General features: G+C 37.9%; 5 protein-coding genes, 1 long non-coding RNA gene and 1 pseudogene across 10 annotated transcripts; 3 read left to right on the top strand and 4 right to left on the bottom strand.

Moving 5' to 3' along the window:
- Positions 1–1,739: 1,739 nt before the first annotated feature.
- Positions 1,740–13,045, top strand: NDUFAF1 (NADH:ubiquinone oxidoreductase complex assembly factor 1). 3 transcript variants are annotated; one of them, XM_014552286.2, is made up of 5 exons: positions 1,740–1,855; positions 3,161–3,812; positions 7,337–7,522; positions 12,082–12,156; positions 12,808–13,045. In XM_014552286.2, exons 2-5 carry the CDS (start codon positions 3,237–3,239, stop codon positions 12,955–12,957), a joined length of 987 nt encoding a protein of 328 aa, XP_014407772.1. In that variant the 5' UTR covers positions 1,740–1,855; positions 3,161–3,236; the 3' UTR covers positions 12,958–13,045. The 3 variants fall into 3 exon arrangements, with proteins under 3 accessions (XP_014407772.1, XP_032337368.1, XP_006176695.1); XM_032481477.1 differs by having other exon boundaries at positions 7,337–7,423; XM_006176633.3 differs by having other exon boundaries at positions 1,798–1,939.
- A 1,806-nt stretch (positions 13,046–14,851) lies between these two features.
- NUSAP1 (nucleolar and spindle associated protein 1) lies at positions 14,852–40,981 on the bottom strand. 2 transcript variants are annotated; one of them, XM_014552284.2, is made up of 11 exons: positions 40,518–40,981; positions 35,766–35,834; positions 33,047–33,190; positions 31,456–31,612; positions 27,992–28,093; positions 26,797–26,906; positions 23,225–23,406; positions 21,442–21,599; positions 19,128–19,244; positions 16,873–16,984; positions 14,852–15,751 (listed from the first exon to the last, which is right to left on the bottom strand). In XM_014552284.2, exons 1-11 carry the CDS (start codon positions 40,608–40,610, stop codon positions 15,655–15,657), a joined length of 1,341 nt encoding a protein of 446 aa, XP_014407770.1. In that variant the 5' UTR covers positions 40,611–40,981; the 3' UTR covers positions 14,852–15,654. The 2 variants fall into 2 exon arrangements, with proteins under 2 accessions (XP_014407770.1, XP_032337366.1); XM_032481475.1 differs by lacking the exon at positions 33,047–33,190.
- OIP5 (Opa interacting protein 5) lies at positions 40,977–61,885 on the top strand. Of its 2 annotated transcripts, XR_004320502.1 has the most exons (6): positions 40,977–41,310; positions 41,551–41,617; positions 46,040–46,162; positions 48,443–48,524; positions 52,112–52,263; positions 61,709–61,885. XR_004320502.1 is itself a non-coding variant. In XM_032481478.1 (5 exons), the coding sequence occupies exons 1-5, from the start codon at positions 40,989–40,991 to the stop codon at positions 52,205–52,207; spliced, it is 690 nt and encodes a 229-aa protein (XP_032337369.1). In that variant the 5' UTR covers positions 40,977–40,988; the 3' UTR covers positions 52,208–54,445. The 2 variants fall into 2 exon arrangements, 1 of the variants encoding a protein (XP_032337369.1); XM_032481478.1 differs by lacking the exon at positions 61,709–61,885 and having other exon boundaries at positions 52,112–54,445.
- On the bottom strand, positions 55,375–70,937 carry LOC116664145. The gene is made up of 3 exons (XR_004320503.1): positions 70,782–70,937; positions 64,146–64,211; positions 55,375–63,140 (listed from the first exon to the last, which is right to left on the bottom strand). It is a non-coding gene; the product is annotated as an uncharacterized LOC116664145 (long non-coding RNA).
- A 2,586-nt stretch (positions 70,938–73,523) lies between these two features.
- On the bottom strand, positions 73,524–74,737 carry LOC102510733 (annotated as a pseudogene).
- A 1,963-nt stretch (positions 74,738–76,700) lies between these two features.
- Positions 76,701–112,285, bottom strand: CHP1 (calcineurin like EF-hand protein 1). Its single transcript, XM_006176632.3, has 7 exons — positions 111,968–112,285; positions 104,500–104,572; positions 94,297–94,377; positions 90,660–90,787; positions 82,350–82,411; positions 78,816–78,938; positions 76,701–78,676 (listed from the first exon to the last, which is right to left on the bottom strand). The coding sequence occupies exons 1-7, from the start codon at positions 112,032–112,034 to the stop codon at positions 78,623–78,625; spliced, it is 588 nt and encodes a 195-aa protein (XP_006176694.1). The 5' UTR covers positions 112,035–112,285; the 3' UTR covers positions 76,701–78,622.
- A 7,371-nt stretch (positions 112,286–119,656) lies between these two features.
- EXD1 (exonuclease 3'-5' domain containing 1) lies at positions 119,657–138,033 on the top strand. Its single transcript, XM_032481479.1, has 10 exons — positions 119,657–119,716; positions 123,384–123,441; positions 123,726–123,853; positions 125,419–125,477; positions 128,134–128,220; positions 130,120–130,224; positions 130,307–130,387; positions 132,244–132,387; positions 133,101–133,292; positions 137,309–138,033. Exons 1-10 carry the CDS (start codon positions 119,689–119,691, stop codon positions 137,960–137,962), a joined length of 1,536 nt encoding a protein of 511 aa, XP_032337370.1. The 5' UTR covers positions 119,657–119,688; the 3' UTR covers positions 137,963–138,033.
- The last annotated feature ends 6,146 nt before the right edge of the window (positions 138,034–144,179 follow it).

The raw sequence follows: 144,179 nt of genomic DNA on the forward strand, positions 1-144,179 counted from the left end.
TCTGCTTGAGAACTGCCAGCTCTTCAATTATGTGACCCTTCTCATCAGTTATCAGGGATTAATGAAGCCCTGTAATGAACAGGATTGGATAGTCATGTGAGTGAAGCAGAGCCTGGTCCAACAGGGGATATACAGAGAGCAAGAGAACAGCCATCTTGAATGGCTTGACCATACAGATGAGAAATTGAGGATATGTATGAGTAGTAAGATGGAGTAGGAGATTATGGAGGGCTTGGAATTGATGCAGTGGCATGTCTGGAGGCCAAAGGAATTTTTCTGCTTATTTCTGGGTGCCGTATTTTAAAATGGAAATAGACAAACTATTTTGTCCCGAGTAGGGCAGTCAGCAGATTGAATGTAAGTTGCACAGAGCAATAACTATTGGGGTTTCACTGAATTTGGGGTGAAAAATCAAAGACAACAACAAAACAAACAGGACTTAGGGTCGGTGAGAAGAGGTTTTAAGGAGAGAAGCCAAGGATTTTCAGCTTAGAAAGATGTGGGCATTTATAAAAACAAGGAAGATAAGAAGAGGAATTAATATGGGTAAATGTGATACATTTAGACAAAACAAATTTGAGATGCTAGTGGAAATTGTAAACGAATGGCCTATAATGAAAAAGACTATGCAAGGTTATATATATATATATATATATATATATATATATATATATATATATATATATATATATATATATATATGCTGTACACCAGAAATTAACACAACATTGTAAATCGACTGTACGTCAGTAAAAACAAAAGATATTGGAAATGCATGCTGGTCTTTAGGGAAAAAGATTATCAGATTGTCTACAGATAACTCATATCTGAAACTAGAAAAGGGGAAGATAAGGCTGACCATTGGAGACAACCTGCATTTGAAGTTGTGGAAGTAGAAAGTTAATAAAGGAGGCAGTTAGAAAAAGTTCAAGGAGGCAGGAGATCCAGGGAAGTGTAGAGTCTAGAAAAGTCAAAGCAGAATTTCAAGAAGGAAGAGGTGGTGGCGTGGAAAACAGTGATGGAGGAAACTTGGAAAGGCAATTGCGTTTGGGGAGATCTTGGAACCCTGGAGAACGGTGTTAAAAGCCAGCGGTTACAATTCATTCAAATTCATGCTGAGCACTTAATTCCTGCTCGCTATGCTAGGTGCCGGGGACCGGAAGAAGAGCACATTCTGGCCCCAAGAAGTTCACAGCCTGAACAGAGGTGCGCACAAGATAAAATCAAAACCCTGTGGAGTGGGGACCCCACGGGGCCAGACTGGGGAAGAGCGGGTAAGACGGTTTGCTGTCCAAGTTTATGGTAGGTCTCCAAAGATTTCGCGGGGGCAATTCTAGCAGAACCAGTCCTTTGAGGCCGAGGACAGCTCTTGGGCGGCTGCGGAGGAATAGGGCACGAGTGGACCCTTGCTCCTTGGAGGCGAAGGGTGTTAGGAATATCTGAATCCTATTTGAAAGATGCGGGATGGAGTTTGCAACCTGAAGGCGGGATGCAGGAAGGAGAGGCGGAAAGCCCTAAATTCTCCCCACTTTCTCACATAGGGCAAAAAAGATAGGGTCGAGGGGAGCGGGCCTTTTTGGAAGCTAATCGACTCCAAATCTCAGTTAGCGGAGCTTCGGGATTGTTATTACTCTACTCCGGTCTCCTCACTTGGCCGGAACTCCAGTGTCATGAGGCCTAGTTTCCCACGGGACTGGAAAAGCAGATGGACCTGCTAGGGGAAAGTGGAGTACCCGGTCGAGAAAAGCCGGGGACCGGGGCGGAAGTCGCTCTGGGGTGGTGTCAGGGGAGGAAAATGAGTACCAGCCGGTGGTTGGAGCGTCTGGGGTTTGTGAGGGCGTCATAGCCCTAGCAGGTGAGGGGTTAGAGGGTGCCTCGCTGCGGCAGGGTTCGGGCCGCTCCCTGACTCGGATCCGGAGCTAAACACTGGGGCTCTAGGGTTAGTTTTGCCACTTACTAGTTGTATGACCTTGGGTAATTTAATCTTGGAACCTCCGTTTTCTCCACTGTGATAAGAATAATAATAGTACTTCTCTCACGGTTGTTATGAGAAGTTAGTGAAAATATACCTAGAAACATACCTAGAACAGTTTCTAGCACATGGTAAACTCTGAATATACAGCCTTTACTAAGGCTGCTCGCTTTTGGCTGCGTGGGTTACTTTGCCATGAAAACTCACCAACTTCTGTTCAGGATCATCCAGTTAATGAGTCTGATTCTATGTTTACTGATAAAAATGTGAAACAAAACATTTATAATTGAAGTTATATTATTAGAGTTGTAATAACACTACTGAAAGTTTGGGAAATAGGGTGAATAATCTTACTCATAATCCCATCATCCCACACACGACTCTAAGCCTTTTTCTTTCTTTTTTTAACCTCCAAATCTTTTTTGTACATTTTTATGCTTATAATGTTAATGTAAATGCAATTTTGACTCCTCCTTATTTACCACTCAGTAGTGTAGCCTGTGTGCAGTGTCAAAAGAATCATTTTTATGATTGTACAAGTTCCATTTTATGGGCTTATCATTTATTACCCAAATTCCTGTATACATAGCAGTAAAGTCATTTAAACAGATCAGTGGGGGAAATTTAAATATTACCTGTGATTCCAGGAGCTGAGATCCAACTTATTTTTACTGATTCCTTTCTGTTTTTAGTATGAAAACATACTGTTTACATGATTTTCATTTATTTCAGCAAACACTGAGCATCAGTTATGTTCAAGCCATAGTCCCTAAGATTAAGGAGGTCAGGCTAGTTAGAAGGACAGATAAAAGTAAGATTCTGATATTATGTAAGGGCTGTGAGAGGAATGCACATGTTCTCATGACAATATAGAGGAAGAGCAGCGTCAGTGCCCTCCAGTCAGAGGCCACTAGGAACATGCCTTTAGTTGAGAAAGTTGGGTTTATTACTCTTGTAGTGAGAGAGAACATACACCATGGGAGACATGGAGCATCTCGACAAGAGGGTGTTAGAAGGGATTTATTGTTGGATTATTGTGTTCATAGTAGGCCCTGCATAAATGTTTATAGAATTAGAAAGTAAGCTCATGAATTTCACATGACCCATGTTGATTTTGAAATTATGATGTATTCATTGCTACACTGGTAATTCTTCAATTTTTTGTTTGTTTGTTTGTTTGTTTTTTAGGTTGAATTGGGCTGTTTGCTGAAGGTTCTTTCTCTGGCAGCCTAAAAAGAAATTTATATTTTGACTTTTTATTACCATGGCTTTGGTTCACAAATTGCTGAATAGCACTTGTATTCTCAGGAAATGCCCGAGGCCAAGTGTTACCTCGTGTCCATTTTTGGGTACTCGCTTTGCAGCCTATTGTTCCAGTAGTCTTCAGAAACCAGTGGCTGCTTCTGGCAAAGCCTCTTCCCAGAGGAAGCCTGAAGGGAATCTGCAAGGACATCACCAGAAAGAAGATGCTTTGGATATAACTTCTCCTGAGGACAAGCCTGAAGTTAATTTTGATAAAGCAATTAAAGAGGAAATAAATGACCATTTTAGGTATTTGAAGGGTGAGATTGTGAATTATTGGTTAGGGCCTGAAGGCCGCCCCCTGCATGAAGTCTTGCTGGAACAAGCCAAGGTTGTGTGGCAGTTCCGTGGCAAAGAAGATTTAGATAAGTGGACGGTGACTTCTGATAAGACGATTGGTGGCAGAAGTGAAGTGTTCCTGAAAATGGGCAAGAATAACCAAAGTGCACTGCTGTATGGCACTCTGAGCTCTGAAGCACCTCAGGATGGGGAGAGTGGCCGAAGTGGGTACTGTGCAATGATATCCAAGATTCCAAGGGTATGTGAGACTCAGGAGCGACAGTTTTCTAGTAATCTGCTAAACTTCATTGTAGCATGAACTATAGCAGAAAGCTTTTGTTTTTGTAAGTGAAAACACTTGGCATCTCATCGTGTGTATGGTGTTAACTAACTACTGGGCACATATGTAAAGCAGAAGCACGAGGGGGAAGTGGTTCCTGAAGAAGGGCTGCTTGTTTCTGGGCATCACTTTGGGCCTGGCTAGGACATTCTTATGTTGGAGGAGCCCTGAGAGGTTAGACATTCAAATGACGTTTAGGGGAGATCTGCATTTCCTCTGACATAGACCGCAGACCCTTTCATGGCCGGGGGTTCCTTAGAATGGAAGTAGGGTCAGCCTGTGGATTCTTTTTTTTTTTTTTTTAAGTAAGCTTTAAGTTTTAGAATATTTTTGGTTTTTCAGAAAAACTGCAAAAATAGTATAGAGAGTTCCTGTAATGCCCTTCACCCAGCTTCTCCAGTTGTTACCATCTTACATCACTGTAGTACATTTGTCACAATTGAGAAACCAACACTGGTACATTACTATTAACTAATTCCAGACTCTATTTGGATTTCACTAATTTTTCCATAACACTTTTTTTTTTATCCTGTTTCAGGACCCCATCCAGGACACCACATTACATCTAGTTGTCACATCTCCTTAGTCTGTGACAGTTTCTTAGTCTCCTAATTTTTCATGAGGATTTGAGGAATACTGGTCAAGTATTTTGTAGAATGGTCCTCAATTTGGGATTTTCTGATGTTTTTTTCTACTGGTTAGACTGGGGTTCTGGGTTTTTAGGAAGAATGTCACAGAGTTGAAGTACCTTTATCATCATATCATATCAGGGGTACATGCTGAAGGCACGACTCATTGCTGCTGTGTTAACCTTGATCACCTGGTCAAGGTAGTGTTTGCCAGGTTCCTCTTTCCATACTTTGTTCTTTGGAAATAAGTCACTAAATGCACCCTACATTCAAGGCCTGCAGTAGGGTGTGGGATTAAGTTCTGTCTCCTGGAGTGGGTAGTATTTACATAAATTGTTTGGGATTCTTCAGAAAGGAAGATTTCTTTCTCCCACATTTACTTATTCAGTCATTTAGTATGGACTCACACTTTGGGATATAATCCAGTGCTGTGTTCTTTACTTTGTTGCTCATATTGGTCTAGCTTTGGCCTCTGGGAGCTCTTTTGGGTTGGCTCTTGTGCCTTTGACATGCCCCCATCCTTTTGTTTTGGGGTTTTTTTGAAAGCTGTTTTGAGGGTAGTGAAGTAATTAGGTCTGTTTGTTTATCTGTTTATTTATTTAGGTGGAGATACTGGGGATTGAACCCAGGACCTCATGCATGCTAAGTATGCAATCTACCACTGAGCTATAGCCACCCTACCCCCTTTTGTTTTTTGAGCGCTTTTTGGCACTATAAGATGCTGTCAGCTCGTCTTGTATTTCGCCTGTCCCAAACCTAGAATTAGCCATTTCTCAAAGGAGTCCTGGTTTTTTGTTTTGTTTTTTTGGAGAATGCTGTTAGAAACCAAGATCTGGGTGCTGAGTATGCTTATTGTTACTGGATTGACACTATTCCTAGGACCCCACAGTGGACACAGCTAGGAAATATATGTATACATACCAACTCATGGAAACACATGTCTGTAATTCTTTCTTTTTTTTTTTTTTAATTTTTTTTCTCTTGCTGGGAGAGGTAATTAGGTTTATTTATTTATTTTTTAATGGAGGCACTGGGGATTGAACCCACAACCTTGAGTATGCTAAGCATGCATCCTACCACTAAACTATACCCTCCCCTTGCTGTAATTCCTTCTATGTCCGTATAAAGCTAAATGTGAGTTCATACTGATGCCTTGACTCTAATTCAGTACCACATGGTTTATTCTAGCCTTTGCCCTCTTGCTTATTGCTAACTTTCTTCTGTAGCAGAAACCTCCCACCATTTATCATCCATTTACTTAATAATTCAACCCTAGAGTACATGTAAAGCAGTTTCAGAATTTCTGATCCATAACCCTGTGAGAAACAACTTTACCAACTAGACTACATTGTTTATGTATAGTTTCTTTTGTCTTTAGCCTTGTGGATTTCAGTCAGAACACTTTTCCAAAGCTACATAAGTCAGCTTCTTTGTTTTGCCCCCAGTCTGTTGCTTTTTGTAAATTTGCTGGTCAGTGTTATTTCAGGGCTGCTCTGGACAGACTCCCATGCCTGACCATGAGCCTAGCCCCTGGCTGTTTGCTTGTTTATGCTGCATTAAGGAGAAAAGCAAATGGTAGGAATAGTATTAGGCTGCCTCTCTCCAGATAATGATGAAAAAGAAAAGTATGTGTTCTTTCAGAGGCAACAAACTATGCATACAAGATTTTTTTCAGGCCCTGAAAATCCACAGAGTGGATTCGGTAAGTCCACAGTAGGAAATAATTCTATATCTAGATATGTAGCATGGAGTAATGAAAATAGTTGATAATATTTATTAAGTGTACCCTGCCAGTCCCTGTGATAATTGCTTTGTATACTTTTTTTTTTTTTTCACATTATTCCTTTTGTTCCCCACAACAATCCTATAAGGTATAACCATCCCAGTTTTACAGATGAGGAAATTGAGGCTTGTGGAGATTTAGTAACTTGTCCAAAATTATGTGGCTAGTAAATAATGGTTCATACCTGAGCACTGGTATTGTTGAAATCAAATTATCTCTAAGGTTGCTGAAAACAAACACCTTTGGAAATTAACAGTACAGTCTACTTTGAAAGAGAGAGACAGTTTAGATAGTTGTAAGAACACAGATTTGAGTTAAGCAGCACTGGACCTACCACTCATTAGTAGAGTGCTCAGTTTCTTTATAAAATGGAGGACAATGATTGTACCTATCTCGTAGGGCTGCTGTGAGGATTAAATTATGCATGCAAAGTGCTTGATGTATGTTTTCAATGGATGGTAGCTGGTTTTATGAAATATCAGTTTTGAAGCTTGAGTTTGAGCTCCTCCATATGTTCTGATTTATGGGAATGGCCCACTTAAAAGCTGTAGCTCCACAGGCCCAGGGAAAGGAAGCATATATAGCATTTTATTTCCGTTCAGGAACACAAGTGAGTGCCTAATCCGTGTAAACACTGTCCTGGGCCAATCATGTCTTGAACATTACCTTAGAAACATGTATCTATGTCAGTATTTGATACTAAAATAAGAATCACCAGATTTGTCTGTCTCGTTAGTGTTAGAAAGCAGAGAAAGGCAGAACATGGCTTGTAGCGGGGGAGGGTATAGCCCAGTGGTAGAGCACATGGTTAGCATGCGTGAGGTCCAATCCCCAGCACCTCCATTCAAAAGAAAAAAAAAAAAAAGAAAAACTAAATTGCATTACAGAATCTTTTGCCCCCAAAGTCTAATAAAATAAAAACAAAAACTTTAAAAAAAATGGCTTGTAGATCCATTGCCAAAAGGTGACAACTCACATTTTGCTAATAATGGAAAAATGAGGTGAAATTAACTTTCCTTTCTGTACCTTAGGGCCCTTTTGAGAGAAAGAAGTCTTATGATTGGTCCCAGTTCAACACTCTGTACCTCCGTGTCCGTGGAGATGGACGGCCTTGGATGGTGAATATCAGGGAGGACACCGATATAATCCAGAGGAAGAGTCAGATGTACAGTTACTTCATGTTCACCCGTGGGGGGCCCTACTGGCAGGAGGTCAAGGTAGCTGCACAAGTCTTTGCTGTGTATGAAAATGAGGTCTTTTGAGATTGTGGATACATTGTAGTTTCTTTTTCTTATTCATTCCTCTTGGAAGGTGTAGGAAAGGAAAGAAGAGGACCTAAGGGCAAGAGTTACATAATCAACTTTTTCTTTCATTAATATAAATGTTAGCTTACTACCCAGTAAGTATTTTTTATAAGGATACGGCCAAGCTGTGCTGAGTCATGAGTACACATCTGCCCTGTGCCCAAGTACTGTAGATGTTTCCTTTTTAGTTCCTGCCGTATCACCTCTTCCAGGCAACTGCACTAAGTTCATGTCCCTAGCTTAGCAGAAAGGCTCCATTAAGAGGAATAAACACTTGACATTTGACAATTATCAAAATTTTTATTTATTTCTTGGTGACATAGTCCTATTTTTCAGGGAGAAGAAACTTTTAGAAGGTAAAAAATGTTAACCAGGAAGAAAATAAGTGGAAATTCAGGGAGTGAGGGCAAAACCAAGTGCCCATTTCTTTCTTTTGCCTATTGAAGATTTTTAATCCATAAATTCAAAAGAAAGTCCCCATTTTGCTAATACTTAAACCTCAGGGTCATCCTGGATTCCTTTCTCCCTCACCCCACATCCAGTGTATTAGCGAATGCTCTCACCTCTCCTTTCAAAACATGTAGAATCTGACCATTTCTGCCATCTCTTCCGCTCTCACCCTAGTCCAGGCCTTTGGATTACTGCAGCAGCCTCTTTATTGATTTCCCTCATTGTCCTCTTGCCCCCTAAGGTCCACTCTGCACACAGCAGATTATTCTAAAGCGTAGTTCAGATTACATCACTCACATGCTCAAAACCCTCCAGTGGTCTCCCCTTGTCGTTAGAACTCAGTCCAAACTCCTTAATGTGGCCTCCCAGGCCTACAGTATCAGACCCTCCCTCCGTCCCTCCTCTATTCTAGCCCCTTTTCTGTGTGTCAGACTCAACCAACTCACTTCCGTCTCGGAGCCTTTGTATTTCGTGCTGTATCTGCTGGAGTGCTCTTCTCCCACATCTTCACCTGCTTCCTCTTTCCTGTCACTCACCTTTCAGTTCAAAAGTCGCCTCGGAGAGGCCTTTCCTGATTCCTCTAGCTAGAGTTGCACCTTCCAGCCCAGCACTTTCAATAACATCCTGTTTAATTTTTGCATTGAACTTGTCACAAAGTAAAATTATTTTGTTCATTCAGTTGTCTCTTTGTTTATTGTCACTCTCTCCCTGGAACAGAAGTTCTGTAAATTCTGAGAGCAGGGACTTTGTCCATTTTATTCATAGCTGTTTCCCCTGTTCCTGGAACAGTGCCTGGCTTATAATAGGCGCTAGATACATACTTATACACTAATATAGATATATAACCAAAAATTATTGCATGTGTAACACTTGTATATCAGTAATACATACAACTATTAAACAAAACAAGTATTTTATTATAGAAAATTAAGAAAATGCAGAGAAGGAAAAAAATCTTGTGCTACCACTACCCCGAGGTAAAATATTATTTTTATTTTAGTGTGTACCTTCAGACTTTGCTGTTTACATTTTTTTACAAAAATAGTACTTATGCCAGTGGTATTTTATAACATATATTGTTCACTGGAATTTTATATACAACTTTCTGTTGAAATATATTTCTACATCATTTTTAATATCTGCATATTTTATTATATAAGTAGAGCACAGTTTATGTAATCCATCCTCCACTGTTGTACATTTAGATTGTTTTCACTTTTTCACTCTTGTACCAAACTCTGAAGTAAACATCCTTAATTATTTTCTTAGGATATAACCTAGAAACAAAATTCCTACAATAAATGATACATACATTTTTAAGGCCTTTGATGCTCCTTGCCAAATTATTCTTCAGTATCATTACCATCTAATCATTAGCAATTACTTTCTTTCCTGAAAATACATGTAGTCCTAATCTTTGGCTGGAAATAATAGTTGTTTTCCACACCTCTCTTTAAAGTATTAAGGGGAGTATTGGGGAAGAGATTCTAAAAAATTAAGTGTTATTGCTGTTCACTTCTTTATGAATAATTCTCATTTGGTAGATAGAAGTGAGATGCTCAAATGTTTACTCTGATTATAGAAAGAAAACAGAAGAAAATGATGGAAAAATGATGTATATTCGTTTTCTGCCACTTGTAGAGAAAACAACTGTTTATCCTTTTCTTTTTATGCAAGCTGTACAGATTTAATGCTCCCTTTTAGCTTCATTTGCTTCCAGGCTAAAAAATTCCCTTGGTGCGGACTGTGATCTTAGCGAAATACATGCTAAAAAGACAAAAGACCAGTGAGGTGGGTGACATGTGCTCCTTGAATGGCAAGCAGGTAGCATTGATTCCATTTCCAAGATATGCTTTCAAATAATAAGGTAGATGAAGTCCCAAACCAGGATGCAGAATGAGAAACTGGCCCAGAGTCGGGGGTAGGGGTGGGAGTCCCTTCCAGGTTTGTTTAATAGAAATGAGTCCTTTCCCAGTGAAATGAGGATGACTGCTTTTGGTTTTGCTTGTGCAGTGGTGATTTATTAAGTGAGCTTTGAATTGAATTTGTTTTTATGTCGACAAGTGTTTTTGGTGATAATCAAAACAGTACATTTAATTTTTAAAATTCATTTTTATTTTTTGGTTCAAAACCCAAAATAACGTAAAAAGATTACAAAGATTCACTCCCACTGATCTCTATCCACCTTCTTCCTGCCCAATGCCTGTACGTAACCACTTTTATTAGTTTCTTGTGTAGCTTTACAGTTTTCTTATGCAAATGTAAACAAATATGTATATATGTATATACTTATTTTCTCCCCTTTTTTACTCAAAAATAAAAATAGCATACTTTATATATCTTCCATGCCAGTTTATATTTTTAAAATTTAGATCCTGGAGAGCTTCCATATCACTATATGTAATTATTTTTCATTCTTTGTTATTTTGTTTGGTATTTCTGTGATATGGATATCCCATAGTTGATTGAACTAGTCCTTTATTGATAGACACTTGGATTGTTCCCAGTTGCTATAGTGAATTTTTTTTTACAGTTTATTTGGAGGCATTTAAAAATTTGTTTTCAAAAATATAAATGACATTTATGTTGTAGATTTTGTCTTTATCTTCCTTTTTCACTAATAATATATTGTGCAGGTCTTCCCACAGCATGATGTGTAGATCTACTTCATTTTAAAAAATAGTTATATAGCATTCAGTTGTATGGATGCACCATAATTTATTTAACTATTCTCCTACTTTTCCTTTTTCTTCAAAGTAACGTTAGAATTTTAACTATATCCACAGCATTATGCTGTATCTGAGCATCAAATAACACATAACTTGTGTTCTGTTTCTCTTAGATGTACTGTCAAAATGATCTTAAAGTGCTAGTTCTTTTATATTAGACTATCTGGTATGTGTTTAGAGCTTCTTCTTTTTTTTTTTTTTTCCTAAAAGCTATGTCAGAGTTTATCTGTAATATAAATTCCTAGAAGTGAAGTTGGCAGGTCAAAGTTACAGCATTTCAAATTTTGCTAGGTATTGCTTTTGTTTCCTGTTGCCACATAAAAAATCATCACAAACTTCGCAGCTTCAAACAACACGTTTATTAGCTCACAGTTCAGTAGGTCATAGGTTGGGGAACAGTATGGCCAGGTACAGTGCTCAGGGCCTTCTAAGCCTGAGATCAAGGTGTCAGCTGGGCTGTATTTCTTTCTGGAGGCTCTGGAGAAGAATCCACTTCAAACTCATTCTGCTTATTGACCAAATTCAGTTCCTGTGGCTGTAATGACATCCTTGTTTCTATACTGGTTGTCAGCTCGGAGCCACTCTCAGGGCCTAGAAACTGCCCACGTTCCTTGCCATTTGCACCCACCATCTTCAAAGCCAGCAGTGGAGAATCTCCCTGAGCTCCCCCTTTGAATCCCTCTCACTCTTCTGACCCCTTTCACCAGCAGTCCCCTTTATGGGCTCAAGTGATTAAGTCAGGCCCGCAGAGGATAATCTGCCCTTCACAGCAGCACCGAGATTAGTGTTTGAACACCTAGAAGAAGGTGTGTGTGCACCAGAAGGTGGAAATCGTGGGTGTCATCTTAGAATCCTGCCTACCACAATTGCCAGCTGCTCTCTCTTAAAAGAGTTGGACTAATTTGTACTCCTACTCTCAATATACAAGTGTGCCTATTTCTCCCCATCCCCATTTTTCTGTTGGGTTGTTTAATCTTTTTCTTAGTTATTTGTAAAAGTTTTGTCTTTAGGATACTAGTTTTTGCCATTAGAAAGTTATAATTGTACTCTGTTATTTTTCCCTTTGGGACTTCTGGCTTAGAAAAGTTTTCAGCTGTTTTCTTCTAGTACTTAAGTTATTTCATTAAAAAAGTTTATATCCATGATCCAAATGACTAGCCACTTGTTATAACCTCGTATATTTAGATAGTTTTAGAATTAAATTAAAACTGTTACTCTTTTATCATTGCGATTCCATACAGATGTCTCAGTTGCTTACATTTCAGCTATGAAGTAAATGGTTTCTTCTTTCAGATTCCTTTCTCCAAATTTTTCTTCTCTAATCAAGGAAGAATTCGGGATGCCCAGTACCAGCTTCTTCTTGACAAGGTAACATTTTCCAGTACTTTCACTAAGAACTATATTTTCTTTAGTGAAACAGAACTCCTGAGAGGATGAATTCAGTCCATTTTTGAAGGTTGGCAAATGAAAGATGAAAATTCTATTTAAGTGTACCCTTATAATACCCAGACAGATGCTGACTCAGACCTATCCTGTGAGCCAAACCCCCATCCTGAAGGAATATCACTATGGCCATCTTCTCAGTGTGACTACATTTTATTTTAGCTTTAAAATAAAAACAGTTTCAGAGTTCAGGAGAGCCAAGGAACCTCCATTAGACATCCATGTTGTACTTAGTAGTCTTAACTAGTACTAGTTTAAAGAGAGAGGAGGTAGAATGTGGAAAGAAAAGCAGCCGTACTTCCTCTTATCATTTGCTACAGCATATGAGAACTATGGTATACTTGTTAAAGGCTAATAGTGTACTTAGTATTAAAAATATTTTTTTAAATGGATGTACTGGGAATTGAACCCATGACCTTGTGCATGCTAAACACACACTATACCACTGAGCTATATACCCAACCCCTAAGGCTGAAAGTATAAAGACCCAGCTATAGTAATTACCTCATGGGATTTTAAAACTCCAGGAACAACATCAGTGTATGAGATTTTGATCAATTTCTGTTTTAAATGTAGATCTCTTCTATTGGATTCACCTTGGCTGACAAAGTGGATGGTCCATTCTTCCTAGAAATAGATTTTATTGGAGTGTTTACTGATCCAACCCACACAGAAGAATTTGCCTATGAAAATTCTCCAGAGCTGAATCCAAGACTTTTTAAATAGAGATCATGTGGAATTTCTGTATTACTAAATTAAGGGAAGTAAAATCCATGACAACACAAAAATAAAGTATTTCTTTAATGGCATCCAACCAGTGGCTGGTATGTATTCCCTAAGATATAGCTAAATGCTGTTGCTAAGAGGGACCAGGATGTAAGCTGTACCTGAAAGAATGCAAGTACCTATGCACAGGTCCTATGTGAATAACCGTTTTGGTTAGAATGATTCCTATTAGGCACAATTCCTACTTTAGTTTCTGAAGCAGGGAGTCTGGGATGACTGTTGATGGCCTTCTACCATTCTGTTCCTGATAGTTTTCTTCTGTTTTCTAATCTATGAGGAGAGGAGAATGATGAAGAATATTAAGATAAAGGTGCTATAGAAGTCACTGGGAAAAAGATACCTGCTGTCTTAGTCTGCTTAGTCTGCTTAACAAATTACTAGGCTGGGTGGGTGGCTTAAACAAAACATGTATTTGTTTCTCACAGTTCTGGGGGATGGGAAGTCCAAGATCAAGGTACCTGGATATCTTGTCTGGTGAGTATCTGCTTCTTGGCTTATAGATCACTGCCTTCTTACTGTGTCCTCACAGGTAGAGAACACATTCTAGTCTCTTTCTCTTCTTATAGTAGCACTAATCCCATCATCAGAGCTCCACCCTCATGACCTAATTACCTCCCAAAGACCCACACCTCCAAGTACCAAGTCACACTGGGAATTAGGATTTCATCATTTGAGTTTTGGGGGGACACAAGCTTGCAGTCCATGACACCTACTTAGAGAGGTGGTCCTCCAAAGATGCGTGATCTTACCAATTTTTACTTTAGAGACTAATGTCCCCAAGGCTTCCTCAGTCATTTTAAGTATTAGAGATTGCATATTCCAAAAATTAGACCCTGATTAACAGTTTAAATTGATCAGTTTAACCAGAGTATCCTACAAGAGCCAATTTTAAAGTAAGTAAGAGAATATACAAAGGTGGATAGCTTTTCCATCATCTTGGCTTAAAATATCTATTTTGTATATTTTCATGTGATTATCTTTATCAGCTTTATTGAGGTATAATTTACATAACATGAAGTTCATCTGTTTTAGGTATACAATTCAGTGATTTTTCGTTTATTTACAGAATTGTGCAATCTCTACACAAGCTAATTTTAGAAAATTTCCGTCAGCCTAAAAAGACACCTCAGTGCCCCTTTGCAGTCACCCTTCTTCCCCACTCTCAGCCTCATAATTACTAATCTACTCTCCCTATAGGTTTATCTTCTCTGGATGGCTCATGTAAATAGAATCATATATGATCTTTTGTGTCTGGCTTTTCACTTAGCATAATGTCCTTGAGGTTCATCCACGTTGTAGCATGTTGTATGTCATTCCCTTTTAGTGAATAATATTCTTTGTTAATCCATTCATCCATTGATGGACAGCTGGATTTTCTTCCACTTTTTGGCTACTACGAGTAATACTGCTGTAATGCTGCTTTAATATTTGCATGCGTTAGGGTGGACGTGTTTTCATTTCTTAGGAGAACTGCTGGGTCATATGGTAGATGTACATTTATCTTTTTAAAGAAACTACCAAACTGTTTTTTAAAATGGTTATATCATTTTACCTTCCTAGTAGCAGTGTATTTGATGGTTACTCAGGTTTCTTGATTGATCTGATTTCTGCCTCTTGATAGTAAAATCTGAGTTAAGTACCCAGGAGTATGCTATGTTCTGTGGGCTCATATGTGTATAACAACAGTAAGTAGAATCTGACAGGTGCTGTGAAAATACAGGATACAGTCATTTCTTCTTGGAGTGGGAGGTCAAGAAAGGATGCACAGAGTACATCTTGTCTGGTCAACTAAATTGCGGAAGCCAACTGTATTTACAAAGAATGAATCTACCACCATGAGAAAAATTTTTATTTATGAAAATCTTAAGCAGTACAAAACGCATAAGGCTCCACTCAGGTGCAACAAACATGGATATGATGCTAAGTAACTCTAGTCTTCTCCATAACTTGAGTAAGATATAAGTTTGACAGAGCACAACAATCCTTAAAGCAGAAATCCTCAGATTTCAATATGGCCCTGTATATTTTTAAACAAGCAAGGCTAGAATGAGCTATAGAGTTTTTCTTAAGAATATACTGAGTGACAGGTGACAGGTACATGAAGTGATCTGAACAAAGGTAAATAGAAGCTGAAACAAAACATTTAACATAGGTAAAATATTGATGTCATACCAACCCATGCAGCCCATCGTTCCACTGGAACTATCAGATTAGAGAATAAAGAGGTGGCCTTTCCCTATTCATAACCTTATTGTTCAATTTCTCCTGAAGCTTGAGGTATAATTAGCTACCATCAGTTAAATGCTTTTGCCTAGAAGACTGAAGTTCTGTTAGTATTAGAGCTAGCAGAGGGAATTTGACATTAAAAATCTAAGTCAAGAATCTATAGGGTGAGTCTCTTTAGAAAACTGAGTTAGTTGTACAGGGGCTTAGGTAAAAACTATTTCAAAGAGAGTTTGTGAGTTTTAAAGATAATAATGTCTTTTCAGGGATATAGCATGTGAAGAAGCCACTGACACTACATATATATGAACAAAGTTAAGAGCAGAAAATGGTCTTTTGACTAAAGTGAGAGGACAGTACAAAAATATTTACAAAAAAAGGGTCAGAGTAAAGGAATATTTACAAGATGTTAAATTATGAATGTTCAGCCATAATGAGGCCTCTTCGAACTCCCAAAACCTTGGCTTTCTTCTCCTTTCGTTCTTGCTCATGCTTCTTCCGTTGCTCCTCCCTAAGAGGGACAGGCATACATTAGGCTCCAGTGAAGCGCCACAACAGACCACTTTAAAGCACCTGTTGTTAAACTACTGTCCTAACTTAAAATGACATCCAGCACACTGGTGTAAAACACTTACAGGACACTGCGCTCTGTCCAGTGGTGTGAGATGGAAGCCATGCCCATAAGTCTTTGTTGTGTTAAAAGGCTAGAAATTGGTATTTTCTTTTTTGTGTTAAGGCAGCATTATAAAATCAAGCACAGAATTGGAAATAGAAGGCACTCTGGAAATTGAATCTAACCCCAGTAGTTTTTTAGTTTGTATAAGAATAAGAAATCTCTACATGTGGAAGTCAAAGGTCAAGCTCAAAATCACACTGTCTAATGAAAATGCTGGAACTAGAACCAGGGTCTACTGACTTAAAGCACTATGTTTTGGGGAGAAGGATTTAGGAGGAGAAAAAAAGCTCAGAATCATGTTAATGACCTTAGTAACAAATAGTGAGGACTTGATGGTAGCCGGCAGGTCAAATGATAGGTAACCAACTCTGTATCAGGAGGGCTTCCTGCAGAGAATTGACCAAACCAGGACCAGCTGTAGCCTAGGACAAGCTCTGGCATTGGTTTTTGTGCAGAGAGAAGCCTCGAAGGGTCATCCTGGGGTTTTCCCTGTGTGGAACCTTGAGGTTTAGTAAGCCTGGTTTCCCTGGGAGTGGGCAATTTACATCTCTCTGCATAGCCAGGTGCCCTGCGCCCTTGGATTGGTGTCTGGAGGGATATCCAGGTACGTTGTTTGGGTACCTAGGTCATGTAAGAGCAGTGCTCTGAGTCCGGCTCCTCTTCTAAATCACCTCTAGAGCTTTGGAAACAATGCAGATGCTTGGGCCCATCTCAAACTTATTGAATTAGAATCCATGGTGTATTGCCTAGGCACTTGTGCTTTTAGAAAGTTCTGTGTATGATTTTACCTCTACCTGCTTCTTAAACACCACTATTACTGCAACTCTCTATCCCTCAGAGACTCTGCTTATATTGTATGTGTGTGTGTATGTATGTGTGTGTGTGTGTGTGTGTGTGTGTGTGTGTGTGAACTTTGAAAATTTAAAGAATTATAAACTGGACAATTATGTACTTACCTGATCTGGAGACGAGGAGGTTGTTTATAAGTTTTCTTGTGGAAGCTAACTCTGTTTACACGCTCATTCAGACAACTGTTTTCTTTAGATTGTCCCCATGGTTTCAGTTTTCCTAGTTTAGGACAAAGATAGATTTAAGAAGATTCTATTTATACCTGCTTGCTATCAACATTATACTTTGTTTTTAAAGGTACTTGCCAGTATGATGCTATTAATTTCAGTTTAATATTCCACAGACAGAAATTACATTTTTTTCCCTAAAAATAAGTGTTTTCTACTTTTTAATCCTTGGAAAGTCACAGAAAAAGTCTTAATACAAAAAAAACCCCAAAACCTTAATGCTGAATCCAATTATATAGCATTAAACGAGGACATAACAACCAAGTAGTTTATCCCAAGGTTGCATAGATATTATATTTAATATTAAAGTAGTATTTCATCTGTGCAGTTTATTACTGTTACCTATTAAAATATATTGGGAACAGAACAAGTGGGAATATTTTGTTGGCTTTATTTAGAACTGGGAGCAAATTTCCAGATGTTTCTGTATTACTTTATTTGTATAGTTTGACCTGCTTCTGAGTACCAGTGATAATCATTTGCAGTGTTTCCCATTTTTAAAAAGGACTTTCACAACCATCACATCATTTGATCCTTTCAATAACCACTGAAGCAGTACTTATTTTTATTTTCCTTTCCATAAAGGGAAAAATGTGACTTGTCTAGGACATAAAATTACAAACAGATTAAGCTCTAAACCGGGGCGGGGGGTGTTTCCTTACCATCATTACAAGTTAGCGGTGGTCAGAGTCATTCCCATAACAAATACTTTTTGAGAACTTAGTATCTGCCAAGGACTATTCTGGGTGCTAGGGACATAGCAGTGAACCAAGCAGTCAAAAATTCTTGTTCTTTTGGGTGTACGTTCCAGTGGTAAAGGTAGATAACAGTCAAGTAAGGTAACATCAGTGGTGCTGTGTGCTCTGAAGAAACGTGAAAAGGTAAGGAGTGAAGAGTGTGGAGGCGCAGGGGTGGGGGTAGGGGGGAATGGCCTTTCTACGTTGGTGACGGTTGAGTGGACGCCCCATTAAAACAAGGGAGCAAGCTGTGCAGAGGTCAGTGGGAATAGTATTCCAGGTGGAGCAGAGGGATAAACAAGTTCAAAGACCTGGAGGAGGAAATGAGCTCAGTGTGTCTGAAGAGATGAAATACCAGTGTGGCTGGCTTAGCATCAAGGAAGGAAGTGATGAAATGAGGAAGGGAGAGAGATAGGAAACCTTAGGAGGTTCTGAGCAAGGCCATGATGTGCTCTGATTTGTTTTTAAGGTGGCAGTGGGGCAGAGAAGCTATTCTAGAAGCCCAGGTAAGAGATGACGATGACTTAGACCAAAGGGAGTTGCAGTGGAGGAGTGAAAAGTGGTCAAATTAAAGATCTGTTTCAGAGGGGGAGTTGAAAGGACTAGCTGCTGGATGGGATATGGGGTCTGAGGGAGAGTGAGGAGCTAAGATGAGCCTAGGCTTCTGCCCTGACACTCAGTAGAGAGGTGTGTTGCCACAGATGGGAAAACTTGGGGAGAAAAAATGCGGTAAGAGAAGTAGAATTTTTTTTAACCAGTTTAGTTGACTCTTACTTCTAATTAAGACTTACTTTTTTCATTACATGAGTTTTATTAAAATCAGTAATTTAAAGATAAACAGTGTTACATAGATGTGATTCTTTTTCTCCCCCAAACAAAACCACTCCGATGGCCTTCTCTCCCTCTTACTATCCCAAAGGAAGAGGACTATCATAAATGTGATTCTTATGGGAAGTTTGTTTTAAAGTAATTGCAGAAGCACTGACAGATCACATTAAGTCTTGATGTTTTAAATGGATGTAAAGATACCTTAACACATGCTCAAGTGTGGCATCTGGCTAATAAACGTCCCAGGTTGTTGGACCGGTGGTTCCCAACCTGGGATCCTTTGAAAACTGTAAAGAAAACACTCATTTACCCACAGGCTAACTTGATTTTCTTGATTTTACCTGAAGTTTTAGTAACATTGACTAGAGGTTGTATTTGGTTAACAAAAATGTAAGATAATTATTTAGTATTTGTTTAATGGATAGTTTTTAAAATCATGTGTCATGTGGATACAGGGTAGAGGCAGGAATTCTAGGTCAGGTATGGCTTCCACTGAGTCACTAGAATTTTTCACATCAGATGCAGAATTGTTCAATCTTAAGTCTTATACTTGAAGACATTTCCACATACCTTTGTGTGGCTCATAGTTGAGGGGACGAGACAAACTTGCTTTGAGATCAAACACTGGTTTTCTATGGGAGATCGGAGTCTGCGCTGCCTCCGCTGTCAACTTGAATGGGGTAATAACTTAAAACACCAAAAACAAAACCCAAGGGCTTAATTAGAAAAAAAGACATGTTAATAGTTTTTTAAATTAATGTATCACTTCTCAGTCTTAAAAATAGAATCTATGTGAACTGTCTGAAACAGATGGAGGGTTAAGAAGGAGGAGAAAAGAATAACTAAGAAAACTTAACCCTGAGATTTATTCCTGTTAGCAGCTCCTGAAAGAGTCTAAACAGTTCTTAAGACCAGCTGGCAGTTTAGAACCCTGTTCTAAGGAGATTAACTGGGTAATTTTTCAGGCTATTTCCCTGGTACTGTTATTAATAGTAACATTTTCATTAACACAACCACATATAAAGCCTGCAAAGAACCTAATCAGGTAGAGATGAAAAGATTCATAGCTTTGGTTGTTACTAATGGAGGCTGTTACTGAAGAATGTGAATTTTTGTAATATAGTTAAAAATATACCAGTATGGTATAATTTGGTAAGCCACATTTTTTGCTATAGTTGGGCAGCATGCATCTGGCACATTTTATAATCCTTTCCCCTTACAGGTTGCAGTCAGGCCATTGTCAAATGTTAGCACTCGCCCGTATATGTGCATGGGCAGCCAGGACAGAGGACCACCTAGTGAAACAACACAGAAAAGCACAAAACTTCTGTGCTGAAGCCATCCCGCTGTGTTGCTATCAAGTGCTGGCAGGGAGGGAACAATGGGGCTCTCACACACTGCTGAGGAGAGTGTAAATTGGTACAATCCAACCAGTAACATAAGTGTCTGTGCGCCCCACTATCCAGCAGCCCCACTCCTAGTCTAGAGAAACTCTTGCACATGTACCGGAGATGTTCTAAGATGGTCATAGCTACACTGTATATAATAACAAAAGTTGGAAACACCCACAGGCCCATGAGCAGTAAAATGGATAAATTGAAATATATTCATGCAATTGAAAAACACAGTGAAAATGAACGAACTTTAGCTCATTTATCAATACGGATGATTCCTGAAACATTATGCCAAGTGAATAAAGTAAATTACAAGAAAAAAAATCAGTTTGATTTCATTTACATCAAATTCATATTTGGTAACTGGGGAAGAAAGCTAGCCTATTCCACTGGGCACACCCCTGAGTTAGAGGAGAAAGCTCAGCCTGTGGCAGACATTGAATTTCTGCCTCATGTCCTTGTCTGTGGGCCTTTGTGAGTCCTTTCTCATGACTGGGTAGGCGGCTGCTGCTCAGTGAGCTCTGCTCCACATAAAATGACACAGTCACATCTTAGGCAAGTCACTCTTCTTTAGCCCTGCTCTCTGCCCAACCCTCCTTTTCCCCTTATTACAGGATGATTTAGTATGTTAATGTGGAATGCTTGCTGGTATAAATAAGATTAGGGCTTAGTGGGAATGAGAGGTCATTCAGAGGATGAATTATTTAAATTTACTAATCTCACCTCTTTACTCTCTTGAAATTTAGCTGCCATTCTCACTGTTCAATCTTTAATTTGGGTGTTACAGGCATGAAAAAGTCCTCAGCGTCTCCACACTGGTATTACCAACAATGATACTCTCAAGGCTGAACTCCTGCTGGATGCCTCTAGTCTCAGAGAATCTGGCAGTCCTTCCTGTGTAATCAAAGCCTTGACTGACATCCAGTAGGACTCTCAAGAGAATTTTGATATACTCAGTTCTAATACAGGCCTCAGCCTGGTGGTGATATTGTTTTGAACCGTCACACTGCTCTTGTAGTATTCTTTTGAAGACCTCCTAGTTTGTGTAGGTGATGATTAAGTAGACAGTGTGTGGAAGAGTATCTATACGGCTTATTCTGGCTCACACAATTCTTAGTCAGTGTGTGGCATTTATTCTAGGAACTTTGAGATCAGAGTCTTGTTAGACTAGTTAGTAAGTTTCAGAGTCTTGCAGAACCGTTCAGAGGCTGATGAATACTGTGATCCTCCTAATGCCTGAGTCTGAGAAGGGGCTGAATGTTCATCAGGGAGGGCCACAGTCTTAGGACTCCTCTTGGACAGGATGGTGTCGGTTTTTTGTTTGGGTCTCTGGCTTCGGTCCCTTGCTAGTATAAAATAAAAATTTGCCATGGAGAAATTTTTGCTTTTGATTCTATAGTATGGAGAGGCTTTAAGGAAACAGATAGACTTAATCATTTCAGAAAGTGGTATGGCTTAAAGATAAACCACAAGTTTTTAAAAAATTTTACCAGCAGCAGAATCACCCCTTGTGGTCTTTAACTTGTGTGTCCCAAGCCCAGTCTGGCCTTTTGGGGTACTCCCAGATGTGATCCCATGTGGAGACTTTCTGGCTGGAGTCTTGGTCAGTGAACGCTTATGCTCATTATCTTTGGTAGCGGCTGAAAACCTGTAAGGACAGGGGAGTATAAGACATGAGTACTTGTATCAGGAGTTACTTATGTCAAGCTTCTAAAACAAAGCCACCTACCCATCACCAAGCAGTGAGAGGGCCTCAATAAATACTTGTCACACAAATGAATCTCTTAAAGAATAGACATGTTCTTAAAATAATGCTAGAGCAAATCATTTTCAATTTCTGTTACTTGTAAAATATGGTTTTGTATTCTCTGCTCTCTCTTCTTTGGCTAATGATAGTACAAGGCAGAGCTCGAAGAAGATGTCTGTGGGCTTCAAGTTAGAGTTTAGGAAGTATTTGAAGAAGATCCCCTCTTTCTCCTCCTCCTGGTGAGGGCAAGTCAGGGACCGAGAGACTGCTAGGCCAAAAGGGTGATGGGAACATTTCCAGAAGAATGTCATTCATTTGAGTGGTACATAAGCCCATTCTCTACTCAGAGCAAATTGCCATAAATGCTTCTCATTGATTCTCTGATGCACAGTTTTTCTACATTTTAACATCTCTGAAACTGAGATGTGTTTTACAGTTGCTAACACATCATAGTTAGTTGGCAGTGATTTTTCTTACTGGTTCATAAAATAATTCTGAGTCTTTGGCTGATGGTGTCTGAGATTCAGTGAAAATCCAGTAATGACAGATATAAATATACATAGGGTTGTTGGTGGTGGGTTAACAGAAGGCAATTTCTGCACTTACAACTAAAGTTTTGATGGTGATCCTGAATCAACACCGATAATTACTGCCAAAGACTCTACAACAGAGTTAAGAAAATTAGATGTATTAGGAGAGGTGCTACAAAGCCCAGGCTGCTCTGTACACCACAGTGAAGCAAGGGCTAGTCCCTGACCATGATGTTCTTAAATAGTAAAAAATACAGTCAGAACTGCTAAGTACAGGTACCTCCTTTTCCAAGCTAACTCAATAAACAGAATTCCAAACTCAAGGGCATTTTTCAGCTTTAAAAACTATGTTAGATAAACTGTATCTGCTGAGGAGGTGTTACCATGCACTAGTTCTGTTAGATCCTGCAAATGCCCTTACAAAGTGGAGAATCAAATTTTTGTGTTAAAAGAAAGGAGCCTGCAGATCTTCATCTGTGGAGACAGTCATAGTTGAGGTCTACCCTGATGTCAGGAAGGGCACAAGCAAAGAAAACAGGGATCAACAGGGCATGAGGGGTTACAATGTAGTGCCCAGTGGGTTACAGCGTTCACACTTCAGGATGAGTCAGTTCTTTAGTTCACTGCACTGACAGATTTTTTTTTTGGTAGGAATTTAGCTTCAACTTTAAGTTAGTGGAAAAATTTCTCTTTACACATCTTTGCAGACATACACTAAACTAATAAAATACCCATATATATCTTATTTTCTGTCTTTACTTATGAATCAAATGTGAAGCTTGGGGAAGCTGGATAAAACAAGAAAACCAAACACAAATTTAAAATAAAAAAAGATTAAAACTTATAAAAACCGTTTGCTGATCTTTCTCTCTGCTCCAATCCCCTTTCTCCTTCTTTTTCAACATTAAACCATATTTGATGTAGTCCACCTGAAATGTATTAGAAACAGTAAAGCTTTGAGAGCTCATCCCCAACTCCATTTTGGAGCTCTGTTACCTGACATTCATTTTAGTTGCTGAGAGAGCGGAGCGCTTGGCCGAGCCCTTCCCACACAGGGTGCTCCGACCCGCGTGAGGCCGGCCTTGAGAGGGCCGCTGGCTGGCGGGGGTACAGGCCACAGAGGGCTTTCCTGGGAGAGGAAGTGGAGTTGCCACCACTTCCTTAGTGACGGGCTGCTTCTGAAGAAAGGGAAACGCACCACATTAAAGCTTGGCCTCTTAGACAGTACAGTCTCCTAGGCAGAGTGCAGAAGAGCACACATCTGTCCCCTTGTTTCATCCCCACTTTTAACCCTGCCATCCTTTCTTCTCCACTACCTCACCCCATCCTACGTGCCTGGCAGGTGGGGCAGTTCCCTGCACCTGTGTTACTATGGTGACTCTGATTTAAGAGTAACCTCTGGTTGTGCTGACTAATGTGTTAGAGAAAGCCTTTCCCAGCTGCCATGGGCCCAGGTATTTTCTAACTAGAGAAAGCAGGTGGCTAAACTGTCCCCTGTGGCCAGGGAGGGAGGATAAATTGGTTCTCTTGGAAATATGCTTCCTTTGAGAGCATGATATGCAAGAGGGATTGAATGTTTTACTATCATTATTTTAAGCTCTGTTGCAAGCAGAAGAAATCTGTCTTCATTAACTGACAGAGGTAGGACTATTGAAATTGACAACATAAAGCCAAAAGACAAAAATTCTGATTATAGCCTATGAAATAATATAAGAAACTAGAGAATTATGTTAACTTCTCATTTCAGCACACAAGCCAAAGAGATTCTCATGATGTGAGACAAATTTAAAACCAAGATATTGAGTAAATACTTATCTTTACCGTAGCTGAGAACTCAGGTTGGATGTATTAAGTATATTGTTGTATTTAGTCACACCTTTTATGCTTTCTTCTATCTTTTCCCTAAAATTCCCACTTTCCACACTGTCTCTTTGCAGTCACTTGGTGCCACGACCATCAACTCTACATCTTTGTTTGAGCAATTTGTAATGTTTAAATGATTTTACTTGTCCCAAGTATCAAGAATTCTGACTTTTCATGTACAATATTATGCCTCTGACTCAAGTAGCACCAATTAATTTTGTTAGCAATGCATCAATTCCTCCATTTCTTTTAGCAAAAGAAATCCTGCTCTAATAAAGCAAAGAGCTCAGTCATACCATACATAAAAATAAAAACTTGGGGTAAGAATTAAACACAGAAAAAAATGAAAGCAGTAAAAATAAATATTAGCATATTTTTATGATCTTGGGACAGGCAGGGCAAGACAAAACTCAGTTTTAAAAGGAAAAGTTGGATAGCTGGATAAAACATACAAGGTAAAATACATCATGAATATAGTTAAAAGATAAACTGGGAAAGTACTTGGAACATATATTACATCATTAATATAGATAAATAGTCATAAACTGGTAAAAATCAAGAAAAAGCAAATTCACAGAAAAACCACCAATTATATAAAGATTTATAGCAAACATGTAACATGTAATGATCAAAGAAATGCCAATTCAATTGGGATTTTTTTCCATGTATTAACAAAGATAAAAAAATTTGATCATTCCCACTGTTAGCAAAATAAACAGGCATCTCAGGGCACAAGCTGTCTGATCATTATAGAGGGCCATTTGGCAAAGAACTCAAACAGGTTTCCCATCACTAATCATGAAAGGAGAGATTGGTCATGGCCAGGGTGATTCTCTCTAGGACTTCTGATCATTTCTTATTGCCCATCATTATCCAAATGACCAATCCCCAAATAGGTCAACTGTCAAGAAAGACTTCGTATCAGCTATAGTGAAGTCACTGCAATTGTTTTTTACTCTCCAGTTTTCAAATAGATCATATCAAATAACCTCTCTGATTGGCTAATTCCTTAAACAGTAGGGGCCGGGTGGGGTTTCAGAACTAAACTTCAGATGGGATGATCAACTAAAAAACAAGATAAGCCCATGATTTATTCCACATATTCAAGGCTACACTCAAGTTTATGATCAAGGCAGTTGTTCTGCTCTTAACTTTTACCTGGAAAATTAACTCACCCATATTATATAGTATAGAAAGCTTGACTTTCTGTATAGTACCTAAGCGGACTCAGTTTCATGATAAGGAAGATGAGTGACCCTCCTGTGTCTACTTTCTGTAAAGCATCAGCGCAGCCCATCCCCTTTCCCCCGACCCTGCCCTGCGGCATGTGCCTCTTGTCCCAGTATTCAACTATGAATGTTGCGCTACCTAGCCCTTGCTAATATTTAAAAGCCTTCTTATGGATGCACTGACTATCTCTTCTCTGGATTGCCCAACCCAAGTTGTTAGATCAGTATGAAGGAATGTCGAGATGTTTAATGCCATGACTTAGGTATGTATGTCACTGTTTGCTAGAACGTTGATAAGCAGTGTCTTCAGCTGTGGTAATAGTGGTTTTATCAATACTGTTCAAATGAACATCTATTATCCAAGATTAAGCTTCTCACTAAGAACTATATTTTTTAAAAATTATTTAAAAAAAAGAAAAAAAATTATTTAGAGCTTATCACCCAGTGCATTTCCCCGTTGGCAATGGTATCAGAAAACTCAAAACTCAACTGAGTAACTGATATAATAGATATTGTACTTGCTAACAGTGCTCATTTTCTCCCACTTTTAAATGAACTTTATATGGTTTTGTGTTGCATGTAATTCCACAAACTGCCTCAAATTCTTTTTAGAAACAGGCAGGTTGTTACGTATTATTTGATTCAGAAATGTTTCCCAGCCACCTGTGTGTACCCCTTTGACACCAGATACCACGTAAGATAGTAACATCAACTTCCTAAGATGTTATCAGCCCACAGCTCTGCTAACTCAACTCCGGGGTTGACGTCACCTTTTCTTACTCAAAAGGGCCTTGAGTCCAGAAGGAACTGGACTGAAGAACCCACAGGGAACTCGGTTATGACAGGAAGCCTTCAAGTGAGCTACTGCTAGTCACACCTTTTTCATTTAGGTCAGAGACAGGGAAAGAAGATGGCTTCAGCCATAAATCAGCCCTTTCCCAACAAAAGTGATAGGTATAATGTCTGAATGTGGAAACCGGAATAACTTATTGCCAATTTAGAATTCTTTCTTTTTTTAGCTGTTGACTTTTTCTTTAATTTAATTTTTTTTTTTTTACATTTTAATGGGGGGAGGGTATAGCTCAAGTGGTAGAATGTGTGCTTAGCATGCATGAGGTCCTGGGTTCAATCCCCAGTACCTCCTCTAAAAATCAATAAACCTAGTTACCTACCCCCCAAAATAAAAAATAAGTAATACAATAATAAATAAAATATTAAAAAAGTTTTTAATGTTTTACTTTATTTTTAAATTTTTATTTTTTTTGAATTTTTTTTCTAGTGAGGAGTCACTGCTTTATTTGGAGAGTTTTGAAAATTCTCAAAAACAAATTTAAAATAAAGATACATTAAACTCAAACAAATCCATTCCCCTGGTAGAGAAATACAAAGATGGTTGTATTAACCTGGTGTATGCACAGTAGCACCATTAAAATCAAATAGTTTGGTGCCATTAAGAACATAATTTTATCAGCGTACCTTCAGTTCATTAAATGAATTGTGTTCTTCAAAATGTTTCTTTTTTCTCTCAATATATTGATCGATGGACTCCATTTCCTTAAAACGAGCCTCATGAAGCTTCCTAAAGTCTAAAATAGTCCCCAAATATGAAAATTAATAACAAGACAAAATCCATTTATTCACCCTCCTATGGTTTTTAGTTAACACTCATTCTCATCTCAGCATCCCTGACATTCATCAGCATCATTTTTGCTAAAATTTTAATTTCAAAACATTTAGCTTTTGAAAACTCAGGGGCAAAGCATATTCATCTTATAAACTACCCAACATTTGCCATCTCTCCACTGTCCATTTCACTGCTAAATGATATCTTGATTTAGTCCAGAGAATAAGAAAAGATTAATAGGTTTGTCCTCTCACCTCACCAATTAATTAATGGTCTTTACTTAATCATAAATTTGACATTTTGTAATGCTGAGAATGCTCTATGCCAAGGATTGGCAAAGGGGCAGACAGTAAATATTTTAGGCTTGGTGGCCACATATGATACGGTCTCTGTCTTACATTTTTCTTTCTTTTATACAACCGTTTAAAACTGCAGAAACCATTCTTAGCTCAAGAGCTATAAGACAGGCCAAGGTGAGTAGTAGTTTGCTGACCCCTCTGTGCTATTCTAATTAATTATATTCTTAGTAAGTATAATTAAGTAATAGAATTTCTGATATATTCCAAGCAGCACTTTAAGTACTATAAATATACAGTACCCAGTCAACATTCTGTGTGCCAAGCAATAGAGAACAAGAATTACATGTCCAGAATTGGAGCCCCTTAGACTTAGTACTAAAAAAAAAAAAAAAAATTTATTACAAAGTGGACATGGTGCCAAGTACTTTATACACATTGATTCCCAGGTATTTATTGAATACTTGATATATACTGGTTGCTCTGTTAGGTAATCAGAACTGGAAAACAGTCTCAATCCATCTATTAGCCTGACGAAAAAGATAGTTTAATTATTCCTACTTTAAACTGAGGGAGTGGGGTTACTAAGGGTAAGCAAGCTGCCCAAGGTCTCACAGGCAGGACGTGAGGGAACGAGGACACAGCCCCAGTTCCAGTGTCTGAGCTTTTGGCTGTTGCATGCACTGCCTCCCCAGCGTCAGCCTGAGGCTGGCCAACCATTATTTTATATTTCCTGGTGTGCAAAACTTACTTGGAGTAGTGCTGGTAGTTCTTTTATTTTTTCCAGATTTGGAAAACCCATCTGTATAAAGAGACTTCTTTCTTTCTGAAGGTACTTTTGAATCTTCATGACCTGAATCCAAAGATACAGAACTAATGAAAGATTTCAAAAAAAATTATTCCATTAAGAAATGTAAGTTAACATGGAGCATCTTCATGTGACAGGCCTCTGCCAAGGGAGTGGGAGAAATGGCACATAGGAAACACACAGAATTCATTATAGCATCACCACAGCTTTAGCTCATATGCTTCAAGTAGAAAATTTTATGCTTCCTGTATAGAAATTTTACAGATATACCAGAAACGTAAAAACACTTTCCCAGAACTTTTGCTATGAACACATCTAGTTGTTTTAACTACAGTGATAAAAATCACACAATTCCACCAGCCTAAGAAGCACCATTAATGTTTTGGCACATTTTCACAGGCCCTCTGCTTCAATACTTGTTTTGTCTTTATCCTTTAAATCCAGTCGAAACCATGATGTATATAAGGTTTGCTATTCTCCGCCACCTATTTTCCACATACTGCTATCTTTTTCAGTTGGAGGCAACCTACTAAGAAAATAACGCAAGTGGGTTTTCAGGAAATGCTACTTATACAGTCACTCATCCTTAAGGTTTCCCAATGCATCCATAAAACAAAGCAAAAGAATTATTTGATAGAGCAGAAGGGGCTGCTTTTGCTTGGCCCTTGGCCCTGAAAGTTCATGGGAAACAGGACATTTACAGAGTCAGAGCCACTTCCCATGAGATACTTATTACAAATGGAAATATAGTAACTGTATTACAAAGGAACAATCTAGCAGACATCACAATAACCAGGTGATGGAAGTTAACATGACCTGTCATAGAACAAACCAACATCTGAGCCCTCCCTCTGGGGTGTTGACTGAGGACACAGCCCCACTTTGCGGGATTCCTGCCAATATTGCATAATCTGAATCTAACCGTCAGCAACATGAGACAAACCAAGTCAGAGGACCTGAAAAACTGGTGAGTATAAAAAAAAAAGATCAATGTCCTAGAAGACAAGGGAAGGCTGAGGAACTGTTCCAGATTTAAGTAGCTTAAAGAGATGTGACAATGAAATGCAAAGGATGAGCCAAGACTTGCCTTTGCTTTAAGGGACATTTCTAGGATGACTGATGAAATCCAAATAAGGTCTGTCTACAGGTTAGTTAGTGGGTCTCAAAATTTCTAGTCTCAGGATCCCTTTAATACTTTCAAAAATTATTGAGGACTCCAAAGAATTTTTGTTCATGTGTATCAGATATTAAAATTAAGACATTTAAAAATATTTGATTCACTGAATATAATATACCCATTACACATTAATATAAATAATTTACTAAAAAAGGCTAAATTTCTAAATCAAAACTAGTGAGTAGAGTGGGGTTTTTTGTTTTTGTTTTTACAATTTCTTTAACATCTGACAGTAAAATGTAGCTGGATTCTCCTATCTGCTTCTGCATACAGTATGTTGTGATAAGTTGTTCTGGTTGAAGTATACATGAAAACAAACTTTGCCACCTAGAGCTATGAGGGTAAAGGGAAGAAGATTTTAATAGCCTTTTCAGGTAACTGTGGATATTCTTCGTCGGTACTATACTGACACTTGACAAGTGGTTGTTTCTTAGAGGTTAGTTATAATGCGGATACGAAGCCCTAGCAATGAAATTTTTGTATTCTGTACATTTGTGAGAGAAAGTCCTTGTATTTTAAGAAACACACAGAGAAATATTTAGAGGTAAAGGGGTACATATCTGCAACTTACTCTCAAACAATTAAGGAAAAAGCTGTATACAACACATATATGTGTGTATAGATGTATATACGCATGTATATGCATATATAAGTATAAATACGAGGATAAAGCAAATGTAGTAAAATATTAACATTCGGGAAATATAGGTGAAAGATACATAGGAACTCTTGGTACTACTCTTACAACTTCAAGTCTGACATTATGTCAAACAGTTTAAAAAATTCCTCTGCACAATACTGTAAATCAATTATACTTCAATTAAAAAAAAAAATCCCTCTGACCAGAAACTGCATGATCAGGTTTTTGTCATCCAAAAAGCCCGTGCTTCACTGGATGAACGTGACTTCATGGATCCACCCAACTTTCCCCCATGCCATCAAAACTGGGTATGTCTTCTTGACAAAATGATTGTGGAGCCGTAGACATTTGTAATTCCACCCCTACTTCCAAATCTCTCACTTTCCTTTACATCCCCCTCACCCCATGATTTTAAAATGGGCTTATGAGGCATATGCATCAAAATTAGCTGGGGTGCTTATTAAAAACTACAGAACTTGGAGACTCTACTTCCTCTAACTTTCTAGGTTTCGTAAGACATTCAAAATTCTGGGGACAACGGGAAGGCTCACATTAAAAATTCTGCATTTAAGTGCTTGGTGGACCTGCAGTGGGTCATCTTCCATCCTCAGTCCCCTCAGGCAAGACTCAGGTGCCCAGACAGATTTGCTGGGGTGAAACTAACACTGAAACACTGCTGCAACTTGCAGGCTTCCTGGACTGAAATCAGAAAGCAGCAAGTCCTGTTAGGTATAGGGGAACTAAAGTTTTCTGGCTTTATTGAAACAAACTTTTAGTTGACAAAGTTTAGGGAAGAGGTTTTTAGGAGGTTAGAGACTAAGTAAAATATACATTTATCATAATAAAAATGGCCACACCACTGGGAAGGTAGACTTTGCAGATCCCTTTTAACTGTCCTACTTGAATAGGTTAACATGTCTTTAAACCTGTCTCTGGCATAGGCCAGGAGGAACTAACTGGTAAAATGTGGGCTCTCCTCACCATCAGGTCGAGGTCAACTTCCTTAAATTTTTTAGCTACCTCTCTTATATGGGTTTCTACACAGTTATTAAAGATGACCTGATGGCCTACTGTATTTGGTTCTAACTTCCACTTTAATAGCAGAACCCTCAGAAGTTCTACATAATGAAGAGATATGCTGAAGTCTCAACCGCTAGTTAACCGTGATCTGACCTTCTTTGGAAAGCGTCTTTGTAGATGTAATGCAACTTAAGATGACGTCATTAGGGTGGACCTAATCCAATGTAATGGGCAGTCCTTTTAAGAAGACATGTAAAGAAAGAGACACAGGGAAGATGACGTGTGACGAAGAGGCAGAGATTTAGGGTGATGCGGTTGCAAGCCAAGGGTCCAGAGCCACCACCAAAGGTAGAAAGAGGCCAGGAAGGATTCTGCCCAGAGTCTTAGAAAAGGATGGCCCTACTGACACCCTAATTTCAGACTCCATTTTCCAGAACTGAGAGAGAATAAACTTCTGTTGTTTTAAGCTGCCCAGGCCATGGCACTTGGTTACAGCAGTCTTAGGAAACTTATGTGTGTGGATGCCCTAGTCATCTTGGATTTTTTTTTTTTTAAAGTTACTTGGCATACCATTTATTTCACTTTTTCCTGAGGACACTGCATTTTCATCTCTTTGACTTTCATCTGTTGGAGAAGGAACTTCTACAGCAGTGCTGAGAGCCTGGTTTTCCTGCTTTTCTTGATTCTGGAATTCAGTAGGGTCACATATTTTCATCTCTGAATGATCCTGCAACAAATTTTAAAAGGAAATAAATGATTTAAATGATAAATATTAAGTAATCATTTTTGAAAATTGCAAAGAGCATACCTTAAAAGTTCTCATCACAACAAAAAAATGTAACTATGTGAGGTGATGGATGTTAACTAGACTAGTATGGTAATCATTTTATAACATATACGAATACCCAATCATTACATTGTACGCCTGAAACTAATATGATCTTGTGTGTCAATGATACCTCAATATAAAAAATATATCATTAAAAAATTGCTTATAGTCAGACATTAAAAAAAGAAAGAAAAAGGAAGTATTCACTGCCTTCCAAAGATAGGTACCAAAGGGGGAAAAGGAGTTAAAAGAAGAAAAGCAGATTAAGATTTTTTTTGAAGGTGGCGGGGGTAGGTAATTAGGCTTATTTATTTATTATTTTTTTAATGGAGGCACTGGGGATTGAATCCAGGACCTTGTGCATACTAAGCATGTGCTTACCACTGAGCTATAACCTCCCCACCCAGGAGACTAAGATTTCTGAGTGGCAGATTTGGTTTTCTGCCTCAACAAATGTCATGAGAACATGCATTTGGGAAGAGGAGCTACTAGGGACCACTGGAAGGCATAAATGGCAAGATCAGCTCTCCTAAGGGAAAGAAACTAACACTGAGAGACCCAGACAGGCTAATGACTAAGGGACTGTACAAAGCTAGAAAACAAAACTTAGGACCACCTTGAAAAAGTTACAGTTGAGATAAAAGGATAATAAAATCAGAATCCTCTCAAAGCAAGTAAGGGAAGCTCCTGGAATCACAAGACCACACTGTGGAAAGACTAAGCAAAGCATGATCACCAGGCCTGGGACAAGTTAGGAAAGAGGAAAAAAAAAAAAATCATATTTGGGAGGGGAGTGGGCAGGGATAAATTGGGAGTTAGATTTGCAGATACTAACTGATAAGCATTGAATAGATAAACAAGTTCATACTGTATAGCTCAGGGAACTATATTTGATATTTATAGTAACTTATGGTGAAACAGAATATGAAAATGAATATATGTATGACTGAAGTATTGTGCTGTACACCAGAAATTGATACACTGTAAACTGACTAAACTTCAATAAAAATATATATTAAAAAAAAGTCGTATTTGATGTTGCTGTCTCTTTCCTTCTGATTTACTATGCCTCACTTAAGTCAACACTTAATAAACATTCATATTTATTCAACAAGAACTTAATTTGTGCTTAATACTTAATAAGTGCTTCCTGAGCACCAGCACCTGGGTGTTATGATGAGGCCAGACCTGGGTCTGTGCTTTCATGGAGCTTATAGCAGTGTTCACAGCCAGCCGCCTGATAGCATAAGGGAATTAAGAGAAAGTTCCCTAGTTATACTCCAATTTTGGCACGGGTGGTGGCTTATTTTCAGTTTGCACACTCCCATTCACCTGGGAGCCAGGGTTCCTGAGGGCCGTCCTGCGCCTTCTCCTCATTTTGGTGACGTGGCCTGTCACCTCCCTCTCAGCTTGTTCCTGGCTGCCGATCTGTATCTCAGTCTTGTCACAAGAGGATGCAGAAAGTGGAATTTCATCCTGAGAAAGAGAGACATTCATCTGCCGTGTCCTGTGTATAGAGCTAAAATGCTCAGAAAGAATCAGAATTTAAACTGAATAAAAAAGGTATATTACATGTGCAAAAGATAATTTTAAAACTCCCTAGCATTAATTTATAGACAAAGAGAAGAATTACAGAGTATTCAAAAAAATCACATTTAACAATCCAAGCTAAGAAACTAGACTAGGAAAGCATTCAAAGGTATCTTTGTGTGAGTAAATAAGCAAATTAGTAAAGTGCATTAATTTATTGAATATCCACTATGTGGTAGGAAGTATGCTATTCTTAATAACAATTACAGCTAATATTACATCAATATCAACACTGAGCTAAGTATTCATATGGATTATCTCATTTACTCCTCAAAGCCTGTGAGACAGGTACCAATCTCACCTGCAATTCAGTCAGGGAAATTTGAGGCTTAGAAAGCCCAAAGTGATTTGTTCAAGGTTAACATAAGGGAGTAAGGTACGAATAGCACTTGGACTATCATAAACTGAAAGTACAGAGCTCCATTATCAAAACAGTGTAGCACAGGTTCCAGAACATCTTCAACTCAGCTGCTTACGGAGAAATCATCATATGATAATGGCACTTCCATTAAAAAATAATAATGAATAAATAAGTAAACCTAATTACCCTCTAAAAAAGCAAAAACAAAACAAAAAAAAGGAAAAAAAAAAAAAGAAATTCTCATTACAAAAAAAAAAAAAAATCACAGGAATAAATGAAGAGGGGAGCAAGAGCAGTAAGGGACATCCAGGTGGACTTTGCAGTCACCCAAAGTAAGGTCAGGATATGAGATGATGAAGAAGACAACAAGACAGTGAACACGGGAAAGCAGCCGGGACGTCAAGAGTTGAGAGACGAGAACTGGTCAGCATGGGTTCAAAGGAGCAGGGATATTTACATGACAGCAGAAAGATGTGATCTGGATCCCAGTTCCCAACTGTCTGGATAGACATCAAGAAGAAAGGAAAAAGAAAAAGGACAAACTGTCTTCACTATAGAAGTGGTACCCTCAGGTTACACATCCTGCTGGAATACAGAGACACTTTTAAAGTACTTATTCCCCTCTCACACCCATTAACACAGTACAGAACAAATCCTGTAACTGGTTTAGAAGCCTGTTAGTGTGACTCCTAGAGACGTCTTGTTTTAACCCCACACATCTGAACCACGGTATGTCAGTCTGGGAGGCCAACAATGACAAGGGAGGATGTGTTCACTCCTGAACACACCATGATGTACCTGTAACAGACTTGTATAAACCCAAGGCTGAAGAGGCACACCTGGCTCCAACAGGAGTCCTCAGCACACAGCCAGACTAACCTACATACAGAGCTGCTCCAACTCACGTAGTTAAGGCTGATCTATAGCAGGAGAATAAGGCACCCAGAAGGTCCAGCGTCACACCCACTTAGATGGGATCCACACCTGTGCACTCCCCAGGCGATGACAGGAGGTCCAGAAGCTTCCCCATCTGCCTGTCCTTGGTAACATTAGTGATCTCTTCGCCATGTATTTGGACTGTGCTGACTCCTTTCTGTAGCTTTAGATAAATAAACTTTGTCTATGTCAAGTCTTTAAGCTCACTACTGATAGATTTACCACTTAGGAATTCTATACCTGGCAGAATTTTGACTACAATTCTGCTCTTGTGAAATTTTTTCAAAATGGAATGGCCTTGGGGATGTTGAATTTGAAACATGACAGACCAGTTTTAATTTAGTCAATCAATTACCACCCAAATTAAAATCTTGATTTCAGATGGCACCACAAGCATATATCCTTAACCATTTAAAAAACTTTTTTGGAATCAAAAGAATTTTGAATATTGAATATTTTTAAGAGTTAATAACCTGGAAGACAGAGAGCTACAGAGACTACAAAGACAAAGAGAAGAATTTAGATTTTCAGTACATGTTTATATTTACCTTTGTTCCCAGTTATGCTCTCCAAGGCCCAGTTCATTAAGGCCTTTGAACATTTTCCTGTATTCAAGGCAAGAGTCTGGCCCTAGTGAAGCACTCATCGATCCATTTAGGTGTCATGCCTTGTCAAACATCTCTGATGCGGGTCTGAAGCAGCCATCAGCAGTGGTTTACAGTTTACCACAAGTCACCTTCACAGTCCCTACTTCGTTTGATTCCCACTCAATTCAGGAGAGCAGACGTTATTTCCATTTTAAAGAGCAGAAAACTAAGAACCAAGGAGTTTGAGTTTTCCGAGGTCACATACACAGACAAGATGGAGCTGCTCCTTAACTGTGTTTTTCTGACTTCAGATCCAGTTCTTTCCCTACTTATGCCATCTGGCATACATTTGACAACTAGTAATTAACCTTTGCATTTGTATGAGAACACCTTATTCAACAGAGTACTTGCCACAAGGCAGTTTTGTCCTTTATAATAATTATTATAAAAGGATTTACGATTAGCAATAACAATCTCTTTGGTAATAAACATGTCTTACATCATCACTAAGTATGTTTATCATTCATTAACTAAATGATTGTTTTGCTATTTAATAGGTGATGAAAATGTTACTTACCTGATTCTCATTTTCTTTTCTTGCTTCATTTTTAAGGTGGGCTTTTAAGGCTCTTAACAACTTGTCTGCCTGCAGAGAAGTTAAAGACTATCAGTAGAACCAAAATCAAATAAGCAAGAAACGTACATTGAACATTTTCTCCTGTTCTCACATTCATCAGATGTCCTCTGGGCAGGCTCGGGGACTAGGATGACCAAGATAGAATTGGTCCCTGTCGGCACAGATTTCACAGACAGGAAAGTGGCAATTACAACATAGTAGGGTCTGTGCCAAAGTGAGGATGCTCAGGTGTTATGCGAGGACACAGGAAGGCTGGGCCACCAGAGCCTGGACCGCTCAAGTAGACTTCAGCAGGTACCTGGACACACAGATCTAAGATAAAGACGTGAGGTCTCTAGCTGCTGAGGGCTGAAGGACAAAAAGGACAGAGTGGATATAGGGAAAAGGGTAAAGAAACAGCACAAGGAGGCAAGAATGAGTGGAGTTTGGAGAACTAAAGTTCTGTGTGGGCTGAAGCAGGGAGCTGTTGGAGGTGATGGTGAGAGAGAATGCTGAGAAGTGGGCCTGAAGCTGCCAGGCCTGGTAAGACTTCAGAGTATGAACGTTACCCTCAGGGCAAAGGCATTCTGAAGAGTTTGCAGGAGGGCAGTAGGTGACCAATTGTGTATTACTCAGAATGACAATGTGCACGATGGTCTGATGAGAGTAGGTGGAAGATAGGGAAATGAGTAGGACGCTATTGTAGGAAACCAAAGATGACTGTGGCTTGAGCTAGAACAGGGCTGAGGCCATACGGATGGCTTCCAAACTTTCCTAGGAAGCAAAATCAATGTGAACATAGGGGTTCAGGAGAAAATTAAATGTCAAAGAAGTCCAGGAAAGAAAGTGGTTTGAGCAGAAGGGAGTGTTCAATTATGCCAAATGCTACTGATGGGCAGGTGAAGAGAGATGGACCATGAGCTTTGTAAGATGCAGGCCGCGTAAGATCAATTTCAGTAGAAAAGAACAGAGAAATTGGGTAGGAGATGAAGGACATAGGGTCAGGAGAGGGGTTTTGTTTTTCTTTTTAAAGATAGGTATCATCAAGACTCAATTGTGATAAAAAATGTTAAAAAAGAAAAAAAGAAAAGAAAGAAAAAAATTGACACAACATTGTAAAATGATTATAAATCAATTAAAAAATGTTAACAAAGGGGGGTGGAGGGTGGGAAGGGATAGACTGGGATTTCAAAATTGTAGAATAGATAAACAAGATTACACTGTATAGCACAGGGAAATATACACAAAATGTTATGATAACTCACAGAGAAAAAAATGTGACAATGAATGTGTATATGTCCATGAATGACTGAAAAATTGTGCTGAACACTGGAATTTGACACAACATTGTAAAATGATTATAAATCAATAAAAAATGTTAAAAAAATGCATCTAGGAAAACATAGTTTAAATACTGTATATAAGATAATGAAAGTTAGTAATGCTCATTATTTAATAAAGTTTGTAAAGTACAAAGTAAAAAAAAAATGTTAAAAAAAAAAAAGAAAAGAAAAGAAAAGGAAAAAAAAGACTCAATTGTGAGCGTTGTGGAAGTGAGCCAGCAGAGCAGGAGAGACTGATGCGGCAGGAAGGAATAATGACAGGATTGCAGCCCCAGAGTGGCAAAGGGGATCTTAGGCACAAATGGCAAGGCTGCCCTCAGGCATAGCCTTTTCTCGTAACATATAACAGGTGGAAAGCAGAGTATACAGGGACAGGTGCAGGCTGGCTGGAGGGTTTGGTGATGAAAAGATGAGGTAATTCTCAGATGATTCCATCTATTTTCCATGACCTTTGAGGAAAAGACATCAAGTGATGGAAGGGAGCCAATCTGCGGTGAGAAGATATGAAATAATTGTCCTCAATAATGGGAAAATTAACGACTATAAGGATGTGTCGGACAATCAAATAAATCATAAATTTATGGTCCCAAATGTAAACTAAGGAAGTTAGGTGATTTTCTCCAGCCAGGGTCAGCTGGTTAGGTACAGGCAAGGATTAGGTACAGCACACGGCTGGGTTTAATCAGATGTGGAGTTTTGCCAGATGAGGGAGGACAGCCGCAAGAAAGTGGAAGTAGCACCAGTCTTTATAGCCTAAGGCTGCAAGAATGAGAAGAGAAAAGGACCAGTGGCCATGTAATAAATCTTAGTAACTGATGCCTTCATTTTGCCTTACCATTAAGAGTAGTGTCTCAAAAGAAAGAATATCTTCTCTTCTAAATTTATTTTGAATGTTATCATACTGGTGAAATTTATTTAAATCTCATTCTGTTAAGTTTAGAAAATAATCAAATCTTGATAAGAGGTATGTACTTGGAATTTTAAAAAAGCAATTGATTTAATAAGCTCCTAAGCTGTACCAACTGTAGATAATTTAAAACATTTTAATTTTGGAAGATTTTAAATGCATACAGAAATAGAGAATAGTGCAGTGAACCCCCATGTATCAACTAGTTTCAACAGGTTACCAACATCGTGCTGTTCTTACTTCATCTAGCCCTCCCCTTTTTTTTTCCTGGAGTATTTTATAGCAAATCCCAGGTATCATAACAGTTTACCTGAAACTATTTGGTATGTATTTTCTTTCTTTCTTCTTTTTTATTAAACATTTTTTTTCTAGGTATGTATTACTAAGAGGCAAGGACTTAAAAAAAAAACATAACCACAATCACACACAATAAAATGAATAATACTCTTGTATACATCTATCAAAATTCATCAAATTGTACATCTGAAATGTGTAGTTTATTGTACAGGAATTATACCACAATAAAGGTATTAAAAATAAAATAATACCTTAATATAATTTAATACCTAGTCCAGGTTTAATTTCCTCCAATCACCTCAAAAGTGTCTTTTTATAGTTGGTTATAATAAAGCCTTGTATAGTTAAATTTGTCTAGGAAATAGTACCTCTCAACAAATATTTATTGACACCTACTATGAGCCAGATATCGTATGCTAGGCAGGCAATGGGGTCTGCAGTGACAAGAAATATTGTACTACTCCATTTCTATAAAAACACGTGATTAAATGGCTACCCCAGATCAGGTCCCTCAAGAGACCATGATAGGTGGGATTTTCAGAAAAAGATCTAACTTGCAGTAGTGCTTCAGAGATCCAAATGGCTGAGCCTTAAGGTTGGCCAGAACTCTGAACTCATGTAGGAAACCTCCACCATTAACTCTTGACAAAGGAACGACCCTCTGGTACATTATTCTAGCACTGCCAGCAAGCGCTTGTAAATAGTTGTTCTGAATAAATTATTCAGGACGTTCCCAAATAAAATGTATTGCACTTAAGGCTGTAAGGAGTTCCAAGGTGGATGAATGAGATCCCTGTTCAAGGAATTTAACTTTTAGTAGAGAAGAGAACATACCTACACAAATAACCAGAGGGCAAGGGGGAAGCCTGCAAATGCTCAGAGATTACTTGAAATTATACCTCCTTAAAGGCGCAGAGTATTCCTGGGATTACTGGGGTGGCAGACTTCTGGTCAAGGAAATGAAGAGGAGGGGACGAAGTGCCAAGGCAGAGATGACCTTTCAGTTGGATTACTAAGAGTTATAATATATAATATATTATGTATTATATAATATTTGATTCCAATATATAATAACTGGAACTTATTCATGCAGACAAAGAAGAGGGAGAGAAAAGGGATGTGAGGCCAAAGGATCAAAATTAGCAAAGGCAGAAAGATGGGCAAAGAGGCCAAGTGTTCAGGGACCGGTACAGTTTGGATGCTGCCTTGGATAAAAGATTCCAGCCAGCCTGCAAAAAACTTAGGGGATTTAAGCTAAAGAATTAAGGCTTTGTTAATGAAATATTGAAGAGCCATTAAATACTATAGCTCAGAAATATCTCCAAAGATAGTCCTTTATCATTCAGCCCCAACTGGTGACTGGGCACTGATTGTTTTGTATAAACCAATTAAAAACATTCGTGAGGACTGATTTAGGCATTCATTCAGTAAATACTACAGCCTGCAGAACACATCTCCAGAGTGTACATTAGTATTACTGGGAAAACTCCACTAGAACATATAGAGCTCCTTCCCCTCCAAAATCCCCACATTTTCCTCCAAACGTTTTGCAGTCTCGGAGTAAAAGACTTTACCAGTTTCGAAAAGAACACTACCACTACAGCGATCAATAGAGGAACAATCATACTAGATCAGGGCTGAGTTATAAAAGTTTATCCACGGGGGGAGGGGCCCCCTAAAAGTCATCCTTTCTTCCAGGACCCCCAATAAAGCAGCAAAATATTTTGGTCTCTATTACAATTTATAGAAATGTTGGCCGTTTGGAGTTTCCAGAAGCCAAGGCAATTATTTCCGCGACTGCCTAACAATTAATCGTCATTAGACACAACATCCTTTTAGCTTTGTGCGCCTGTGTTTCCTAATTGACACCCTGGTAAGTTTTATATAGAGTGCCTCCAATAAAACAAAATCAAACAAACCCTTTTGGAGCCGGGGCCTTTGCGAGCCCCCAGAAAAGTCAGCCTTAATATAAGGTGAAAACTATAGCTCCCTTTCAGTTCTGCAGAGTTAGTGGCGCTCTTGAGTGAGCCCAATCTACCGTCCCAAGGCCGGGACAGCCGCCTCAGGCCTCCGGGGTTCCCGCTCGGTCCCCTCCCACCGCGTCTCGTAGAGGCCGCTCGCTCATCCTACCCGACCCGCCACCGGCCTGCGCCACCGGCCCCGTACCCTCAGGTTAGCTCGGAGGCCCAGACTCTTGGCTAAGTTCTGCAGGTCGCTGTACTTGAAGGAGTCCAACTCCTCCAAGGAGGGGACGGTCATGGCGAGCTGCAGTCCAGGTGACCGCGAAGAGGAAGCGCCGTCCAATCCCAAAAGCGCCGTTCAAAACTCTGGCGCCACTCTAAGCGTTGACCAAACCGATTTTTATAGAGAGTTTAAATTAAGAATGCTGCACTTCCATTGGTTAAAAATGCTTCAAGGGCGGGGCCCCCTGGTGTTGACCAATAGAAAGGCTGATTTCCCCTCCATCAGACGCACATTCTTCCCCACGCCTCACCAACAGCGAGGCGCCAAAGGGCGTATCCAGGCAACGAATGCGCAGCAGAGCACCCCCGCTCACGTTGTCCAATGAGGGCGCAGGAACCGAGCTTGGGGCGGGGCCTGGTGCGTCTTTGAAACGGAGGCACGGGCTGCAAAAAGATGGCGGCTCGGCCGCGGAGGCACCGTTCCCGCTATGCGCAGCTGCCGCGGGGTGACTTTTGTGATGGCGCTAAGAAGGCGGTTGACGAACCTTCTTTTACGACTTCCATGGAGTGGGACACACAGGTGGTGAAGGGGTCTTCGCCGCTCGGCCCCGCAGGGCTGGGGCCGGAGGAGCCGCCATCTGGCCCGCGGCTGCCGTCGTGGCTGCAGCCCGAGAGGTGCGCCATGTTCCAGTGCGCGCAGTGCCACGCCGTGCTCGCTGACACTGTGCACCTCGCCTGGGACCTGTCGCAGTCCCTCGGGGCCGTGGTCTTCTCCAGTGAGTGGGCGCGGCGTCTGGGGAAGGCGTAGCGGGCGGAGGAGGTGTTGCCAACTTTCTCACGTGGTGACCGGCTGGGGATGAAAACGGGATGAAAATTGGAAGGAAATAAACTCCTTTGCCAGGAGTGGAGGCGACTTTTCATGATTTTTGTGGCCCTGATGAGTCTCTCTGGAGGGGAGAGGTTTTCTCTTTCAGTGCCTCACAGGTAGCCATTCTGACCCGTGTTTGTCTTCCTAGGAGTCACAAATAACGTAGTTTTGGAAGCTCCCTTCCTAGTTGGCATTGAAGGTTCTCTCAAAGGCAGGTACGTACTGAGAATTCCCGATCAGGTCTTTATAGTCATTTTCTGACTTAGATTGAGGGGCCTGGAACCGAATTGCATGAGGAGAAAATTTCTTCCAATCTTGCACTAGAAGAAAAGTTTATTCCGTCTATAAAGTGTATTTGAAGGATGCTCCTTTTATCTGATTGAGTCTTGTACAAACTTGATGTACTAATGAAATGGAGAAGTTGTATTTGCTTGTAGGTTTTAAGGTCTTTGTGAGAGCCACATCTCCCTAGTGGCTAGTGCAGGTGAAGTGAGTCTAAGAAAGATGTATCTAGCAGGAGAAAAAGGAGAAAATTACCTTTAGGTGTATAATGAGAATCACTTACTATAAACTACAATCTTTTGACATAACTAGGACTTTTAATTTTGCATTTAACCTGGAATTTGTAATAAGTTACGGCAGGACTCATTCTACTATAGCCCTGGGAACCTGGGGAAAGACAAATGTTGAATGTTATGTACTTGAATACTGCCTGGTAAACGTTCTATCTTGCCTGTAATATAATTTACAAGTGACAACAAAGTGCTCAGTGAATTCAGTAGTACAAAGCTCTTTGATATTCAGTGTTGGTTTTAACAGCAGGACAAATCATTCTGACTATGGTTTGGTTCAGTTTTAGGGTTAGAGTACATATAGGAATTCTTAGTTGCTTTACTCAGTAACCAGGAAGAGTTCTGCAGTTCCTCTTTCCCACCTGAAATATACCCCCTACCCTTGCAGGAATGTCCTCTTCCCACCCGAAGGAAACAGAGAGGGAAGGGAGTGGTGGCCTGCCTGGTATTGGTTTATCTGGGGCCAGAGGCAGAAGCTCTCTGAATATCTTCTTAGGAAGGAGGATAATGTATCCTGAGCCCAGCTGTCCCATACTGCAACCACTAGCCACATGGTAGCTATTGAGCACTTAGAATATAGCCATTCTGTTTGTTTTGTTTTGTTTCATTTTTTGGAGGGGTGGTTATTAGGTTTATTCATTTTAACGGAGGTACTGGGAATTGAACCCAGGACCTCGTGCATGCTAAGCTGGCACTCTACTGCTGAGCTATACCCTCCCCTGTAGCCATTCTGAATTGAAATATTCTGAGTGCAAAATATACACCAGATTTTGAAAACTTGGTCCAAAAAACTAAATGTTAAAAATATTGATTACATGTTGAAATGATATTTTTGCATATTGGGTAGCATAAAATATATAAAAACTAATTTCACCAGTTTCTTTTAACTTTTTTTAGCAAGACTAATAGAAATTGTAAAATTATGTGGCTCACATTCTTAATAGACAGTACAGATCTATGTGGTTTAAGAAACACTGGAGGGAAAGTCCCATGTGTTTGTATATTTTTGGAATAAGGAAAGCCGTGGAACTCAGCAGGAAGAGATTTATTATCAGGAATTGGCTCACTTGATTATGGGGGGTGAGAAGCATCTATAGCTGGCAGGCTGGAGACACAGGAGAGCCAAGGGTTTAGCTCTAGTCCAAGTCCACAGACCCATGAGAGCCAAAGGTGTAAATTCCAGTCCAAAAGCCAGTAGGCTTGAGACCCAAGAAGAGCTGACCTTTCAAGTCCAAAGGCAAGAAAAAAAGACCAATGTCTCAGCTCAAGGCAGTCAGGCAAGAGGAGCTGCCCTTTATTCATGAGAGGTCAGCCTTTTTGTTCTATTCAAGTCTTCAACTGAGTAGTTGAGGGCTACCCACAATAAGGAGGGCAGTCTGCTTTACTCAGTCTATGGATTCAGCTGTTAATCTCATTCAAAAACACCCTCATAAACACATTCAGAATAATGTTTGACCAAATAACTGGAAACTCTTTGGCTCAGTCAGGCTGATGCATAAATTTAATCATCACTTGTTAACTTAGCATCCACATGCATCTCATAAAACTATCCTTAGTCTACAAATAAAGACAGTAACAGGGTCATAATCCTTGCTAACATGGACAACTGTCCTGCTTACAACTGAAAATGCACTAATCCCTCCTCCAGAAAAGAAGGTAAAGTCCTTAAGTGATACTTTTCTCCTTGATATCTCATAACTTAAATACTATGATATACAGTTACCAATACTTCAATATGATGATAAAAAGTCATTACATATTATGTTATACGATAAAGGAAAAGAGAGGGAATAAAACTGATGAACACACACATATATGAACATATTCATAACAAATAAAAGATATTCATAAGTTACATTCCTTGTTTCTGTAACTGCTCACATGGTCATAGCTGGTATTTAAAACTCTTCTTCCACTGTCCATTCTGTGTTCCTTTTGTCTTCAGCAAGCACTCAGCTGGTCATATTTCTTTACCTGGTGTGATGATGCAAAACTTCATTCCTGGGTCATTAGCAGACTAATATTCATGAAAATATTTGTTTTGTATTACATGCTAAGTATAATTTTGGGATTTCTGTACATTTTGCTCTGTGCCATATATTAGTTTCTGTGAGACATTTGTCTGTAGGTACTGTGCTTTGTCTGATATAATTTAATTCCTGCATAGGAATTAATTCAGATTAATGCAACTTTATTTCATTGCTTGATTTTTGGTTACTATATTCACAGAAAAACAATATGCATGTGTGGTGTGGGACTTTATTTACCAATAAATTGAGTATATTTTGTTGCTTGGTTTTCTTTAGTATCCATTGATACAAATCTGGGTTTTTTTTTTTTTTTTTTAATTGAAGTATAGTTGATTTACAGTGTTGTGTTAGTTTCTGGTGTATAGCATAGTGATTCAGTTATACGTATATTCTTTTTTGTATTCTTTTGCATTATAGGTTATTATAAGCTATTGAATATAGTTCCCTGTGCTATACAGTAGGACCTTGTTTATCTGTTTTATGTATAGTGGTCTGTATCTGCTATTCCCAAACTCCTAATTTATCCCTCCTCCCCAGCCCCTTTCCCCTTTGGTAATCATAAGTTTGTTTTCTATGTCTCTGAGTCTGTTTCTGTTTTGTAAGTAAGTTCATTTGCATCATTTTTTTAGACTCCACACATAAGTGATATCATGGTGTTTGTCTTTCTCTATTTAACGTACTTCACTTAGTATGATAATCTCTAACTCCATCCATGTTGTTGCAAATTGCATTATTTTACTTTTTTATGGGTGAGTAGTATTCCATTGTGTGTATCACATCTTCTTTATCCAGTCATCTGTCCATGGACATTTAGTTTGCTTCCATGTCTTGGCTATTGTAAATAGTGCTGCTAGGAACATTGGGGTGCATGTATCTTTTTGAATTGGAGTTTTCTCCAGATATATGCCCAGGAGTGGGATTGCTGGATCATATATGGTAACTCTACTTTTAGTTTTTTAAGGAATCTCCATATTGTTTTCCATAGTCGCTGCACCAAATTACATTCTCACCAACAGTGTAGGAGGGTTCCCTTTTCTCCACACTCTTTCCAGCATTTATCATTCATGCTTTTTAATGATAGCCATTCTGATGGTGTATGGTGATACCTCATTGTAATTTTGATCTGCATTTCTCTGATAATTAATACTGAGCATCTTTTCATATGTCTGTTGTCCATCTTTATGTCTTTATTGGATAAATGTCTGTTTAGGTCTTCTGCCTGAATCTGTTTATTTTTAGCCATGCAATTATTATACTTCATTAGTACTTTTTTGCTGCACAGTATATTATGTTTATACAAATAATTCTTCCCTTTACCAAACTACTTTAAATTGCTTTCAATTGCATGCATGATGAAACAGTTAATTTTTTTCTTAAAACATTTCTTTGTAATATTTGGATTTGTCTTATATCCCAGCATATAAGGTTAAGTGACTTACCCAATTGGTACAGTCAGAACTAAAATCAACATTTCCTGATTCTTCATCCAGAAATCCTTCAGATGATAAAGGAAAAGTAAATAGGTGGTTTGCTAGGATAATACAGTTTCTTTTCTTTCTTTTGCATTTTTAGGTAATTTTTGCATTGTAGGTAATTTTTTAAGTTAATTTTTTGTTATATCTGCAAGAGAAAAATCTTGAGTTCCATTAATAAATTGCTTAGTAAGCCCTAATCAATTTGATTATTTTACTTCAACTGGAAATTGGTTTAATGGTAGCTAATTTATATGGTCATGTGTAGTTTTATATGTTTAATGTTAATCTGATTAGTTAGCCCTTTTTCTGCTTTTCTCATATAAATTGCTGTAGTGAAGTGACAGTTGTACATCCATGACTGCTTTTATGGCCAGAATCCACAGGGTATCTGTAATCTAGGGTGTAATTATATTAAAATCTGAGTTAACCTTTTTTTAATGTGACATTTCTTCAGTCTCATTCCTATATAGCCTAGTTTTTAGGAATGATTCCAGAGACTGGTTATTTTGTATTTGTTCTCTGCTTTTCTTTCTTACCCATATTCTGTTTTCTTCCTCCAGCACTTACAACCTTTTATTCTGTGGTTCGTGTGAGATTCCCATTGGTTTCCATCTGTATTCTACCCATGCTGCCCTGGCTGCCTTGAGAGGTCACTTCTGCCTTTCCAGTGACAAAATGGTGTGGTGAGTAGACTTAGATAGTCTTAGATTTCAAATAAATTTTAAAAGATCTTCCAGAAAAGGCAGAATGTTTGTACAAAAGAAGATGCTAAAGCCAGGCACTGTCTCTTACAAAAAAGATGGCAGTGGGATGAAAATATAGTCTCATAACATTATAATCATTTTAGATGTTTTATAATCATACCATGTGTTAATGATCATACCATGGAATAATTGAGAGGTTATTCCTTCACTACAGGAACTTTTGGAAGGTAAGTTTTTGTAAAATAACATTGTAGTAGACACTTTTTAGGTTTGTGCCCAGCCCATCTTCCTTCCATAGTGTGGGACCTTATGGCCATATGTGTGACCTGTGTGACATCACTCCCAGGTGACGGATGGGATCAAGAATGGGGACCTGAGCCAATCAGGCTTTCTACCCTAAGACTTTGAAATAAGGACCTAGAGATATTGGTCATTTGTAAATGGTACTGGTGCTGAAGCTGGGAAGTGAAAGTTCCAGGTTTAGAGTGGATATTTTCTAAGTTATACACGTAGATGCAGAGAAATTTTGTCTGCAGAAAAAGAATGAAGCAGATACACAATGAAAAGTAAAATATTGACCATGTGGCCTCATGAAGTAAGAAAAAGTTCCTTATTGGCTGTTCTTTCTTGTGGATTACTTTGATTCTTATATCTCTAAATATAAATTCTACCATTTACTTAAGCTTTTTTTTATTATAACAAACTGAAATATCCTTCAAAGTCTTTTCTTGATCATTAAAAACAAAAAAACAAAAACAGCCATTGATGATATAATTTGTGCCAGTTTGTACCACCATGCTTACCTCACTGAGTTCTTAATATAAGAAAGTGGGGGCTTGGAGACATGGAGGAGCTGAGATTTGAATCCATGTCTTAATTCCAAAGCTCATTTTCCATTCATAAAACAGAAAGCTTCCTTTTTCTCATTTAATGTGCTTAGATAGGTGTTTCTAGCTGAGTTACAAATGACTGAGCAATAAAACTTATAAATAAAGCCCACCCTTTACCGTGGGGTTGTTCAGTGTGCATCAGGTATACCATTTGTTCTTCAACGCAGATTTCAACAGGAAATATGTACTTGAGGTGGATTGATATTTTTCTTCCAATTTCTAGTTTCTTCTTAAATAATTTCTATTTAGAATTAGGTTTAGAGAGATTGGGAAAAGTATTTCTGAATGTGTGCTATTTAGTAACCTCAAATCTTTTTAAAAACAGTTTAAGTAAGTATTTAACCAAGCTGTAATTGAGTTTTTGCTTAGGGAAGTAAGGTTTTAGTAACAAAAAATTTTAATATAAAGTTGAAAGGCATTATTGGATTTTAAGTCATTTCTTAATCTTTAAAATGAGGAGTTGGACTCAGAGGTTGGTATATTCCTTTTGGTTAAGTAGATATGAGGAAAGTATAGCTAGCATGAGGCTGGGAATATGATAAATCTATGTCTGTGAGTAGCAGTTAGGATGAATTTGGTAGCTAGTAACAGAAAACTGAAGTGTGGCTTTACCAAGTACAGGGTGGGGCAGTTGGCCACTCCAGGAATGTTCCAGTGGCTCAATCACGACAAGGTTCTGGGTCAGCATCTCCAGTTCTCTTGTCCCTTTCCTGTTGGATCAATGGCTGCTGTAGGTATAAGCATTACATCCACAGATAGTAGCATCCAAAACTGGAAGGAAGAGGATACATGAGAAGTCTGGGAACACAGGGATTGGTCTCCTTTTATCAGCAAAAATTCCCTTATCATTGGCAGAACTGTCACATGATTGCCTCAAGCTGGGAAAGCAAATATGTGATTTGCCACCGTTGGCCTAGATCAGTTACTATTAATCTTTTAGGACTGGGCACTCTGTTGCCCTCAACAAAGTCTGGGTTCTGTTAGCAGGAAAGATCTGAGGAATGGCTATGGGGTAGGACCAACAGTATTTGTCACAATGTGATTATTTTTCTTCTGTGCTACATGATCTACTGGTGGAGTGTGACACTTATACTCATCACAATTATTCATATGATCCTGGTTTTTTTGTCTTTAGTTTGTCCCAGCATAATTTTGGCTCATGTATGCCTGGCTGACAGGGGGTGAGATGAGGTACAGAGTCTCTTTGATGACTTGCTAATTGAGAATGCTTTTCCTACAAAATACATTATGAATCTTGAAATGGAAATCAGTAAGAAGGCAGTCTTAGTTTGACAGATAACTGCATGTTTGGCTCCTTGATAATCTTAACTGTTGTATTGTACTAATATTTTCTCTATTTTTTATCTAGCTACCTCTTAAAAACAAAAGCCATAGTAAATGCATCTGAGATGGATATTCACAACGTACCTCTACCAGAAAAGGTTGCAGAGGTAAAATTTTATGCTGGTTTTGTGTTTCCTTTAATATAGACAACTCCTGATAATCTGTACCTGTAAACTTGGGGGCACTGAAATGGTGGGTACTCCAACAATCCTTTATGCTTGCTTTGACATTCTGTATTGAATGTGACACAAAGCAAAATATTAAAGCCTTATTGTCAGGTCTGGTTCAGGAGGAGGTGGAGAGCTGCTGAGCTGTGCATTCCTATACCCTCCTCTCTGTGCTGGGAATAGACACCAACATCCTTCATAGGTCTGTCCTATTTGCAAGCACCTTATGCTTAGATGTCTCAGAGAAGAGTGGTGAAACCATCATTACGAATTCTTATTTAAATGAATTTTACTAGGGTGTGATGGTTTTGAGGTGAAGAAAGCAACCTTGTTTTGGTAGCTTGCTGACTCATTTTGAGTGGAAATTTGGCTATAACTTTACTACCCTCAGAAGAACAACCTTAGAGTTTACTGTTGGTTTTGTTATTAGCACTGTTCATAGTTTATTCTTTGCTAATTACCCATTTAGTAATCAGGGCATTTATTTGCATCATTAACTAAGCTCATGAAACCATGTTTTAAGCCAGGAATTGGCAAATGTTCTGTAAAGGACTGGATGACAGATATCTAAAGCTTGACCATTCAGTCTCTACTACTCAACTCTGCCACCATAGAGCAAAAGCAGCCATAGCCAATATATAAACAAATGGATATAGCTTTGTTGCAATGAAACTTTATTAAAACAAATGGGCAGCAGGCTATCATAGTTTGCCAACCCTTGCTCGAAGCAACTAAGTTGATGAGGAGGGTAAATAAATACTGTGATTAGAAATAATTTGTATGGGAGATGAGTTCCAGAATGGTGGCCTGATGAGCTCCATGGACCCATCCCCAACAAATCAGCTATACCTGAAGAAAATTATAGAGAAAACAGCATCTTAAGTCTGTGGAAACTTTCCCCAAGGAATAAAGCAAACAAAGAGACATTTATTCAAGAAAATCTACTAAACTTGGTAAGAGCAGTGAGTCTGTGGCATTTGAGCCACAAACTGCCTCCTCCCTCCCTTCCCTGCCCCTCCAGCTTAGAGGGAGGCAGGCTCCATCTGGGCAGATGTGGCCAACAACACAGAGATCCTTATTCCCTAGCTCCCAGCTGAGGGCTGTGGTATCTTCCCAGGAGGGGAAGGTTACCAGCGTTTCTCATCAGAGGGTTTATATTCCAGGCAAGAACAGCAATGTGTAGTGTGCAAGTTCTGCCACAGACACAGTAGGCTGAGTTCTGGAAACCCATTCATCCTTGCCCCACCTTGCTTGTAGGCTAGACATTTCATGCTGGCAGAGGCAAGCTGAGAAGGCCAGAAGCTACTGCCTCTGCCCAGCACCCTGCTTGTCAAGCAGCGGTGTTATTTTGAGAGACATTACCCCCACCCCAGTTTGGAAGCCTAGATTTAGACAGATTGTTTTAAAAAAAAATTAACTAAAAAAGCTCTGAAGCTCTCCCAAGGGAACTAACTTTATTTAAAACAGAGTGTGGGGATGTTCACGTCTAGGGGTGCTGCCCAAAACAGTGGAGATTTTGGTGGTGAGCAATTAAGAGGAAGCTGGTAGTCCGTGTGAGCAACAAGCTAAACCACAGACAAGTTAGAAGTTTATGAGAGAGAATCAGAGAAACTGCTAAGAAAAGCCCTCCTGGGGTTAGAACAACAACAAAAAAAAGAACGGCCTTAAAGACTACCCTTACAAAAAAAAAAAACCAAACTTCTCTTAAAATGGTCCTGATTTTAATTGGATTAGACTATGGAGCAATTTATGTCCCAGGGCACCGTTAAAATAGAGCAGTCAACCAGAAATTAGTGAAGGCTGATAGCTGGGTGTGATATCAACAAAGGCAGCCAGTTTATACAGAGATCAGGGAAAGAAACAGTCAAAGAAGGCTCTGCTAAAACCACTGTTACCCCAGAGTGACTGCACAGGCCCAAAGCTGTGTCCTCTGAGGAGTGCCATCAGAGGCTGCACACTGTGAGGGAAATAGGTATCAATAAAATAGTCTAGCCAACTACCAAACAGATAAGCAAAAAACAACCACTACAAGCCAGGAGGTGAATAGGGGGGTGTTTAGTATCTGGAGTTGCTACAATATATTACTTAAAATACCTGGTTTTCAATAAAAAATTAGGAGACACACAAAGAAAGTCTGACCCATACACAGGATAAAATGTAGGCATCAGAAACTGCATTTGAAAAGGCCCAGATGTTGGGACTTTGCAGACAAAGCCTTCAAAGCAGCAATTAATAATATGTACAGAAAACTAAAGGAAACCATGCTTAAAGAAGTAAAGGAAGGTATGATGACAATGTCTTATTATAGAGGATATCCCTTAGGAAATAGAAATTATTTATTTTTTTAATGGAAATCCCTGAGTTGGAAAGTACAGTAACTGAAATGAAAAATTCCCTAGAGGGGCTCAACAACAGACTTGAATTGGCCAAAAAATCAGCAAACTTGGAGATAGACTGATGAGATTTGCAGTCTGAAGAGATTTGCAATCTGAAGAAGAGAAAAAAGAAGAAAAATAAACAGCCTAAGAGAACTACTGGACCATCAAGTATACCTCTGTTTTTGTAATGGGAGTACAAAAGGGAGAGGAGAAAGTAGAAAAAATGTTCAAGGAAATAATGGTTGAACACTTCCTGAATTTGATGAAAAACAATCTGTAAGTTAAAACCTAAGCAAGCCCAGGTAGGATAAATGCAGAGAGATCTATACCCCAACATGTAGTAAAAACGCTGAAACATAAAGACTGAAAAAATCTTGAAAGCAACAAAAATGATTCATCATGTCCAAGGGCACCCAAATAAAATGAATGGGCTCTAGAGTGACCTGTTTAAGCAAAATTTCCTGGTGAATTCTGGGTATTCACAATTGTACCTTGGATCATAAAAAGTAGACTTAGTGTGCTATGCAGATTATGTCAGAAGTAAGATTTGTTTTACTTCAACAGAAGACTTACCCATGACTGAGTTGAGTACATGTTGTCTGCTGAGTAACACCACTAAGTTTGGTTCTGGGTATAGGTATTCTAAGCTGAAAGAACTATTGAAAATTAGTTACAACAAACATCTGTTCTAAACCCAACAACCAGAGCTACTTCGGAAGACCATTAGCACAATAGTAAAGAAACACATTTTTTACTGTGAACAGAGGGAAAAAAGTTAGATTCTCATCACTGGAATAAAAGGGAAAGGCTGGTTAATGCTTCTATCTCTGCAGGCTTTCTTATCCCATTCTTCCCTTCTCCAAGTTCTGGAGTTTAAATTTGTTGTTAAGGGCTAGGAAAGAGGGAGACCAAGAAGCAGTGATGCTCAGCAGTGGCTGGTCTTTTTCCACATGAAACTTTATCTGTCACCTTATTGTGCTCTAGGTTTGTTGAGTAAAGTTCTTTCAGAAATAGAAGAAATGTACTAATGAAATGTGTTGCAATATTGCCAGCTCGCAACCACTAGCTTAAATGTGAAGTGGCTTCTAGAAACTGCAGATTGAGGGTTAATATTAAGATGCCCTGGTATCTATTTATTTCTCTTCCCAGCTGAAAGAGAAGATAATGTTAATGCACACTCGCTTAAATTCACTGATGGAGATTCTGAAGGAAGTGACTCCTGACCAGTCCAAGCTAGTAAACTGATCCAGAGTCAAAGCTTGAATATCCATGTCAGGCCTTATGGCTGTCTTCAACAACAGGTGCTGTTTGTTCACTTCTCAAGAAAGATCAACTTAAGGAATGGATGGGAAATATATTTTATTATGTTCACCTCTAAGCTGATTTTCCATGACTTGTGAAGCTATTTCTAGAGGATGAGAAACTAAGGAGACTTCTGTCTAGGTTTCATAGCTATTTGTCTTAAGAACTTATTTTAGCTTCTTATCAGCTTCAAAATACTTACTTCTGAAAACATCTTTGACTACAAATTTAGTTAAGAGGCAATGTCCCATGAATGCTCTGATCTAAAGATGCATAGTTGGCCTGGAAATAGAGTTGTATTTATGTTGACTACTCTTCCTACACAGAGCAATTGTTAAATAAATACTGAGAAAATCATTTTTTTCTTATGTAAAATACAGGTACATACATATTCTGTTGGTAATGTTAACTGGATAATATATACTTGTCTTTCTCATTTCAGTTATAAACTGAGCTTAACAGGGTAATAATGAAAGGAATGATAAAAACATCATTCACTGAAATGTTTTTTCTCATATTTTGCTTTATATAGCATTGTGGCTCAATAGCTTATATTATTCATTTAATAAATATTTATAAAGTATTATGCTAACCACTGGGAATAAAAAATAGCAAAACCAGCCACTCTCTATCCTGCATTTATAATCTAGTCAGAGATGGATATTCAGATAACCACATGAAGATATGTAAAATCACAACTGTAGGAAGGGCTTTGAAGAAAAGGGATATACAGATAAAAACACACATAGCAGGTAACTGACCTGGTCTGGGGGGTCAGGGAAGGCCTCTCTGAGGAAGTGATGATGTTTCAGCAGTGGTCTGAAAGATGCGTAGGAATTAACAAGGTAATGGAGGGACCAGCCTGTACAAAGGCCCTGTGAGGCCCTTACAAGAAGGCCTATAGAGTTGCAAGTGTCCAGAAACCAGAAGGTACAAGCCTCACTGGCCTCCTGAAGGATGTTTTTTTTTTCCCCCAAAATAATGGGACGCCCTTAAAGAATTTTAAAGGCCTTTGTCAGGATCCGTTTTTTTAGAACCTTATCATGGTTGTCCTGTGGAGAATGGGTAGGAGGGCGTGCCAAACATACCACTAAGGAGGGGCTGGCACTAGCATAATCACGAGATGATATAGTTAAGGTGGTTCAGATGTAGCTAATTTTTTAAAATAGCAGATTCTTTCCATTTTAGACTGCATAAAGGATTATTTTCCTTTAAAAATATTTTAAACTGGAGAAAATGCTGACTTGCTTTATGCTTGTGAGTTGCAAAACTTGGTTTAAGGGTGAAGCCTCTGGCAACAACCAGTACTAGAAAAGCTCTTGTTTTCTACTCCTAAGGAATGAAAGCTACTAATACTATATTGAATACTATGTTGAATATATTGGGGTTTTTATTGTGTGTAGGTATGTCTGCCTCAACATATTTCATTTATCTAAATTAAAAAGCTATTTTCCTTAACTTCTGGATTTGCTGTTCTGGTAGACTTTCAATAGAAAATTAAATGCTTGAATTTGGCATCAAATTAAGCTGGCTGGTTTAAATAGATTTTTCCCCCCAAGTACATTTTACATGTTTACTCTAGAAAAAAATTCAGATATAGATGTGTGACAAAATAACAAGTAAAAGTACACTCCCCCTTACATTTCTGAGAGGCACAATATAGCATGCTGGGAAGTGAGCAGCCTTTGGGGCCAGATGATTTGGATTCAGATTGTGACTTCGGTACTTATTAGCCATGAACTTGAACAGTTTACTTAATGTCTACTTGTAAATATGGATTAAAAACCAACTAGGGCTATAGTGAGGATTAAATGAATTAATACACCTAAAGCTTAGCACAGAATAAGTCCTCAATAAATGTTGTTATAACCTTCATGCATGCGGACATATATAGACATAAAACAAAGGCAATTATGTTTTTCACATTATTCTGCAACCTGCTTCTCGCACAATGTATGTCACGGACAGCTTTCTATACCAGGCCACACAAATTATTTAACATTTACACATGAGTCAATCATGTATCAGAATTTAACCATTCTTGTATTGGATCCTTGTACGTATCTTTACATATTTGTCCTGGTATTTCTAGGGGGGTGATCCCAAAAGTGGGACACAGTCAAAGGGCATGTACATTTACTGTTTTGATATTATGCCTTCTATAAATGTTATACTAATTGATACTCTCACAGATGGTTGACTTTTTTTTTTCAACAAGCTTTAGTGGTATAAGAGCTCCTCTGGAAGTCTAACATCAATAGTAAGGACTTTGATATTAACAGATTCCAAAGCTACTCTACTGTAGTTTGATACCATTTAGCACTGTATATATGTTGAATAAAAGTGTTCTCAAAATTCCATGTACTTATAAGAACAAAAAAATTACGTATTGAAAGTCCCTGAGTTGTACACTTTTGAGCTCCTTAATGGCAGAGAACATCTCAATTTTTGTAATGCCAACATCTAGCACAGTACCTGGGAGTGGCGTATGTCTGTAAGTGTATGTTAAATTAATAGTCTCCTAAATCAAAGGAGTGATTACATTAGTTGTCACACCACAGAAACCACATAACTTTTGTTCCTCTCCATTTGACATTGGCCAATCCCAAGGAAGTTTGTAACATCTTTCTCATTTTAAACCTGAAAAAATTCCTTTCCCCTCACTCAAAAAGGATCTCTTCTTAATGTTAAAAACCTCTTTAGTTAACTTACCCAATATTTAAATACTAAATATAAAGCCTTCTTTTACATTTACTTTATAAATTTCAGATAGGAAGGATTCTCTGCAAGTTGTATCATTATCAAACTTAGCTCTATTTCCTTAGCAGAAACTAAACATTTGCTCATAGACCTAGCATAAGGTTGGTCCTAAAGGTAAAATAGGAATGGTGTAAGGGTATAAGTTTAAATGGGGTTCCTCTTTGTTCCCCTGGACTATACCAGAAACTGCCACATCTTGGTATCAAGAAACCCAAGCCCTTTTGTCTTTTCTTCTTTTCATTTGAAGCCTACCTCAGCACATGTCTGCGGAGAGGCTCCTTCCTCCATCTCCGTAACTTACTGCATTAATAGAATTACCCATTCCAAGTAACACCACAGTGAAATTTCAGTGCATTCTCAGCCCATGCTGCTTTATTGCCAAAATATATTTACACAGGTGCAGAGTTCCCAACTCTTACAGCAGTTCCTTTTTACAGCAAAGAATAAAATTTCTTCTAAAATCCCAAAGATGCATAGATTAGGAAGCAAGCTGCCTTTTGTAAAAAACTTCAAACATTCAATGAAATTGTCTTAACATCTCATACCAGTGATGCAATGCAGAAGATGCTGAACAACCAGTAAAAATAGCAACAATTACTTTAATGAAACTATGTGAAGGTTACTCTAATATGAATATTTTCAATTACAAATGATGGGTGGTTTTAAGGTAAGCGCCAAGACTATTACTGCTATTTAAGCACTGATGATAATGTATTGCCAGAATACTTTTCTTATCCCTGGGAGAAAGACATTTTATAGCATGGCATACCATGAACAACACAGACAAACCTTTTGAAATTTGTCAGTAACCTTAACTTATCTACTCTGACTTTAAAGAAAATTTAGGAGTATGCATTCCTAGAGAAATCTGTGATGTCTGGGTTTCTAATATTAACTATTTTAATATGCCTTACCAGAATAATAGGAACAGAGTTTAGAGAAACTCTGTCCTTTAATCTTTACTGGTTTCACTGGTCAGCAGACATGTTATCAGTACGTACCAAAGAGAAACTTTAAATATGGGATATGACATCTCACTTCCTATACTGAGTGAAATGATTAACTCAATTCTGAACTACTGCAAAGTTACCATTCCACTTAAACATTCCTAAAGGTATTTGAGTGAAATTCCACAGCAAAGATTAAAATGAGGTTTGAAATCATTTTGGAAAAATTATCTTTCAATCATAGAACATGAAACCTGGAAGGCGCCTAGTGAAAATCATCTAATCTGAATCTCTGCTATTTAGGCTCCTTTTTCAGATATAACGAATTCCATTTGTGTATTATTTGTCATGTCACTTGTACTTATAAAGGATTATCTCAAAGTCAGGAATAACCTCAAAAAATTTTAAGCTACCACCATAAACTGATCTATTTTATCAAACAAGAAAATAAATGGCAAGGTTTTTCTTTTCTTTCTGTTTTTAATAAGAAAACTTGCCCCTGTTTACCTGGCATCAAAAGCTTAAGCAACAAATTATGCAGTCCAACCAAAACATCAAGGATAAAACTCTGGCTATAAACAATTAAAAAAATTTTTTAAAATATAATCCAGTAACATTAGAGAAACCAAAACACAGGTATGTCGATATTTTCAGGACTATTTCCACAAAATGGAATGGTCTCCTTTGCTGGAAGGGCCCTTTATGGCTGGTTAATACCAGTACCATCAAAAAAGTTGCCTAGTTATCTGAATATCCTGGAACATGTGAAGTAAGTGCATATTGCCTCTATTCACTTCCAAGATTCTAGTCTTAAGAGATCCAAACTTAAGCCACATAAACATCAGACAAACACCATCTCTAGTTATTTTACATACTCCACACTGGTATTCCCTATCCTTTCTGAAACTCTGCACCTTTCTGATTATTATAGCCATAGCATCTTTTTATTCAACATGCTTAGTCTGTGCCTTTTATTTTTAAACATGCTTGGGAACTAATGGAACCAGGCAAGAGGTTAGAGGGTGAGCACAGTTATGCTCTATTCCTGACAGTTTGAATGTCTTGTGGTTGCCCCTGTTTATCTTCTAGCTCCCATTTCAATGGAAGTAAGATAATCTTTAATTAGAAAATGAAAACTAAGAATCCAAACAATTCAAGCTATTGGTTTAAGTCTCTATTGCTTCATTATTAATAAATGCATATATATAATTACTGCTAACCACATAACACTGGACATTTTCAATCATGCATTAGAATATTAGTACTCTAAAATAAGAACTATGGGCCTGCCACTATTGCTTATACTTTCATCCAGACCCAGTTTTAATAAACATGCAGAGTAAATAAACCCTTTGACTCAGAGGAATTAGGGGGAATAACAAGAACACATGCAAAGTTTCAACCAAAAATGTGGGTTAATAAAATGATTGCTTAGAAATGCAGGCAGGTGCTCCACATCTCTCACAACGCTGCTTCGCAATAAGGTTACAAAAGTCACACACAAAAAGGTTAAAATTAGGACCACTATTCAGTTATAAAAGGCTTAATTGCAAATTCTGGTCCTTGTGGGTAGAGAATGATGTAAAAACTTGGGAGAAGAAAAACAACTGAGAGATGTACAGTCTTCTGGATCAGTAAGTTTTCTTGGCCATTTGAAAGCGACAGCATAGAAGAGCATAGGTGGTATAGAGATAGTGAAGATGCTCTTAGGCAGAATGGTTTCTTTTCTGATTCACATTAACGAGCATTACCTGCACAGCTCCCTGGGGAAAAGGAGTTTATGAACAGCAGAGCTAATACAATGTAAACTCAAAATCAATGCCCTGAAGTTTAGCATAGCCCTCTGCTTTTGAAAACTGTTGGCCAAGGAACCCTTCCAAATATTATATAATTAACAGCCAAGCAATGTTCTAAATAAACTAGAAGCAATTTGCTTGCACCAGCAGCACCATGAGAATGTAAACTCCTGGAGGCCCAGGGTCTCTTCATATTTTGCATATCACAGGTACACAAAGAGTAAACATGAGACCACAACAATATTGAAAAATAATCAACCACATACTCTGAGACTACAAAAACTTGTAGCACATTTGAGCATTTACAACTATTAACGTGGCTGTTAAGTGTAATCTAATTGTTCTAAGTAACTAAACTGTTGACATCACTGTAATATGCAGCGGTGTCCTCATGATCGTGCAGATGTCTGAATATTGCTTGGTTATTCCAGTGTCTCTAACACCAACTAATGGCATAGGACATTTAAAGAGGAGCTATAATCAATTTAATATAGCCTTCTCCCTATCCTTTGGAGTTGCCATCTAAGAATTAAATATTCAAGAGGCACTATTTTCCTAAATCCACTCATTTTCCAGTTTTTTTCCCCTGGGAAAACACGGGACAACAGACCCAATCTTTTGAAGGATCTTCCAAGGTACTAAATGGCCAAGATGAACGTGAGGTAAAAGCGAGAAGTCACCCTCGTTCTATTACTATATCCTGATGTGAGAGCTGTGTGATTAACCCAGATCAAGGTACTAGCTTACTGGGTTCTTAATAAAATAAGCAGTCACAGGCCATAGGCCTTGACACACCTACATTAGACAAGGTTTAAAATGCCAACATACTCTCTTTGGCTGTTCCCGTCAATCCTTTTAATTTATACCCTTAACTCCTAACTCCTCTACAGTAACAGGCATGAGGAAAAGCCAACTATCCAAATTCTTGTTTTTTTTTTTTTTAACCCTAAATATACACACAACAAACTTTTCCTTTTAAAAAAAAATGCACCCAGGAAACAAGCTGAGAAAGGTAAGGTGACAAAGCAAAAAGTATGCCATTTTATCAATGCCTGATGCTAAAAGAAACATCATAAGCAAAATCCCCACACAATGGGCTTCAGTGGGGCTACATCAGTAGTACATTTGTTTCCAGATTAAGCGCTAGAAGTTTCATTCAATGGCTCTAATCCTCCACTCTAGGAAACAAACAGGGTCTTTAACCTTTAACTTACACAAAAGTTGCTATTTCTCACACAATGATATATTCATATACATTCATAGTTTTAAAAGAAAGAAAGTACCTTTTATATACTCTTTACCTAGAACATCGTTTTCCTTTTGTGCAACTCTGTTGATCACAGAGCCTCACAAACTCAAGTAGTATTCTACTGTACAACCTTACTAAAGCAACTTACTATACATGCAAAACTGTTATTGCTACTAAAATTCTACCTCTTGAAAATTAATAGTTCATCTTATGGCTTTTTTTTTTTTTTTGCAACAGGAAATATCCTTTCCTATAGACTGTGCTATTTTGCATTCATTACCTTTTCAGAGGTTTTTTTTTTTTTTTTAATGTTTAAATGCTTTTCAGAAATGGATTCTCCCAGGCACTAACCTACTTGAACCAAGAGTACAACTACTTTAATTAAGTACACTATAAGACTCTAAACCTGGGTTCCTGAAGTTCTGCTGCCCAAGAGTCAATGTGCTGTAAGTTGCTTCTGTACATGAGACACATCATATTAAAAAAAGATACTAACTGTAAAATCTGTGTCAGTAAATTCTGGACTCTCCTAATACTGTGATTTAGAAATCACCCCAGAAAACTGCCATTTCCAAGTTCTCAAGGCAGCTTTTCGAGGTAGGAATTTCTTTTCTACAGAAAGCTATGCTTTCAAAACAAAACTTTTATTTCTACAAGTAAAGTAGAAAAAAGTGAACGCTGTCTGAGGCAACTTACTTTAACTAAGCAGAATTAGTTAATACATGGCAACCTAGGTAGGTTCCATTTAGCTACATTTCCAATTCTCATGTAAAGGTCTGAAATCCCATCAATACACATTTCAGCAGATTTAGAAACAGGAAAAGCCCATGACAAATTAATGTCGAGTACCCAACTACTGACCAGTGTTCTGTTAATACATAGCATACTGCAGACAGGGAACATAAATGGTCTGCAGATTAAAAAAGCACTCACTTGAGCAATTAACATAGCATCTCAGTAAGACATGCAAAATATAAAATAATTTGATGCAAAGGGAGAGGGAAAACAAACTTAGAAGACATACAATGTGAAAACAGTGTGAAATCTTACCTCAAACTATAAGAGCAAAAGCACAATCATGTAATGGGGCCTCATTTTGACTTAAGATTTCATAAGACTCAAAGGCAGCTGCCTTCCAGCTTCCCACATGGAAAGCTTGAATATCCTCAAAGATAGTATTTCACATTGTGACCCCACATTTCTATTCATAAATGAGTCTCTTGGCCTTAATCTCTTTTCCCCAGGGAGAATATCATGGATTCAGATATTAGGAAAAAAGAAAAGGTCTAGAATTTCCATTCTTTTTACACTATTAGTTATTATCAATAACTCATCCTGAAGTTTAAATTATTACTAGGCTCATGCACTAACCCCTAACATGGCACTACAATACGCTACCAAGCACTAATGCTTACAAAACTATACACATCTCAAAATGGAAGACATTGGTGATTTTGTTGTTCTTAAACAACTTGTAACATTTGTCCACAAGTATTAAAATATACATATATATATATATGTATTTCTATTGCACATATCCCATTTTTGTTCAGTTTTTTAAAGGAAAAACTGCCAGCTAACATGGATAAGCAAAGGAAAGGAAGCAGGCATAGCAAAGTCATAGTCCTGACTAAAATTACAGCTTTTGCCATCAAGAAGGGGACCAAAATAGACCAGGAAAAACAATGTAGATAGTATTAAGTAAACACTGGGTAAATACAAATGGAATATATCCATTTTGTTAAAAACCATCAGGTGAAAGCCATGAAAGATGCAGAAACAACTTGAAAGAGAGCATTAAATAGTGATTCTCTTAGCTATGAAATGAAAATATATAAAGCAACCAGAGAAGCTGGGTCTGATACATATACATAATTCAAACAAGCAGGCCAGAGATGGTTTCACTGGTGCTGATAGCACAAAGTCCCTATCCCCTGCCAAATGATTCTACTCAGAAAGTTGCCAAAAAGACATGGGGAAGATGGATAACAGACAACTGAAGATACAAATTCTCCATGAATTTGAGAGAATGATAGTCTCAACATACCAATGACACTCACATATAAAGGTTCCATTCTGTCTTTAAAAATTCCAAAATACTATAAGAAAACAGGAAGTGGCTGGGAAGTTACGTAGAGAAAAATTTAAGTTACCTTTATCCAAAGTTACTTATACTATGATTTACCAGTCTATAATTGCCCTCAATTAAAGGAAAGTATATTTTATCTACATTATATAATTATTTTACTAAAAAGCTTTCTTATGCCATTTCAAATTGGTTGACCAGTGTAATTAATTATTAAAAGTGCTCAACATTTCCCATTTTTGGCTATTTCTATCACTCTCAAATTCTGGTAAAATCTGCCCTAAGATTTAAGCAATACAGCACGTATGGCCCTAGGCAAACATTCCCTGTATCACAGAGATGATCTAAGATGATTTGTTCTTAATTTCATCTAAGCAGCTTTAAATCCTTTCTCTATTTACAAACTGTTATAAATAAAGGTTTCATTCTTCTTATGTAAAGACGTGACAATTCATACAATGGTCCTCTGTTGATTTGGAAACAAGGACATCTTTACACTGTAGTCTGTTCACAGACAGCATTAAGACATAACAGAAACAAAGGAAGATCCATTACTTCTTTTCGGAACTATCTTTCTTGACTTTTTTTTTTCCTTCTTTTTTTCAGATCCTGAATTTCTTCTAAATCTACACTAATCTAAATACGTTTGGGAACATTTCTTCTGAGGCCCATTCTCTGATGAGAAAGTTTAGTTCCAATTGAACAAAGTTACCTGAGACCCAGTCTTTTCAGCCTAATATTACACCCATTGCCTAAAAAATAAATCAAACATCCAAGAACCAATCTCGGGTCAAAGGAAAAAAGTTATTTATGCTTTTACAAAAAACAGAGCTACAGAATGTAAAACACCATGAAGTCAGATGGAGCTGCATAATGCATTTTCACTTCTTTTTCCTAGGAGAAAGGAGTTAAATGGAAACTTTCCTCATTTTTTTCTTCACTACTCTTGTCCAAAGCTGAAGTCAAGTCATACTGTAGGGTCCACCACATCTTCTGAACAGAAAAACCACTTATGCCACTTTTCTTCCAGCCTTAGCAGCATGTAAAACCAAGTCTCAAGTGCTATATAAGACTCCACAAAAAAGAATGAAGTAATTTGTAATATAGAAGTCTCTTGTCTAGGGAGGTGAAGAGGGTTCCATTACTGGACTCAAAACTGTTTTGCTTCCTTTTATCAACTTTTCACTAAACCCAAGTATGCATTCACAGGGTTAGCATCTGTACAAAGTGGTCCCTCCTTAGAAGAATGAAAAACCATTAAAAAATACCAAATGTCCAAAGATTTCTGAGAAAGTCAACCACAGCTTCCTTCTCTAGGAGAAAAATTCCTCTTATCATCCAAGAATGTGGACTTAACACATGTGAAAATGTGCATTTATAGAGACTGTGATGGTTTATTCACATATGAAATTAATCTTGTGATATTCTATCTTTATGCTTCTTTATCACATCAAAGGTTTTATTGCAAAACTGAACCTTTGTTCTTATCCAGTAAATCTATGTCAGAGGATGAGCCAGGATTTAGATACGTATGTAATTTTTTTTAAGCATCTCTTTCATTTCAAATTAGAACATATGTTTGGAATTTACTGCTGCAGTTTCAACTGTGCTTATCATGATTGTGGCCAAAACTGGAAGACATTAAAAAAAAAAAAAACCCTGATGTCATCCATACTGGCTATTTTTTCAGTCTTCTTGCTTTGAACAAAAGGTAAAGAATTCACAAATACCACCATCTAAGCACCTATTTCAAATCAGATCAGCCTTTAACTTGTAAGCTTTCTTTATGATTAAGCAAATAGCAGCTGCAGACACATGTCAGTAGCTTCTTTCTTCCTGGAGAAGTTGGTAGGATGACTGCATTCCCGCAGCTTCTCTGTGTTGAATCTGAGAGGTGGAACAAAAAGAAAAGCAGTCTTCCTCAATGCAAATCACAAAGGTAAAGTGTAGAGAAGAGATATCCACAGTTGAAGAATAGGGAAATTGGCCCGACAGGAGAAGCAGAACTACCTCAGTCCAAGAGACAACACAGAAATATCTGGAAATACAAAATAAATTAAAAAGAGGAAGATTAAGATAGGTACTTCTACATGAGCTTACTTTTAAATATTTAAAAACACTTAGAAAAAAATATTTTGGATTGCATATTGTTTAAAATAAAATGTCCAACCACGCCTCCAAATTCAGTATTATCATCAGAAAAGCAGAAGCAGTAGCCAGAAAAAATAATTAATATGATACAAAAAGCCAGATTTATATAAAAACTTGTATTATGTAAAATGATATATACACATCAATTTCCTCTTAATGCAAATGGAGCCAAGTTTTTAGAGATATAAAATTATTCTATATAAAACATTCATGTTTAAAAGCAGTACTGTACTCCAAAGTTGATGTCTAAATACTTAACACTCAAAACCATATGCATCATCTTACTCTGAATTATCTTCAACTACACAAGACCAATAGTGAACAATAAAAATTTGATAAACTATAACCATAAGTAAAACAATATGTACTATATACCATGATGACCAAAGGCAAGCATGTAAAAAACATTAGCAGTTCACTGCTGTTAAACATAACTTATTATATTGCAAATATCTGTAAAAGTAAATCAAACAAAGGATGAATACTGTATAATTCCACTTACATGTGGTATCTAGACTAGACAAATTTATAGACAGAAAGCAGAATAGAGGTTACTAGGAACTGGGAGTTGGGGTGGGGTAAGGGAGTGGGGAGTTACTAATTAATACTGAGTTTCTGTTTGGGATGATGAATAAGTTTTGGAATAGATAGTGGTAATGGTTGCAGAACAATGTGAATACACTTAATGCCAATGAATCGTACATTTAAATATAGTTAAAATGATAAATTTTATGTTATGTATATTTCACAAATTAAAGAAAATAAATAAATCACAGATGCATATCAAAAGCTGAAATAAATTACTTAAGCTTACAAAAATGGCCAACAGTGACTGGCTAATTAGTCTTCCTAGTCCTCCCCTTTTTAATATATCACATAGATAAAAAAATACCTCAATTCCAAATTGAACTTGAATAACCTCTTCTGGTTGAAGACAAGGCAGTTCTGATTCAAAAACCTACAAAAGGCAAATGTAAATTAATTCAGAATCAAATCAGAAGAAAGACTATGGAATTTGCATTTATTGCAAAGCAGCAGAGGAAGTGAGAGGAAAAATTGAGAAGATCCACAGATGGGCCTTTAGATCCCTATAGGGAGCAGAGCTGTTTCATTATATTAGCTTACTCAGGCTAATTCAAAGTTTGCATCAGCCACTAGACTATTCTGCAGTTCAATTCTAATGACCAGATAACTGGCAGTAATGTTGAGGGGGAAAGAGGATGCAAACTAGTTCTTTCCACAAATAAAGTATGCTGAACGAATTCTATATAAATCAAGTAAGCACCAAAGAAGCCTTTTTAAAAAACACTTTTCTTCTTTTAAAAACAAATTCCTCCAGCAATACCAACAAGTAAAAATGATATTCATCATATATAAACCTCACCCCCCAAATCTGTATCTTAATATTAAGCAATAATGCTAGAATTATCATAAACTTGTATTCTCTTCATAATATCTAATTTCACATCTCAGATATGACTTCAATTTTATATAGTCTATCACAAACTGTAGGACTCATGTGAAAACTGAATGAATAGGAGCTTAGTAAAAAGCCAGAGTTTTGACCATTATCCATAATTCCCCATAAACTCTCCACCGTATCTCTTCCGACCCCAACTCCATCTCCTTCTCCATCATGGGCTCCAGCCGTACTGACTCCTTGCTCTTTCTGCGATGTCAGACATGCTCCTACCTTACACCCCATGTACTAGCTGTTCTCTTTGTGAGAAGACTCTTCCCCCAGATACTTGCAAAGCTCATCCTCTCACCTTAAAGTCTTTATTCAGACTTTATTTTCTCAGAGAGTGCCTACTTTGAGCCCCAATTTAAGATTATTTATTGTCCCATCCTCTCCAGACATACCCCCACCGTTCCCCTTTACCTTGTTCTACTTTTCTTTTTATTCATTCATGAAACACTACATAAGGTACTTATTATGTTTCTCATGTACTGTCTTGTCTAAAATGTAAGCTCCACCAGGAAGGAACCCGTTTTGTTCACTGAAAATAGTGTGTGACCCGTGGTAAGCACTTAAGAAAACTTTGTTGAATAAATCAAAGAACAGCAGGATTCTTAAATACACTCAACCAACATGAGCTAAAATTTAAATAGACATGGGTTCTAGAGTTACGTGAAGAAACTACGACTATACACTCTGATCTACAAAACTTACAAATATATCCCCTGTAAAGCTGGTGCCTTATCAGGCATTTCTGGGTCTCTAAAGTCACTTCTGGGTCTCTAAAGTCACTTGTTTAGTGCTGTTGATTATGCAAAGTAATTCATATTAGAAAACCTGACTTATTGGGAGGATGAAAAGGGGAAACAGGAATTTTCAATGTAGCACTTGGGCTAGCCTGTTCTGACTCATCTGAGTATTCAAATTCTAAGATGGTCCCCTGTTATTGCTGCATCCTGGTATTCACACCCTTTAATAGTTCCTTCTGACAATGAATCAGGGTTGATCTGTTTGACTAATTTATAATAAAAAAGTTGACTGGCCTTTGTCCCTAGAGGGAAACTATAAATCCTTGGAATTTATAGTAAATGAACCAATGAAAATTAAAAAACACATTCTTAAACAACCAATGGCTCAAGAAGAAATCACAAGGGAAATTAGAAACCATCTTGAGACAAATGAAAACAAAAACAAAACATATCAAAACTTATGGGATGCAGCAAAAGCAGTGCTAAGAGGGAAATTTACAGCTGTAAATGCTTAAATAAAAAAAGAAAAAAAGATCTCAAATCAACAACCTAACTTTATACCTTAAGAAACTAAAAAAAGAATAAACTATACCTAAAGCTAGCAAGAAGGAAGGAAAAAGACTAATATTAGAGCACAAATAGAGAAATAGAAATACAACAGAGAAAATCAATGACACCAAACGTTGGTCCCATCAGGGTCATCATGGGAACCCCTGAATTTGCAGCCAGTTAGTCGGAAGTGCAGGTGGCCTAGGGATACTCCAAAGTGTGCTGGCATCTAAAGTGAGGGCAGTCTTGTTAGTGATCATGCTCTTTGACTTGTGGGGTCTGCATTAATTCTAGATGGTTAGTGTCAGAACTGTACTGCAGTATACTAGTTGGTGTCAAAACAGTGACCAAGAGAAGAGGAGGAAGTGACAGTGTGTGACTTCTGAGTCAAGATCATATACGGGACTGTGGTTTTGCCTTGTTCTCCTGGATTGCTTTTTCTGGGAGAAGATAGCTGCTGGATCATGAGGACACTCAAGCAGCCCTAGAAGAGGCTGACAATGGAAGGAAATGAGACTTTCTACCACCAGTATGAATTTGCTAGCCATGTGAATGAGCCACCATGGAATAAGATCAGATGACTGCCACTCCAGCTTGACTGCAACCTTATAAGAGATCCTAAGCCAGAAACCTCCATCCAAGTTGCTCCCTAACTCCTGATCCACATGAACTGTGAGAGATAATAAATGTTTACTGTTGTTTTAATCCACTAAGATTTGGGTCATTTGTTGTGCATCGATAAACAGCTCATACACTTTGCTTCCTCTAAGGACGGGAAGAATAATATATCATGGGAGTTAAATACTTTCTTACTTTGTAGTAAATTCTGAATACATTTCATGAAACACAATGGATTATCACTGTTATTCAAATTAAGTTTTTAAGTATCTTATTAAAAACAAGTGCTGGGTTTATTGGACAGTTTCTGCCCCCAGATATGGACAGACTAAACTAATATAAAATCACTGCCTGAGCAAAAATTTAACTTTCAGTCATTTATCAAATATTTATTGAGTGCTTCCTTTCTTTGAAATTTTTTAATTATTTACTTGAATAGGTAACAAATGCACATGATAGGCAAAGGTAAAACAGGATATACAGTGTTTCTATATCCTTTTAGAGATAGTCTATGGCTACACAGCAACTGTTTAAGTAGATCTATTTCCTCCCACAAGTAAAAGCACACTATACATCTTGTTCTCCACCTTGCTTTTCCCTTTAATGCATATTAGAGTTCGTTCTATTTTTAATTTTTTTTTTAATGGAGGTACTGGAGATTGAATCCAGGACCTCGTGTTTGCTAAGCATGCACTCTCACTGAGTGATTTCCCTCCTCTCTGTCAGATGTCATTCTGTATCAGAATTTAAAGCTACTTTGTAAGTATAGAAGCATTTATTTACATCAGTTCCCTATGGATGGATATTTAGATTGCTATCAATATTGTGCTACACCAATGTCAAATTTCTATTACTGTTGTTAAAAAGAGACAACAGGCCCAAAACAAAATCACTTGTGCTAAACCCACATCACCAATCCAAGACTTAATACATAAACTAATGGCAGTTTCAACCTCTTCCAGGAATGTTAACCTTTAACCAGTCAATCTGGTTAGCAGAACCCTTCTGTTCCCCTTAGGAGGATGACCTTCCCTGAAACAATGCAATCTTTGCTAATAATTTCTTTTTTCTGCCACCTTCCCATGTTTAAAACTTTCCCTTTTCTACATCTCAGTGGAGCTCCTTTCTGTTTGCTAGATAGGATGCTGTCCAACTCATGAATCATTTAATGAAGCCAATCTGATCTTTAAATTTACTCAGCTGAATTTCTGTTATTTAATACAGTCTACCTGGACTTAATTAAGGTTCTAAATCCAAGTAACAAAGTTTTCACTCTAAAGGCTTATGATAAAAACTCTTATCACCCAAAGGGCATTTATTTCTTTCCCTTCCTTTTTACTCCTTAATATGAAGTATAAATATAGTTGGAGGTTTTCATTTATCCTTTTTCCATTTTTTTTTTAAATTGTAAAATACATGTAACATACAATTTATCATCTTAACCCTTTTAAAGTGTTCAGTTCAGTGCAACCATTTACCACTATCCATCTCCAGGACTCTTTTCATGTTACAAAACTGAAACTCTGTGCCAATTAAGTAGTAAGTCCCCATTTCCTCTCCCTGCAGCCCTTGGTAACTACCATTCTACTGTCTAGCTCTACAATTTTGACTACTCTAAGTACCTTATACAAGGGATATACAAGATTTTAATCCTTAAAACAGTTGTACATTGAATGTTTTTCATGTAACATAATCAAGGTGTATCACACTAGATATTACCAGTTGAACTGTGTCCTCTCCAAATTCGTATGTTGTTGTACAAGTACCTCAAAAAGCGACTTTATTTGAAAAGAGAGTCACGGCAGATGTAATTCATTAAGATGAGGTCATACTGGAGCCAAGTGGGCCGCTAATCTGATTGGTGTCCTTAAAAAAGGGAGAACTTAGGACACAGACACACCTAGGGAGAATGCCTTGCAAAGACTGGAGTTATGCTGACGAGCCAACTACCAAAAGCTAGAAGAAAGGCCTGGAAAAAGTCCTTCCCTAGTACCTTCAGGGAGAGCATGGCCCTGCTGACACCATGATTTTGGATGTCTGATCTTCAAGTCACCCACTCTGTAGTATTTTGCTGCAGCAGGCCCCCGGAGATTAATACAGTAGGTATGAATCCTAATTTGCCCATATAGTTATCATCAATTATGAAGGCACTATCTCCTCTTTCTCTTTGAGCAACAGAATGCACTTTACTTTTGTGGTAAATTCAGAAGAAGACTCATATTTAGCAGTATTAAAAGTGTACTGAAAAGGTTTTAGAAATTAAAGATTAAAATATCAATATTTGCCTCTAAGTAAAACTTAAGTGAATGTATTCTAAAATTTGCCAAGTAACAATTATATTTTATCAGTTGATCTCCTTCAATCTAATTAAATCTGTATCTTTTTTCTCTATCCAATAAAAATTACAGGTTTGGGCAAATGATCAAGTTTTTCTTTTCTCTTTTTATACTTAATACCTTGCTTTCATTGAGAATAAAAGATTTAGCTTAAATGTCAATAATTTATAGTCACTTTTGAAGTTCATCTATTGAAGCTAATGATTTATTGTTCCACTTCTCACTAGCTATTCTCCATCTGCTTAAACAGTATTTGGAAGCATTAGCCACTATTACTTGCCAAATCCTGAATTCAGAATGTTTTCTTTTCGAGATGAATATAAAAAGCACCTGAAAGTCAAGAAAAATGTTCTTCCTGTGGTAACGAAAAATAAAAATAACATTACACTCTTGGAATGTCAAAAACAAAAACAAAAACACCATTACAGTAAGGATACAGCCCTCACTTGTGCCATACGCATTCATGTGAAGATTTATTCAAAAGAACCACACTATTCTAAAAAAATCACTATTAAAAACTACTCAGAAGGAACAATCAGAAAAGAGGTTACACTCTACCTGCACTGGCATTAATTTTATGAAGGTGTCAGAACTCTTGGAGCAATGGTTCTCAAGGTTTTACACAACACTGCCATCTTTGAGAATCTGATGGTGCTATGGTCCCTTTTCTCCCACAAAAGACCTTTGCTTTAGTGTAGGTGACCATTCCCCTGTTTGTAAGGTAGGAAGAATACTCTGGTCCTTTCCTCTGGCCCGTCTTATTTCCTCTCCTAGATAAAATGAAGAAAGATACTCCTGACAAAAACAACAGAAAGGTCTTAAAGGTATACCAGAAACATTCATTTGTATTATAATGTCATTCAAACGGGACCCAACAAACGTGTCAGTTTTAACAAGGCTTCACCAACTCAGAAACCTAACAACAGGAATCTTTCCTAGAATTTAACTAAAGGAATGAGGTTTGTAACAACTAGAATTACAAAAAGAGCTATCCCATAAAGTTAAACAAGAACCAAATACACATACTTGATGGTATTATACTCTGCAACCTCATCACATTACACAAGTTACTTTCTAGTAATTTCCCAAAATTTCTCATTCACTCTGTAAAAAATAAATTAAAATTGTACACTAACTCCTTTAGTTCTGGAAAACAATGGTGAATTCTACCTAGAGTCAGCCGAGATTAATACGCCATTAGGCAACTATCAGGTCACACAAGGACAAAGCTGTTTACTCAGATCTTAAAAGTTTTAAAGGTGGGAGTGGGAACGAATGGATACAGTAAAGAGAAGCAAGATAACAAGCACGATACACAGACTCAAATTAAAATCCCGGGGGGGAACTGGTTACACCAAATCTCAAGGTCAACGGGCCAGGGACACAAAATACTCAGGTCTGTAAAAGGCCTTGACTGATAACCGGAGTCTCAAGCAAAACAGTAGGCACGAAGCCGTGAGGAGAGGAGAATAAATAAATCAGTAAAACAAAGATATTCTTCAAAAGATAAACTGATGGCCGACGCAGCGAAAGCCAGATATACACCTACCTTGGGTGAAGTCACCTGGAACAAGCTGAAAGCACAAAGGCAGCCAAAGGCAAGGCACTGAACAGGTCACTGCGGGTCGAGGACGCAGTGGTGGTGCAACACACCCCCGAAGGCGCGGGCGGCCGCCCTGGGGCAGCTCGGAAGGAAACCCGCGACCGGCCGAGGCCTGCGCTGGATGAGGGCAGGGCCCGTGCGCTCCGTCCCTCAGACGGGACAGGTTCGGCCGCGCCACCTCCTGTTCGTACCCTCGTCGCTGGCCTCAGCTTACCTCACACGGGACAGCAGAAGAGCGGGAGCGCTCGGGGGCTCCCGCGCCCCCGGCCCACGGGCCAGCTAGCCGCGCCTCGCCTCACTCCGCCATCTTCGCTCCTTCTCAAGTCCTCCAACCCTGCGGCCGCCGTTTCCACAAGCCCCGCCTCTGCTTCTGCCGCTGAGCACGAATTGGATAAGTACTTGCGCAGGCGCACTCTTCTCCCGTTGTACGTTGGTTGGAATGTACGTCAATCAATAGCGCTAGCCCCAGCCTTTCGTTTCCTTTTTTCGCGTGATTGGGTCTCAGGGTTGATGTAATAAGGAAGACTGCTTTCATAATTGTTTTGTTAGGAATGTAAGATTATTTCCGCGTAGAACCTGTGGTGAGGTCGTCTGGCTAGGCAGCGTGACTATTTTAAGCCACCGTGATTAAACTATGCTACTGGTAAGTCCATTCTCAGGCCCAGAAGTTTTTAATACTGGGCATAGCACGACACCTAGGCAAACAATTTAATAGAGCCAATTTGTCTCTTTGACCCATCTGGACTCTTAAAGAGCCCAAACGTCAGACTGCTATTTACGGCTCTGGTCATTACACGAGAGCAGCTTCGTCACTTTTTTTTGAGGGCCTTTCTGCCGAATGTCAGACTGTTATAACTGACAATTTTGTTGCTTTCTACACTGTAGCACTCTTGAGATACTTTCTTCAGTGATTCTTCCAGGAGAGGCAGGGAGTCTTAAGTGAGAGCTCCTCTCGCGGCGTGCGACAAGCGTCCCCGGGTGGGAGGTATAATCCTCAAACACCACCAAGGCTGTCATCTGGCCCGCTTCCTAAAATACGGATTCCTACGGCTGCAGCTCCCCGAGATTCAGTTTAGTAAGTAAAATTTTGAAATTAGCAAGTGTGATTCCAGTTTTGTGCCTCTTTTTCAAGACCGTTGACACTGATCTTTTAGATTCTTGGTGTATGATTATTAAACTACCGTCTTCAAATACATCAACTATAATCCAACCCAATTTTCTCCATTTTAACCATATGAATACTATGGGATACCCAGCCACGCACTTTGCTGCAAACGACACTCTGCCTTTCTCATTGATCTGACATACAAATTTAATAAGGCTTTGAAATAAATGAGAGAAATAAGTTGGCATACTTATATCTTTGCCAAAAACATCAGCATCCTGGTTATCATTAAATTCTTTTCTATGCGTTCACAACCATGTAATGAATTATTCTAAAATTCTGCTGGAGAATAATGTTAAACAAATGAGTGAATCATTTCTGAAATCTGCTCTTTTCTTTTTTTGCAAACTTTGCTAGTTTCTGCCTCTTTCCATTCTCTAACCATCTCCCAATACCTATGATATTTCTGTGATTACAAAGCTACCAGAATTGCCTCTGATTTCATGGCTACAAATGAGGAGCTCATAGAATGCATCTTTTACACACACATTGTGTGCTACCCCAGGTTTGTGATTCCAGCTCCACATCTGCCAGGAAGAGGTAGGAGGCAGCAAAAAATCTTTTAAAATACAGCACATGCATACTGCTAAAGTTGAAAGGTTTTATTCAGAGATTGAGGCAGTTCTGAGAAAATGTTTCATAAAATAATGAACGTCTCCATGGCAGCCTTCTCCCCGCAGACATCTTGCAGAGGATATTTTAATAACAGCTAGAAATTTGCTGTTCCCAGGTTGGCAGAGAAAAAAATTAACTCTTACCTCCAAGAAATACAGCATTATGGAGAATAATGCTTTTTTACTACACAGTCCATAAGGTTGTTTGCAGATATGTCTCTAAGCCATGCCATCCATTTGATGTCACCATCAAACATTTCTTTTTCCAAAATGATAAGGAAAAAGATGTGGAAAAGGAAAAACCAGGCAGGAATCACTGAGCTCAACCAGGACAAATAGTATCAAGTTACACAGGTCTAGGTGCATCCTGAATTATATGCAATAATATTTAATTTTTTTTTTTAGTATTATCAGGGATGTTTCACCTAAGTAGATTTCCATTCTACTGAAACTTAAACCTATAAACACCAGCACAATTTAGATCTTTTCTTGATGACTTGAGGTATTTTGTATAAACTCATGTTGTTGAAATGCCATCAGGTTTAATGAACTGCTTAGGATTATCTGGTCTACACAGTAATATCTACTGAGTTATTTGGTTTTTCATATGGTTTCCTCCTTTGTCAGCTGCTCTTCTTGATTGTCAGCGTACCAATTTCTAGTAGTGCCTGTTAATTTAACTACTTCCAATTTATTATGGGCTGGATGACTGAATCACCAAGTTTATTAGAATTTACCAGAATTGTTTCTAAAGAAATAATGTCTATGTTTGTGTGTGTTTGCTTTAGGGAATAAGAGATTTTCTTGTAAAAAAAAAAAAAAACACACACACTGAAATTCTGGTTATGGTGCTGGATATTTATTGTAGTAGCCCAGAGACCTTTGAGCAATTTCTTATATCTCCAGCTACATTCAGGTACTAGGTATAACAATTCACTCACCTACTCCAGTTCTTTTTTTTTTTAAAGACATTTATTCAGTGTCATGATCAGACCCTATTACATTTAGCAATCAACAGGATGAGTGCAAAAAAAAATCTACATTAAAACCCTTGGTTGGAATGCTTTACACTTTCCACAGAACAGAAACTAAAATAACCTGTTATACAATTAGTCACAAATACAGTGCCCAAGTTTTTTTGCCCATACACATAAATATTGTCTAAAGTTGTCATCTTTGTAGCAGCTAGGCCCTGCCACCACTATGCTTGGCTGAGTTCACAAATCTCTTGTAAACTGCAGCTTCCCTGTCACTTCTCTGGCTCTCCTCTCCTGCTAAGCATTGTTTCCTGGCAGTAATTAAAACCTTCTGTCACTGCCATAGCTGCTGCTGCTGCTGCTGGAACCACCATAGTCCCCTTGGTTTTTTGGTTTGGCAAAGTATTGGCCACGACCACCATAGGGGCCAGAACTTCTGCCTCCAAAGTTTCCTCCTTTCATAAGTCCCAAATTTGAAGATTGATTGTTGTAATTGCCAAAATCATTGTGGCTTCCACCACCTCCAAAATTGCTACCACTATCACCACCAGAGCCGCCACTGCCTCATCTGTTATAGCTGTCATAGCTGCCACTCCCACCATAGCCACTGCCCTGGTTTCTGTAATCCTGTCCACCACTTCCATAGCCTCTGCTTCCTCCATAACCACCACCATTACTAAATCCATTGTGGCCATCCCCACTGCCACCATATCCACCACCACCACGACTGCCACCAAAGCCACCTCGGCCACTAAAGTTTCCTCCACGAACAAAATTGTCATTCCCACTAAAACCACCTCTGCGACCACCACCAAAGTTTCCAGAACCACTCTGACCTCTTTGGCTGGATGAAGCACTAGCCATCTCTTGCTTAGACAGGGCTTCCCTTACTTCACAGTTGTGGCCATTCACAGTATGGTACTTCTGAGTGACAGTCTTGTCTACGGAGTCATGGTTGTCAAAGGTTACAAAAGCAAAGCCTCTCTTCTTGCGACTGCCCTGGTCAGTCATGATTTCAGTCACTTCAGTTTTCCCATACTGTTCAAAATAATCTCTTGGATGATGTTCCTCAGTGTCTTCTTTAATGCCACCAAGGAAAGTCGTTTTCAGAGTTAAGTGGGCACCAGGTTTTTGAGAATCTTCTCTTTGGTCCTACAACTCTTCCATCCACCTTGTGTGGCCTTGCATTCATGGCTACATCCCCCTCCTCCACAGTGGCATATGTGACAAACCCGAAGCCTCTGGAGCCTCATTACCACACAGTCTGAGCATCCTCCATTGCTCAAAGTGGCTCCTCTGACTCATTGGTTGTTTCGAAGCTCAAACCTCTGATGAAGAGCTTCTGCAGCTGTTTGGGCTCTTTGGGAGACTCTGACTTAGACCTGACAGCGGGGATGGGAGGTTTTAATGATGCTTACTCAGCGGCATCCACGGGCAGAAAGGATACTTCAGGTCTTGAATAGACTGCACAGGGTAGTGGGCGGTGTCAGGACCACCTCCAAATAAACAACCTTACTAGTTTTGATGAGAGATCAGAAGAATCTAGTGCTTAGAAGACTGACGAATTTAGAGAAGAAAACTGAGTCTTGGCATCTCAAGGCTAAGTACTTGATCAGCTCATCCCTCAGATAAAGATGTAAGGCCAGTTACTTACTCCATCTTAAAAGACATGAGACACTTCATTGCTGTCTGCCCCCTACTGGAGCTGTGAGGAAACAGCCTGCAGTACCTCACAAACTTACTGGGTAAATCTCCCATCACTGCTTGATGTAGAGGAAAAGAAAAAGAAAACCTCTAAATTGCAGTTTCTATTAAACTAGATGTTAAACAGATCTGTACTGGCAAATACCAGCCATCTTCAGTCTGAATCACTTGTTGATTCAAGGCTTAGCCAAAGTAGCATAAATTTAGGGAATTTTAGTCCAGTAATGATGACTTCCTTCCAAGCAATTCTGACTTAAGTGTTTGGGTAACAGGATAAATACCTGGTTTTTAGCATAAGAAACCTAGTTTGTAAAGACTGTCCTTCCTGAGTCATCTCTACAGTACTTGCTCTAAATCCCAATCAAGGTGATCTATTCTAATAATATTTTAAATACAAAACTTGGCAACATGATTCTGTAATGAATTTGAAAAACTAGGTAACCACAAATAGTCTAAAAAGAACACTGAAAGTAAGGGAGATTAATTCGATTGCTTGCGGCATTGTGGCATTCATTTCTCTTGAAATCCATCTAGTAATCCCACTCCTGTAAAATTTTTTCAAAGAAAAAAAGTTATATGCAGAAAGGCATTCACTGTTTCATTATTTTGTAACATATAATTGGAAACAATAAGCAAATGGTTAAATAAATATTACATCGAGTTGGTAAAATATTATGTAACCATTAATATAACCTAGGAGGAACAGTTAACATGGGGAACTATTACAATCTGTTAATTTCTAAAAGGTGATGTAATCTCATGTTATGTTCCGTATATGTTAAAAATATGTAATGCAATGGACAGACCAGGAGGGAGCAAAGGAATTAAAACTGGTTAAAGAGACTTTCTTTAAACTATATTTAATATTGTAATGCTTATAGTTTTCTTTTTTTTTTTACAGTTACCAATTTTGTTTTCAGTCACAGATGGTATAGCTGTGGCCATGGTCAGTAACATTAAGATTCCTCCAAAACTGACTGCATGGTCACTCCATCTATTTCTCACTTTCTCCAAATCCTATATTTACACTCAAAGCAAAGCAAAGCTGAAACAGTGCAAGTCATTTTGAATGGATTGAAGGTACTTTTAAGGCAGAGGGATGAGAATAGAAGAGAGCACTGTTTTAGACTTTTTAGGACTGACTCCAGCTATTACTGCTTTGAGTCATATGGCATTACCCTAAACCTTAAAATAAGAGATACTTGAACCCTACACAGATGTAGCAGACTGAAGCTTTAAGATGTGAAAAGCCATGTAATAACAGCTTGGTACAATACGTCATTGAGATTGTACACACGAGGGAGTGGATACCTTAATAACAAGCAATAGACAGATACCCCATTTTTAGGTCTTTCCTACATTTAAGGAGCCAGGGAGTCAAGAACAGAAACAGAATCCTACCTGGAGCAAGTGGAAAGTGGCCGAGGCTGACAAAGCCATGTCCAGAGGCACACAGTGCCAGCCCCCAGGGGAACGACCCCATTTCATTATGTCCAGGCAGCAGCAGATATAAAAGCTGATATAATCTCATGTCATATTCCATTTACGTTCAAATAAATGCCATTTGACAGCACAGACATAAACCTGAGTAAGGGAGACTGTGATTTCAAACTTGAAGGGGACTGAGTTATGCAAAATTCCTGGAAAATACAGGGACAAAATCGACCAAGTTATTTTGTTTTAACCACAAGTATTTATTGATGGGTCGAAGAATACAATTTTAATGGAACAATAAGGCACAACTGTGGATTAAAACAGTTTGCTATACAGCCAAAAGGAGGAGAAAGCCATAATCTTAGGAACTTTAAATATGCAGGTCAAAGAGCCTCTGAAGTACCTCTCTAACAGACCAGTGTCAGACAGTTCTTCCCTTTTGTACAATTCCTATAATACATTGCTTGATCATGAAGTCAGACTGAAACTTCACCAAGAATTCCTCAGTCGTTTATACTTGATTCATCCAACCTGGTCACTCTTTCTTCCCCACTCTTCCTAATCCCTTTACAGTTTTTTTTTTTTTTAAAGCAATTCCCTTCCTAAAGTATTGTGTATGCATCTTGGGTAGCCTTCCAAAGCAAGGAAACAAGCAAGCAAGCAATGAGTCAAGAAAATCAGCCAAGGACAGATACACAAATGAAGAGACTCACAAAGACAGATGTTAGGATGCCAACAGCCTGATTCAATGTCTGTGCTAAGCTGACTTAGGCAGAGAAGTTGCTCTGGTTCATGCAAAGGCCTATAAAGCCACCTCAAGTTGTGCCACTGGTGCCAGACCCCTTGTTTCTAAGGGATCAGCAGTGGTCTAAGAGAGGAGCTAGGAAGTCAGTGTAACCCGGCAGCTAATGATGTAATACATTCAATGCTTTGGACCTGTATTAGGAGCTGACTATGGCTTCCAGCATGAACATTTGTCAGGTGTAAAATTCAGAGAATTCTGTGCAAAACTTCAGGACACTGAGGACAATCTTTAAAACTCGTGGACTGGGATGAGTTAGGCACTTCTGTAACACTAATCTTTCTATTTGGAAATGTGAAGTGAAAAGCATTCCAGGGCACGTAACACTGAGGCATAAACCACGCTGCAGCGGTGGGAACACACCAGACTTTTAGGGTGCCCAGCCTCATTGTTCAAAAAGCCTTTGAGGAAGTCCCCAAGCGTATTGTCAGAGCAGCCCTTCTGGTGGTGACAGCATCCCCAAACTAAGCAAGCCTGCAGGCATATGGCTAATTTCTGGAAAGCCAACACTGTACCGACAGGAGCAGCCACATAGGGATGAATGTTGAGAATCAGAGGCCAGAGGTAGAGAGACCTGGGCAAGCCACCTACAAGACTTGGCTCTACACCTCTCACTGAGGCCACCACCTTTCCAGAACATCTCCAAACAGCACTCTGATGACACAGCAGAGTGCAGGGGACCAAGAGATGGTCACATTTTTCAGAGAGAAGTGTTAGTTACTGAAAAGCTCCTGGAGAGGCAACATCCCAGAGACCCATTTAAGAGTAAAGGTAGATTTAAAACTGCGAGACCACTGAACTATACTGCCAAGTCAGAAATACATTTAACAGGCATAGCTTGGAGTGCCAAGTAGAACAGAGAGGACTGAAGCTTAATAAAAAGCAGGGAGACTGAGAGACTAAGTGAATGGTATGTTGGGTGAAAGAGAAGCAGGAAGCAAAGGACGTATAAAAAATGATGAAGGAGCATGCCAAGCCTAGTTGGAGGAAAGGCAGCATGGCTACAGTCCATATCCAGTGAACGAGCTTTGCTGGCTGGTTCTTGGCATGATTCCCTCTCACTTTGTCAGACTGCATGCATGTGTGGCATTCAGCAGAACAGAGGGAGATGATATTTAGAAATGGAGATAACTGGCGAATGATACTGAGCAAAAATAGGTTGGGTGTACCATTCTGTAATGCCCTTTTTATACACCAAAGGCAGGTTTGTGTTGACGGGACATTTTGGGGGTAGTCATGCAACAGCAGTAGTACTTTGGGAGAAGGGGATTGATGGGGTGGAGGTGGGGCTGGTGGATAGGACTTTCAAGTTCCAGTTCTTAAATACTAGAAAGCAAGGAACAGTTTGGTCTCAGTCCTTTAGTGAAGAAATCGAATGCTCATTTTCTGTTCTACGTCCACCTTCTCCAAAACCTGGGGAAAAAAAAAAACCAATTATAGTTACGAAGGTCACAACAGGAGAAACTGCCCCAAGCTCTTATCTGAATGTTTCTTCCCTCCCTTCTGTACAGTAGGTTTTAACTCTTTCAAACCAAGAGGTTAAGTGACTGACCTTAACAAATTCTGTGAAAGATATGGCACTGTCCCCATCCTGATCGGCTTCCTGGATGGTCCTGTCTGCAATGCTGCCCAGCTGCTCATCTGAAATATTCACTCCGACCATCATGCGTAGCACCTGCAGGACCAAAAGCCAGGAATTATAGGCGACTTGCGTCAGGGGAAATCTTTTACTAAGATTAAAGTTATGCCCACCCTCTTTTCGTTTGATGTGATCAAATATAACAGCCAGACAGCTGAAACCCTTATCTTTCATCTAGGCCATTCTAGACAAGGACATGAACAGAACTCTCTAGCAAGGTCATTGACTAGGAAGGCAAAGCCTCACTTTGGGAGAGTCCTTTACATTTTGCTCCTCCCTATTCTTCCTGCCTGGAATGTAGATATGATGCCTAGTGGTACAGCAGCCATTCTGCGACCATAAGGTCACAGTCAAATGTGCTATGGATGCCAGAGCAAGAAGAAGACTGGTTCCTGGACATCATTTAGGTACTGTACCAACCTGGACAACCTATCCCCAGGCTTCTTGTTGCATGAGGCAAACTAATCCCTTATTGCTTTATGTCAGTTTGGTAGGGCTTTCAGGAATCCCACCCAAATGCAGTCCTCTTTGAGGCAGTGCATTAGCCCAGTTATCCCTAAAGTATGGCCAAGAAACATAAAGATCCTTGAAAGGTTAAAAACTAAATCCCCCTTTTTAGAAAAATAACAAGCACATTTAAAGGGCCGTAAGCACTGTGGTAAAGAAAATTAAACACTGTTTCACCAAATATGTTCTCAAACTTGGTAACAAAGAAACCCCCTTGTCTCCTTATTACTCTGCTAACATCTTTATATGTGAATATATATTGAAAATTGCTACCTTAAGCAAAACAAGCAACTCTAATGGCATGACTTGTAGACAATATGAAATGGAGGACAGGGTGCATTTATGATGCCTCACATGGCTGTAGTCAGCTACCTCTGTCTTCAACAGGTAAGAGCTTAGCTTTCCCACCAGAAAGAAAGGACTTCTAGCCCTGCTGTTCACAGGCCTCTCTTTCCCCTACTCCTCTACATCCTTCCCCAATCTCATGAAATAGATTTTTAAAAAATAAATGACAGGATATTCTGAAGAGAAAAAAACAGCTGAAATATTAATTTGTATCAACACTGTTTCCCTCCCCACCTACAAATCAATTCTTGAACACTGGAAGTTGTACATTTGTATAGAAATGTACACAAATTGAAGGATTAATAAAAAGAGGCAATACGAGCAAAAATAGTAAATGGCCAACTCATTTGCCATCTTCCCTGTATGTGGCCAAATAGACAAATCCATCCTCTAGCAGCAGCTTTGTCAGGTCTCAGTCCAGTTATTCTCTGAAGTGTTTCATTTTTAGAATTACAGAAATGAATTGTGCATGTGGGCTGTGTGTGTACAGAGGGGTGGCCACAAGAGTGATGGTGTCTTAAAAATCACTCATCCAGTCTGCCAGTAAGGACACAAAGGTCCAGAAGTGGCTGGATACAGGTCCCAGCAGCCAGTGGCCGAGCTGCCCACCCAGGCCTCCACGCCCAGCTCGTGCTCTTTCTACCTTTTGGTTCCAGTCAGAAGTTTATTAGCAAATGGAACCTCTATTACTATTTTTAAACACGTGGTGAGGTTTTTTTGTATATATCCTTTATCAGTTTAAGAAAGCTCCCTTCTCTCTCTGTTTCTCTAAGACTTTTTAAAAAAATCATGAATGGATGATTAATTTTATCAAAATTCAATGGAAAAGACCATTTGATTTTTCTTCAGTCTGTTAAGGTGGAGAAATATTATTGATTGGTTTTCTAATTTTAAACCAACTTTGAATTCCTGGTATAAACCTATCTTGGCTGTAATACAGTATTTTTTTTTTAATATATTGCTAAATTGGATGTGTTAATATTTTGTTTAGGATTTTTACATCTATGGGAATGAAAGAGATTGCACTGTAATTTTCTTAGACAGTCTTTACAAAGTTTTCTTGTCCAAGTTACACCAGCCTCATAAAATGAGTACAGCAAATATCTTTACTGAAGTTATATTTGATATACAATAAACTGTACACATTTAAAATCTATAATCTGCTAAGTGTTAACATATGTACACACTTGTAAAACTGTCGTCCCAATCAAGATAATAAAGATATCCATCACCCCCAGAAGTTCAACCAGAACTTTTTACAAAAATCATACTAGGAATATATGACCACTCAACCCTTCCTTTAAGAGGGATAAACTTAGCACAAACTTCTTAATAACCACTGGATCGCTAAGAACTGCATATTACCAAATATTTTAGAAATGGCAGTGTCTAGAAAGGTAAACTTTGTACTTTTCTCATTTTGATAAATGTTCAAATGTTCTTCTTGCTGGGATAAAATCAGTTCTCTGACACCTCAACCATCAATGAACACATTTCATTTTGGGCCTGAGGAACACTCTAGTCACAGACAGGCACTCTGGCCATATGATCTCCTCACTCTCTCTGTAGGCTTTTTTATCCTAATAACAGAAAATAAATTAACCTTCCACTCAAAACAAAACAAAACAAAACAAACAAAAAAAAAACCAAACAACTTTCTGGCAGCTAGATCTGGGCCAGAGGATAAACATGCAACTCCAACTATAGAGTGACTGCCTCTATTTTTTCTTTTCAGAGGTCAGAAACCTACATGTAGCAATTTTAAAGTGAATAATTCTTACTGAAGAAAGATGTCACCAACTGAACGGCAAAGGACACTAACATTGACCTGCAGAAGGTTTTGGTTTTTATTCAGACACAGAAATGTAGAAACACCCTGGGTTGGTCCTTATTCTCAACTCAGAAGACTTTTGAAGACAATGAGTCACACTTACTTCAGGGTGAGTGGAAACCACTTTACTTTTTAGGTTTATCTTGAAATAAGGAAATCTCCCCATGGAAATTCCTGAATGTGTTAGCCTCCTAGGGTCCTCCAGCTTCATAAATAATAAAAAAACAAAAAAGGAGAATTTTCTCCTCCTAAACTTGTATGTAGGGAAGAGGGGGAGGGAGGGAAGAGAAAGGCAATGCTAATAGGATGGAACGCCGGTAACTACTATTAGGACAGGGAGTTGTCTACAGGGAGCAACAAAAGACAGTGAGCATTGGCTCAGTGTACACCGTCCCAGCAGTTCCTGGACTCTTGCATCAAGCCCACGGACAGATGAAACAGCAGCATTTATGTAAGTGTCATCAGAATTACCAATAAGCCAATTTGACAATAACTGAACTATCTGATCTAAACCATCTCCCATATTTGAGCTCTGCCAGTCAGCACCTAAAAGATATTTAGTTAGCTTTCAAATAGTGGAGACATCTGTGGGAACTCAATGAGCCATTTCAAATTTTCCCCAGGTCATCTGCTCTGCTTTATATCTAGGACAGGACTCTGCAATACAGCAGGTGTGAAATAAATGCTTACTGAAGGAAAGAGCAAGAAGAAGCCAGCAGGGCCCAAAAACAAGTCATCCACGTGTATGGGAGCTCCCCACATACCTGTAACAGCTCGTCACGGGAGATCTTGTCATCTTTATCCAAGTCGTACAGTCGAAAAGCAACTGGTAGGAAAAAACAAGAAGTCAGTAGAAATTCAGTAGTGTTTTGCCCCTTCTCAAGGAACTAAATATATAAAGGACACCAGACAGAAAACTGACAATGAATGAATAATTTTTCCAAGAGCGACTGCCATTAGTTGTAGAGCTTTTGAAAACACTGTAACATTTAAGAAACTGAGATGCATCTTAGCTTCGATGAAATATGGCCCTTCATCAGACAAATCAGAAAACTTAATAAAAAGTCCAATGTCCTCTTTAACTTAGAATGTTAAAAAACAAAACAAAACAAAAAACCCATTAAATGGTTCTGTCCACTAGGCCATCTCACACAGCCCATCCAGTCTACTGTGCACCACACTTGAGGGAAGCTGACGGTGGGAGCCATACAGGTTCTACACAAAGTATGGACTGAACAGTTGATACACAAAGTATCGCTTTGGAAAATGACTACTTCAGCAAATTCAGGTCAAGTTTCAGATAACCCTCTAGCATTTGGGAGTCCTGAAGGTAAAGAACTTCAGTTTCAAATAAAAATGCCAAGAATGTGATGGTGTCCTGGCCTTATCATGTTTCTCTCTCTCTAACAACAAAGAAGTCTTTTAGAAACTAGGATATCTAAGATAGAAAATCACTCAGTGCCATGTTGCTGAAGGGCTACCAACTGAATAGTGTGATAACATGTTATAAACACTGTGAGAAATCATACTGAGGAAGTGACTGCCCTGTAATTACAGCTCAATTTGGTGTAGTTTTGAAGCTCTGAATGACTTCAAGTACACCACTAAGATTTTTGGTTTCAGTAAGGTGCTGCCAGTACTGAAAGGCCCAAATCCACTGCTCCAGAGTTATTAAGAGACACAGATTTAGATCTGGTCCTGGGACCTTGGAACTCACAATCTAGTAGAGAGCAACACACAGTACACATTTTAATTCATTCTAAGTGCTATCATACTTACGAAATGCTGGGGAACAAAGTGTATGGCTGATGTGCCTTTCTGGTTCAAGTACTATCTGAACAAGGTCTTGAAAGACAAACAGAAATCTGATGAAAAGTGGCATTCCAGGCTATATGGTCAGGACACTTAAGATGGCTGTCCTCTTGCTCTCAGTACATCCCCTGCTCAACCAATGCCTGCCTCACCTAACCTACTCACATGACTGACCTTCCTATACACTTGCCCCAAACTCCAGCTAGTGGCTGTTCTTATCAAAGGAAGAGGCGTTTGAGGGGTGTGCCCCCCTGCTGGTTTCCCTGGTAACCAATGAGCCAATCTGACATCAATTCCCCCTATAACTGCTAACCTCCCCTTCCCCTGGGAGCAAAGACTGCGCTGTGTCTCGCCCACCATCCACTGCATATGGTTGAGAGTCGTTCCAGGACCTGGCTTTAGACATGTAAGCTCCCCCATACATTAAACCACTGATGTCTCAATGCTGGAGAGGCTGTGGAGAAAAGGGATCCCTTCTACACTGCTGGTGGGAATGCAGTTTGGTGCAGCCACTGTGGAAAACAGGATGGAGATTCCTCAAAAGACTAGGAATAGACTTACCATATGACCCAGGAATCCCGCTCCTGGGCATATATCCAGAAGGAACCCGACTTCAAAAAGACACCTGCACCCCAATGTTCAGAGCAGCACTATTTACAATAGCCAAGACATGGAAACAGCCTAAATGTTCATCAACAGATGACTGGATAAAGAAGATGTGGTATATTTATACAATGGAATACTATTCAGCCATAAAACCTGACAACATAACACCATTTGCAGCAACATGGATGTTCCTGGAGAATGTCATTCTAAGTGAAGTAAGCCAGAAAGAGAAAGAAAAATAGCTCATATGTGGAATCAAAAAGAAAAAAAAAAAAAAGAACATAAATACAAAACAGAAGCAGACTCAAAGACATAGAATACAGACTTGTGGTTGCCAAGGGGGCGGGGGTGGGAAGGGACAGACTGTGATTTCAAAATGTAGACTAGATAAACAAGATTATACTGTATAGCAGAGGGAAATATATACAAGAACTTGTGGTAACTCACAGCGAAAAAAAAATGTGACAATGAATATTATGTATGTTCATGTATAACTGAAAAATTGTGCTCTACACTGGAATTTGACACAACATTGTAAAATGACTATAACTCAGTAAAAAAAAAGTTTAAAAAACCTCCCAAAACCCAGCACTGATGGTTCTAACTTCAAGACCAACTCTAAATCCACTCCTTTATTTGGGACCCCACTTGTCCTGAATGGCAGTGAGATAATTTTCCAAGCTTGTTGGAAACATACTGTCAATAAAAATGTCACTAGCAGGAGGAAAAAAAAAAGAAAAGAAAAAAAAAACCCACTGATGTCTTTGTCACTGACCCCAGGCTCTTCAGTCTTGGAGCTGGGTGAGTATAGTCCTCACAGGCCTGCAGGGTGCAGCCCAACACAGGCAGAGCTAATTCTGGGTACAAAGGCATGAGAACATGGGTGAATATCTAAAAGTGTAAACATTACCCCTTGTATCCACCAAAAGATAAAAGAAGGCAGGGGGCCAGAATCCACTAAAAGTCCAAGTGAAAATTTTAGAAAAATCTAATTTACTCTTTGTAAGATACATATTAACATTCTGGAAGGGGGAGTAACTAAGAGAGACTTTCTCTGATATTTGTTTTCTTTAATTTGGTTAGTTGAGTAACTATCTTTACCAAATTTGAGGTTTTATATGCTTAGGAGGTTTGGATTCCAAGGGAAAGGAGACAAGTATCATAACTGTTCCTAAAGAAATATGTGTTTGATATTCTCCAAACCACACACACACACACACACTTCTGCAAATGCTGTCATCTTTCTAAAGTATCATAAAATGTGTTATCCACTAAGGAATCTTTAGGATGATTTCAGGATGGAAATCTGTTTGCTATATAACCCATAATTATCTGTCTCCGAATTTCTTAATTGGGTAACTGGAATAAACACATCCCTTTCTGCCAAAGTATTTACAAAAGCCTGAAATGCTAATTTCTGAAACCCAGCTGCCATGGACTGAAATTTTGTGTCTCCCTCCAAGTTCCTATGTTGGAACCATAAACCCCAATGTGATGCTATTAGGAGGTGTTATCTACCTGCCCTCACCTCCCTGCCCTCCTCTCCTCCCACTCACTTCTTTCTTGATAATGCTTCTTTGTTCTCTAAACACACCAAGTACTCGTTTCTATCCAAGGACCTTTACACCAGTTGTCCCCTCTGCCAAGACCTCTCTTCTCCTAGTTTTGGCATAGTTGGCTCATTCTTAGCTAGAGTTTCAACTCCTCAGAGAGGTTTCACCGACCACTCATTCTAAACATCTCATCTTATTTATCTCCTTCACAAAACTCACCAGGATCACAAATCCTGTTTAATCTTTTGTCTTTTTCCACATAGTCTGTCTCCTTTATTTGATCATAAGCTCTATGAGAGCAAAGACCTTTATCTGAGTTATGCATCATTGTATCTGGGTCCTAAAATAGTGCCTGGCATACAGGAGTTGCTCAAACATTTGCTTAATGAAAGACCAAATGAATGATCTCAGTCAAACCTTTATCTTTTAATCACTGTTACTTCTTCTTAAAAAAAAAACCGTGGTAGAATAAACATAAAATCGACCTTTTTTGACCCTTTTTAATTAGTGTGCAGGTGAATACTTTCACATTGTTCTATAACCATCACTACCATCCATCTCCAGAACTTTTTCATCTTCCCCAACTGAAATTTTGACTCATTAAACAATAACTCTGCATTTCCCTCTGCCCCTAGTCCCTGGCAACTTCCTATGAATTTGACTACTCTAGGAACCTCATATAAAAGGAATCAAACAATATTTATCCTTTTGTGTCTGGCTTATTTTTATTTAGGATAAGTAGATTTATCCATGTTGTAGTATGTGACAGAATTTCCTTTTCTAAGGTTAAATAATATTTCACTGTAAAATATATACCACATTTTGTATATCCATTCATCTGCTGAAGGACACCTGGGATGCTTCCACCTTTTGGCTACTGTGATAATGCTGCTCAGTTTCTACAATGATCAGTATATAGAAGTCAAATTTTAAAAATGCACAGTATACTGTATATATGTATTTACATGCAATATAATGTGTATGTGCAGTCGAACTGTAATAATTCTACCAAATAAAACTGAAAAAGGAACAAAAAATAATGCCACTCAGTTTCTTCTTGGCTACTCTCCCAAACTCCACTTCACCAATACTCCTCATCATCCACATAAAATATCTTCATGTAGACTCATTTCCCACATGACTCATTATGTGTTATAGAAAACTTAAACCATTTAAGAGGACAATTAGGACATCAAATGGGAAAGTTATAAACCTCTCCCTTACTTACCATGCCCTGGAGCATTCTAAGATGGGTTGTACCTTTCACATAAGACATTATAACACACACAAGACATTATAACCTCTCTGATTGGAAGAGGAGAATAAGGAACCATTCCTGGAAGCCAATCAGAGCAGTGGTACTATGTGTGCTTGGGCCTGTGCCTACATAGGTACAGTTCAGCCTTGCTGATTGACCTTGACATTCTTTCACTGCAGCATAAAAAATAAATAGGACAAATCATGCTCTCTGAGTTCCTAAGAGACTATTCTATGAAGATGAGCTATAAACAAATTTGCCTGAGCGGCAAATGTGTTGCTAGGTGTACGATGTTCAATTGTTCTCCGTCTACAACAAGAGGTGCCTCCTTGCTGCTTCCAAAGCTCTGTGGGAAATTCAGAGAAAAACAATACATAGACAGACCAGCAGACATCCAGGGTTCCTCCTGTAGCTTTGGTTTCACTGCTCTACTTACATGAATGTGATCCTAATAAATAGAATGCAACAGAATTCTAATTCATTTTCAGCTTCCTGTATAAGTTGATTTGAAAGCCAAGACTAAAGTAATGGTAAACACCATGCATAGCATGCACAGCACTTTGCTATTATTCTATTTCACCCTAGGCTTCCTGTTTCTGTGGCATTCAGGCTTTTTTCCTTCCTAACAGAAGCTTATCCACAACTTCAGGAGGGAATTCTGTCTTTCTCTCTCTCCACTGTCAGACACGATGAGGGGAAAACACAGACCAACTGCCACTGAAAACTATCATGTGACCATGAGGAGCCATGCCTTTGGATGAAGCAGATCCTAAGGAGGCAGAGCAGAGCAGTAGGAAACACCGGGTCCTTGACAACATGATCAACCCTGATGCTTGCCCCACTTGACTTGTAAAGTGAGACAATATATTTCCTTACCGTTGAAGTCACCGAAGTCAGCTGAAGGCATCCTAACTGATAAACTAATTACCAAATCCACTAATGCTATGTGGAATATTTTCTTTAGGGTCAGTGTGAATCAATGAATTTGCTTACCCATTCATTCATTGATGGACACGAGTTGCTTTCTTGTTTCAACAATTGTGGCTAATGCCACCGTGAATGGGGGTGTACAAATATCTCCTTGAGATCTTGCATATATGCTTTACCCCAGACCCCCTGATGGTAATATCTTGCATACCTAAAATATACCATCAAAAGCAGGAAACTGACAGTGCTACAATCCACAAAGTTTAATCATATTTCACCATGTGTGTATGCACCTGTGTGTGCAGTTCTATGCAATTTTATCACCTATGTAGTTTCGTGTAACCACCAACACATTCAAGATACAGAGTTGTTCCATAGCCACAGGGCCCTAATGTTACATCCTATTATTTGATGTATAATAAAGAAGCACCTCTATTACTGTATCACAAAGTTGCTTTTAACACTTTGTTAATTATATTTCAATATAATTGGTTTCCTTCATAGTCCTATGTACTTTATTTCATGCATTCAAAAACCTCTGAGATGAGGTCAGTAGGATTTCACCAGACTCCTTAGGGAATTCATGACCTGAAAAAAGTAAAGCCCACACTGTAGAGGGAATTCAGATAACAGGTCTGTGTTACCCCTTTAAAGCCTCCTCTAATCCCAAATTAGGAAAGCAAGCATAGTTTTGTAAAGCACAGAATGTCTCTTAACTGCCTTCTCTTTAACTAAATTACTGGATTCATGGATGCCCTCCCTCCCCTAGGCAAATCATTCCAGCTGATGTGGCAGCACACTGTATACCTGTAGCTAATAGGCAACTCTTGAGTGTCTACTCCACCTTGTGAGTTGGATGCTTACCAAGAATCAGTGTGTCAATAGTCCTAAAACCGTGCTATTTGTAATTTTCATAAAACCAAATAATTTAATACAAAATGAGATGTATGTGAAAAGAGTTTTTATTTCAATGAAAATCAGATTGACTGCCTTTGAAAGACTCAAAATTAAGTCACTAATAAAAACAAAAAAACAAATTGTTCCTAAAGTAAGTGTGTCAGGACAACTGTAAAAGATTGAAGAAAAAATGTAAACACCGGGATTCTATTCTCAGAATGCTTTGCAAGTACCTGTAAGTTCTCTTTCCACTAAAAAGAAATTGCAGCCAGAAACCTTAGCCAGTACATTACAGATGTGTTCTATGCAAAAAGGTCACACAATTCCCATCAGCAGACCTTTACTAAAACAAACAAACCAAAAAAACAACTCTTGGTCCAACATCCAAAGACTGGCCAGTGAATCTGTTTTTAAATATTTCAAGGAAAATTATAATGTTAAACCATGTATCCTTCTCTATGATTCTATGCTATAGCTGAGTTTTTCAATTGTTGATCAACTCCTGGTGTGACACTGAATAAGAAAATTTCTACTGTACTAAAGCCAGCATTAGGCAAATATGTACTAAATATATGCTAAAATTCATAAAACATTAAGACATGACGCTTTGTCTCAGACAGTATCTAGTCTTGAAAGAAGGAAGGGGAATCTGCTAATAAAAGAGCCAATATATTTGCGAACAATTCATTAGAATTCTATTTTCTTCTATATTCTGTTTTGTTTGTACTTAAGTTTTCTGTTCTTCATTAAGGTATACGATCTTGTGGTAAAGAAGAACAGTATTTTATTATTTTGGTTCAAAAATCTATGTATATGCATGGCTGGGATATTGTGCTGTACACCAGAGATAGACATATTGCAACTGACTGTACTTCAATTAAAAAAAAATACAGACAAAAATCTTCCCTGTCTTATATAACAACACTTATTTCAGAGCTTCTTAAACTCTTCACCTGAAATATCAACAGAGGAGTGAACTCATACTCCTATAGACAAGGAGACCTGGGGCTATGACCCAAGGGCCACAAACTAAAAGTTTAGGTCTCATGTACCATCTTACAAATATATCCAAATTTGGCTTTATATTCTACAATTTATCTATATTTGTTCCAACATTAAAAAGACTTTTAATTTTTTAAAAAATCACCTAGTAAAAACTTGACGGGCCCAAATCACTGTGGTTTCACAAACTTCACTGTATACCACTCTGCACCCTAGTAAGAGAAGCTTGGGCTCAACCAATTCAATACAATTTCAATTTCAACTTGTGTTGAACAAAAAGAAATTTAATTTTTATTTCTTGGAGAAGTATTGTAAAGGATAAGGCAATATACACGAATCATCAAGGGCAGAGGGAAATCTTACAAGTATCCAAGGAAAGGAGGCATAAGGACAAAAATTTAATCTTGCACTAACCCAGCTGTTCATCCCTACTAAAGTCACCAGTATCTATCAAACTCTAAGGTGGGCAGGGTCTTTTTCATTGTTGTCACTCTGGCTCTTACCACAGTGTGTAGCACACAGTCGACATTCTATAAATTTTAAGGATTTTTTTGGGGGGTTAGGTAATTAGGTTTATTATTATTTTTTTAATGGAGGTACTGGGGATTGAACCCAGGACCTTGTACATGCTAAGCACACGCTCTACCACTGAGCTATACCCTCCCCTAATTATAAGGATATTATTAGCAGCAACTCTTATTGCCAGACACTATTTGAAGTACTTGATATATATTAACTCATCAAATCCTCATAAGCTTCCCATGTAACATCCTTTAATACCCCATTTTACAGAAGAGGAAACTGAGGTCCAGAGACTTTAAGTAACTTGCCCAAAGTCACATGACAAAAAGGAACAGAGCTGGGATTCAAACCCAGCCAGTTTAGCTCCAGGGTCTGAGCTCTTAACTACTATGTTTGAGTAAATGCTTATTCAGTGAATGAATGAATGCTTGTTCAAGTAAATGATTTGTAAGAAATGAAAAGCAAATATCATAAGCCAGAAGATTTTATCTCCTTACAGTGCAGTTTGTTGCTTCGGCTGTTGAGTGGTTCTGGTCCATTCACATCTTTGCTCTTTTCATTATCCTCAATGGGTCGGAAATGAGCCAAAGTTCTCATGAATCCACGGAAGTTTACCTGGTCCTCTCTGATTGGGAAATATAACAAACAGAACATCATGTCAATCAAGGTGATTATTTCTTATGAATTCAATGCACTGGCAACTGGTTTAGCTAAAGTGGCCTGAAAGTCCATTTAATGAGGTCTCTTTCCCTATGCATGGTACTTTAGGGCTCATAAAATATCTTTATTTAAGTCTTGCCCCAACCTTGTGTAGTAGGTATTACTATTCCCACTTTACAAATGATTTATCCAGACTTAAGAGAGGTAACAGGACTTACTAGGGACAATCACCTATTGAATTTACTTATATCTCTTTTCCCAAAGAGGATTTTGAGTAGGCACCAAGGCTGTGCTATCAGGCAAGCTGGAACTTGAACTCACTGCTTCAGACTCTGTAGTGAACAGCAAGTTAGTCACTTTAACCCAATGACTCCCCAGCCAGCTCTCATGTCTCCCCTACAGCCACGTATACCTAGCGATATTTTAAGGTTAAGGCATATTATGGAAAAGCTGCTTTGGAAATAAAGTTTATTTAGTTATAGAATAAATACATTTGTGGAAGTTTGGTAAAAAGAAAAGTAGAAAGAAAAATACCACTCCTAGTTCTCCCAATCAATTACAATCGTTAATATATTTTCTCCCAATAATTTTTCTATGCTTTTTAGATAATTGTGAACATACTGCATATATAATTTTGTATCCTGCTATTTCTAAACTTTTAAACATGTATCCAATCAATATAAATACTTTGAAACATTTTAAACATCTGCATAGTAATTGTGTGGCTGTATCATGATTTTATTATTCTCTCATAATTGGATAGATATTTTCCCCATAATGTTTTGAAAGACTTCTTTGTGTATAAAGCTTTTTGGGTACTGAAGATGAGAGAAAATTACCACACTACAAGCTAATCGGTAACCCTATAAGAAATAATTCTAAAACTTGAATGAATAAAGAATGCTTTTTAATATTAAAAAATAATGTCCTATGTGACACAGTTATTTACCTAAGGCAGTCATGGAAAGAACAGGTTGTCTGGTTCCTGTGGCTACCTAAAAATAAATCCTAGTCTTTGTGTGCCCCATTGAATAGATGCGGTATGTAGAGTCTCATAAGTGCCAGGCAGACGGACAGATCAGAGACCTTCTAAAGGTAGATAAGAGTTCAAAGGTGAACTTGTGAGCCCCTTGTACTCAAAAGAATGACCCTTCATTCTTTAAGGTAGCTATACTGCTAATGGAGCAGTACCTCTCAAAAAAGTGAGTAAGAGCTGAGGAATGAAGTAATGTATAGTAAGATTTGAGTCACATGCCGGAATAAACAGGTAAATGAGTACATATATAACTGGCATAATGTCTCTGAGTAAAAGGGAATGAAATATCAATGTCCTACTTTCAAATCTCATTCTTTCAAAACAAACTGAACCTGCGTAAGACTTAAGAAACAAAAAGCCCAGAAGCCAAATATTTATATCTGATTAGAGTAAGAAGCAGAGTGCAGCTTGCTAAGTGCCCAGCCGTACAGCCAAAGTGGTCCTCCGCTTCCTCACATGCACAAGTACAACAGCACACACTGTGTCCTTAACAAAAGATCAGTGGATAGGATGACAGGCAACACTGGAGTCACAACAAAGACGAAGGTAGTCTGGCCTTTATAAAACAGCTTTCCACAAGCTGCTTCTTCAAATAATTGATGACGACTCTAGGGAACACTGAAAAAAAAAGTTGGCAAAATGACTCTATAGGGTTTACTTTTCATTGTAAAAGGTTTGGATACCAAGCATAGTAGTGAAAGTTACCTCTGGACAGGGTTCAATTCTCTCCATAGGCTAAAAATAAGGAAGTGAAAAAAGGGAAGGGCACGGCACTAAAACCACACCTGAAACAAACAGGGCCCTTCAGGGAGAGAAACAGTGCAAAATGAGGAAGTGTATGTGATTACTCCTGGTCAGCATGAACCTGGAAAGGGCAGGTCTCAGTCTGATGAGTCCTGTCTTCCTGTGAACTGGCTGCTAGTCTTCTCCTCTGACGGTCACTCAAATTCACTGAGCGACCAACTTCTCAACTTGCAAATTCCTTAGCTCTCAGTTCAGAGTTCTAAAATTTCCTCTCCAGGTATTTTACCAACCATGTTCTTACTGACAGTCTCATTATTAAGAACTGGCAACCATAAAAACTTTAAAGTCCTCTGGGTCACATAAACAAATCACAAGGAACCAGGAAGCGATTGCTAAAGAGACTACTTACAACAAGATTATACTTTATTCAGGAAAAGGTTCCTAATCAAATCAGTAAATATTGACTCAGTACTTTGAGATCAGTGTATTAGGCAGTGACGCATAGCAAAAGCCTAGTGTTACATTACACAAACCTAAATCTGCTTGAGAAAGTGTGTGTGTGGTGGGGGAAGTATATCCTTAGTCAATGTCATACAAGAAAAGACGGCTGTGGTAAGTTCCAGATCAAAGGAGGCCAAAAAAATACGATATCTGAGCCAGACTGGATCCTACAATGGAGGGAAGAACATGCTAAAAAGGCAATTACTGGATAAAGTGATAAAATTGGAATATCAATAACATATTAGGATAAAATAGATAACGGGGGAAATGGATGAAAGTGGTCAAAGGGTACAAACTTCCAGTTATAAGACGAATATGAGAGGGGAGGGTATAGTGGTAGAGTGCACGCCTAACATGCACAAAATCCTGGGTTCAATCCCCAGTACTGCCATTAAAAAAATAATAAATAAATAAATAAACCTAATTGCCTCCTCCCACATCCAAAAAAAAAAAAACAAAACAACCACAAGGATAAAAAAGATGAAAATGTTCTGGGGATGAAATGTACAGCATTGAGACCACAGCTAACAACATTGAATTGTATCTTTGAAAATTGCTGAGAAAAATCTTCAAAGTTTTCATCACAAGAAAAAAGTAACTATGTCTGAGGTGATGAAAGTGGTATTAATCTTACTGCGGTTATCATTTTTCAATATATAAATATGTAAAATCACTATGCTATACACCTTAAATTTATATAATGTGTGTCAGTCACATCCCAATAAAGCTGGGAAAAAAAGAAAATATATAATATTTTACATTGAATATTATTATAGCACTTGATAGGCATAGTGAGTGTAAATTATGCACTAAATTCAGACTTAATATGAAAATATAATAATTTTAAAATATTGATTACATATTGAATGATAATATTTTGGATATATTGAGTTAAATAAAATATACCTTGCCAAAGTTAATTTAATTTGTCTTTTTAAAATTTTTTAAATGAGGCTATGAGAAAATTTGTAGTAATTATGTATGTGGCTTGAATGATGTTTTTATCAGCTACGACTGAGAGAGACAGAGAGCACACACAAATGAGGCGAAATGTTAAGTGACAATAGATGCATCTGGGTAAATGATATACAAGTGTTCTTCTGTACTATTTGCAAATTTTGCAATTTTTCTGTAAATTTGAAATTATTCCAGATTAGCCTCGGAAAGGAAGCCCAAGAACTGCAGGGACTCACCCCTCTGGAAAGAAGGCATTGATGATTCGGTCCCCCAATGGGTTGATGGCAAGCTCTGGAATCCGCTGGAAGTCTTCCCGGCTGCCAAGAGAATCACCATGAGTTAGAGACCATTGGCCCTTAGCATGAATTCCTTCAGTCATGCAAGAATACAACCTCTCAAGAATATTACCTCCTGGAATTTACTTCTGTGGCAAATTATACCAAATAACTGCAAAGAATAGCACTTTAATAGCTGCCAAGTGTTTCTTGCACCAACTCAGGAGTAGAAGCCAGCTTTGACTATGCCACATTCCAGTGAATTCAGCACACAAGGTCCGTCAATAAACCAACTGACAAGCAAGTACTAAGCTGTCCCTGTAAATGATTCCTTGAACACTACCATTTTCTACTTAGGTATTAAGTTTGGAGAATGAACAGCAACAGCAAAGTACCAAATACTGTAGAGCGTGAATATGGGAGGAAAAATTCAGAGTGGCCTCCGTATCCTTGGTAAGAAGACACATAGCACCTTTATACCCAAGGAGAGAAAAAAAATGTGACGACTAACTGATTCCATACTTCCTTACTCCAACTGTCTTTTCCTCCCTCACCTTCCATAGACCAGAGCTAGAGAAGTATTTATCCCTGGAACATGGCAAGAGCAGCCATCCTCTCGCAACTTGGAAGTCTGCGGAAGTGAATATTGTTAGTTACCTTTCACTGTATACGCATCATGTGCCCCACTAACTCCACCTATATACTTTATCTCATTTCTTCATGTCAACATTTCATCTATAATATCCTTTTAGAGCTGAGGAAATTGAGAGTCAGTGAGATAAAGTAACTTGTCCAGTGCTACAAAATGGCAGAACTGCGATTTATTTATTTGTCTGTTTTTGTTTTTTAAATTGAGGTATAGTCAGTTTACAATGTTGTGTTAACTTCTGGTGTACAGCATAGTGATTCAGTTATACATACATACATTCCTTTTCATATTATTTTTCATTATAGGCTATTACAAGGTACTGAATATAGTTCCCTGTGCTGTACAGTAGGACTTTGTTGTTTAAAACTGCAATTTAAATTGAAATCTGTAAGTCAAAGCGCATGTTCTTTTATCTAAAAAAAAAAACAAAACACATATTAAAAAAACTTTTTGAAAGAAAGGTGCTCTCCCAAAAAATGTTTAATAAGTATATTTTTTAAAAATATACTTTGGTTGATATTCTGTGCCAAGAACATAAAGCTGTCTATAATATAGACAATATATCTACAAAATATCAGTGTCATAAGAAGAGAGAAAGGCAGAGAATTGTAGAATTGTTCTAGATTAAAGGGGACTAAAGAGACACAACTGAACTCAATCATAATCCTAAACTAGTAAAAGAAACAGCTATGAAGGACAGTACTGAGCCAATAGGTAAAAATGGACTATGGACCATATAGAATATGAAATACTACATAATAGTACTATGCCGAAATGCTAATTTCTTTTTTTTTTAACTTTTTTTTTAGTGAGTTAGTCATTTTACAATGTCGTGTCAAATTCCAGTGTAGAGTACAATTTTTCAGTTATATATGAACATACATATATTCAGTGTCACTTTTTTTTATGCTATGAGCTACCACAAGATCTTGTATATATTTCCCTGTGCTACACAGTATAATCTTGTTCATCTATTCCACATATGCCTGTCAGTACAAATTTTGAAATCCCAGTCTATCCCTTCCCACCCCCCACCCCTTGGCAACCACAAGTTTGTATTCTATGTCTATGAGTCTGTTTCTGTTTTGTATTTATGTTCTTCTTTTTTCAGATTCCACATATGAGTGATCTTATATGGTATTTTTCTTTCTCTTTCTGGCTTACTTCACTTAGAATGACATTCTCCAGGAACATCCATGTTGCTGCAAATGGGGTTATGTTGTTGGGTTTTATGGCTGAGTAGTATTTCATTGTATAAATATACCACATCTTCTTTATCCAGTCATCTGTTGATGGACATTTAGGCTGTTTCTATGTCTTGGCTATTGTAAATAGTGCTGCTATGAACACCAAAATGCTAAATTTCTTGATTTTGATATCAGAATGTCCTCGTTATAGGAAATGCAACATATTAAAGAACGTGGCAAAACGTGAGCAATTAGTAAGTCTGGGTGTCAGGTATATGAAAGGCCTTTGTATTATTTTTTTAACTTTTCTGTAAGTTTGAAATTATTTCCAGATAAAAAGGGGGAAAAAAGGAATATAAACTCAAAATCTGATTTCTGCCTTCAAGATGTTTACTAACAGAAGAGATAAAACTTATTCCTCTAACCTCTTTGTACTAAATGCTAATGAAATGTTCCTGTTCTACCAGGGAGCTTTCAACTCTCTGGCTTTCCTGTGGTTTAACATTTACAGGGTGCTTCATTAATTCAACAAGCTCGTCTCCACCACATCTGGGGGTGACACAGGTAGAAACTGACTTAGGGGACTGAGCATAAAGCTCTGGTACAGTAACTCTGGATTCTAATCTTTCCTTGATCACTTAGGGGAATTGTTTTTATATTAATTCATGAACCAGAAGAAGCCATCTGTAAGATAACTGGGTTGCTTAAAATGATACAAGATAAACAAAATTACTGAGGTCCTGATTATTTAATTCAACAAACATGTACTAAGCTCTTATTACATAATGTGTTCTAGAATACAAAGTCCACATTATCACCTAAATATAGCTCCTCTTGTTTGACAGACGTTAAGAAACAATAACTACACCTTTTAAATTAAGATTAAGGCTGATTTGAATTGCAAGGTCACATACCTGAGTTTAATGTCTAACAAGCTTAAGTGATTTTAGCTGTGAAAAGTTTAAATACCAGGTCTTGTATCAGGTAGTGGTTCCAAGACCTAGACTGAACTCTTTCAGTCTCAATGAGTCTTGGACTTCCAATGTCAGTTAAGAACCTTAACCCTGTCTTTTGACACTTTTTAACTCTACTCTTATATTTTAGATTGTATATACAATGGGGTCTATAAAACCGAGGGGAATACTGTTGAAAGTATCAACATAAAAATGAAAGAATATTAAAAAAAAAATTAGTTTGTAAGCTGTTAAACAATACAGTTTATTATTGTTGATTATTCTATAGTGGAATGGAGATCATCTGGACAGTTTCTCTATAACTTAGCTTCTCAAATTTGTCCACTGACACAAATCTAATGAGGAAAAATAAATACTTCAAGCGGCCTACACACAAGTGTTATAATTCATTCAAAATGCAGATTTATGTGTGCTTTTAAAAAATATACCAATATTATATTCAACCTCATAGTATAACTAGGGAAATCCTCCTTGAATATTATTTAAGAAAGACATTATTACTGATAGTAGGCAAATCTAAGAGCAGAACCATGTATAACAGCATTCTTTATGGTAAAAAAAAATGAAGAATGGTTTTTCAGACATTCACAGGCACAGGGATGCTCTGAGAAATCAGAGTTTGAGAGATCTTTAGTAATCAGAAGTGCCATTCCCCTACACTGATCTTCACTGGGCAAGTTCCTTCTCTTAGGTGGAGGTGCAGCCTAACAGTTAACTGCTTATATTTCAAGGACCCAGGGTCCATGCTTAGATGACTTATACATAATGAGGACATTAAAATATGTTAATTGGACATATCTGTGAGAGGTTGTCGCCCAGGAACACAGTTCAATTAAGAAAATAGTTTTCCATATTTAAATAGTATATTAGAGATAAATCATTTATTATTTATATGTATTATATAATTATTTATGTTTCTTAACATTGAAATGATAATAATTTCCATTATCTAAAACATGTAATTAATATTTTAAATTAAATTGATAAAATAATCTTGTTGGTTTTGTTTTGATAATAGAATCTTTTTCATATAAAGTGCCAGTAACTGCTGAATCCAGTCTTTGCTACTTATTTTAGTATTCTGGGGCCAGTCACTTATTTGCAAGGCTGCATCTGACTTTTGGTTGAGGATAGTGGCTGCATACACATTTACCTCCTCTCTTTCTCTAACTGAAGGACATGTCAGTACACTTGGGAATATACCCATGACATAAACAACCAGGGTGGGAGGTGTGTACTAGCAGACAAGGGATTCTGACAAATTCTGGAAGTCAGATGCAAATGTAGCAACCAGTAAGTCAGAGTAGCAGGTCATGAAACTCTGCAGCAGAGTTGAGAGCCATTCTGTCCTGCAGTCTTAGCGAGGTACCACGCTCAGAGTTGCCAGGTAAGGGAAGCAGCATTCAGGGAAATTAGTAAGAGGAACTTTTAAAGAATGGGCCAGCTACCCACTGCTGCCAGTGCCCATCACGAGAATATAAAACCATCTGTCCTCAGGATAAAAGTGGAGAACTGCAATTGAAAGAAACTGAAATATCTACCTGGGCAGGGTTTCAGCCAAATGTGGGAGGTTGTCCCCCAGGAACACAGTCCTTTTGTTTGGGGAAGAGAGTTGCAAATCTGTCCTCTTGCTCCCTGACCAAATACCCTAAAGTGGTTGGCCAAATTATTGGCCATGCTCAGAGTACAAGGGGCTTAGACTCAGCCCTTTCATCCAGGGAAAGACCTGCAGAGAAACCAGCCACAAACAAGCCCATGTCAGTTTTCTACAGTAATCCACCCAAGCTTTTTCATAAACATGATTACACTACCACCAGTGCTCACCAGATACTTTTGGAAAATTGATAGCATAAAAGAGTAGGATCGAGATCAATTGAAAAAATGATATTTCAGGGGACAAAGAGAGTTCTGAAAGATTCTAATAAGTAACCCAATAGGCATTTGATAAGTTTTGCACCTGTAAAACAAAAATAAACTACCACGATAGAGCAGAGGTCAGAGAACAAGAAAGTTTCTTGGAAATTAAAAGTACGATTGTGTGAACAAGTTCATCAAAAGGTCTACAAAATAAATTCAAGGATATCTTCCAGGAAATAAAGCAGAAAAAATCAAACAGTCAAAACATATGAGAGAAAACTGAGTCACAGTGGCCATGCAATAGAAATGCCATAAAAATTAATAAAGAAAGAAGAAGGGGAGGAAATAAAGAAATAACAGAAGAAAACTTTTCAGCTAAAGGACATATTTTTAGAGAAAGTTCACCTGATACTGAGAAACGAACAATGAAAAATAACCCTCAAAAAGGTACAACTTTGTGAAACTTCAGAACATCAAGAGGGGATATTTGAAGCATTTGGAGAGGAAAAAAAGATTATCTACTAAAAGAATGAGAATTAGATTGGCATCTAATTGGTTCTCAACTGTGAAACTCCATTCTGGAATGACTGACACCACCATGTACAAAGTAAGTGTTTATCCAGGATACTGAAATCATCTGTCCTCTAGATAAAATCAAACAAGAAAATGAATCTCAAAAGCACTTAGGATTTAAACAGATAAATGGCTATCATTCAGGACATAACCTCTTAAAATTTACAGGTAATCTTTATTTAAGTGATATATAACAACACAGCCAACTAGTAATTTCAGTAATAACTTCCTTTCCTTTTACTGGTCTGCCCCCTGTAGTCAATTTAACCTGCATGATTTAATATCAAGGAATATTTTTCATCATAGTATTATTTGAGAAAAATTACCTGACAAAGATCCAATATTAAAATTGCTCAATGTACAGGATATTTTTTAAGTAAACTTTTAATGAAATATAACATACATATAGGAAAGAGCACAGATCACAAGCATTCAGCATGGTGAATTTTCACCAAGATTAAGCCAGCACCCAAATCATGAAATTGATTATCTTCAATATCCAGACACCTCCTTCATGCTTCCTTTGTCTCTATCTGCTCCTCTTCCCAAAGGACAGTCATTATCCTGATATCTAACACCACAGATTAGATCAGCATGGTGGATATTTAAGCCAAAGAAACCTTCTTTGTGTTCAGATAATGACCAGGCTCTCATCCTGACTTGACCTAAAAAGGACCATTTCAGGGTATCTCACAGGACCCAGCTGCCTTTTCAAAGACCAACATCAATGGCAGTAGCAGAAATATTTCATCCAAAATAATGCCACCTATACTGATGAGGGATGTTGCGGGTAGGCGAGTATATATGTGTGGGTGGGGAAGGCTATGTGCAAACTCTCTGTATTTTCTGCTCAATTCTGCTGTGAATCTGAAGCTGCTCTAAAAAAATAAAGTCTATTAATAAAAAATTTTTTTAAAAGGTAGAAGTTTTAAAAATGGGACCTGAAGAGACTAAGATTTGTGAGGCAATAGTATATATTTATATTCTATGAAATACCAATCTGAAGATTATTACTTGTTTTAACTCAACACCTACTGGTGTGCCAAGGAACTAAGTTCTACAAAACATACTTTGGGTCAAATATCTGAAAACACTTTGTAGAAGCTCCATTTCTAACCAAAGCCTTTCAGAGTTTCTGCTTTATGTTCCCCGAGACTGACATTTTAAAAAAAGGAATACAGAATGCCTTGAATGGTACATTATAGTCTCTCACTCTGCAGAATTTGGCTTCAGGCCCCAGACATAGAGCATCTTGAGAAGAGGAAAGTGAAGAAAATGTAAAGAAAAATATTTCTCCTAATAATCTTCTTAGGAAAGTGGATTCTGTTACAGGTAACAAGAGACGGGAGGTAACCTGTATGTTTGGCTGAGCACCTTGATGGGTTCTAGAGAGATCAAGATAAGCCTTGAGCTGAGTTTGGTAGTACACGCTGGAGAGAGCTAAATCACTCTGTAATATAGAAGAATTTTGAGTTTAGCAGGTTATCCCAAAGGCTGGAGGGAGCAGAAGAGATGATGGGGTTGGTGGGGAGAGGAACACAATTTAACAAGACAGACAAGAGGCTGAGATGGTCCTTGTCCGAAGGCACAGCCAGTGTGAAATCCCTGATAGTGAGTGGATCCAACAAAATGACTTATACATACAGCTGATCCTTGAACAATAAGGGTTTGAACTGTGCAGGTCCATTTATGTGCAGATTTTTCTCAATAGTAAATATTATAGTACTACAGGATCCACCACTGGTTGAATCTGCAGATGCAGGTATGAGGGAGCTGGGTATACCAAGTGCAGGCTGTAAGCTATCCTGGGATTTGAGGGTGCAGTGGGCCACCACCCCTAACCTCTGTGTTATTCAAGGGTCAACTGTAATATTCTAGTTGTTTACTATGTAGTACAATGGAGTAATTTCTTCTTGTACTCAAGGTGGCTTGGGGCTTTTCTCATATTATAATTTACGCTAAGATGGAGATCAAAGAACAGATTTAAGGCCAAGTGCTTTGTAAAGCTGAATATAAAAAAATCAGCTAGATCCAGGTAACCATGAAATCAAAAGTTACCCCATCACTTGCTACCACCTCCTTTGCACAAAAAATTTGTATAAATCAGAACTGAAAACAGCGCCTAGTGTGTCATAGGTATTCAATAAATACCTATCAAATGAGTGAAGTTAGTTCACTGGCTTTCCGTAGTGTGAAATAATGTTTTAGAGCCCAAGCAAATTTTACCTAGATTTTAAGGAGCAGATAACATTACCTGACACCAAGAAAGTTTTCACCTTTTCTGAGGATAAACAGCTCCTTTTACAAAAGCTTTTCCATTGTTTTCCAGCAAATAGTGAAAGTGATTAAAACACACATTTACAAATCACCCACTTACTATGAAGAATAAAAGAACTCAGAACTAATGTGAATTCGTTATCTTCACTTAGTGGTTAAAATCTGAATTTATGAGGAAGATGTAATCCCAAACTCAAGTAAATTATTTAAGTATTTGGACTGAAGGGAAAAACAGAGATTTCTAATCTGGTTTTTTTCAAGTACAAATTTATATAGTCTCTTCAACAAATGGTGCTGGGACAGCTAGATATCCACATGCAAAAAAAAAAAGTTCGACTCTTACATATCTATCTGTCGCTACACACAAATTTTGTATATACAAACCACAAAATTTTGTGTGTGTATATACTTATACACACAAAAAATAACTTCAAATGAATCAACCTAAATATAAGAGCTAAAACTATAAAACTTTTAGAAGAAAATATAGGGATAAATCTTCATGACCTTGAATTTGGCAACAGTTTCTTAGATGATACCAAAAATACATGCACCAAAAGAAAAATTAGATAAACTGGACTTCATTAAAATTTAAAACTTTTGTGTCTCAAAGAATACCACAAAGAGTGAAAAGACAATCCACAGAGTAAGAGAAAATATTTGCAAATCATATATCTGATAAGGGTCTAGTATCTAGACCATAAAAAAAAACTCAACAACAAAAAGAAAGATTTACAAATGGTCAACCAGTACGTAAAAAATACGCTTAACATCATTAGCCATGAGAGAAATGCAAATCAAAACCACAATGATCTACCACTTACATCCAGTAGGATAGCTAGAATCAAGAGATAAGTAAGTGTTGGCGAGGATGTGGAGAAATATGTACCTCATCACATTGCTGGGGGGAATGTAAAACAGCACAGTGCTGTGGAAAACAGTTTGGTGGGTCTTCAATAAATTAAACATAAAATTACCATATGACCTACAATTCTAATCCTAGGTATATGCCCAAGAGAACTAAAATATAAGTCCACATAAAAATGTTCATAATAGACAAAAGGTGTAAACAACCCAAATGTCCACCAACTAATGAAGGGATAAACAAAATGTGGTATATGCACACAATGGAATATTATTCAGCTATAAAAAGGAATGAAGTATTGATACATGCTACAACATGGAAGAACCTCGAAAGTATCACGTTAAATGAAAGAGCTAGTCACAAAAGTATGATACCATTTGTACGAAATGTCCAGAGAGGAATGGGAAGTGACTGCTCAATGGGTATGGGGTTTCCAACCAAGATGATGAAAATGTCCAGGAACTACACTGCGGTAATATGTAGATGTAGTTATACAATGTAGTTACACAATGTTGTAAATGTACTTAATGCCACTAAATTGTACACTCTGAAATGGTAAATTTTATGTTATATGTATTTTGCCTCAATTAAAAAAAAAAAAGACTAAGAAAAAAGGACCTACTGTGGTCTTTGTACATGATAGGTGTTCCATAGTCGTTGACTCTAGTGACTGTGCAGCATGGTTTTGGTCAATTTCTGCTTCCAGTGATGCCTGATTTTGCCCTAAACAAACATGGCCCTGTGGATTTACCAGTATTCTCTAGCTCTTCTGATTAGGATTATGCACAAAGGCTTAGCAATTATATTCCTTCCCCCTTTATGCTACAGACCACACCTATGCTAGACGACTTCCAAAGAAGTCCTAAACTGTTTCTTGCCAGCCGCCAGAAAGGAAAACAGCTTCATTCTATACCAATCAAAGCTGAGGAAAAACAGTAACAAAATGCTGCTACTGAGGGTTAGGCTGGGAGGTAGTGATATTTCATTTGACTATGAGAAGACAATTACAAACATAGAATGATACAGCATTATATTACTCTGAAATCATATAGTGGGGGAAGGGTATAGCTCAGTGGTAGAGCACATGCTGAGCATGCATGACGTCCTAGGTTCAATCCCTAGTACCTCCATTAAAAAAAAACTTGAAATTTTTACTTACTCTAGACCAGTTTCTCAACTCTAGCACTACTGACATTTGTGGGAGTTGTCCAGTGCATTGTAGGATGGTTAGCAGCATTCCTTGACATCAGTAGCATTCCCCAGTTATCAAAAATGTCTCCAGATATCTGGCCATTGGGGCAAGGGAAATAGCCCTCATTTGAGATCCACTGCTCTAGACTAAAATACTAAACTTCTTATCTATCATTAATACATATAAATTGATGCACCCAAGGGTTACAGGTTGGTCTGGGAAATGAGAGGAGAGAGGACAAAACAACCATACCATCTTGGATTGCTATGGCTGAGCCTCCTAAAAGTTACTGTGTTTGGGAAAGGGCTGTAGGAAAACTCAAGCAGAGAGAGCTGAAATTCTCAAAGGTATGTTCATAGGACCAGAACAACAGCCACCCAAATTAAGGGGAGTTGCAATAATGCAGCAAACATCTGGTGACAAACATAAATCCATTGTTCTGTTTATTTAAGTCCCTTGTGGATCAGTGATGCTAAAGATGAGTGAAGAAATGGTCCCTGCCCTCTGAATGCCAAAAGCCTATTGTGTCTGCTCTTGGACAAAGGCAGCTATTCAGACATTGCCAGAAAATAAAGAAAGGAACTGCCTACCTGAGAGTCCCATTCTCTCCTTTGTCCAGGCTGGTGAACCGGCTGTAGAGACGGGTGATCTGACTGTGGGAAACTAAAGAACACAAAATTAGTCCCAGATGGAGAAGTCACCCTCCACTCAAACTGAACCTGAGTATGGCTCTTCAGAAGCCAGTTGTCTTTCTAGTCCCAGCCCACCGTGAAATGCATTAAAGTCAGTAAAGTAGGGTGATGTCTCCACTCTACCTCTAGGGTGTCAAAGCACAAAATTTTAAAGCTAAAGAATGAAAGGAGTTAGAAAATTAACTAAATCACAAGTAAAAGTTGATTCTCAGTAATGAAGTCTAGGCTTAATTAAGACTCCTGTGTTAAATGTCAGATGGTTAAGATTTAACAAAACAAAGCCAAATTTACTTTAAAAGGAAATTATGAAACTTTCAGCTTTCAGTGCCCTGACTTAGAGGCCATGAAAATGCATGCCTTGATTAAAAACACATTCCTATTAATCAGTTTGATGTTTCAGGCTGGCACAGCTGAATAGGTAACACGAACTGAATAAAAGATGGGGATATGTCAAACAGATTGTATTTTAAAAATCTGGTTTACTCCTGCACCAAGCATTAATAGCTTTATCTTTTCACTCAGGACAGATCTTTGGGTAAAACATCACCACAGCCCTGGGTCAGCCTCTTCTCTGTGATTGCAAGGGCTCCATTGAGTTCCCAGTATAAGAATGGGCTCTAAGAAAGCAAATCAGGCAATTTGTAAAACAGTCGTGTTATCATCAGATGACATCTACAAGGAAGCTATTTTGCTCCTCATTTTGTATTAACTCAGGCACAAGCTGACAACTGATAGGAGATGATAACTACATGTACAATAAAATTTTGAAGATGCAAGAAGGAATTTCTGGTAAATGGTTTAGTCTTCTGGCAGATTGGAGGTAGGAGGGAAAAAAAAGTTATCAAAGGAGAAAAGACAACAGCCAAAAAGGGTGTGGCAAGTGTGGACTTTGTCCCAGGCGTACCTTCAGGGATAAAGGGGTGGCTGAGGTTGTTCTAACAGTTGTCCTCCTCCCTCAGCTCATGAAACAAAAATCCACTTGCAGTTTTAGGAACAATGGGAGCAAACAGATGGGCACGCACAAAGAAACAGGAAGTGAGTGGCCCAGAGCTAGGATGAGAGGACACACTGGGCGCAGCTGAGAATTCTTCAGCATCAGGTTTCACCCAGCTGGGCTCTGTTCTGGACTAGCTCTCAAAGCAGCACAAAGAGCAGAGAAGGAGGCAGAACCATCCCCAGACAGGGCAGAGCCAGCAGGGGTCCAGGCACTGAGGAAGCAGTTGTGGCCCTTCCTGCCAGCCAGGGGGGTGTGAGTAACTCAATATGCTCTCATGAGGGCCAAGCTGACAGACTGATTCTAATAACTGCACCATTGCTTACCAGTGACAGCTGAGAAAATGCGGTTGTGGGGTGAACTAGCTAAGCTGATGAGAGAAAAGTGCTTGGCAAAGTGTCTGGCACTTGGTAAGCACTCAGGTTAGCAATTATCATTATTATCCTTACATCGTGAGCCTGCAGGTACAATTTTACTGCTGCACTAATTATCTCCACCTTTCTCCTGACTCTGCCAGCCACAACCATTTTCTTCAGGAATCTGACCAGTTTACCCTGGCTTTGGCCTCGGACCTCAAAGACTGCTCTAGAACTAAAGTTCCCTTTAGTCTTAATAAAATAAGTAAGTTACAGAATGAGTAACTTTCCCAAAAGATTTTTTGAAAAGACAAAATTTGTTCACAATCTCAACACCACTGTTTTCATTTCTTCATATACCATCTAGTATCAGTCACTTGTGTACTCTATATAGTTGTAATAGCTTATTTTTCATTTATTAATTCATAACCTTTCTATATTGCTTTGGAGTCCTTTTTAATAACTGTGTAATATTTAGTCCAGTGCATCAGTTTTTAGTACTTAGAATACTATATACTTACGAGTACTTTTCTTTAACAAGGAAAACATTCAAATTGTATTTCTTTGTAGTTTTTTTAATTCGCAAAAATAATCTATGCACATGGTAAAAATGCAAATAGTACAAAAGCGTACATAATGAAAAGCCTCCCTAACAACAAAGTTCTCCAGTCTCCTTCGCCAGAGGGAAACACTATTACCAGTTTATGTGAATCCTTCTAGAAATTCCTTATGCATATGTAAGTATGTATAGTAATTTATAAAATTTTAAAACTGGAAGAAATGTCATCTAGCCCAACTCCTTCAACTAACAAGAGCCAACAGATACCTTTCTTACCTAGAACATCATCTGAAATAAATGGGCACTGAAATAGTATGATTTTTAAAATTTCCTCAAGTGAGTCCTCGTATGGCATTACACCCCATTTCAGAAAAAGAGATCAGTTTATGGTTGCTTGAGTTCACAATTCACCAATATGTTAAAAATAAATATCTAAATAAGTAGCCAAACCACCATAAAACTACTATCCTCCTGGACAAACTGGGCTGTATGGATATCAGTAGAGAAATGTACAACCAGATGCCAACTTTTAACACAACTCAATATGGTTATAACTCAATCTAGCTCCTAAATTTGTTTGTTTGTTTTTTGGGGGGAGGAGGTAATTAGGTTTTTATTTATTTACTTATTTTTAATGGAGGTACTGGGGATTCAACCCAGGACCTCATGCATACTAGGCACACACTCTACCACTGAGCTATACCCTCCCCTTCTAGCTCCTAAATTTCAGAACTAATGTTATAATGACATTGTTACAACAAGCTTTGTTAACAAACAAACAAGAAGAACTAGTATGAGAGGAGGAAAAAGCAAGCAGGCTTTAATTTAGGTGCTAAATCCACTGCGATAAAGAATGTAAAACAATCTCCAAGGTGTAGAGTTGAATAACTTCAAGTAGCAGAGAGGTATTGGAACTGCCACGAATGAAGGCAAGGCAAGTTTCCAGTAAGCCATCTTCCCCAGAAAGCACTAGGCTAGCAGCACAGGTGCCCCAAACCATTCTTGGTAACCCAAAGGAAGCCTCACGAGTTGACACTTACTCTCAGAAAACGCTGTGCACATGGGCATATCTTGAATGAAGCTATATTTTTCTCCACTGATGGGCAAATAATTAGTTCCTGTTGTTCAAAGATTACTTAAAAGACCCCACTAATCTTCCTGACTACAAACCTTTCTATCATCACTGCCTCGTGCTCAAAGACGGCATTTCAGAGAAATGCCAAGCACTAAGGAGGAAAACCAGAGTGAAAAATAAAAATTAAAGGGAGTAAGAAAGTTATTTTGACCTTGCTTTTATCTTAAATCTTAATGCAGAAGAACAGATTGGTAATCTAGGTAAAGTGTATATGTGTAACCATAGGTAACTCTAGATAAAAGATTGAGAAGTTGAAGCCTGCACCCCTAACTATTCTTCCTAAACACTCCACACCCCAACATTTCATGTTTCCCCTGGTAAGAGGACTTCAAGAGCTGGCCTATTTTCTCAGGAAATCTATAGGTTAAGAGAGACTTAAAAGACTTAACCCCCTCTCTCAAAAAACCCAAAACCCCAACTACCTTCTTCTAACTGGGGAAATTTGTATATGGACTGAAAGAGAGACAATATTTATAGAATTACTGTCAAATTTCCTAGGTGTGATAATAGTATTGTGGTTATGGAGGAAAAATCTCTATTCTCAGGAGATACATAAAGATTTAGGGGTGAAGAGTTCTGACAACTGCAACTTTCAAATGGCTCATCAAATATATACATATATCATTTATATTTATATATATATTTATATATACAAATAGACAAAGCAAATATAGCAAAATGTTAACAACTGTTGAATTAAGGTGGGTGGTATATAGTTATTCATTATACTACTTTAACTCTTCTATATATTTGAAATTTTTCATCATAAAAAGTTGGGAGGGAAAGCACAGAGCCTTACAAATCACCTCATCCAAAACTAGCTAAAGATGTTAGTTGCAGGGTCTTCCGTAATGACAGAACCTTCAGGCACCATGGTAATGCAGGTGAAGGCCATGCAGGCGGGTCCTGTATTCTGAGCCAGGAGCAGCCTGAAGTTGAACTTCCACTTACATTTTAGCCCAGGAAACCATTCTCAAGCAATTGCCTTTGTCAGGCTTGTGCTCTTGGTTGCAACTTCAGAGAAACCCACACTAGTTCTATATCACTACACCCTTTCAAACAAACAAAACCTCACCAGCCTGTAATACTTACTTCCCAAACCTGTTCAACACCTTCGCCGTACCACACGACACACACCAGAAGCTAGAGACTAAAAATAAATGAATTGGACTCTATTACTAACCAGTTGGCATGAATTGTTTCTCACAGACTATGTGGTTATTTTTTTTTAAGGTTTTAAGTAATTCACAGTCAAGTTATTGCCACACAGTTAAGTGAACTAAAGGTAGAGATTACAGAAACTCCCAAGCCACTTGTGACCTTCCTCCTAATAATGACTTTTATTCAAATAACTTTAATTTATGGAAATCCTGAAGTGTGAAAGAAGGTCATAGAACAAAATCAATATAGTAAATGTTTTATGCCAACACAAAGTGTTTTTAGACAGTGTTTTTTAAACTGTTAAAAATGTCAAGATTTTTACTTCTTTAAAAGTACTATTTTCTTAGAATTGAGAAAACATCTGTACTCGATTCCTAATTCAATATCCCCTGAAAATAGGAAAAGTGTAAAATGTGTCACTGCTCCAATTATATAGCCCCAGAAACAGGTTTTATAACTGGCATATGCAAATGGTATTTTCCCAATGAGATGATTGTTATCCCTGGTTCAAAATGATAATAGCTAATAATTCCCTGGTGCTCACTACACATCAGGCACTATTCTAAGAAGTTTATATAATTTATCTCATTTAATCCTCATTAAGAATCCTATAAAGTAGGTACTATTATTATTCCCATTTACAGATGATGAAACTGAGTCTTATGAGAAATTCTTACCTAGAATTACTTTTCCAGGCACTTAGAGATTAAATTTCAAATACTGGATAAACTCATCATATATGAATTCTAATCAATTTAGACTTAAGAATGCAAAGCTTTCATACTGAATCTAAAGTCAGTTTTCCTCAATTATGCTACATTTTCTTACTGGCAAAGGACGTAGTGAAATGTCTTATACTTGGTCTTAACTTGAAGTGTTTCTGATCGATAGTTCCCCAAACTTTTAATGAAACAAGAAGCAGAAGAAAATAGGACTATTTCACCACTCTACCCACTTGACCATTTTTAGTCCTCTAAACCTTTTGAATCATGCTGAGATGACTGCTTTAAAAATCAACTCTGCTGACGGGCACTAACTGGATGAACTGATGGTTCAACTCCCAGGGCAGAGGAATAACTGTATAGCAGGCCAGGAAAGAACACGCCTGGAAGCCACCCAAAATGCCCTGGGTTAATTTGTCCAAATCTAATCAATTCATGCATGTATTAAGGCCCAATTTCTGCCCTCCTCAAAGCCGGCTCACAAGGACTCTTCCCGAGTACTGAAGATGGGTGCCACATAATTTCAGGTAATTTTATGTCGTCATGCTAACCCTAACTTGTGGGCTTATCTCCAAGACCAGGTTGTGGGCATCTTCTGTCACCTTATGGTTTGAGTACCCAGTACAGTATTGAATATAGACACTGCAAAAATTCAGTAAGTACTTGTTTCATTAATGTTTCTGGCTCAATACATACATTTGCACTGGTTGTGGCCGAGAATCTCCCTCCAGCTTGATTAACTTTTTTTAGCAACTAGGAAAACAGTTCTGCAGGAATAATTCAGTTCCCACAAGTTACACAGTAAAATAACCCAGAGTCCTACAGCAATCCAGGCTCCTTTCATTTGGTCAAATGTAATAAAACCAGAATAGGATTACTGCTCCCTTCATCTTGAGGCAAAAATAGTTTTTTCTCATCCTCACTCTGGTTTACACTCCCTCATTATGTGACTTTTATTTTAAGCACGAATGCTTTAACTGTCACCTTAGACCTAAAGTAGTCCTTATATTTACCAGTGTGGCCAGAGGTCATAGCCTCAAAATGTAATAAAATGCTTGCTGAATCCAAACTGCCTATATTTCTACTCTTGGCGTCATAAGTCTAAGTCATAAAATGACCATAAGATAAGTGGCCAAACAACTACTGCACATTATAAAGAGCTAGCTACTTTCTGTCATTCATTCAAAATCATAAAGAGGACTGCATTGGTAGGCGGTGAGCTCACCATCGTTAAAGTCTTAATCGAGAGGCTTAATGGCCATAAGTTAGGAGATGCTGAAAGCCAATCTGTAAACCAGTCTGACAAGGGATGAGGCTAGATAACATCTTTCCAACTTGAAGATTCTAGAAAGTTGAACTTGTCAGTAAAGCACAGGAGAGCATTTATCTCAGGCCACCACTGTCTCGAAATTCTGAGGTTCCCTCAGCACTCTTCAATATTATCTGCAAATGAACCACTGAGTTATTTACTGGCCATCTCATTATCAAAGACAGGCATCATGTAGAGTCAGAGCTCAGATGCTTACATAACTCATGTAAAACACAAAAGAGTCATAATGGATTACTGAGAAGAGAAAATACTGCATGCATTATCAAGGGCTACACAAATGTATCATGGTGTTTTAAAGGGCTTTTGAATTCCCAAAGCCCTGTTGCCCCTTTCAGGTTAATGAGGAAGAGACTGTTTATAATAAAAAAATGTTCCTAGTACAAATTCACACTGAGATTTTTTGGAGCACACCCAATTACCATAGCGACTGTATTAAGTACACCAGCACAGGAGAAATCAATATATCTGAAATTAGGACAGAAAGCATCCTCAGTGTAAATAAAAAACTGGTAGTCACAGTATCTGTGCTTTCTTTCCACAAGTTCAGAATGAAAAAAGTCTCGTACTCTCAAACCCTTGATTCTTTAAACGTCTCCCGGCACCAAGTCACGTCTTCCAAAGCCTTACTATACCATCTTACTTTCTGGATTTATTTTCCCAGTTGTGGCAAGCATTTGTTCGATTTCCCACAGTTGTCAGAGGCTTTTAGTCATTGCCCAGAAATGTCACAGGAACGAATTATGATTTCTATAGGATCCATCCAGAGTTCCTGAATTTGAGGTTGGTGCGACGAAAAATAAAGCAAAAGAGTTCTGGGACTTTCAACAGCAAGGGAAGGAGAAAAAAGCGGGATCACTGACCTACGAGTGATCATGACTCCCGCCTTCGAGGAGAACAACCTCACAAGAGTCAGAGCCCCTCTCTGGGTAGCTGTTGCTGTAAGAACAGGTCCTCCAGTTCTTATCCCCGAAGCTCCAGCGCTGGAGGCTGCCCAGGACCCCGGCAACGTTAGGGCGCCCCAGCTCCAGACCTCAGCGACAGCCGTCCTCCTCGGTCCTGAGGCCAGCCAGAGGCGCCCGGCCGCGTTCCCACCCCCTACCCGAACTCACAGCCAGTCTCCTTCTTGATCTCCTCGAGCTCTTCGTCCCGCAGTAACGTGGAGGCCCGAGACCCCATTACCGAGCCAGGAGCTCCTGCGGGAGCAGGGGCGCGTGAAGCGACAGCAGCAGCGGAGAGGGAGGGAAGAAGGGGAGGAAGGGCCAGGGGTCGAGAAGGGAGAGGGCAGCGTTTCTACTGCGGACTAGGATGGGAAGCCAGGGGTGGCGCGCGGTAGAGGGCGGCCCGGACGCCCAACCAATTGGGAGCGAGGCTGCGCCCGGCGCAGAAGTCGACGTCGACGCTCCTAGCTCCAGCCCCCGAATGAATCAGCCCAGCTCCCGGCCGAGTATCGCTAAAGACGGACCACGCCCCGGAACCATGATGCCACCGGCCTTAAATGGGCAATGCCACTCTGGCCCCAGCGACCGCAATTAAAAGGGAAACGCCATTGACCCACCGTTTTACAACACACTGACCTGCAGCAGGGGCCAACCCGTTTCTCACAGAACTCTAACTTTAGAAATCCCACCCTACGGTTGGCACGGATTAAGGCGAGAAACAATAAAAAGAGATAGACAAAACGTCGCTTGGGGAAACTAGGATGCGTTTCCTGAGAACTGCATTCTGGGAGTTGCACCTCCTCATTTTTCCTGGTGGCTTTCTCTCCTCCTGACAACAGGAGGCGCTCGGGAGCCAGACTCGGGGCCGCGCGCTCATTGGCTCCTTGGGAAACAGCCAGATCCTCTCTTTCAACCCAACCGGCGTCCTCTCTGTAGTGTGGGTGCCCAGCGATGCGTACTTTTCGCTACTTTGCTTTCGGTACTGTCTTTTGATAACCGCCACGGCGGGCTTCGAACTCCCCGAAAGTTCTTAACAGCAGTCCCTCTTTTTTGAGTTCAAGACTGAAGCTTAAGGAACTCACCATTTGGCGGAAATAGAGACAACATTTCCCAAACTTCCTTTGGGAGAGAAAAAAGTCCCTAAGGGCGGAGGAGGGTGACTTTATAGCGTATGGCCCGCCGTTTATTTGAAATTTCTTATTTTAAATTAGTACACTCTCTCAGGTGAACCAGTTCTTCCACTGTGACTTCAATTGCCTTTACCTCCCGCCCCCAAACGTGTCGAGTGTTACTTTGTACAGAACCAGTTTGATACACGGAAGAACCAAATTCTGACCGCTATCACTTGGTGCCTAAGCATTAGAAGACTGTCTCAGCAAGTGGCACAAATCAACTTAGGTTACTAGTTTTAAGCTTTACCTAAAGTTTTGACTGCTTAGCATGAGATGGAGGTTCTAGACTCACTGAATTGTCTTCGTGAATTGATTTGCTCTTGTCTGACCTAATGATATCTGCCTTCATAAGCAAAGTGTGACATTTTGTACATGCCTGCCTAGGCCACAGGAGCTTCTTTTTAATCCTGAGGGTATGAAAATGGTAGAAAAACCTTCGATGTCAGCGATATGAATCTCCATTATCTACCTGCCTTGAAACCCCTCTCTAGATCCTGACCTTGTTCATTCCTAATCTTGAATCTTATCTTTTGCAGCTGTCCTCACTCAAGACTTTTTTGCTTTGTGTTAATGTTTTTCTGATTTACTTTAACATTTCTTAAATTTCCTTATTGTCCAAGCATTTCACAAAATTACGTATCTTTTAAAAATACAAATTTTTACCCCTATTATGGGCAGGTTTTTCCAGTTTTCTGTTCTTTTTTCTGTAAAATTTTCTCTTTTGCCTGTTGGATTGACTTGAACGAAGAATGATTTTCTCAGGCACTCTGTTTTATGTTCTCTCTGGATACAACACTTGGTTTTGCACTAGACTGCACACATCCTCCATTAGGGGCCTGGTCTAGTTAAGGTTTCATTACCTTCTAGCTGTGTGACTTTGGGCAGGTGTCTTAAATCTTTAAGCCTCAGTTTCTATATTTGTAAATTAGGTAATTGTTGTAGGCAACAAATAATATTTGTGAGAGCACTTGCTAGCCCTTAAAGTATAAGTTTTTTATCTGAGTTAAAAATGCTGTGTAACTTCTTACCTTCTTTCTAGTTTAGTTGGTCCTTAGTGATTTGGTCAGTGTTGTATAGTTAAAGTAAATTACAAAATTCACTAGTTGATTATTCCTAGTGTGGCAAAGGCAAGCCACTTTTAAATTTAAACCTCCTTAGAAGAACATTTATCTGAGGTTCTAAATGCAAAGACATCCAAATAACAGGATTGTTCTAAAAGATAGATTTTAAAAAAGAATTCGTATTTTGAATTACAGTATTACACTAAAGAATATAAGGGCATTCTTTATAAGAGCAATATAAAGAACGTAGCTATGAATGATAGTTATTTCTGCAAGGTAAAGTTTTTTCTTTGTACATTTATGCATTGTTATTTTTACGAGCATGCATCATTTTTACAAAAACAGTTGAATTTTACAAAACCAGCATGTGGCATGTGGCAGTTTAATCTGTCAGACTGCGCATGACTGGTTGGTGACACTACAGCAGCCCAGTCCCTGAGCTGTGGCCAGGGTGGAGTGGAATGGTCCCTGCAGTGACTTGGCAGCTGGATTGGTAATGTGTAAATTATGATCATTCTAAATCACTTATTCTTTGGTTGGTAACAATGCAAACTCTGGAAATGTGACAAATATAGGAGAGGTTAAGTCCCAGACATTTCTGGGTAAACAGTTCATTGCAACATGTGTTGGCAAGTGTTTTCAGTATCAATTTTTTACATTTGCTCTTTTAGTTTTGCTGGTTGGTGTTAAAAAGATTTATGTACATGCAATTAAAAAGCCTCTAAATGTTCTGCCAGTTCCATTCAGCTAAGGAAGGAAAGGTGGTATTAGCCCATTTTATAGACAAAGAAGTCAAGCCCACCTTGCCCGAAGATTTATAGTTTTCACTTTCCCACGTATAAGAGTAGGTGCTTGCAATGATCCTTTACTTATTATCATTCTAAAAAGATAAGCAAAATTGAATTACTCTCATATTTTTATTTTTCTTGTCCCAGGTGTAGGGAAAGGAAAAAAACCCATTCCACCCAAAATATTTTTAAAATAATAGATCTCTTTTATTTTCAAGTGCTTGGATACTTAAAGATTATCTGAAGACTGCTCCTGGAGTCAGACAGCATGGATCCCAGCAGTGACTACCATTTCCTCAACCAGATTTTGTGGAGAAGAGTGAAACTCACATTGGTTTGTGGCATCTTTGAGGGAGTGCTTCAGCATGTGGACCCTAACAAGATTGTTGTCCTGAAGAAAGGTTGCATTTTATTTCTCACAATCTTCTGCCTTTTACAAGATTAATAACTGAGTTTGGGTGATGGATCTGGGCTCCCTTAGCAACTGGGAGAGCAGCAGCATTCCTATTTTAGGGGAAGGGTGGGAGGAAGATTAGAATGCAGTTTTCCCTAATAGAGCAACATGGCTGCATATGCTGGCTTGTCCCACTTTTGTACTTTTATTAACATGATAGTGGACATTTTCAATATATAGCATTTTTTTAAATTGCCTACTTCTTTTAATTTCTCTCAATATGCACTTTAAAATTAAAATAACCACTCTATAGATAGAATTGCTTTTGGCTTCAACAGACAAATTCACAAAGCCAGTAAGGGGTTAATTTTTCTCATGCAAAAAGAGGTCCAGAGGTAGGCTGCTGAGGGATAGTGCAGTGGCTCAAAGATGCCAGGAGTGATCAGGTGTCTTGTGCTCCTGCTCTTACATCTCAGTGATCATCTATCATCCTCGTGGTCACAAGGCAACCTCTACACCTCCCAGCTTCATTTCCAGTTCATTTATAAAGGATACGTTTCGGAAACTGCCAAATGGAAGAGATTTATAGGCCAGGTATGTGGAAAGGGGCTCAGAGTTTCTACTTTCTCTGGAAGAAAGGTGGACTACCCTTTCAGCTCCTCCATGTGTTAAAGCTCCAATATAATCTTTATTCAGCTAGAATATTGACCTGCTAGAGTAATTGTTTTCCTGGCATGGTAAGTTTCAAGTTCATAATTGAAACGTGTAGATGGCATTTGAGAGATTAGTGTTATTATTAAGCCATATTATGTGTTAAAATAGACTTTTGTGGGCTAGGATGGGACTATGCCAGGTTTTTTTCAATATTAATACACTGGATAATCATTAATTGAGTTTTATATCCCAGGCACCGTGCTGGGTACCAGGGATGTGGATAAGAATAACATGATCTCTGTCCTCAAAAAACTTAGTCTAGTAAGTAGACACATAAACAAATAGAAAGATATAATGCAGATATAGAGGGATGCATAAGGTACTATGGAAACACAAAATTTCAGCTTATTTAGATCTGAGAGTGGTAGGGTTAGGACAGTGGGGAAGGCTTCCCAAAGAAGGAATTGATGGTGGAACTGTATAAAGTGTTAGGTGTAACTTCATAGGATTTAACTGGATGTGGAATGAGAGGCAGGTTGTTATATGCCAGTGGTTCTCAGACTTTATCTGTGCATCAGAATCACCTGGAAGACTTGTTAGAACACAGATTGCTGACCACACCCCCTCACAAGAGTTTCTTGATTCTTAAGGTCTGGGGTGGGGCTCAAGAATTTGCAATCTAACAAGTTTTCAGGTGATGCTGATGCTGTGCTTGGGAACCACGCTTTGAGAAAACCATTGTTTTAGGGAGAAGTAGCAGCATGTGCAAAAATATAGAGACATGCAAACTTGCATTCAGAAAACCTAAGTAAATTTCAGTGTGAGGATGTGGTGAGAGACAAGGCTGGAAAAGGGAAGTAGGCACAGGACAGATCAGAAGGACCTTACATATCATAACATTTGGATACTTCTGAAAGCAAAGAGGAACAATCTGAAATATTTTAAAGTAGCGGTCATAGTTTTTCAGATTAGTTGCCTGAAATTTTTAACGTTGTGTTAATTAGGAACCATACTCATTAGATGCTAGAAACAGATTCACTTCTGGTGGCTTAAACAAATTAGGAGTTTATTATCTCATATAAAAGAAGGCAGATATCCCAGAGCTACTGTGACTGTCTCCAGAGTTGTCAGGAACCCAGGATTCTTTATCCTTCTGCAGTACCATCTTTACCACATGGTGTCAAACCTCAAGCTCATATGATAGCTGGTAGAATTATAGACAGGAGGAAGAAGAAGGATGGGGGGCTTTGGGAGTGGGGGAGGATATTCCTCCCAGCAGAGTCAGTCCTTTTAAAGACATGTCCTGGAAATCCAATAGACCACATCTCTGCAGGGAGACTAAGCACATGGTTAGCCTGAATCAGTGGCATTGAGTAAACAACAATCAGTAAATGCCACATGCTTGTTCAACAGAGTATTCAGTTCAGATGAGATATTTTGGTGTATTTCTCTCTAGTCTTTAATTACACAGATTTAATACAGTTGACATAAGTTGAGTATCTCATACATACTCTTTTTTCAGTTAACATTATAGCAAACATTTTCTCATGTTATTTAAAACTTCAATTTAATGGCTAAACATTTTAAAGCAAAAAGCTTAAAAACTTTAAAAATATTTATTATATTTTATAATTATAAATCACAGTAAATTATAATTATAAAATAATTTTATACTTGTGTATTTCATAATTTATAAAGTATGACAAATTACAATTATAAAATACAATTTAATATTTGCTATATTTTATAATTATTTTCTTACGAACAGTTCATAGAAGTGAAATTACTGGATCAAAGTTTTAGATATTTTACATATTTTTGATACATATTTCAAAATAGTTTTCAAAAAGGGTTGTGCCTTTTTACTTTGCTCCTAATAATGTGTGAGTGAATTACAGTAAATAATCTAGCCTTGGATTTTTTTAAAAATGCAGATATGTAGCTTTCCTCAGTTTTTGCTAGCATTATAGGCAAAAGTGATATTTCTTTTGGTGTGTTTTAAAAAATATTCCTAGAGGTTGAACATATTTCTTTATCCTTGTTTAATAATTTTTTGTACTATTTGGACAAAACAGGGGTTGACATCACTATGACAGCAGTGTGAGGGAAGGTTTGAAGTAGGTAGAACCTAGAGACAAGAAGAGACAGGGAACTATTAAGATAATCAAGGGAGCCAATAAAGAGAAAAGGATGGAAGTCAGAGCTAAAGCTTGACAAGGAACGGAGAAGAGAAGACAGATTCTAGAAATGCTTAGGGAGAGGGGTAGTAACCTAGTAATCAATTAGGTAGTCAAAGAGCAATGGAAAATGACTCCTACACTGATGACTCAGATTAGGTATATAGTACTGTTATTGTTAGAAAGGGGAAGAGGAACTGGTTTGTTGGTTACTGGGAGAAGATAATGATTTCAGTTTGAAAATCTTGCAGTAGGTCTGCTATTAGTTGAAAATGAGAGTGGAGCTCAGAGAAATAATCCATACTGGAGAAATAATGGATATGAGGACAGCTAGGAAGTGGATGTGATCATACATACATATAAGGAAAATGGATGAAGAACATAATTCTAGGGACTACGGATGTGAAAGAGGCAAGAGTGGTGGTAGAGGCAGCTAAGGAGACCAGAAGGAGCAAACCAGGGACAGTGGAACACTGGTTACAAGATGCATATTAAAATCACTGAGACCCTCCATTAAAAAAAAAAGTGAGGAGGTGGGTAGAGCTCAGTGGCAGAGCATGTGCTTAGCATGCACAGGGTCCTGGGTTCAATCCCCAGTACCTCCATTAAAAAAATAAATTAAAAATAAAAGTAAAATCACTGAGACGTAGGTTTGAATCCTGACTGTCTTTTACTAGCAATATGACCTTGAGCAAGTTATTCAAACTTTCTGAGCCTCAGATTCTTCCATAATGGAAATAATGATATGCCTATCTCATTATGTTACTGGAGAATTAAACGTAGGCAGATGATTAGCATGGTGCCTGGGACAGAGTGAGTGCTCAGTATGATGTCTCTAAGTAATTAGCAGGAAGAGAAATAAACACTCAGAGTGTCCTGTAATCCAAAGAAGAAAGGAGAGAACAGTATTGTCAAAAGATGCAAGGGAGCCAAGTATGATAAGACTGTAAACTTTTTCTGGGATTTGACAAATAGGCAGGTGGTGATCTTTGACCTCAGTAAGAACATACTCAGTGGATTAGTGTGGGTGAAACTCAATTATTTTGGATTGCTGAGAGGTATGGAAATATACAGCTGCTGTAAGCACATCCATCTAGAAAAAAATGACACCATATTGTAGCCATGACATATAAGCTTCTAACTCCCTTATCTACTCACAGAAGAGCCTGTAATTGGGCCAGGAGTTGGATTGTTGTCCCTGACGATTAATATTTTGAGCATGCAGCATGCTATAAAGCAGGGTGTGGACTCTAGAGGTAGTCAGCTGCCTTAAATTTTTTTTCTGGATTTAGGTGGACTAAAAATCAGTAGAAATATAATACATAGATAGTCCTTAGTCCCAAAGGCCTTAGAATATTCTTGGAAGAAGTTTAAATACTTCTACCCTTTTAGTTTCTTTTGGACCATCCTGGAGTTCCCTCTGTTCTTTATACTACTTGTTTCAAGGATCTACTTTATAATTCACTGTTGACTCTCTATTCCTTGGGGAAAATAATTTGGGGATTTTTTATAAAACTCAGATTTGGGAATTTTTGAGAGGCATTTTTCTTATAGTTTTAGGGAATGTTACTCTTTATTAACCAAATGAATTGTCTCCTGTAACAGTGAAGAATGTGGAGACCGGTCGAAGTGTCCCAGGAGTGAAGATGTTTTTTGGACATGAGATTGTGAATGGTGAGAGCTGTATGTCCCCTGAATACTGGTATTGGGATTTGCAATAGCAGTAAACTCACTGCTCTGCCTCATTCCAATATGTGGGGGAAACCCCCACAAAATGAGATGTTATCTTGCATTTATGAACTCTTAAAGTTGGTATTGGAGAACTGACCCTTATCTTACTGTTTTGCTAGGTACTATGAGCAGAACAGTCTTAGAGAATTTTAATCATCTTGATTTTACAATGTGAGGGCTGCTGGTGCTCATTTCTAGAAACTCAGCTAGCAGGCAGAATTGGGAATCTGAACAGAAAGGAAATGTCTTGCTCAGCAAGTGAGTTTGTCACCACAGGTGTGGGGATTTTGGGAATTGCAGGAAGCAGCCCTGTTCTTTATCTCTGCCAGCAAAAACCATTTAGCAAGACTATGTCCAAAGGTTTCCCTAAAGGACTAGATATTGAAGTTCATCTTATCAGTGTGCTTCAGACAAGCCAAGTGGGATAAGAGAAAGGGTTGGGAGCAGATGTGTTGTTGCTTTCAGGAACTCAAAAAGGAAACCCTCCTACACTATAGTGGGAATGTAATTTGATGCAGCCACTATGGAAAACAGTATGGAGATTCCTTAAAAAACTAAAAATAGGCTTGCCATATGATCCAGCAATCCCACTCATGGGCATATATCCAGAGAAAATTCTAATTTGAAAAGATACATGCACCCCAATCTGTATTGCAGCACTATTTACAATAGCCAGGACATAGAGGCAACCTAAATGTCCATCGACAGACAAAGAAGTTGTGTTATATATACAGTGGGCTACTACTCAGCCATAAAAAAGAATGAAATAGTGCCATTTGCAGCAACATGGATGGACCTAGAGATTGTCACTAAGTGAAATAAGTCAGACAGAGAAAGACAAATATCACATGATATCATTTATATGTAGAATCTAAAGAAATGGTAGAAATGAACCTATTTACAAAACTGAAACAGACTCACAGACGTAGGAAACAAACTTATGGCTACCAGCGGGGAAAGGAAGGGAAGGGATAAATTGGGAATTTGGGATTACAGATGGAAACTACTATATATAAAATAGATAAAACAATAAGGTCCTACTGTATAGCACAGGAACTATATTCACTATCTTGTAATAACCTATAATAAAAAAGAATATGAAAAAGAAAAAAATATATATATATAACTGAATCGCTATGCTGTGCACCAGAAACTTAACACAACATTATAAATCAACTATACTTCAATTAAAGAAAAAAAGAGCTCAAAAGCAAAAAGCTCTCCAAGAAGGAGCAAAGATATCTGAGTGTGGGGTGGAGGGGGTGGGGAATGGGAGAACTGGGACCTGGCAGAGCTTTGCATTTCTTACCATTGGAGCAGCTATGAGGAAAGGAAAGGACTCCTGGAAATGAGAGATTACTGTTGCTTGAAAGATAACTTTGTTTTGTGAGAGAAGTAGACTTGAGCGAGAGATGAAAATCTCACCAAAGTAATGACTGCCAATCCAGACCCACTTCAAGGCAAACAAATCCATCCTTTCTCACTGACTATGCACTGTCAACGCTCTTGGTCCCTTGAACACCTTTTTTAAATGATGGTAGTAGAGGGATTCTTAATTGTGTTTCAACTGTTAGGCTTTGCAGTAGAGCAGAGCTCTGAACTGGGAAGAAAGCTAGACTATGGATGAGTTTGTAAAGAGAAATGAAGGAATCAGTGCCACTATCTCCTAATTCAGGAGAAGGCTGACCGCTGACCAGCTTTGTGTACACATGCACTCATTTCCTCCTAAATTCATTCTCAGACTTAGCCTTTGTTCATAATTTTCAGGCTTCTCCTCCTTTCTTTGCTCTGTGGCTCAATCAGCCTTGGAGGGGGGTCTCACTGAAAAGCACTTTGAATGAGAATTATCGAGATGAAGGATAATAATTGACTAATCAGTATTTTTAGTAAATTTTACTGTCTTAGCTGCAGACTCAACACTTCTAGACAGTGCAGGAGAAAGAGTCGTTTGAAACATAATGGCCCTTGAGAGGCTTTTTCCCTGAAAAGTACCTAAGTGTACTTAATTGAATCTAAGATGCCATTAATTATAAAGCACATTATTTCTTTTCCCAACCTAAGAAAGAAAAAAGAAGCTGCCAATTAAACTGTCTTATGCATTTACTGTAAATCATATCCAATTTCAAAGCTGTTTAAAATATGCATCTCAGAATCAATGATAAACAATATTTCCCTGTATTCCCTGCACTATTAGGTTAAGAAGAAATGATTTCAGAATCTCTGTGGAATGTTCCTCTCATACTTCTTTTGTGACTTCCAATCTAGCTTTTATTACCTTTCATGTCACTGAATTGTCAATGCACCAGCCTGTGAGAGTGGGAGGGACAGATTTGTGAAAGATTTAAGGGAAAAGCCCCAAACAGTACATAATGTGAGGGAAGATACACTAGGATGGGAATAAATAGGAAAGTAAAGATATCTTTAACACCAATCTGCATGGCCACAGAGGTGCTCTGGAACAAAAAGGGTAGAGGGGAACATGTAGAGGTTCCTAATCCTGCTAAATGACCAAGAAAGCTATGCAGGGCTGTAAATGGGGTCTTCAGACTCTTGGGCATATATCCAGAGAAAACTCTAACCTGAAAAGATACATGCACCCCAATGTTCATAGCAGCATTATTTACAATAGGCAAAATATGGAAGCAACTTAAATGTCCATGGAGAGATGACTGGATAAAGAAGTTGTGGCATGTGTATACAGTGGACTGCTACTCAGCCATAAAAAGTAATGAAATAATGTAATTTGCAGCAACATGGTTGGACCTAGAGGTTATAAAACTAAGTGAAGTTAGTCAGAGAAAGACAAATATCTTATGCTATCACTTACATGTAGAATCTAAAAAAGGACATGAACTTATTTACAAAAGAGAAAGAGACTCATAGACATAGAAAACAAACTTATGATTATGAGGGAGGGGAGGAAGGAGGGATAAACTGGGAGTTTGGGATTGGCTGATACAAACTACTATGTACAGAATAGGTAAACAACAAGGTCCTACTGTACAGCACATGGAACTATATTCAGTGGCTTGTAGTAACCTGTAATGAAAAAGAATATGTATATATATGTGTAACTGAATCACTATGCTATATGCCAGAAACTAATACAACATTGTAAATCAAAAAATGAAAATAAAAATTTTAAAAATGAAATTAAAAAAAGAAAATGATATTTAAAAAAGATTAGGTTAGGTTGGGATTTCAAAATGTAGACTAGATAAACAAGGTTATACTGTATAGCACAGGGAAATATATACAAGATCTTGTGGTAGCTCACTGCACAAAAAAATGTGACAATGAATATATGTATGTTCATGTATAACTGAAAAATTGTGCTCTACACTGAAATTTGACACAACATTGTAAAATGACTATTACTCAATAAAAAAAATGTTAAAAAAAAGGAAAAAAAAGATTAGGGATCTTCAGTACTTTGGATAGTTTTTTCTGCTCTATTTATTGCTGGTGGATGAATGTGCCTATGGACTAACATTTCATTCCCAATTACTGTCTGTGGTACATAGTCAAACTAGGGGTGGTGGGGTAACAGTGGGGTAGTTAATTGCTTCAGTTTGGAAACCCTGTTGGAAGCCATTTGGTTATTTTACAGTGGAACTACTGGATGAAGTGGAACAAGGTGCAGTGAGAGAAAAGACGTCTTCTGTTAGGTATGATGGAATAATTTCCTTAATTGTGATGTTACCCAAATGTACACATTAGGGTAGAAAGCCTTAACTCTAAATCACTAGCAGTATAATTCCTAAAATGACAATTATAGGCAGGTGATTCCTTCCACCTTTAGATGATATCTTCAAATCAGTGTAAACAGTGGATGAATGTGTTCTCTATGAAAGGTCCAGAGTCCTTACTACTGATGTGTGACAAGATATATGTATGGCATTAGCAACAAAGAACAAGTTCACCTAAGTTGTTTTTTTTTTTGTAAGCATAGTCTAAATACGGAGAGAACCACGATGGATAAAATGAAAGATGAAGACCTCAATGTATTTGAGCCTGCTTCTCCTGCCGCTGAGGCACCAACCACCTCTCTGCTGAATGACCTCAAGTACGGCCCGTCAGGTGAGTACCAGGGCTCTGAATTTTTAGGCTCTTATGGTTCAGAACTCTTCAGAGTTGGTGTAGCCCCAAATCAAAGTTCTATATGGAATTCTCAGCTAGGCCATTGTTTCTCAGGTCTGTATCATGATTCAATTGTTTATTTAATATTTGAGTGAACAGTATATGCCACACACTGGGGATACCGAAGATTGGTACCTCTACGCTCTTTTAGTTATGGTGCAGGAAACAGACACTGAATTAGATGAATTAGTGTAAAATATGGTATTCTAGTGCCAGGTGTTAAGGGGAAAAAAAACAGACAAGTAATGTGTGGAGAGGATGGTTTTAAAATTTTAGAGTGTCTAGGACAGGTCTCACTGAAATGGTGACATTTGAGTAAAGGCCTGAAGGAAGTGAGGTCTCAAGATATATGTATACCCAGGTAAATGAGGATTTAGGGGGGATGTTTTTTAGCCATTAAAAAAAAAAAAACCAAATGCAAAGGTTTGAGATAGGAACATGCCATGATCTTGAAGGAACAGCAAGGGGATCAATGTAGCTGGAGCAAGGAGAGTAGTGGGAGATGAAGTGGGGTGGGTGGGTCATGGAAGATTTCATAGATCATTGAAGGCACTTGGCTTTTCCTCTGCAGTGAAAGAAAGCCATTGGAGGTTGTTTGTTTCTTTCATTGCCCTAATGACTAAGGATGTTGAGGATTTTTTCATGTGCTTATTTGCCATCTGAGTATCTTTGTGAATGTCTATTCATTATCTTTTGTTCATTTTCTTATTGAATTTTTTCCTTATTATTCAATGTTGAGAGTTCTTTATATATTCTGGATACAAGTCTTTTCTCAAATATATGCTTTTCAAATATTTTCTCCAAGTCTATGGTTTGTCTTTTCATTTTTTTAAAGCATCTCTTGAAACACAGACAATTTAAATTTTGATGATGTCCAGTTTATCCGTTTTGTTTCTTTTGTGGGTTATGCTTCTGTTGTAGCTAAGAAATTTTTTCCTAACTCATTCATTTATGCTAGTGGATGAACTGTGTCCTGTGCCACTCCAAGTTTTTAGAGTTTGGGAGATGAAGAACTGTATATTATGCTGTACTGCTAATCTTTTAAATTACATAATTAGAAAAATAATTAACTTTCAGGATCCAGAAAATTCCAAAAGTGTACCATTGACCCATCTCCAGGACAAATTTATTTTAAACTGAATTTATTTTTTATAATGAACATGCTTTTAAAAAGTGCATGTCTTGAAGTATTCAAGACACAAACCTATGATAAGAGAAACATTACTGGATTATCACAGGAAATGTAAATAGTTCATTTTATAAGATTATCATCAGTGGGGCTTTTGTTTATTCTCAGTTGACAAATAGGATGCTAAGTGTTCACTGTGTGATGGGCTAACTCAGTTGATAATGAAGTAGTTCTCAGTGTGCTAGACATAGTATCAGTAGTTCTAGACATTTGAGTTGCAATAGAGTAGCCATTGAGGAGTATTGCTGAAATTAGTGGGAGGGCTATTCCATTGCCAAGGAAGACACATATGTCTAATTCCATCATTCTCCTGTAGAGGAAGAGGAGGTGACATACACAGTCATTGATCAGTTCCAGCAGAAATTTGGTGCTGCGGTAAGTACTGCCCTCAGTCATTCCTGGTTTTGTCTGCATATGGGTATCATGTCTGTCTCATAATTTCTCTCTTATTATAAGATCATTAATGTTTTCCCTAATAATTTAACAAAATATTTGAGTGCCTGCTACATGCTAGGCATAGTTCTGAGATCTGGCGTAAAACAATAATCAAGACAAAATTCCAGCCCTTAAGGAGCTTATTTTAATGCAAGAATATAAACAAATAATTGTATATCAGCTGGTGATAAGTGCTATGAAGAAAAGTAAAGTGTGGCATGGTGAACACAGTGACAGGGAGTTCCTAGTTTATTTAGGGTAGACAGAGAAAACTTCTATGGAGAGGTGACATTGAATCAAAGACCTGAAAGAGGTAAGGGAGCTAACCATATAGATATCTAGGTAAAGAACTTAAAGAAGGCATAACTAGCAAGTGCAAAGGCCCTGAGGCTGAAGCACACTTGACTTGTGTAGAGAAACAGCAAGAGGGTCATTGTGGCAGGGCCACAGTGAAGACAAGTGGTAGGAAATAGAAAGGGGCAGGAGACAGATCAGATATAGGGCTTTTTAGACATAAGGATTTTGAGTTTGACTTAAGTAAGATGGAAAGCCATTGGCAGTTTTAGGGGACAGTCAATTTTTTAACTTACATTTTTAAAAGACCACTCTAAATATTTAGTCAGTTTCTCAATAATCATTTATTTGAGATGTGACACTAACTATTCAGCCTAGGATATGGTTCACAGATAGAGTCTGTGAACTCTGTCTGTGGGAGGGAGTCATTAAGCTTTCTGTTTAGATGCGCTTATGTTCATGGATGCATAGGTGTATTTTTAAGGGAGAGTTAACTTTCAACAGATTAAAAAAAACAGCTTTATTGAAATATAATTCAGATGCCATAAAGTTTACCAATTTAAAATGTACATTTCATTGGCTTTTAGCATACTCACAGAATTGTACATCATTCACCATAGTGAATTTTAGAGCATTTTTAATACCCCAAAAGGAAATCCCATACTCCTTAGCTATCACCTCCAATCCCTCCCCAGTCTCCCAGCCCCTGACAACCACTAATCTATTTTCTGCCTCTATGAATTTGCCTGTTTAGGACATTTCATATAAGTGGGATCATACAGTGTATGGTCGTTTGTGATTGGCTTCTTTTGCCTAGCGTAATATCTTCAAGGTTCATCTGTATTATGGCATGTATCAGTATTTCACTTATTTTTATTGCCAAATAATATTCCTTTGTATGAATATACCACATTTCATTTATCCTTTCATTATTTGATGAGCATTTGGGTTGTTTCTACTTTTTGGCTGTTATGAATGATGCTGCCATGAACATTCATTTACAAGTGTTTGTATGGACATGTTTCCATTTCTTTTGGATAGATACCTAGGAGTGGATTGCTGGGTCATATAGTAATTCTGTGTTTAACTTTTTGAAGATTGGCCATACTGTTTTCCAAAGCTGGTACACCATTTTACTCTTCTACCAGCAAGCTATGAGGATTCCAATTTTTCCACATTCTTACTGACACTTCTTGTTATCTGTCATTTTAATTATAGCCATCCCGATGTGTGAAGTAGTATCTCATTGTGGTTTTGATTTGCATTTCCCTGAAGGCTAATGATGTTGAGTATCTTGTCACGTGCTTATTAGATATTTGTATGTCTTCTTTAGAGAAATATCTATTCCTTTGCCATTTTAAATTAAGTTATAAGAATTTTTTATATATCAACAATTTCTTTAAAAAGTCCATGACAACAGCAACAAAAAAGTGGGATAAGAACTTTTGCTCTGGAAACTTAAAGTAGTAGTTGGAAATTCCTGTCAATAGAGAAATACAGCTTTTGTTTCTAGTTTTGCAGACTTCTTGTTGATTGAGGATGGAACAGAAATTCCGTTTCCTTTTTTCATCATTGATGAAAGATACTCAGAATGTAGAACACTTTATGCCCTGTAAAGGAAGATAGTGTAAGTCACTGTGCCCTTCTATTCTTGAGTAATTTATCTACCTGTAAAATGGGGAGAATCTTGTGCCATGTAGATATTTTCATGGATTATGGATTAAGGATTTTGAATTATCTAATGTTTTGAAATAGGATAAGATTATAGATCATCAAACCAGTATGTGTTTCCAGGATACCATTGTATCAGTTTTGAGCAATGAAATGAATCCAAGATTTTAAGGAACCTGTTGAGTCTGTTTCTCTCATTCTGAACAGTAGATACTTTGAGACTCAGCCCCCATGTGAGTTCCCTTTAGGTATGGTAAATTGCCCTGTGTTAGATCACTGTGCTTTACATGAGGAATCTTGCCATAAAGACTAGAAATCTTTCACTGTAACATCAGTGGTAACAGGAGATATTTGACTTTTCATTCTTATTAGCGTTTGTAATATGAATGATTTATTTTCCAGTTGTGGAATAATTTTGTGAACACTAAAAAGAGGATCAGAAGCTTTCGTTATGATGTCTGTGTGTTTGTGTGTGTGTGAAGCAGACGTGTTTTGGAATAGACAAATTTTGTAAGTTTGAAAAATATGATCCACTTTGTTTATTTCTAGCAATTTTACTTATGCCATTCATGATATCATAATTGCAACATTTATTCCCTGGAGATTTTTGTTTTCTTCTTTTTCTTATCAGATGCTCCACATCAAGAAGCAAAGTGTCCTGAGTGTGGCAGCGGAAGGAGCTAATGTGTGTCGTCATGGGAAATTATGTTGGCTTCAGGTAGATTTCTTTAAATTTTTTAATTTTGAAATAATTGTAGATTCACTGGTAAATTTATTTTAGTTATCTTTTTTATGTTACCCCACTGTTACTGACCTATAACTAGATTGGAATGTCTTTCAGTCTTCTAGTACTCAGTTTATTCTTTTCGAAAGAGCTTCTGTCTCTGTAGAGATTTACTTTTATAATCATCACTGCTGTCTCACAGGCTCTCCTTGAGCTCTTCTTTCCCAGCTCTGTTCTCTCACTTTAGATACACAGAGGATTTCTTACCTTTCCTTCTGGGCACATTTTCTCCAGCCAGGTCCTTGGACTTGTGTGTTTGATTTTTTTAATCGCAGTATCACATACCCTATGTATTAAAAGCGAAGCAATAATAATAATAATGGTAGAAGGCTTATGAGGAAAGAAAAATCCCCACTCCATTGATCTCTTCAGAGGTGCTGCATTTTTTTAAAGAATCCAGTAACAAAGTTGTTAGCACTTTTTTGTACAGCACTTTTGTATAGCACTTCTACGTTTTTCATTTCATGCTTCTTCTGGGAGCCCTGTGATATGACTATTAGTCCATTTGATGTCCCATAAGACCCTTAAGCTATCTTCATTTTTTTCATTAGTTTTTCTTTTTGCTGCTCTGAATGGGTGAGTTCTACTGCTTTGCCTTCAAGCTGACTGATACTTTCTTCTGCTTTATCTGGTTTGATGTTGAACCCCTTTAGTGTATTTTTCAGTTCAGTTATTGTATTCTTCAGGTCTGCGACTTCTATTTGGTACTTATATTTTCCATCTCTTTGTTGAAGTGCTCACTGTGTTCATCCATTCTTCTCCCCAGTTTGGTGAGCATCTTTATGACCATTACTTTTAATTCTTTATCCGGTAAATTACTTATCTTCATTTCATTAAGTTTTTTTTCCTGAAGTTTTATCTTGTTCTGTCATTTGGAATATATTCCTTTGTTTCTTCATTTTGCTTGATTCTCTGTGTTGGTTTCTATACAATAAATGGAACACCTGCACCTCCCAGTCTTGAAGGAGTGGCCTCATGTAGGAGATGAACCTTGATATTCAACCCTGACTTGGTTGTCTCTCAAATCTCTGTGCTTGTCCAAGCAGCCTATTATATTTTTAATAGCTCCCAGGAATTGAGAACATGCCAAGACTTGTCAGTGTCCTGAAGGGGAGGATCTCAACACCTAGATTCAGGGTGACTGGAAGCCAGACCCTCAGGCATCAGCTTTTTAAAGTATGCAAATATATACACAGTCTTGTGGGACCACAAGCATAAACCTTGCTGGCCACCAGAGCCAAGTAATATGGAAATGTCCCCTGAGTGGCAGTTGCAGAATCAGGGCTCCAGACAAGTGTATAAGCTCTTTTCTAGGTGATGCAGTGAGCTGGAGCAAGGGAGTGTGCCATGATGGAGTCCACAGCCTAGGTTCCTTATGTCCCCTGAGAGCAGCTCCACAGCCACTAACATGTGCCTGCCCTGAAACCTGCCCCTCAGGCTGAAGCTCCAGGACCCTAACACAATCATGCATATATAGAACTTAGAAATGACATTTTGTGTCATTAAGAATGAAATACTGTTCATTCTGCTTAAACCTCTAATCCCTAGGTATCAGAATGTCATGAGTGAGACAAAACATTTAAAAAAAAAAGTAAAAAGGCTAATCACCAGCTTGTCCTTTCCTTTTGAAAATCACAGTGATAGTTTTTAATATTTTGCTTTTTTTTAAACTTAAGATAAATTTAAACCTGTTTTCCCTAAGAATCATTAAAACACTTATTGTTTACTTTAAAGATGAGGATGTTAAATATTTTTTCACATGTCTTTCTTAATCCTCAGGTCTCCTTCCCTAGTTTTTTCTTAAAATATGTATGTCTGGATGGTCTATTGTAGGTGGCCACAAATAGCCGAGTTTACTTATTTGACATTTTCCTTCTGGGAAGTCGTGCTTTCAACAACGGACTTCAGATGGTATTAGAAGACAAGAGAATTTTGAAGGTGAGTCTGTAAGCTGATTCTTCTGCCAGTGAGAATAGCAGCCAGGTTCTAATAATACTTTTTCTGTCTTCTGACTCCTTAGGTTATCCATGATTGTCGTTGGCTTTCTGATTGCCTATCTCATCAGTATGGAATTTTGCTGAATAATGTCTTTGACACACAGGTATATGCAGGGAAACACTGAATTTAATCCAGGGTACATAAATCCTGTAGAAAATAGGCCTTGTCTGATGAAAGATTGAAAGTCTTTTTGTGTATGCCTCATTCCTGCCCACTTCTCATGTAAGATGTTTGTACAATATGTGAGAACATTTGGTGAACTGCAGAAGCACTGCAGAGAAGTTATTTTTGATTTTTCCTCCATTTTGCTCCAGAATTTGTCAAATAAGAAGTAAGCTCCATACTCTGTAGCATTCAGAAACTCGAACAATTTGAAGTTCATTCAGAAATCTAACATGAGACTCTTAGTGTAAACTGAACAGTCACGTCTGTGCCTTCACTAGTTAAGGCTAGTGGCTAATTAGCATCTAGCTCCAGGATGCACGTTGTCCCAGATATGCCCCCAAATAGCCTGAAGATATGTGATTTTTCTTTCATCTAAAGGATCCCAGAGGAATGAGAAATTCCTAGACTATACTAGATCTTAGAGCTGATCTGGATTTCTGGTTTGGCTGTGAGTTTTCATTACGTTTTCTTTAGGTTCTTCTAGTCTTCTGTTTATGCCAAGAAAGGGAGCTCTTGAATATATAAGCCTAGAGCCTTTGGAGAGGAGTTCAAATAATGAGTTAGCCAATTCTTTTTGAACAAAAATTCCTGAAAGTTCAATTTTGTATTATTGTATGTGGTTTAAGTTTGCTCTGTATATCTGCTTAAAATGAACTTGGTGCCACTTCTCTTGCTTACATGTTCCTTTGGGTCTTCTTTCAATATCATTAACTACATAGAGATTGCTTTTGTGCTGCTGCAAGATGTGAGAGGATTGCTCATTGTTCCCTTGAGGCCATCAGGCTTCTTGTTGTGACCCCATATGTATTGTCTAACGAACATATTGGCATGTCTTTCTGTATTTTTCTTCTCAGATTTTCATAGTGCAAGAAGCAGGAATTCAGAATTTTTTCAGTTTCTTTCTCTTTAACACAATGTATTAGTTTCCTATTTGCTGTTGTAACAAATCATCACAAATTTAATGCCTTGCAACATAAGTTTACTTTCTTACAGTTCTAGAAGTCAGACATCCGAAATCATTTTCACTGGGCAAAAAGTCAAGGTGTCAGCAGGGCTGGTTTCTTCTGGAGGCTCTGAGGGGACAGTCTTGTTTCCTTGCCTTTTCAGCTTTCACCTGTGTTCTCTGGCTTCTGGCTCCTTCCATCTTCAAAGTGCACCACTCCAGTCTCTGCTTCCATCATCACCTTCTCCTCTGACTGTAGTAAAATCTCCCTCTGCCTCCCTCTTATAAGAATGCTGTGATTACATTTAGGGCTCACCCAGATAATCTCCCTATCTCAAGATCCTTAACTAATTACAGCTGCAAAGTCTATTTTGCCATATAAGATAACATTCACAGGTCCAGGGATTAGGAGGTGGATATTTTTGGAGGCCATTATTTAGCCTACCGCACACAGATAAATAATGGTTCCAGTTCTTAATTTTGTTAGCTTTCCTTATCAAAACTTTACCAGAGTTGCTAATAAGTAATAAAAATAATTCTCGAATTTTATCTTCCTTTTCCCATTCCCCAAAGGCACCAAAGAGTAGTAAATAACCATGAAGCAGCAAATAAAAGAAGTGGAAAAGAAAATAGACAGGGACACATAAAAGTTGGGTGATCTTTTTTCTTTTTTCTAATTTTTCAGAATAAGTTGACTCAATAACTTTAAATTTTCTGATGGCGTTGTCTATCATGTGGGTCCTTGGTGAAAATGGTATTTAAAGACATTTCTCTAAATATATTTCTGTTATTTCTGTCATGAGATAGCTCTCTGTATATAATGGTCTGTTTGTCTCTTTTTAATGACACAGGTAGCAGATGTCCTTCAGTTTTCCGTGGAAACAGGCGGCTTTCTTCCAAACTGCATCAGTACTTTACAGGAGAGTTTAATCAGACACCTTAAAATAACCCCTAAATATCTCTCCTTTTTGGAAGAGAGACAAAAAAGGATTCAGGTGAGTATTAAAGGATGTCCCACATGACATTAATTTTTTTCAAGTGTTTTTAAGCGGGCTTGTTAGCATACTATATAGAGAAATGACAGCTGCCAAGTAAGCATATGAGCACTGCCAAAATCTTAGTTGTTCCCAATGGGAACAGTTTCTTTGTGGTCTCAAGTAGATAAAAGCCAGCACCCAGATTTGTTGGTTATCAATTAAAAAGTATTCTGAAATAAATTTTTAAGTTGGGCAAGTGGGGATTTTATTGGGAATTTGGATGAAGGCAGTGGGAACAAAGTAAGGTAGAGTTTCTTCGGCTTCTAATAGCTTTGCATGCAAACTTAGTTCATGACCATATTGGCTGCAATTTTGGCCAAATAATCAATCCTGCTGCCTCCAGTTTTGAATGAGAAGTCCTGAGATCTCTCTCTCTCTCCCCTCCTCCCTCTCTCTCTCCCTCCCTCTCTCTTTCTCTCCTCTCCCCCTTCCTCCTCTTCCTTCCCCCTACACCTCCCCTACATATACACATTCACTGTATACACACATAAAGTGTGTGTGTGTGTATGTGTGTGTATATTCTCAGAAGGCTAGCCATAGTGTGAAAGTAGAAGATAATAATTGAAGAAAATTACAGTAATGGTGTTTTAATTTAAGCAGCGCTTAGATAAACCATTATTTTCTTTAAAGTTTTGGTTACTATTCAGAGAAAATTGTTTTGATGTCTCTAGGAAAACCCAGAACTGTGGTTCAAACGACCTCTTTCACCCTCTTTGCTGAAAATTTTGGCCCTGGAAGCTACGTACCTACTCCCCCTTCGCTTGGTACTCCTGGATGAAATGATGTCTGACCTAACCACCCTGGTGGACGGATATCTAAACACTTACCGAGAAGGGTCTGCAGACAGGCTGGGAGGCACGGAGGTAGGTGCCACTCTTTGTGGCTTCCAGGATTTCTGCTTCTGCCTCATTCCTCATGATGCTCACCCTTAACAGCTGCAGCTGATTTCTTTTGGTGACTTGCTGATGAATATTCTTGAAGGGGCTATAGCTGGGGCTTAATTCATCCCCTTGAGCACTTTTTCACAATATTAAATTATGTTTCCAGTAAATATTTCTTTTCAAGAAAGGGTAAATTTAATATTTCATTAGTTATTTTTATGAAGCCAGCATAAAATAAGAAAACTTATATTGTTGGCAAACCATTGCCCTAAGGCCAAGTCTGGCCTATGACCTATTTTTGTACAACTCACAAGCTAAGAATGATTTTTTACAGTTTTAAAGGATTGTTAAAAAAAAAGTTTGCAAAAGAGACCGTTTGTAGCTCACAAAGCCTAAAATATTTCCTATTTGGCCCCTTATGTAAAAGTTTGCAGGCTGCTGCTATAAACCATTCTCACTTAGGAATACTGAAACAAAATCCTAAATAAAATAATAGCATGTTTGGTAAAAACCCCACTTAGATGTATTATACTTTCCTATTAATGTGTCTCTGGATTCTAGTTGCAAGTATGGTTCAATATTAGGAAAATCTTTATTTTTACTGGAGCCAGGAAAGTCTTAATCATTATCTCATAAATGCTGAAAAAAATTATTTTGTAGCTTTTTTGTATTTTGGTCTCACTGTTTAACAAGAAAATGACATAAAAGTCCTTGCATACCTTGTTCAGTTGGAGAATTTTAATTTTTTTCATTTATCATTATAAAGCCAAGGATAATTTTATAACTTTTTTTGTATTTTGCTATGTTTATTGCAGAAAAAAGTTTGATAATATTCTCTATATATTATTGATTAAAGCTGGAATAGCTACTTTAACATGATAAAACATATATCTCAATCAAGAAGACTATAGAATGTTTCATTGGAAACATTAATATCGACAAAAATACAAAAATGGTGACTATCACCACTGCTTTAGCAGTTTTTGAAGCTATTAACCAATGAGATTAGAAACAAAAAATGAACTATTAAAATTGAACAGGAGAAATAGGAAGTATGACTTGCCTATGATACACCTGAATACTGATGAGAATCAACTGAAAAAGAAAAGGCAATTTAGTAAAATGGATACAAATGTAACATAAAAATTAATAATTTTTAATATCCATATCCATATAATAATTAATAATATCCATATACACAGCTAGAAAATATAATGGGAGAAAAATCCATTTATAATTGTAATAAAAATTATTATCTAGAAATAAATCTAACCAAAAATGTGGACTATAGAGATGAAGAAAATGTTAAAATATTACTGGATGGTATAAAAGAAGACTTAAATGAATGGGGACACTGATTATTTTCGGCTATCAATTATTCCTAAATTAACATTTAAATTTAATTTTATTCCAAGAAAAATATTAAAACCAGAATTATTTTGGCAAACTGCGATTAGAGTGTTTATAGAGATAAATTAGCATAAATACGAATAGTCCTGTCAGATATTAAAACATATTATAAGCCTACACTAAATGCGACTGGTACATGTGTAGGCAGATTGATGAAACAGAGTAGAGAACCCAGAAAAAGATCATATATATATGCCACTAATAGTTGGGATAAAGAAAGAATTTCCAATCAATAGAAAAAGATAATTATTTAGCAAATGGCCTTAGGCAATTGACTAACCATTGTGGGAGGGGAGAATCAGAGTTGGATTCCTATCTCTTTCTTTATACCAAAATAAATCCCATGCATTGAGTATTTATATAAAAAAATGGAATTACATAATTATTGGGAAAAAATAGTATTAAAAGAAAATTATCTTACAGTAGGGAATGCATCTCTCCAACTTTATTAAGGAATAGTTGACAAAATTAATTGTGTATATTTAAAGTGTACACTGTGATTTTTTTTTCCTTTTTCAGTTTTATTAGGTAGAATTATTACAGTTTGACTGCACATATACATTATATTGCATGTAAGTACATATATACAGTGTACTGCACATTTTTTTTAGTTTACATATATGTACTGGTCATTGTTTCTAAGAACAGTTTAGAGCTTTAGCTTGATAAACTTACAGTTATCATGATGATTTTATATACATTTATATTGTGGAATGATTACGAAGATCAAGATTAATTAACACATCCATCACCTCATAGTTAAGTTTTTTGTGTGTGTGGTCAGAATGCTTGAGATATACTCTTAGTAACTTTCAAGTGTATACTACTGAACTATTAACTATCATAACCATGCTGTATATTAGATTCCCTAGAATATATTCTTATAACTGAAATTTTATACCTTTTGACCTACATCTCCCTATTTTCCTCTTCCACAACCCCCTGACAACAACCATTCTATTCTCTGTTTCTATGAAATAATTTTTTTAAGATCATATCATTTATACCATATCTCTTATCCGTATCACTTACACCGTACAGTATTTGTCTTTCTGTGTCTGGCTTATTTTACTTAGCCTAATATCCTCCAGGTTCAGCCATGTTGTCATAAATGGCAGGATTTCCTTCTTTTTATGGCTGAATAATATTCTACTGCATGTATATATACACCACATCTTTATCCGCTTACCTGTTAATAGACGCAGGTTGTTCACATATTTTGGCTACTGTGAATAATGCTGTGGTGAACAAGGTAATGTAGGTATCTCTTTGTGATCCTGTTTTCATTTCCTTTGGATATGTTCCCAGATGTGGGATTGCTGAACCATATGGTAGTTCTGTTTTTAAGTTTTTGAGGAACCTCCATACTGTTTTCCATAGTAGCTGCACCAATTTACATTCCAATCAACATTGTAAGAATTCTCTTTTCTCCACGTTTGCCAACACTTGTTATCTGTCTTTTTCATAATAGCCATCTTAACAAGTGTGAGTTGATACCTCATTGTGGTTTTGGTTTGCATTTCCCTGATCACTAGTGATGACCAGCACCTTTTCATGTACCTATTGGGCCATTCTTTGGAAAATTCTTCGCTCATTTTCAAATTAGATTATTTGCGTTTTTGCTGTTGAGTTGTATGAGGGAATGCTTTTCTATGCAATACAGAAATACTCAGAACTCATAGAAGATTAATAAACTTGACTTAAAATTTTGTGTGGTGAAAATACTATAAAGTCAAAGGGCAAGCAAAGGGAAGAATTAATTGCCTCATGTAACAAAGAAGATATTTTCATAATATATTCTTTTGTTTGTTTGTTTGTTTGCTTTATGAGGGGGAGGAAATTAGGTTTATTGATTTATTTCTATTTGGAGGAGGTAATGGGGATTGAACCCAGGACCTCAAGCATGCTAAGCATGTGCTATACCACTTGAGATATACCCTCCCCCCAATATATTATTTACTTGTAGCATTTATATAATGACAAAATACTGGAAACAATCCAAATATCAATCCAAAAAGGTTTGGTTAAATAAATTATGGTACATTCATACAGCCCTTAAAAATTCCAATATGGAAAAATCTCCAAGACTATTTTTTAGTGAGAAAAAAATCAAAATGAAGAATATACAGAATAGTATGTTACCATTTGTATAGAATAGTTTTATAAAGAGTTATAAAAATAAAAAGGGGAAAATAAAAACTGAAAAATGTAATGATAAATATTTAGTAAGGAATCATATATGCATGGACTATCTCTGAGAGTCTACACAAGAAACTGATTTTTAGATGATGCACCTGCTAAGGCAACTGGGGTGAGGTTGGAGTGGACATTCACTTTCATCATATAACCTTTATACACGCACGCACGCACGCACGCACGCACAAACAACACGCACAAAACTGGATTCAAAACAGTTACATTACTTGAAAAGTAGTACTACTTTAGTTGAAGCCACTAGAGGGTGGTATAAGAACACATTTGAATAGACCCTTGCTTGCCAAACATTTAAGTATAGTAGTAGAAATGATTTTATGGACCATTTTCAGAAGGTCAGTTATAATAGACTTGTGTTCATTTTCTTTTCTTAGCCTACATGTATGGAACTTCCGGAGGAACTGCTTCAACTCAAGGACTTCCAGAAGCAGCGCAGGGAGAGAGCTGCAAAAGAATACAGGGTGAATGCTCAGGGACTTCTAATAAGGACAGTACTACATCCAAAGAAATCAGTGACAGAGACAGGAGGGAAAGAGGGGAAAGTAAGAGGTTTCTTACTTTGTAAAAATTCTAGGCTCGATAAAGCTGCAAGTTTTACAGCTCATAAGGATGTAAATTTGCTGAAAGAAGAATCTGAGAGTAAACAATCCACAACAGAACCTCAACATCTACCTCACATAAAGGAAGAAGCCAGTGAGGATTCCAGTAACAAAGTCACTTGCCCTGAGTCAGAGGGGTTGGAGGACCAGAGAATAACTCAAAAAGAACACCGTAAGATTCCTAAACAAGACTTTCAGACAAGTTTATCTTTGAGAGAGGAGATAGAACAGTTACTGATTGTGGAAAACAAGGAAGATCGAAAATGTGCACAAAATGTTTCAGTGTCTCCTTCCCTTCCTCAGGAAATCAGAGTGTCTCCAGGTGACAGCTTTCATCCTTTTAGAAAAGCTGTGCTTCCCACACTTCCTCCCTGTCCAGCTTTGGAGAAGACTGATTCCTGGATAAATCCTTCTCCCATTCTGCCTTAGAGATCTGCAGTTTGTTCTTGAGGCCATAAAGGTGGCTTATTTGCTCTACCATCAGGGCCTTCTTCAGTGCCTAAGTTCCTCATGTTATAAATTTGGTTTTGCCTCAGTCACAGGCCTTGGGGAAAATTATATCCTCTTGCTTACTTCTGTATTCCTGGAATTTGATTAGAATGGGAATGAATAAGTTAAATAATGGAAGAAGTACGTTTTCTGATTATGTCACTGTGTGGAAATGTTCCCTGTGGCCAGAGTGAATTATTTTTCATAATTTGGGTTTCGAGGATTTGAAGAAAGGAAAAATTTTAGACTTAGTGCCTGGAAGAATATTTTTGTGTTTTGTGGTTTGAAGAGGGTTGGTAAAACTCCTAGCCATAAGTTTAAAGAAATTGGTACCTGAAACTTTACCAGTACTTTTGTCCTTTTTAAAATATTAACTTTTAATTTGTCAATTATACCTCCGTAAAGCTGAAAAATATTAACTTTTCGAATTTTGAATGTTTTGTCTGTCTTAGGTCATAGACAAATAATAGTCGATGTTATTACAGGAATCAATATCCCAGTTTTAATTTCTTTTCATTCCTAGACAAATAATAGTTGATGTTATTACAGGAATCAGTATCCCAGTTTTAATTTCTTTTCATTCCATTTACTTTTAGAGAGTTTTGTCCATTTTCCTAATAAAGCAGGTCTTCTTTAAAGTATGCCTGTTACATACACTTGTGGTTTGATTCCACTCTGTTTGCCTGGAGTTGGTATGCTTTCTTAGGGTGAAAGGAAGGCAACTTGTATTGAGATGAGCCCTTTTTATATTGAATACTAGCAGGTTGCTCACATTGTGCGATAACCAATAAACCTGTTTTGGCATTAGGTTATTTCTCACTTGTCTTCATTGGGTCAGGGTAGGAATAAATTGGAATATGTCTGGGTTTCTAGGTCTAGAGTCCAGTACAGGAATCTGTAATTTGACTGTTATACAGGCCTCTATTCCTTATTGATCTGAGGGGAATCTTCGGGGCATTCTGCAGTTAGGAACATCCTTGTCTGCATTCGTTTACTCTGTCATGAGTACCACTGAAAGAAGAGCTGTGCCTTCCAAACTCCAGAGTCCAGGTCTGGTCTAAGCTTAAGATGAAGGCAGGCCTAAGAGCAGTCAACTCAGCCCTGCAATTTCTGTGTCCCGCTTTGTCCGTAGTTTAAAAGGTCATTTGGGGCCAGGGTGGTATCTGGTTCATCTTGGGTGAATGCATATTCAGGCTGAGCCCAGGATGTGGTTAATCTAGGTTTACTCTGAAAAGGACATGAATTTCTGTAAAATTCCTAGAATTGATTTAGCTTCTGATAGAACCATTAAGTTGCCACACACAACATATATACATAGATACATGTATATATACAGGCTACAAAAAAAAATGTAATATTCTTCATATTTTAAAAAAGAATTTTTCTTTCATAATATATGTTTTGTGACTAAAAAAGAACAGCAGGAGTGTGTTGAACGTTTGCTGTGTTGCTCAATATGGTAGCCACTAGCCATTAAGTAGCTATTTAAATTTAAAATTAATTAAAATGAAATACATTAAAAAATTCAGTTCCCCAGTTGCACTTGCCATATGTCCTGTACTCAGTAGAACCAATGTGCCCAGTGGCTACCATATCCATACTGAACACTGCAGATACAGAACCTTTCCATCATTTCAGAAAGTTCTGTTGGATAGTGCTATGTGAGAAGTACTTTGACTCCCAAAACTAAATGAGCCTTTTGGGTTTCATCACAGTATTTTCTCAGTGAAATGCTCATATAACTGGAACTGCATTTTTCCCTACATTCTCATTCTAGCCTGGATTGCCTACCTAAATTCCAAGTGGTTGGATCCTACTATGAAGTTCTGTCCTTTGCTGGATAGAGTAAGAAATCCCTGGGTTATTCAAGCCCTGTTGCTAGTGCTCTTTGCCATTACTCAGGTTTCTTATCTAAATTTTGCTCAGAATTTCAGGAAATATTTGATCCTTGTCCCAACCGATTGTTGAGTTCTTTACTTACTCTATATTTTTCTAGTTCAGAGTTCATAAACCATACTGCCTGCTTTCCCAAACTTCAGTCTACACTAATTTCTCATACCTGTCCTACTCAGGTTTGATCTTTCTGATCTGACCTTTCTGTACATGATCTGTAGTTAGACATTCTAACAAGCAATCTGATCCTTTTAGTTTGGGAATTGAAAAGGAGTTAAATGACTTACCTGAAGAAAAATGCTAAATTGAGAATAGAACAAATGTTTCTTGCTTTTTGGTCCATTCAGCTACAGTATGAAAAATCACTGCAGCAGCTTTGCCTCCAGTCTGGCTGTGGGCTTGATAAATCCCAACATGACACAATAGAATTTTAATGTGCTATAGGCCTTTTACTGTTTTGAAACAAGGCAAGTCCCAGCAGCAAGCTGAGATGAGGCCTGGTGCAAGCTTGCAGACCTGAGGGTGACTAGTCAGGTATACTTAACAAAAAGGCATATATTATAAAAGTAACATCAAATACATTACAGAAAATTTGGAAAATAAAGAGAAAAAATACTCACCTATCAGCCCACATTATACAACCCTTCCTAGCATTTTTATTTGCCATTTTTATTTCAATTTTTTTTCCCTCATTCTCTTTTCCGTCTCTCTTTCCATACACACACACACACACATACACACACACACACACACACGAAACAGAGTCATGATAAATACACTTACTGTGTTTTGGGGTTTTTTGGAGGGGGTTGGTAATTAGGTTTGTTTGTTTATATAATGGAGGTACTGGGGATGGAATCCAGGACCTCGTGCATGCTAAGCACACACTCTACCACTGAACTATAGCCCTCCCTCTTGTGTTTTTTATATCGTGTATTTTTCCATTTTATAATCAGCCAACATTTTAAACAGATGTTTCATTTTTAAATTAATATGGTATTAAATAGCATTTGCAAAATAAAGAAAACTAGGAAAAATTCATTCATTTCTTTAACTCAGCAGAAAAAGCAGGTAACGTATTTGTTAATTTCAGTGTTTATGCATAGATATTTTCCCCCTACATAGTTATAATCATATATATATATATGAATATCCTATTCTATGAATGTTTTCCTGTGTTGTTACCTTTGTCAAGATTTTCAATGGCTGCATAATATTTCTAAGAGGATGCAATATGGTTTAATTTAGCTGTATTTGGTATATTCAGGTTGTTTCTCATTCCTTATTTCCTATTTTTCCCATATTTTGAATCACTTTGTCTGGATGAAATTCCAAAAATAGAATTAGCAGGTCAAAGTGGGTTTTTTTTTTTTTTTTTTTTGGTTTTGTCTTTACAAATTTTTATAGCTCTTGCTAAGTTACTTTCCAAAGGTGAATGAAATTCCAGAAATAGCAGGTCAAAGCAGTATTCTTGTTTTTGTTTTTATAAATTTTTACAGCTCTTGCTAAGTTACTTTTCAAAAGTGTTAACCAATTATATTGCCACCTCCAATTTTTATTGTAATGATGTACCATTGAGAGCATTAGATTTTTTCTTGAGAGACATGGCATAATTTAGACTTTCAAAATTCTAACTTCTCTATCCACAAATCTGGAAGGTTTCCTGTTATTTTTGTAACTTACCTCCATGGATACCATGAAGAGTAATGGAAACATAAATATTGGTAACATTTGAATCCTGATAAATATCCTTGATCTCTAAGTAAGGACCATATTATTGCTAAGCTATTTAAATCATAGAGACTCTAAAATAAAACCAAATTCTATATACTCACAATTAAATACATCTTTGAAATGTCTTAGAGCTCTCATCAAAGATACCATAGAAAATGTTTATTGTTACATGAAACAACAATCTTGGCTAAATTGCTAGGTTTACCCTAAGACAAAGTTTAATATATTCTTCCACATACTCATAGGAGCTTATTACTCTACAATGTAACAGACTTCCTCAAACAGGAAAACCTGTCAAATTGTAATCAGGGCATAATCACATATCCAATCTTAATATAAATCATTTGCAAAAACAAAAGTCTTCAATTTAGTCATGAATAGCATTTATTAAACAATGGAGTAGAATAGAGAATATCAGAATGTGTTATACATAGTAAGGGAATGTATCATTTTGTGAAACTTTTCTCAATTGTATGCCAGGGTATATGTGCTTTTACTATTGGTTCTAATAAAAAAAACAGCTAAAAATAAACATAGAAGGGAATTTATCTTTAAATACTTACACAATAAAACAAGAAGGATCTAAAACCAGTGATCTCAGCTTCCATCTTAAGCTAGAAAAATAATAAATTAAACTTGGGCTAAGGAGGATGAAACAATAAGAATAGAAATCAATAAAATTAAAACTGGTCAGAGAAAATCAATAAACATGAAACATATTGGCACAACACGGTAAACTGACTATACTTCAATAAAAAATATATATACAAAAAAAGCAAAACCTAGCTCTTTGAAAAGATCAGTAAAATTGCAAAACCTTTAATAACTATACTGACCAAGATTTTTTTTTAAAAGGCACGATTACGAATCTCAAAAATGAAAGAGAGTATTATTACAGATCCTATATATATTAAAAGGATAATGAGAGACTACCATGAACAGCTTTATGCCCACAAATTGAAACACTCAATTGAAATGGACAAATTCATTGAAAAACACAAATTAGCAAAACTGATTCAAGAAGGAATAGAAAATGTAAATAGTTCTAAATCAACTAAATGCATTGAATTTATAATATAAAACTTTCCCTACTATTATAGAGACAGAGTAGAAGGAATTCTGGGCATAAGGGAGGATATTTGGCTTTAGAATGAAGGTAAATTTTAGTTAGTTTTTTTTTTTCTAAACACCAGGGGACAGACTCAGCATTTTCTCTCACCTGTTGCCTTTTTGGTTCAGGACTAGTCTTTTTAAACCTGAATGCTAAATAAATGTTTGTTTAATAAATGAATATCTTTTTAAAAAATAAATAAAACCTTCCCTAAAGCAAACTTTGTACCCAGATAGTTTTTCTGGTGAATTTCTATCTAAAGAAGCAATGATACTAATCCTTCCCTAAATCAAAGGGAAGGGTCACTTCCCAACTCATTTTATGAGGCCAATATTACCATGATACCAAAACAAGACAATGACATTACAAGAAAAAAAAAAAAAAACTGTAGCCAAATATCTCTCATGAACATAGATGCAAAGTCCTTAACAAAATGTTGGCAAATAGGATCCAAAAATATATAGGAAGAATAACATCATGACCAAGTGGAGTTTATCCCAGGAATACAAGCGTGATTTAACATGAAAATGTAATGCATCATATTAACAGAATAAAGGGAAAAGACCATATGATTATCTCAGTAGCTACTGAAAAAAAAGTTTTTGACAAAATTACATATTCATTCATTATTAAAAAAAACCTCTCAGCAAACTAGGATTAGCAGGGGATTTATACTACCTAATAAAATTCTTTTTTAAAAAACTTATTACTGACACCAAAGGCATAGGCAACAAAAGAAAAAGTAGACAAACTGAACTTTGTGAAAGTTAAAAAAAATGTGCTTGAAAAGACACTATTAAAGAGTAAAAAGGCAGCCCACAGAATGGGAGAATGTTTGCAAATCATATATCTGATAAAGGATTAGAAGCCAGAATATATAGAGAACTCCTAAAATTCAACAGCAAAAACCAAACAACCTGTTCAAAAATGGACATGGGCTTAAATATGCATTTCTTCAAACAAGATACACAAATGCCAAAAAGCACATGAAAAGTTCAACGTCACTAATCATTAGAGAAATGCAAATCAAAACTACAATAAGATACTACCTCACACCCATAGGGATGGCTACTATCAAAAAACAAATAACAAGTGTTTATAAAGTTGTGGACAAATTGAAACTGTTGTACACTGTTGGTAGAAATGTAAAGTTGTGTACCTGCTGTGGAAAACAGCCTGGTGGTTCCTAAAAAAATTAAAAACAGGATTACCATATCATCCAGCAATTCCCCTTCAGGATATATACCCAAATGAATTAAAAACAGTCTTGAAGAGACATTTGTGCCCCATGTTCATAGCAGCATTATTTACAATAGCCAAAATGTGGAAGCAACCCAAGTGGCTGTCAACGGATGAGTGGATAAGCAAAATGTGGTATATACATACAACATAATACTATTCAACCTTAAAAAGGAAGGA

The sequence above is a fragment of the Camelus ferus genome, chromosome 6 (genome assembly GCF_009834535.1).
Source record: "Camelus ferus isolate YT-003-E chromosome 6, BCGSAC_Cfer_1.0, whole genome shotgun sequence".
Taxonomy (NCBI): Eukaryota; Metazoa; Chordata; class Mammalia; order Artiodactyla; family Camelidae; genus Camelus; species Camelus ferus.

What these genes read in the sequence shown, in the direction of transcription:
- NDUFAF1 (XM_014552286.2), top strand. Translation starts at nt 3,237, where the DNA reads ATGGCTTTGGTTCACAAATTGCTGAATAGCACTTGTATTCTCAGGAAA. An exon ending in TGATATCCAAGATTCCAAGG is followed by an intron (nt 3,813 to 7,336) that starts GTATGTGAGACT and finishes TCTGTACCTTAG; the next exon opens with GGCCCTTTTGAGAGAAAGAA. An exon ending in ACCAGCTTCTTCTTGACAAG is followed by an intron (nt 12,157 to 12,807) that starts GTAACATTTTCC and finishes TTTTAAATGTAG; the next exon opens with ATCTCTTCTATTGGATTCAC.
- NUSAP1 (XM_014552284.2), bottom strand. Translation starts at nt 40,610, where the DNA reads ATGACCGTCCCCTCCTTGGAGGAGTTGGACTCCTTCAAGTACAGCGAC. An exon ending in GCAACTAAAATGAATGTCAG is followed by an intron (nt 21,600 to 23,224) that starts GTAACAGAGCTC and finishes CTGTCCTTACAG; the next exon opens with GTTTTCAGCCGCTACCAAAG. An exon ending in AAGGGGTGATTCTGCTGCTG is followed by an intron (nt 19,245 to 21,441) that starts GTAAAATTTTTT and finishes TGGTGTTTTAAG; the next exon opens with TTATTACCCCATTCAAGTTG.
- OIP5 (XM_032481478.1), top strand. Translation starts at nt 40,989, where the DNA reads ATGGCGGCTCGGCCGCGGAGGCACCGTTCCCGCTATGCGCAGCTGCCG. An exon ending in CGGGGCCGTGGTCTTCTCCA is followed by an intron (nt 41,311 to 41,550) that starts GTGAGTGGGCGC and finishes TTGTCTTCCTAG; the next exon opens with GAGTCACAAATAACGTAGTT. An exon ending in TACCAGAAAAGGTTGCAGAG is followed by an intron (nt 48,525 to 52,111) that starts GTAAAATTTTAT and finishes TTCTCTTCCCAG; the next exon opens with CTGAAAGAGAAGATAATGTT.
- CHP1 (XM_006176632.3), bottom strand. Translation starts at nt 112,034, where the DNA reads ATGGGGTCTCGGGCCTCCACGTTACTGCGGGACGAAGAGCTCGAGGAG. An exon ending in GGAGAGAATGGGACTCTCAG is followed by an intron (nt 94,378 to 104,499) that starts GTAGGCAGTTCC and finishes TTCTCTTGGCAG; the next exon opens with CCGGGAAGACTTCCAGCGGA. An exon ending in CTTTCACAGAATTTGTTAAG is followed by an intron (nt 78,677 to 78,815) that starts GTCAGTCACTTA and finishes TTTTTTCCCCAG; the next exon opens with GTTTTGGAGAAGGTGGACGT.
- EXD1 (XM_032481479.1), top strand. Translation starts at nt 119,689, where the DNA reads ATGTTTTTTGGACATGAGATTGTGAATG. An exon ending in AGCAGAAATTTGGTGCTGCG is followed by an intron (nt 125,478 to 128,133) that starts GTAAGTACTGCC and finishes TTTTCTTATCAG; the next exon opens with ATGCTCCACATCAAGAAGCA. An exon ending in AAGACAAGAGAATTTTGAAG is followed by an intron (nt 130,225 to 130,306) that starts GTGAGTCTGTAA and finishes CTGACTCCTTAG; the next exon opens with GTTATCCATGATTGTCGTTG.